This window comes from Suncus etruscus, chromosome 14 (genome assembly GCF_024139225.1).
Source record: "Suncus etruscus isolate mSunEtr1 chromosome 14, mSunEtr1.pri.cur, whole genome shotgun sequence".
Lineage (NCBI taxonomy): Eukaryota > Metazoa > Chordata > Mammalia > Eulipotyphla > Soricidae > Suncus > Suncus etruscus.
This window is the reverse complement of record NC_064861.1, coordinates 51,897,080-52,036,852: the sequence shown is the minus strand read 5'-3', so window position 1 is coordinate 52,036,852 and position 139,773 is coordinate 51,897,080. Positions and strand designations below refer to the sequence as shown.

Sequence of the window (139,773 nt, the reverse complement as noted above, 5' to 3'; positions counted from 1 at the left end):
ACGGCGGGTAAACAGCTCGCAGACAGTCAGGCTTGTGGAAATATTAGCTTTATTCGGTGGACAAGACTGAAGTCCAAAGACTCAGCCTCAGATCCAGCAAAAAGGCCCTGAGCCTTCCACAGACCCTTGTTTTTATCCCCCAGAATCATGTACCACCCAATGGTGGGATCAGATACCAACCAATGGTGGAAGCAGAATCAGGTACTACCCTAGGGTGGGGACAGAATGCCAGGTCACACCCTAGGGTAGGGCACAATCACCAATCAGGTTAGGGTCAGCAACATACTAATCCCCTAAAATATTTACATACACAACACTGGATGAAGTCTTCACAGGCTCTGAGAGGTTCAGAAGCTTCCAGAGGTCACACAACAAGCCGTTGGTTTTAACTCAAAAATCTGTTATGTTATGAAGAGTTCGTCCACACAGGTCAGGGTGAACCATTGGAGACATGGAAAGCCTTGTGTGGGCCTGTCTTTGTGAATCCTTTGAGAGTGAGGGGTCTGTATTCGTCTTTCCTATCCCCTTTCACTGCTAGCACAGTGTTGATTTTCAGTCACTGTTCTGTGTCTGACTATATATAAAGCAGGATGATTTTCGTGCAAGTCAGTGGATAGGAGTTTCCACATCCCTTTTAATGGCTTCATGGTTCTCCGCTCAGGCTTTTCTGTCAGCTCCCACCCGATCTCCAGATGGTTTGGGAATCCTGGGAGCTGAAAGAGGTCTCTGCACTCCTGCAGCTGTGGGTTGAAGCCCTTTCAGGACAGCCCAGGCTCTGTGCTTTTTGAACAAACATGCTTGTTAGCAGGGATTCCAAGTCCCTTTCCTCAAGGGCCACACTAAGGCATCAAGGCTCTGGGAAAGAGACAGTAGGAGGTGACAGAAGGTGTTAAATGACCGAAAGTGTCAGAATGCAATTGGGGCAAGGGAGGCAGATTCGGAGAAAGGAATGGATCAAGGTTATCTGGGGGGGGGGGGGGCATTGTGAGTCCCCTTCGAAGGGTTGTGCAAAGGTGGACCCACTACATAGCACACACATTTCCTTACTCACAGGGAAATCTGGACCAGAATGGCATTGACTCCTGATGTGAACATGGTGCATTTTGCTGTTTGTTGCTTTGGGGACAGTCCTAATATTTCAGGGTGTTTCTCGGATCTCCTTCTATGGCTCCGTTGCAGACAGAACCAGACATTCCATTCCTTTCATCTGTCTGGAAGGTCCTCAGGGCTGGTACACAAATGGTTAAAGAAATGGAGAGTCTGTATTACCCTGACTGCACTGGTAGTTAAAAGGGTGGTGGTCGAACCACAGCCCTGAGCTGGGCGTTGGCTCGGGTCTGGACTTGATTATGGGTGTTGTTGGCTGCAGCTGCCACAATCCTAGGGTCAGCAGATATGCTGGGGATCCCTGAGACGCTCCTGCTTGTAGCCAACTTTCTCGGTCTGGGCCCTTCTGGGATTCTGCAGAACTCCACTGTGTTTATGGGGTGCTTTGAAGAGGGTGTGGTAGAACCTGGGAATAGCGAGTGAACAGTAGCTGTAGATGCCTTCCTTCCTTCTCAGCTAAAGCCCGAGACATTCTGGAAGCACCAAAGGCAGAAACCCCCTCCCTCACCCCCCTTGCCTGTCGGCCCTTCCTGTGGCTGGGCCCACAGGCCAGAAATAGTGCAACCTTTGCTCGGATCCGGTAGTGGAAACTTCCAGCTGCCATTGTTGCTGGCACCCCTACTGGCAGGCCTGCTCTTGGACGCATGGCAGTTGGTTGAAGTGCAGGGATGAAACTTAAAGACATGCTCATATTTGCAGCTAATGTTGCCTTGTTTGTTTGTTCTTTTTTTCCTTTTTCTTTTTTTTTTGCTTTGAGGGGCTGTCATACTCGTCAGTTCTTAGGGTTAGTCCTGGATCTGCACTTAGGAATCTCTCCTGGCAGGCTTAGAGGAATATATGGGACAATGGCAATGAACCCAGGTCAGCCATATGCAAGGCAAACATCCTATCTGCTGTGCTATTGCTCTCTCAGGCCCCTGATACTGCCTTTTCTTTTTTCCAAGGTGTGTGTGTGTGTGTTTGTGTATGTTGCCAGGAATTGAACTGAATTGCATGCTAGCCTACTGCTCTACCATTGAGCTACATTCCTGGCCCTCTCTTATCTCTTTTACCATAGAAATGAAAACAGGGCATTTGCCTTGCACACAGCCAACCTGTCATCTCATATGGTCCCCTGAACTATCAGGAGTAATTCCTGAGTACAGAGCCAGGAGTAACCTCTGAGCATTGCTGGAAATGTCCCTAAAACAAACAAAAGCAAAAAGCAAAAAAAGACAAGAAAGTGAAAACATGGAAGATTCTAGAAATAATATAAGTGTTACTGGCTGTTTGTGATGGAGTTTCTGTCTGCCATGAGCCAGACACCATCTGGAACTTGGCAAGACTACCACTCTCCATAACAGCCCCTTATAGGGTAGTTCTTGACCTTCCTGCCTCAAGGATGAAGACAGTGAAGCTTTTAGAGGGCAGGGCTAGTTCCACTTTCCTGCGGCTTTGGGGGTTTTGAGGAGCCTGGCAGAGAGCTAGGTGGGTACCCCAGCCACTCTAACTGACTCGGGGAAGTTTTTCCAACTTGGCTGGAATCCTTGTGTGTTAAATATGACATGGCCACAAAGACACACAAACACTTTTATTCTCTTGTCCTGGGTCACTGAAAAATCAGAATGCTGGAAAGGTCTTGGTGGTGAAATCAACCCAGTTAGGAAGGTTCAGAGTGGAACATAGAGGCCCCCTTTCCCTTCTCCCTAATTCTTGCCAAACCTGCCTGCCCCAGCCCCTACACCATCCCCCACCCCATATGTCCAGAGCTTTGTTGCAGGTTTTCCTCAATCTGTTACATTGTGTGAGCTGAGGGTGATGGTCTCCTATGAGAATGTGGAACCCCCACTAGATGGCTGGTTTCCCCAGGCTGTTTTTCCTCCTTTTCCAGGAGCTGGGGGGTGGGGTGGTTGGGGTGGCAGGACCTGTGTACTTCCTCCTTGACAGTGGGACCGGGACATCATAGAATATGACCCTGAGAACAGTATGTGTCCAGGGTGGCTAGACAGGCTTGTGGGGGCCTCCATGCTGCCGACCCCTGCCCCACAGCACTCTCAGGCTTGGCCCCGAACCTTCCTCACAGGCACAGAGGGCTGAGTGCCATCTCTGCCTCCTGCAGACCCTGAGCTCTCCACACCCTGTCCCCAGACCTGCCAGCTCCAGGGACACCTGAACTCTACAGCCCCCCTACACCCAGGATTCTGGTTGTGTCTTGGCAGCAGGCCCTGCGGGACAAGGGGTGCCAGAGCAAGAGTCAGGGGACAAAAGAAGAGAAGGCCCCGAAGAGGCAGGCGCCGGTCCCCAGGCGGGACCGGGACACCCCGGAAGCAGGTGGAACCATGAATGTAGAGAAAACAGGTAATGGAGGGTCCCTGCCGGCCGCCGAACAGCCTGGTTCAGACCAACTTTGGTGTTGCTTTTCTCTTCTGGAGGAGGCTGGACTCAGAGACCCCACCTGGTCCCATTCCTAGGATTCCCTCCTCCCCAACCCTTTGATAAGAAGCTTTTGGGGGTTGACTTTCCCACCATTTGTCTTTACTCAGTGCCTGACTAGATGACAGTTTCAAGGACACGGGAAGCAGGACACCTGCCAGAGGCCACCCATCCCCTCCTGCCCCCTTCTGTCCCCTCCCCAGACCCTAGCCCAGGTTCCCTCCTCAGCCTCCAGGCTCAGGAGGAGCCTATGGCACCATTCATCAGGCAAGGATCACGGGTTCCAGAAATGCTTTTATTTTGTTTATGTTTTGGGGCCACACTTGGCAGTTCTCAGGGATCATTCCTGGCAGAGCACCCTACCTACTATACTATCATTCTGGGCTCTTGCTTCTGGAAGATCCTATAGGTCCATATCTGGGGTTCTTTGAGGTGGGGGAACCTGAGCCTAAGAGTCCCTGGACATGACATGGAGGAGGACTCCAGGAGTGTAGAGGAGCAGCCGTGCTCTCCTCCTCTGTGCCATGTGTTTGAACCTGGTCCTTTGGGCCACTCACTCGCCTGTGATGCTGTGTGTCTATGGGGGCTGACCTGCAGGACTCTGGGCTTGGGAAGGAGGGGCCTTGTGTAGTGCCCCAGGCTGCTCCCCTGCATTACTAGGGAAAAAAGCTTGTTCCCTTTACGATTGAAGCTTAAGAGCCCCCCAGGTGCCAAGCCAGGGACCCTATGCTACTCACTTTGTTAAACATGCCCTGAAAACTGACCCCTCTTCCTGCCTCACCCATTGACCTCTCCTAGCCACAGCAAGTTCTCTCCAACCCCTACCTGAGCCCCAGGTCCTTGCACCTTGCTGACATCAGCATAAACCCCATGTGGGGCTTTGAGGGCCTCAAGAACCTTCTGCAATATGACCTGTGTCCCTGCAGGATAGAAGGCAGTTTCTTGTCTTGTTTTCAGCCCAGGTATTTACACTTACACTCACAAATACACACACACACACACACACACACACACACACACACACACACACGCATAAGCACCCATGTAATTGCACATACGCACACATGCCTGCACCCGCCCCCATGAGTTTCTCACAGATTTCAGGTCTCTTGCCCAAGATTGCAGCTGAGTGAGGGAGGACCCTTGATCTAGTTCACACAGAATGACCCGAGGGGGACCCGCCCACATGCCTCTTGAGTGGCAGCACCAGCTCCTTGTTGAACCTAGAACAGTCTTAGGAGCTGTCTGCAGAGGGCTGAGGTTGCTGTCAAGTCTTCGCTCGACCCCACGACTCTATAGAGCAGCAGTGTGGCCAGACACAGCTAGCCAGCCAGGGAAGGTTCCCCTGGGTTTGCCTCAGTCCCCAGAATGAGGAGGGGGCAGGAGGCAGAATGGGGACAGGGCACCTGCCAGCCCTTCTGGGAACAGTGCTCATTCCCCACCCACCTGACTCCCAACTACTGCCTGGCTCCTGGGGACTGGGTGGGGTGAGGTTGCCTTCAGGGGTGTGACTTCCTTTCCAGAGTCTGGAGCCCCCCCCCCCCCAAGCCACACCCACATAGGGCCGCAGCTCCAGAGTCCTTGAGGTAGAGTGGAAGAGGCTGGTCAGGAGGAGGCCACTCCGACACCTGATTGTGCACCCTTCAGCTTTGGCCAGGACCCAGAGGAGGCCCCACTCCATCCTTCTTCAGCCTCAGAGATCTCAGTCCTTAAAAGTCCTCAGGCATTCCAGACCCCATCTGCAGGTTTTTGTCCATCTGTCTGTCCATCCCTCTGTCTCTCTCCTGCCCCTAGTCACAGAACAGTGGAATGAGGAGGGCTTGGGGTTTATTACCCCTCTTCTTGCCCCTCCTGGTCCATCTGCTGAGTTCAGGCCTCTGTCGGGCTCTATCTGTCACCCATGTCCTGTCCATGTGTCCTTCTACCACATGCTCAAGCTCCCTGGGCTCCCTCTGGAATGCAGGCACCTGTACCTGTGTGGTCCTGGGAGGAAAGAAACTGATGTTCCCTTGAGCTGATCCCACAGGGGTCAGGGCACAGCCATGTGGAGGGCTAATCTCTGTTTGATTTAGGCCTCTGGCACCATATGGTGCTCAGATTTCTACCAGGTGAAGCCCTAGAACCCCATGAGCATCCCTTGGGTGGCCCTGGAGGTCCCAGCACTGGCCTGGTCTAAGAATTTCTGGGATGGTCCCCAAGTCCTTGTGAGCACCACTTGCGAAATTCCTCCTCCAAATAAAGGGGAGAAAGGAAAGAAACCCACCCCCACCCCATGATCCCCTAAGGAGAGTTTTCTGGCCTCCCAGCCAAGGGCAGAGAGGCCTGTTTCCACTCAGGGGCCTCTCCTGTCATGGCTAGTATCCTTGTGAAGCTCCAAGTCCTAAACTTATAGCTCCCCATCCCAGACAGGCCCCTTTACCCCATTGATTTCCTTGGACACAATCCCTGTAGGCACCAGGCTAGCCCCTGCCCTGGCCCCAGCCTTCCCCCCCTACTTGTCCCTCCTTCCCTGTCCATCTGGGCAGGAGTGATGCTGCCCCCTGATTGGCCACTCCTTTGCCACAGGTGGGCGGCTCTTTGGCAGTGGGCGGTGTGCCAGCCTGTCGGGGTCTCCTCGTGCAGCCCCTGTGGTGCACAGGATGGTGGAGGCCATGTCCCAGCTGCAGGAAGAGAAATCCAGGCTGCAGGAGGAGTTGGCAGCCCTCCGGGACCCTGACCCGCAGACCACAGCCGCGCAGCTGCAGAACCAGGTACTGAGGAGGTGGGGCAAGTGGGCCTCAGCCAGGGAGACTGGTAGGGTCACCCCTCTTGACAGGGCCAGGAAGAACTAGGGTCAGAGTCCCAGGCAGCCCCACTATACCCCATCACTTAGCATAGCGTATGATCTGATCTGACGTGGGTGCTGATTCATCCCTTCCCTGGGGCCCAGGGCGATCAACACCCTCGCAGAGGCCACTGCCAGGGAGAAGAGGCCACTCACATCTCTGGGGTTGGTGGCCAAGAGGACACATGAGGGACTTCCCCTTTTAGGTCTGGGTTCTGTGGTCTGGCCTTGAGGGTTCTCCTTCCTCCACACTTGGCATATCTAGGTCTGCCCTGTCCCAAGGACCTCACATGTCCAGGATGCTGCAAGCCCAGTGTCCTGGCACTACCCAGGGCTTTCCCCAACCTACACAGCAGTGCTCTGGGCTGCCTGTTCCATGCATGGGTCAGCTGCTGTGAGGAGCACCTCCAGCTTAGATGCTGACTTAGTTTTCTGGTGCTATTCCTGGTGGTGCTTGGGAGGGCGTCAGAGGAGCCAGGCAGTGCTAAAGCTGGAACTCAGGCTTCTAGCATGCAGAGTCTGCACTGAGTCTTCTGAACTGCCCTCAGCTCATACAGTCCTCAGCCAGAGATTCAAATGTGGAAGATGAAGCAATGCTCTTAGTCCTTTTGTTGTCCTGTGGGTGCCCTTCCCCAACCCCCACCCCAAACCCTCTGCTCCTCCAGATGGTTGGTTCAACAATTCAGAATGACTTCCTGGTCTTGGCTCCTGTTTTGTGTCCTCGAGTGTTCTGTTCTAGCTCGTTTTTTTTTGTTTTGTTTTGTTTGGGGTTACACCCAGCAGTGCTCATGAGTTACTCCTGGCTCTGTGCTCAGAAGGCACAGGGGACCATATGGGATGCTGGGATTCGAACCGGGTTTATCCTGTGTTGGCCATGTGCAAGGCAAACGCCTTACCTCTGTGCTATTGCTTTGGCCAGATCTAGCGCTTTCCTGAGAGTTTCTTTTGGGCCTGACCTTGAGGGTCTCTGAGCTCCAGAGAGTTCCTAGTCCTGTGTGGGTGGACTGGGGATTTGAACCTGACTCCTGCTCTACTCCAAGCCTGTGGCATGACTGCTCCTCAGTTTTCCCATCTGTAGGATGTATGGATGTGGGGACCAACTCTGGGTGAGATCCATGTTGGCATCACTGCCTGCCCCCTGCTGTGTTTGCCATAGAAGTGTTTTGGGATTGGGGTCCTGGAACAGTGCCCCGTGCTTGGCTATTCCCCTGGTGCTGCTGCTGCTGCCGCCTCTGCTACAAGAGATCCGGGAGCCACCAGCTTGAGGCCAGCAGTGATTCCTTCTGGGGTGGTTCTGGGTTCGAGTGAGGTTCCACAGCAGAGTGGATGGGAGATGCAGTCATGAAATTTTTCCAGATGTGCTGTGGCAGTCAGTCTGGATTGTCGGCCTGTCTCAGGCCTGCCTCTGTTTGCAATGAAAGCCTCCCCTTCCCTGGGACACTTTGCTTCTTGGGGTCTTTGCCTTACCCCCACCCCAGGTTGCTGTTCCTGGGGTAGAGCATGACTGAGTAGCAAAGGGTGAAGAGCAAGGAGCTCACTCACAGTGGAGTACATGTCAGGTCTCGGGACCACCCCAAGCAAAAGGCCTACTTCAAAGGGGCCAGGGGACTCTGAGCAAGCCACTTCCCCAGGCTTTACTTTGCTGGGATCTCAGGAAGTGTCTCTTCCTGTAAAATGGGCAATGTTCATGCCCACCTTAACATGGCTGTGTCCCGGGGTTCTCAGTGTGTAGCATACCCCACCCTACTTCTCTAGTCTGCAGAGGTAGCACATAGTCAGAAATTGTTTTCTTTTATCTACTTGTTTGTTTATGTTTTGGGGTCATAACCAGCAGTGCTCCAGGGTTACTCCTGACTCTACTCTCAGGAATTACTCTTGTAAGTGCCTGGGGTACCAAATGGGATCCTGAGAATCAAATTCTTGTCGACCCTGTGCAAGGGAAGTGCCTTACCTGCTGTGCTATCTTTCCAGTGGATGTTATCTTTTTATTTATTTATTTATTTATTTTATTTAGGCGATAATCCTGGGTCTCTCCCTGCTCAGTGCTCAGGAATCATTTCTGGCAAGCTTGAGGGACCATATGGAATGCTGGGGATAAAAGCCAGGTTGGTAGCGAGCAGGGTAAACGCCTTATCTGCTTTTGCTCCAGCCCCGGATGTTATTTTCTTAGACATAAAGCAAGCATGTGTCTCGTGTCTTCATGTGACTCGTGTCACTGGAAGACTTGACCTCTCCATGACACTTTGCCTCCAGTTTTGAGGGTCTGGAAGTGAACCTTCAGTTTCTCCCAAGAGGCCTGGGCAATTCTTGGTTGACTTTGCCTGGTCAAGTTTGTGGCTAAGGACTAGAGAGGTAATGAGGGAGAAAGGCACTCGTTTTGCCTGCTGCTGCCTGGGGTTCCATCCCTGCCACAGCCGTGTGTGCCCCCGCAGTCACACATAAAAAAAATAACAAAACAAAACAAAAACCAACCAATTCCACCTTGCGCCAGAGAGATAGCACAGCAGTAGGGCATTTGTCTTGCATGCAGCAGACTAGTGGTTCGAATCCCAGTATCCCATATGGTCCCTCGAGCCTGCCAGGAGTAACCCCTGAGTGTCGCCACGTGTGACCCAAAATGCCCCCCCCCAAAAAAAAAAAACTCCACCAAAAAAACCCCAAACAAGAGTTGTGACCCTGTTCTTCCTGAGGCTGCTGCAGCTAGAATGGAGGTTTTTGTTTCCTTGGGAAACAGTTCACTGCTTGTGGGTGTCCTAGGCCCTGGGACATGTGGCCTGATGGTGCTCTGCAGCCATCTTCCTCCTTCATGAAGAACATGTGGATGGCAGGACTTGCTGAGGTGCAGACAGGTGGAGGGAGTCAGGCAGGCCTGTCTCGGGCCCAGGTAGCCTTGGGCTTCCAAAGGCCCATTCCCTGTACTGCTGCTCTAACCCTCCAAACCTTGGCCTGCTTTTCCACCTCAGGTCCTCACCAGGGGAAACTCAGAGTAGAGGGGTACTGATGCGGGGGAGGGTGCTGGTCAGCTCAGCATGGGGACCCCAGTTCCACTAGACCTCTGGCACTGCTCAGGCCCTGCCTATCCCTGCTGGGAGCCTGGGACATCTTCTAGTCATAGGGCCCCCACCAGTCTATCAGGGGTCCCTGCTCCCTCCCACACTCACAAACTCCATGGGGCTATTTCAGGGCCGACTCAGCTAAGGTTGACTCTTCATCTCAGAAGAGCCCACTGCCCTTCTCCTGTCTATTCCTCCCCTTGGCCTCATGTCTGTCTATGCCCCTCACTCCTCTCTACTCCCCCATTTCTGTCCGCTCCCCCCCCCCTGCCCATCCCCACCCCCATCTTATCCTTTCCTCTTGAGCTTCAAGCTCATCTCCCACTATGGCTGCTGGGGCTCCTGGACTCTCTGGTCACTTTTGCAGAACTTTCCCCAGGATTCCTCCTAAAGATACCCCTCCAGTTGAGGAGCAGAGCCATGCTTCTGGGCAGCACCTGTTCTTTGAGTCCCATAGAAGCCATTACCACTCACCCCACCAGCCCTTCACCTTCAACCACCAGGCCACCTTGCAGTCTTGGGGAAGTATCTGACACCTCTGGCTGAAGGTTTCTTGGATGACCCTCATGACCCCCCACCATATCCTAGCCTGCCCCTGTCTGTATCCACCTCAAAGGGGGTCAACCCCTTTAAGATTCCATGCCTATTGTGATGCAGGAAGAGAGCTGGAGGCCGCACAGCAGGCGGCTCCAGTGGGGTCCTGAGTTCAAGCACAGGAACTCCACACCCACTTCACCACCTCTGACACCCATCTGTGAGAGGTCAGCGCCTCCCTACCCTTCTAAGAGGCAGCCTTGTGGGTCATGGAGGGTTCCGACTCAGTGTACAGGCCTTCTGGGGGTGGTTGCTGGGTGAGGAAGGCAGGATGGTGCAGACCCACCCAAGTCAGCTTACCTTTCCAAGCAGCTGACCCGAGTTCCATCTCTGGTATTTGGTCCCTTGAGCCTACTAGGAGTCAGCCCTGAACACTGCTAGGTGTGTTCCCAAAACAACAACAAAGGGGCCAGAGAGATAACATAGCAGTAGGGCATTTGCCTTGCAAGCGGCTACTAAGAACCAAAGGTGGTTCGGATCCCAACATTCCAATGGTTGCCCGTGCCTGCCAGGAGCGATTTCTGAGCTGATAGCCAGGAGTAACCCCTGAGTGCAGCTGGGTGTGGCCCCAAAACAAACAAACAAACTAACTAACCAAAACAACAACAAAAATGACCAAACATGGGGGCAGGCAGAGCAATAGTACAACAGGGAGGGACTTGCCTTACTGGCAACTGACCTGAGATCCATCCCTGGCACCTTATATGGTACATCTCAGCACAGAGCCAGGAATCAGCCCTGAGCATTGCTAGGTGTGGGCCATTACACACACACACACACACACACACACACACACACACACACACACACACACACACATTACATAGACACACACACACACACACTCTCTACAGAGGGTTGGGAGTTTGCCTTGCATGCAGCCAACTCAGATTCCATCCCTGCATTGCCTATAGTCTTCTAAACACAGCAAAGGCAGGAATCAGCCTTGAGCACTGCTCAGTGTGGTCCTAAGTGACAAAACAAAGATGAGTAAATGATTGCCTCTTGAGCAGGCTGTGGGGTGCCCCTCACATCCAGGTCCTTGCATGTGAACTGCCTGCCATCTGCTGGGAAGGAAGGTGCTGGGAGAGGTAGCAGCAGATCACGCTGACAGCCCTGAGGCAGTGGCTCACCCAAGAAGTGGGGACCGTTTTACATGTGTCTGGGAACCTCTGAGACCCCTGTGCCTTTCCTTGAATGGCGGGAGATTGGAGGTGCTGGAACAGATCCTCTGTGATCAGGGAGTCCCTAGGGAATCTCTGGTGCTTTCTGCTGGGATTCTGAACATCTGAACCCATCATCCCCACAGCTCCTGCTCTGACTGGAACTGGTGGGCTTCTCTGCTGCTTCCCCTGCTCCAGTTTTCTTTTTTTTTCTCCTTTTTTTTTTTTTTTCCTTTTGTCCACACCTAGTGGTACTCAGGGGTTACTCCTGGGTCTGCACTTATAAATTTTTTCCTGGCTTTGTTCAGGATACTAACCATATGGGATGCCAGGAATCAAATCCAGTTTGGAAGCATACAAAGCAAGCACTCTACCTGCTGTGCTCTTACTCCAAACTATGCATACTCCAAGTTGTTTTTATTTTGTTGTTTTGTTTGTTTATTTGTTTGGACCACACCTGGTGACGCTCAGGGATTACTATTGGTTATGCGCTCAGAAATTGCTCCTGGCTTGAGGGACCATATGGGACGCAGGGGATCGAACCGTGGTTCGTCCTAGGCTAGCGCCGGCAAGGCATATGTCTTATTACTTCGTGCCACCACTCCAGCCCCTATACTCCAAGTTTTGTGAGCAGTGCAAAGTGCTCCCCAGAACCCTGGGTGTGCACCTGCCTCCCTCTGTACCTCTGTGAGGGTGAAGCATGGTCAGCGCAGTGTCCGCAGGAAGCTCTCCAGCTGTACTCCAGTGATAACTGCTGACAGTCTTGCATTTTGTTATTCCCCTCTTCCCTTTCTTCTGTTGTCAGGCTTACTCTTGGCTCTGCATTCAGGCACCACTCCTGACTGGGCTCAGGGGACCAATATGGGTAATAGGATTGAACCCAGGTCAGTCATATGCAAGGCAAGCTACTGCTGTTCCGATTCCTTAGTTACTTTTTAAAAGTTCTCTTCTTCTGGGGTAGGATGTTTGCCTTGCATGTGACCAACTAAGTTCGATTCCTGGCACTCCATATGGTCCCTTGAGCCTGCCAGGAGTGATTCCTCCCCCCCCCCCCCAAAAAAAAGTTATCTTCTCTCATTCTTCCTTTGGTCACTGTCTCTGCGGTAGCCAAAGTGGAACACTCACCTGGTTCTGGGGCTTTCAGGGGGTCACATGCCAGATTTCAATGCTTCTTGCACTCAGCAGGTTAGCAGCCCTTTAGTACCCACATCCTTCCGGGGTGCAGGAGGGGGTTGTTACACTCTTTGAGGCACGAGTAGGGACACTTAGAGAGGTTCCTGGTTACAGCTTGTACTTGAGTGCTCACTGAATTCTGAGGGTCCTCGGGGTGCTTGCACCCACCCTGCTGTGTGATGGCAGGAGATCAGCAGCAGAGTTGCAGGCATTGGGGACTTTGAATTCAGGCCCAGACCTTTGTGCTTTGAACCACTGTGCCCTTGATTTCTCCAGGCAAGGTGGCATTTCCTGAGAAGTGCCTAGCTGATGCGGATCACAAGGGGCTGCAGTCAGCAGCACAGGTCACTGTTCTAGGGTCTGCTTTTGGGAATAGACCCCAGCTGAGCCCTTTCCTGTGTTTCCAGTCTCGGCCAGCCACAGGGTGGCCGTGGGTGGCTATGGGTGAAGCAAGATAAATCCAGTTTGGTAGTGCACGGAGCGTCTGGAACTGGGGGACCTTTCAACAACAAAGAATATAATAAAAATGGCAGGATCTTGTGCAGGACAGGCCTGTTGGGGGCTTACCAGCACTTTTGACCCTGTCATGGACCCACGAGTGGTAGGGAGGAAGTGAGCAGACATCAAGACCAAGTAGGGCTCCTGGGGTCTGAGGCATCATTGTGACTCCTGGATGGTACTGGGGAGGCCATGCTGCAGTGCTTACGGAGCCCCTGGCTCTGTGCTGGCAGGTGGAGAGCCTGAAGGAGAAGCTCATCAGCCAGGCCCAGGAAGTGAGCCGCCTTCGATTGGAGCTGGTGAGTGGCCTTGGAACCCTGGGTATTCTGTGGGGGGCCCTTACAGGGGAGACCCACTGCCTTGCTGGAGAAATGCTTCCCAATGTTGTTCCCAGTTCCTGGCCTGAGGCCATGTGACCCCCTCCTTGGAGGGAGGTTCCTGCTCATTTGCTGATGTAAAGCAGGAGTGTGAACTCTGTGGATAAATCTGACTTTTCTTGCTACTTTCACACTCAGGAAATAGAAGGAAAGGGGCGGGAGCAGCTGGGAGCCATCCCCTTCCCTTCTTTCCAGGGCTTTGCATTCTCTCTCCTCTGTCTGTCTGTCGTCTGTCTGTCATCTGTCTGTCTGTCTCTGCCATTCTTTCTGTTCCTGTCCCTGTCGCTGCACTCCTCTCCCCTCACACTCCTACCCTTGTGCACTCTGTTTCTTCCACCTCCACCACCCCCCTGAGCACCTTGCCACATGCTAGCTCTGGGCCCCGGTTCTCTGCAGGGAGGCACTGACCTGGAGAAGCACCGGGATCTGCTGATGGTGGAGAATGAGCGCTTGAGGCAGGACATGCGGCGCTGCGAGGCTGAGCTGCAGGAGCTGCGGGCCAAGCTGGGGATGCCCTGCGCTGGCTGCGAGCATAGTCAGGTGAATGCAGTGCCTGGAAGGGGGGCGGGATCTCTTGTCCCTGCTGTGACCTCCACTCCTCACATGCACCCTGGCCAGCCAGCCTATCCAGCTGTGTGTCAGCCTGACCTCAGCCCACCCCAAATGTAGGAGAGCTCCCAGCTCCGCGACCAGCTGGGCCAGCTGCAGCTGGAGGTGGCAGAGAACAAGGGCATGCTGTCTGAACTGAACCTGGAGGTGCAGCAGAAAACTGACCGGCTCGCCGAGGTGGAGCTGCGCCTCAAGGACTGCCTGGCTGAGAAGGCGCAGGAGGAGGAGCGGCTTAGCCGGCGTTTGCGTGACAGCCATGAGACCATTGCCAGCCTACGTGCCCAGTCACCGCCCATCAAGGTGAGCCCCAGGTGGATGGTGACCTGGACTGTGCCCTGCTTGCTGCTCTGGCCTTGGTACCCAGAAGCCAGCATCCGTACTTAGGGTCCCATCAAGTGCCGAGTGGTTTCTACCCTTGCCTGGCCCTCCCTGTCTTTCATGCCTGAGCCAGAATCTAGCGTCTTTTTATAAACTCCTTCAGGCGGGACAATCCCAGGGAGAGAGTCAGAGGGGTGAGTGAGACCCCGAGTTGGATCCCTGCATCTGAATGACCCCTTCTGTACCACTGGGGACTCAGCATATTTTCACCAGGCCCTGACAGGGAACCCTCTGCACCACATCATCAGACCAGATCAGGAGTGTCTCAGAGTTCTCAAGTAGGGAGACCCCTGTGGAAAATTTATTATATTCATATATATACATATACAATATGTGAAATATATGAGAAGGTCACAGAGTCCTGGCAACATTCTGGAAAAAATAGCCTAATTTTTTTCTGCAAACTCCTGGTGGGGTGTTGCCATCAGGCCCTTGGTGAGTGGTCTAGGAGTCCCTCTCTCCATCTTTTTTTGTGTGCGTGTATGTGGTTTTTGGGTCACACCCGGCAGTGCTCAGGGGAAACTCCTGGCTCCATGCTCAGAAATTGCTCCTGGAAGGCACGGGGGACCATATGGGATGCCAGATTCGAACTGATGACCTTCTGCATGAAAGGCAAACGCCTTACCTCTATGCTATCTCTCCGCTCCCCCCCCTTCTCATCTTTATGCATCCTCTCCCCTGCCTTTCCAGTATGTCATCAAGACGGTGGAGGTGGAGTCGCCCAAGACCAAACAGGCCCTGAGCGAGTCCCAGGCTCGGAACCAGCACCTGCAGGAACAAGTGGCCATGCAGAGGCAGGTGCTGAAGGAGATGGAACAGCAGCTGCAGAGCTCACACCAACTGACCACGCAGCTCCGAGCGCAGGTGCGTGGGCAGGGCTAGGTGGCATGTTCACAGGAAGCAGAGGCAGGTGGTGTCCATGAGGCAGGGGCACAGCCCTTTGGGGGTACAGTGGACCTGGGGAGTCCAGTCCTCTCCCACGCTGGCCAGGTGACCAAGTCTCTGTCATCATGAGATGATGTCACAACTTGCATCTCCATCCCAGGGGCCTGGGACCTCACCATGGAGTGCAGACCATTATCCCAGGGGCCTGGGGATGTCATCATGGAATGCAGGGATATTAACCTAGGTCCTGGCAGGCTGTGGTAGGGAAGGCATCTTCACAGACCTCAGCACCTTCCCACTCCGTGTGTGTGTGTGTGTGTGTGTGTGTGTGTGTGTGTGTGTGTGTGTGTGTGTGTTCATGAATGCATGGGGAGATAGTTTCTTTCCCCCTCCCTCTATCCCTCCTGCTCCCCAAGTCCTAAATGTGTGGCCTTGGCCTACCCAGATCGCCATGTACGAGTCAGAGCTGGAACGGGCACATGGGCAGATGCTGGAGGAGATGCAGTCGCTGGAGGAGGACAAGAACCGTGCCATTGAGGAGGCCTTTGCCCGCGCACAGGTGGAGATGAAAGCAGTGCACGAGAACCTGGCAGGTGAGCCAGCATGCCAAGCCCTGCCAGACCCCACCCCACCCCACGCCGCCACCTTGCACCCATCACACATCTCTTGCTCCTGCAGGTGTCCGGACCAACCTGCTGACATTGCAGCCGGCCCTTCGGACTCTAACCCATGATTACAATGGGCTGAAGCGGCAGGTGCGCGGCTTCCCCATGCTGCTGCAGGAGGCTCTCCAGAGCGTCAAGGCTGAGGTGCGTGCTGGCTGCAGGCAGGGGACTAGCTGGCTCCTACAATATACATGGACCTCACATAGATAATGCCCCCTTGAACATTTGGAAGAGCCGTGTCAAGGGCTAAGTGTTGGGGGCCGCTCTTATGGCAACTCTGATAACCAAGCAGGTGATGTGTCTCACCTTCTTGATATGTCTCATGTCACCTGCTACTGTATCGGGCCCTGGGAGCTTTCCAGTGTGTTGGAGTCTATGGATCTTCTTTAGCTGGGTTTGTACTTGAGAGAACAGCCCGCCTCTCCCAGGCATCCCTCCTAGGGTCACTTCCCAGGTGCCTCCTTCATGCAGAGCCTTTTATAAAGCCTTTTATTTCCTTGAGTGGATACGTGCCTGTGCAGTGGAGGGGTATAGATATAGATGCCAGGGCCAGAGCAGTGGCGCAAGTGGTAGGGTGTCTGCCTTGCACGCGCTAACCTAGGATGGACTGCAGTTTGATCCCCCGGCATCCCATATGGTCCCCCAAGCCAGGAGCAATTTCTGAATGCATAGCCAGGAATAACTCCTGAGCATCATTGGGTGTGGCCCCAAAACAAAACAAAACAAAACACCCCACAGCTATAGATGCCTATGAAGAGAGAATGTGTCTTTTCAAATTAGGAGCCAGAGAGATAGTACAGTGGGTTAGCCTGGCCTACCTAGGTTCCATCCCCAGCACCACATATGGTCCCTGAGCACCACCTGGAGTGATTCCTAAGCACAGAACCATGAATAAGCTTTCTCCCCAAGGTATGCCAGTACCCCCATAGGGTTGGTAGCAAATACAAATGAGAGGGGCAGCAGAAGGAAAGGGAAGAGACCCTCCCTTGCCCCACACATGCTGCCCCCAGAGGCAGCTGGCCCTGCCACTTCTTCCCTGGGTGTTCTGAGCCTGCTGATGTCTCTGCATGCACAATGCATAGCCCAGCAAAGAGGAGCTTTTCTGGCTCTTTTCCCCTCATGCGAGCCATGTTGAGATGAGAATGTTGAGGTTTGAGGAACATTGGGCCAGTTGCCTTAGAGTGGAGTTGAGATGTGGGTCCAGCTCATTCTGTGGCTTGTACTGGGAAGTGAGGTCTGGTCCTGACTCCATTCTTCAGAGCCAGCAGGGGCTCACTTCTGTCCTCTGCAAAGTGCTGCTCTTCTGTGGAAGGGGAACTCTTGGAGACTGGCACACTGAGCCCCAGCCCCAGGATTGGTGGCAAGAGAGCAGGCCTGAGTAGAGGTGGGGACCTGCTCTAATAGTTCTTCTTGTCCCTGCAGATTGGTCAGGCCATCGAGGAGGTCAATAACAATAATCAGGAGCTGCTGCGAAAATACCGCCGGGAGCTCCAGCTGCGTAAGAAGTGCCACAATGAGCTGGTGCGGCTGAAGGGTGAGTGCTGGCGGCTGGGGGCTGGGGAGAAGGTTTGCCTAGTAGAGCCAGTCCAGTCCTCACCTGGTTCCCCCAAGGCTTCCAGCTCCAAGTTTGGGAGCCTGATCCCTGCCTCTGAGGGGCTGTTAATATCCACTTCTCTTGTGATGAGGAAAACGAGGCTCATAGGTCAGGGACTTGCATGAACTTGAATCTGTCCATTTCCCACTCTCCGTGCTCAGCAAGGGTCAGGGGGCAGGTAACTAGTGTGTTGCTCAGACCAGGTGAAGTTTCGGGTGACTCCGGAGTCTGCACAGTGCAGGCACCTTACCCAGGATGGCGGGAGATCAGGATATGATCCCTAACCTCTCAGAATCCCTGAAGGGCCCATACCAGGACTGGGGCTGATGCCAAGAGCCTCAAGTATCTGACCGATACTGGGGGCTTCCTGTAGGAGGGGCTCTGGTGCTGAGGGGAGGAGAATGTGAGGCGAGATGTTGAAGGACAGTGAGGAGGGGCATAGGATGCCCTGCTGTTGGAGAGAGGCTGTTTTTCTCTTCATTTGGACTATAACCTCCAGAGGTAGAAGCAAGGATGGCCTGATGGATCTGCTCAGGGGTCTGTGCCCATTCAGAGTGGCACCAACCTGTCCTCAGCCAACTTATGGCCTTGCCACCAAGGACCTTCTCAGCCCTTTTAGAACAGTAGAAACCAGGACCCCCGACTTACTGGTCTGAGTTCCTCATTTTGGGAAATGCATCTTGGAACTCTGTCTGAGCCCTCATCCCTATGCTGCCCTTTCCTCCCTATGTCAAGACAGAACTTCCTCTTATGCAGAACAAAACTTCCCAATGGTGAACTTGGGTTGGGTGTAGTTCTGGGGACCACGTTTGTTCCTGGACTCCTGCTCATCCCTGCAGGGGCCTCCCATACCAGTTGGCCCAGCTCAGGCCATCTGATCATGACCCATCCCTCTCCTCTCCCCCTGCGTCCAGGCAACATCCGGGTGATTGCTCGAGTCCGGCCAGTCACTAAAGAGGATGGAGAAGGGACCGGAGGCTACCAATGCAGTGACCTTCGACCCAGATGATGACTCCATCCTCCACCTGCTGCACCGAGGGAAGCCTGTGTCCTTCGAGCTGGACAAGGTTTTCTCCCCGCGGGCCTCACAGCAGGATGTGAGTGCAGCCCTGGGGTCAAGGGGGGTGTAGGAAGAAGGGATGCAGAACCTCACCCGGAGACTGAGAGATGGGCCCAGAATGGACAGAATAGTTGACAAGAGAAGCCTGGCTACCAGGGTCCTTCCTCTCTTTCTGGGGGCAGCTTCCTTGCATGAGCAGGCTCGATTGGATCCCCAGCACTGCTATGGTCCCCTAAGCACTGCCAGAGATCCCTCCTGAGCACAGAGCCCAGGAATAGCACAGAACACGGTGGCATATAGTCTAGAAATTCATGTAAAAGGGCTGGGAGCTGGAGCAATAATATGGAGTGTAGGGCATTTGTTTTGCATGTTTCATTTGTATGAATGAATCTCTAGGTTATCTCCTGGAACCTCCATATAGTCCCACCCTCCAAAATAAAGAATATAAAACAAAAAAAGACACAGGTCCTGGTTCAGAGAGATAGTGTTATGCCTTATACAATTCCAATCCTATTTGATCCTCCAAACACATGACAGAAGTATTTCCTGAGTGCAACGGCCCGGAGTAACTCCTAAGTAAAAAGACGATGGGCCAGAGATGGAGAGATAGTACAGTGATAAGGCACAAGTGCCTTGATGTAGCACACCTAAAAGTCAATTCCTGCCACCACATTATGGTCTCCTGATAACTCGCCAGGAAGTGATCCCCGAGCACATCCAGTTATGCCTGCATGTCCCTCACCCCATAAAAAGACAAGGCCCCTTCAAAGTCTTCTGTTCTCTTGGGAGAGATCTCTATAGCACCTATTGGGACCCTCCCCAACCAACACCCAGTTGACTTCACTTACCTGCTTGCCCCACCCACGCTGGAATCCCTCCAACTACAAACCGTCATCCATTCCAGGCCTCGCTCACTACTTCAGATGTGGCCCAGCTATGCGTCCTATTTCAGGTTGCCCCTGCCTGCATGGCCCATCTACCATGTCTCTAGCCAATAATGAGGCGCCTTTTCTGGCCTATAGCCCTTCAGTCTCTTGAGTTTTTCTCTCTGCTCTTTGCTCATCTGTGCCTGAGCCAACTGGCCAGGAGCAGGTGCTGCCACCTTCCTGTCACCAAGCCCTGGCCTCATCTCTGCCCCTACCCCAAACACTGCAGACAGGGAAGTTGAGAGAATGCTGTTGTTTGCTAATTTCTGGCAAGCAGGACAAAAGGGGGAAGGGTGTCCTGTGCAGACCACACTGGGTGCTGTAGGCAGAAGTGCTGTCCTTTCATTTGTACAGGGCCACCAGCTGGTGACCATACCTGGTGTCTGAGATTTCTTAGTCTGCCAAGAGCCTCCACACAAGCTACTTGTCCCAGTAATGTGTGTCATGTTGCAGCTGGCAGGGCGGCATTTTGAGGGGCTGGACCGGAGTTGGTGAGGTCCCCTAGCATCTACTCACCCTCCACCCCATGCTCCTAACACAGGTGTTCCAGGAGGTGCAGGCGCTGATCACCTCCTGCATCGACGGTTTCAATGTTTGCATCTTCGCCTATGGACAGACAGGTGCTGGCAAGACATACACCATGGAGGTGAGTGCATGGAGGAAGGGCCTTGCCCCTCAGGCCAGAGAGACAAAACTGGGCATTACACATTGGTGTTGCAGTATCTGACTCCATTTCTGTTCTCAGTACCATTTCTGATCTCCCAGCACCACCACAAGTGATCCCTGAATTTTGCTGAGAAGGAAACTCTACCCTGGATTGGAGAGATAGTACAGTGGGAGGGCACTTGCCTTGCATGAGGCTGACCCAGATTCGATCCCTGAAGGTTCTCTGAGCCCACCAGAATGATTCCTGAGCTCAGAGCCAGGAATAACTTCTGAGTACTGCTGGGTGTGGCCCCCAAACCCTCCCCAAATCAAACAAACAAACAAACAAACAAAAAAAAAAACGAGCTCCCCCTTGCTGCCGTAGTGGGATAGGGTCCCCACAACAAAGACCCACTGTTATCCGTGTGAGCCCCAAGGTATCAGATCTGAAGAGGGGGCACCATGCCCAGGTGCATTGCCATGGGCCTGTGGGGAGAGTCAGACTTGCTAACCCCAACCAGCAGGAGGTCTAGAATCAGGGACCTGGGCAAGCTCTCCCACCCCCCAATATACACAGCATTTACTGAGCTCCTATGGTGGGTGGAGCTTAGGCCCCCCAAAGATTTCAGGATAAGCAGGAGGATCTCTGGTCATCAGATAAACCAGCTAGTGCAGGCCTTTGGGGGCACTCAGCAGCCCAGGGCGGGCTTCACCTCTTCCCTCTGTGTGGCCACCCCTCTATATAGGGTGTAGGTCAGAACATGGGGGCGTTGAGAGAACTCTGAGTGGTGGGTAGAAATGGAAAGCTGTGGGGTGTTCTTGGTTTGTTTGCACCTTTTCTGGCTCTTGAGGAGTTGCTATGGGAGGGCTTTTACTCCCCGTGTGAGCCTGACTATGGTGCACAAGGGAAGCAAGAGGGAGGAGGGACTGAAAATGTTGGGGTGTGCACAGGTAGGTGATGTGATCCTGAGGTGCACAGAGTGGCCCATCAGGATCATCCCTCTCTCACACATCCTTGTGAGGGCAGGGTCACCGCTGTGGCCTCAGCCATGCCTGTCCCTAAGAGCCTTGGGAATCAGTCAGGGAGGGGCCCATCAGGCCAGCACCCTGGTGAAGGAAGGCCCAGCTCACAGTGCTTGCCTTTATTACAGGGGACATCGGGACAACCAGGCATCAACCAGCACGGGGCGCTGGCAGCTGCTCTTCTCCGAGGTACAAGACAAGGCGTCCGACTGGGAATACACCATCACCGTCAGTGCCGCTGAGATCTACAATGAGCTGTTACGGTGGGCGCGGGCTCCAAGAGGGCCATGGGCAGTGACAGCCTGGGCAGGGGTGTCTATTCAGTCAGTTACACTGACTCCCCACAAAGAGATCTGGTGTTCAGGTGGGAGAGGGAGGGAGGGAGACGCCCAGACCCCACTTGGGATGCCCCCAACTTAGTGTCAGGTGATAAGTGAGAGTAGGATGATATCCTGTCCGTGAGGGCTCAGAAGCAGGCATAGGAATTGAGGGAGCAGTGCCTGGTCCTCCATACCCTGGCTGCTTCTGCAGGCTGTGAACAGGGCAGGAGCCTGGAGGTTATTTAGCCAAAGGTCAGGGAAGGCTTCTGAAGAGAACAGGGTGGGGCACAGTCAGAGGTGGAGCAAATGACAGACTACATCTGTCTGGTCCTCCAGGGACCTGCTGGGACAGGAGCCCCAGGAGAAACTGAGATCCGGCTGTGCCCAGACGGCAGCGGGCAGCTGTACGTGCCCGGGCTGACCGAGTTCCAAGTGCAGAGTGTGGAGGACATCAACAAGGTGTGGTGCTGTGAGGGTTGGGGTGTGATGTAAGGGGGGCGTGGATATTTTGGGACATGATCCTCGAGGCCTGACAGGTGGGCAGGGGTGTGGTCTCCCCAGTTCCCAAACTTTTTGTTTTTGTTTTATTTTATTTTGGCCACATCTGGCTGTGCTCAGGGCTTACTCCTGGCTCTGTGCTCAGGGATCACTCTCAGCAGGTTCGGGAAGTAGGGTGCCGAGGATGAATAGTCTGGTCATCTATTTGCAAGGCCAGTATCACACACCCTGGAACTATTACGTTCCCCAGCTCTTTGAGCACTCAGTCTCCTCGTGGAGGACATTATGGGATTCTCAGGGACATTGATGACCCCCAAAGACCACACTGCATATCTTGTGCCTCTGACCACCGCCTCAACCCCCACTCCAGTAGTATTTGAGTTTCGGCCACACCAACCGCAACCACGGAATTCACCAACCTGAACGAGCACAGCTCCCGCTCGCACGCACTGCTCATCGTGACGGTTGCGTGGCGTGGACTGCAGCACTGGCCTGCGCACTACAGGTAAGTGAGGGTCACCAGGAGATCGGATGCCGGACTGACCCGTTCCCACCATGCCACTCCCCAGCTCACCCGTCCTCCCCAACAGGAAAGCTCAACCTGGTGGACTTGGCGGGCTCAGAGCGTGTGGGCAAGTCCGGGGCTGAGGGCAGCCGCCTGCGTGAAGCCCAGCACATCAACAAGTCGCTGTCGGCCCCTTGGGAGATGTCATCGCAGCGCTGCGCTCCCGCCAGGGCCACGTGCCATTCCGCAACTCCAAACTCACCTACCTGCTGCAGGACTCGCTGAGCGGGGACAGCAAGACCCTCATGGTGGTGCAGGTGAGAGCGAGGGGCCCGCTAAGGGCGGCATGCAGGTGATGGAGGGGAGCTGGGCCACGGGCGAGATGTGGGCAGTATGCGGGTGAGGGTCAGCTTCTGGCCCGCCAAGGGCAGGTGAGACTGGGGTGGACGCTAGCTTGGGGGTGGCGGTGCCCGCAGTAAGCGTTTGTGCCCACTAGGTGTCCCCTGTAGAGAAGAACACCAGCGAAACGCTGTACTCCCTCAAGTTTGCCGAAGGGTGCGCTCCGTGGAGCTGGGCCCCCGGATCTCGCAGAACAGAGCTCGCATCCTGGTCCAGCCCAGGAGCACCTGGAGGTAAGGGGACCACCACGAGTCGTGTCCCCAGCGCTGCTGGCAGAAGACTTGCAGCAGGAAGGGAGAGCTAGGGGCAAGAGTACCTGGAGTGTTGGGGGAGCAGAGGGGGGAGGTCCTGGAACGGGTGGTTACTAAACTTGGGCCCAAATATCAGCTCCTATTCATGCCTGGCTTCAGATACCTCATGTGTGTATGTGTGGCTTCAGAAACCTGTGTGTGTGGCTTCAGAAACGTATGTGGGTGTGGGTGTGGGTGTGTGCCTGTGCCTGGTGGAGGCGGTTGGATGGGCAGGCACTATCCCAAGCATACATCCTGACACTGAGGGATGCCAAGTTCATTCCCTTAACACATACGACTCATTTCTTGCGGGAGGCACCCATATGCTGAGGGGGCTATGCATTCAGGAGGGTGGGGAGGGGGAGCTCAAGAGGGGGCCCAACCCACACCTGCCTTTCCTGTCCACAGTGGGAGTCCACTTCCCAGATATCCCCGTCTACATCCCGCGCCCATTCTGCCCCTGGCTCCGTGTCCAGCAGCCGGCCAGGTTCCATGAGGAGGAAACTACAGCCATCAGGTGGGTGAGCCTTCAGGGTTGCTGGGAAGAGGGGTGAAGGCTCACCCTTTGGGCCCAGCTATCCCAACCTACATGGGCTTCTCCTTCCCTTTTGAGAGTTTAGATGACTTCAAAGTCGACTTTGCCCCCTTGCCTAGCTCTGATTAGAAATCTTCAAGGTGGGAGGCCGGAGAGATAGCATGGAGGTAAGGCGTTTGCCTTTCATGCAGGAGGTCAGTGGTTCGAATCCCTGGCATGTCCATATGATTCCCTGAGCCTGCCAGGAGTGATTTCTCAGCATAGAGCCAGGAGTAAACCCTGAGCACTGCTGGGTGTGACCCAAAGACCAAAAACCAAAAAAAAAGAAAAGAAATCTTCAAGGTACCTTTGAAAGCCTGAGGGGTGATGAATTTCTATCCTAGCTGGGCCTGCTGATTACAGTGGGACTCCAGAGATACAAGTTCAGCATGGTCCTGGGGACCCGTCCAAGCCAAGCCCATCAATCAGACCCTTGTCCCTTTGATTTCAGCCTGACAGCTGGGCTGCGAGTGTCCAGGTGAGTGTGGGCCAGTGGCCCAGGACTGCTCACTGCCCGCTCGCTCACCCGCCTGGATGCCTTGGGCTGCGGGGCTGCTTTGAAGCTCAGCTGCTCAGGGCTGGGGTTCACCTCCCTGCTGCCTGCTGTCTGTGCTTCTGCAGAGCCCCTACTACTCTCAGAGAATCTCCTGCTGATGCCCTCCTTCCCCCCACCCCCGACAGGGAAGCTGAGACCCGTGCCTGTATGATGGACAGAGAGAAGTGACCGACAGCATCACAGGGGCCAGGGCCTTGCAGGGCCAATCTGCTGTGTTGCCAGCAGCCCAGGAGGCCACTCTTCGGTCCCTACAGAAGAGACACAAGTTCAGGAGAAAGTCTTGTGCTGTGGCTCTAGATGCAAGTGGCACAGGCAGGAACTGCAGGGCCTGGTGAGCCCTGGGAAGGGAGTGTATGCGGGAGGGGCCTGGCTCGCCCTGGAGCATGTATATAGGTGGGCAGGTGGGCATTGTACATAGCACAGCCCACCCACCCACACTGGGTATTTATGACTGTAGGAGGCCAGTGGGCAGTTTTTGCTGCTCTCTCTGCCTGACTCCAGGCTTTCTTCTTGCCCAAGGGCCTCCTGACATTTTCCTTCCTCTGAAATCCTATTTAAGACCTTTTGGAAGCTTAGCCATTTTTACTTGTTAAAATAAAAGCCTTTTTACACAAGCATATTTGTAGTTTGTGAACCCCCCCAAACAAAGAAGGGGGCCCATTACAGCTGGGGCACATACTGCTGCCCCCTCAGCAGCACCCCCAACAGCTGACTGGTCATCCCAATCTGCCCTCCACATTTGGTACACTGAAAGAGGGCTGCAGTGTCTGTGGGCTGGGAAGGGTCAGTACACTCCACCCCTTCATGACTGCTGGGCCAGATAAACTACATTATCCCCATCTCCTGGGCCCCAAAACAGGCTCCTCCAAGGTCTCCAAAGGCTGTGGGGCCCCTACCTTATCAGGGTACCTACTGGATCCCAACCATGAGTACAGCTGACTCATTGCAGATTTTGTGTCCTACAGCTGACCCCAGTCTTGGAGGCCAGTATTGGGGCTCAGGAAGGGTTTATCTACGCCTGGGTGTTGAAGCCGACAGCTTACTGCGTCGGAAGGGACCACCTCTCTGGGCAGATACCAAACCCCCCCCCATTCAAGGGATGTCTAGCCAGCAGGATCCACATGACAGAAGACGGCTCCCAGGATTTGGGAAAGTGTAGGCGCCCCAGCAAGCGTACAGGGGTCCTGCTACCACTTTGCACAGTATGTTGCAAGCCCTGGGGCATGCATCAGACAGCTGGGGGTGTGGCCTGGCTGCTTCACCAGGTGCAGGGTAAGGATGGCTCTTCCACCTCCACCGCCACTGGAAGTAGGAACCCTGCTTGGCTCTGCTACCCCTCCTGCTGGCCACTCAGCCCCTACCAGCTAGGATGGAGAGGCAGGACTGCAGGGGCCTCTGTGAACTCAGCCCCAGCAAGAAAACAGGGAATAGTTAAAAAATTTAATAAATTCACCTTATAAATTACAGCAGCAACCTCGGCTTGCTGCTCCACAAGCAAGAGCAGGTTAAAGCCGGAAGCCACTGCTGGACAATGGCCTGAGCCTTGGTGATGTGGAAGGTGGCCAGTTGGGCCAGCACCACCCACCGCCTCCAGGATAGCCGAGGACAGCAGTCGGGGAGCCGAGCAGTGGCTTATGTGCCAGTGGGCAACACCGAACATAGGAGTGGAGGCTCAGGCCAGGCCCCCAGCCACTGAGCAACCTCAGTCCAAACTGGCCATGAGCAGGGTGCAGCTCGCGGAAGGCACTGCCGTGGCGGCCACTGAGGCCCAACTTGCTCTTGACCAAGCCGCTGATGCTCTTGAGTTGCTTGTAGCAGAGCCGGCACTTATGCAGCCTTTGAGGCAGAGGCAGGGTAGACGAGCCATCAGTCAGCCTGGCCAGGCCTAGGGACCAGAGCTCGCACCCTACCACCCAGGGACCATGACCCTCTCCATGAGCTGCCTCAGCAGGGTCACCCACCGGGGTCTTCTTGGGGTCCCCATGCCCTGACCCCACGTGGCACCGGGCCTCACCTCTCCTCCCTGCTGATGTCCACACCTACAGAAGGTGGGGCCTGCCAGGATGTCTGTGATGAGATGGCCAGAAAACCGCTGCAGGATGAGCTTTCAGGGAGTGCAGCCTGTCTGCACGTAGCTTCAGAGGCAGACCACAGGGCAGAGGCACAGAGAAGGCAGAGGCAAGGTCAGGCAGCTGAGGCCTTGGAACTTCTTTGAGGGCACAACCCCAGCTTCCTGCCATATCTGTCCTGGGGCCCCTGCAGGAGTGGACACTGGCTCCCCACACCTACCTCTCATACTTGCTCTGCAGAAGTTTCTCTATCTGTGGCGAGGACCGTAGTGCAAAGGTCTAGTTTCCATAAGGAGCTTGGGAGAGGGCGCAAGATACGCCCTCTCAGCACCCAAGCCCCTGCCTGCTGTGCCCAGGCCCATCACCAGCCAGTTCCACTTACGCTTTCTGATTGACAATGTTAAGGAGGTCCACCATCACGACAGGTCATTGATGGCCACTACTGAGTCCACTGATGTCTGTGTAAACAGGTTCACCTGTCAGAAGGTCTGACACAGAGGCCTCTGCCTGGCTGTGGGTGGGGGAGTGGGGTGTGTGAGAGGTGTAATAAAAGACCTAAGCTGAGCCTGGGCCATGGAAGCTTAGTCTACAGTTTCCCTGAGGATGCTGGTAGACAGGAAGCAAGATGAAGATGAGGAGGCCTGGGGACCCCCTTCAGTGGGTCAATCATCTACCATATGAGCATAAAGCAGAGTTTGATCCCTGGGGTGCCCATGTGTACTAAGAGAGGTCATTAATGGCCAGGAAGATGACACTGCCCCATCCAGCACATATGTGAGCTACAAGCCAGTTTGAGGGTGACCCCCTGCCCCACGAGTGTAACTCCCAAAAAGCATCACAGCCAAGTATGTCAGCTCCCAGGTGTCCCCAATAGCAAAGGGAAGGGGTGGGACTAAAGGCTTTGTCTGCCTCCCACTTCCCAGGGGCAGCCCCAGACCTGGTTAGAGCGACAGGGGTGACTTGCTTGATGTCGCCTGTGGTCCACACGGCCCCTCACAGTGTCCAGGTATCTTGTGGCGGCTGGTGAGCACCACGCACATGGTGTCGTGGCCTTTTGGCCGATCTGGGGACATAGCGTCCTCATCCACCAGCTCTGCCTGCTGGGGGACCGTTCACGGCCTGGGTGTGAAGAGGGGCCCACATGCTGGTGGCCACACTAGGCCCTCCCCGAGGGACCCCCTCCTCCTCTCCCCTACCTAGCCCCCAAACCTGCACCCCACTCACGGGCAGGAAGTCTGAGGCCTTCAGCCCGATGGGCTCGTTGCGGGTGGCAGGGATAACGGCAGGCCAGCTCTGGTCGTAGGGGTGGAGGTCACCACTACAGGCTGGGGCAAGGACCTCAAGCTGGAGAGGTCCAGGGCTTTGTGAGTAACCTCCTGGTGGCACCCCTTGTCCTACTTGGGACCCCCTACACCCACGTGGGGCCCAGACTCCAGCCTCTCTCCCCCGGGGCCGCACAGCACCTGCTCTTGTCCCACCTACGTTTGGCACAGGGGAATTCGGGTCCGGGGTTAGGCCGGGCTTGGCAACCTCCTTTGCTTTGGACCACATCTGGGGGCACAAGGAGAGGGGTGCAGCCTGTAAGAGGGGCCAGGTTCAAAGTAGATCCTGGACCAGGTTGGTGTGGGGCAGGCACACCTGGAGAAGCAGCTGTTCAGCTTGTGTCCTGGGAGGGCCGAAGGGGGAGGCTGGGGTTGGGCCATCTTCCACAAGTGCACACAAGGCTTAGGGCAGGAAAGGCAGCGCCGGATGGCGACTTAAAGCTCAGGCAAACCCTTTCACCTGACAGGAGCATAGAGAATGGGGGTAACTGGGGTCCCCCCAAGCCCTCATAATAGAGGTATTTCCGTGAGAAGATGATGAGGAAGGGGATTGGGGTCCCTCAGTGACTAGGCCCTGCCATTACTCACCATCCTCTGGGGGTGCTGGGAAGGCTCACTCCTTCGGGGTGGGGGTGCCGGCCTGTAGAAGGGAAAGGGTCTGAGGGGATCCAATAGGAAGCACAGCTGCAGGCCTGACACCCTGTTCCTAGCCCTATAGTCCAGGGCCTGCTCCCCAACCGTTGGAGCTTTTCCTTTGCTTTTGGGGCAGGGGAGGTGGGAACCACAGGGGGCCTCGAGGACCCAGGGGGCATTGTGGCAGCCAGGGGCGAGGCGACTCACTGACTGCTGTTCTTGGGCTGGAATATCTCGTTGTATTCCTCTGTGTTCTGGATCTCTGCCCGTGACCCTCCCCGCTCTTCCCGCTCATCCTCGCTGCTAGGGCTGCGTTCGCTCGCTTCCTCCGAGTTCTGCTTCACCCTGAGAAACAGGGCCAGGAGAGGAGACCAGGCTGAGCCCACCTTCACGCCCATCCCCCATCACTGCTACCCTGTACACGAGGCCCCTTGCCCTACCTCTGAGGTTATACTGCAGGTGGTGCTGGGCCGCTCATAGATGCGCCGCAGAGGGACGCTGGGCTGGGGCGGCTGGCCGGCACCAGGGGCCGGCTGTCCTGCACAGGTCCTGTACTAGTGTACCTGTCCTGGTGACTCGAGTCAGGTCCACCACATACGAGGACTCGTTGCTTTGGGGAGAAGGCCCACACCAATCTGCAAGAAGCAGCTGAGTTGGTGCCAGGCTACCTGCCAGGGGCTGAGAGAGGAAGGGGCAGGAAAGAGGGAGACAAGCAGCGCTCTCACCAGCTGGTCATTGCAGATGGCCAGGTCGGCCACGTGCCCCAATTGACCAGGACAACGTCGAAGCAGCGCTCGGGCTCCCAGCCATAGACCGCTAGTGAGTCTTGGCAGCCACTGTATAGGCAGCAGCCATCAGGATTGAAGAGGACACTCCTAGGCCAGGCAAGAATGATGGATGTGGGTCCCCCAGACCCTTTTAGGTAGGGAGGGTGTCTGGGAAGGGTGGGGGACCACCACCCAGTCTACCTGACAGGTCCGGGGCTCCCCTTCAATGCAGCTCACCACCTGGAATTTCTCCAGATCCCAGAAACGGATGGACCTGTGAAAGCGAGCCAGACTGCTGAGCGGGCCAGTGTCCCTTGGCCGGGGCATACAAAAGGACTGTGAGTCCTGGCCCCACACCGGTCCTGAAGGCTGGCTGCTGAGCAGTGCAGTACACTCCCAAGATGGGCAGACCACCATATAGGGGCTCCCGGGGAGAGCTGAACAGGCACTGACACGGCAAGTACAGCCCACCCAGGCCACAATGCCCGCACCCCGTCGCGCAACCGGTCATAGCTTCCAGAAGCCAGGAGGTACTCGTTGGGGTGAAACTCCACCACGTTGACGGGGCCCTGTGTGGCCGGGGGAATTCGGACATCATCTTGCCAGGCCAGATCAGATCCCAGAGCTGGTGCAAGGGTTGGGGGTGGAGGTCAGGGCTGGGTTGGGCCACCCCAAACCTGCTTCCTCACTGTCCCAACTGACCCAAACTCTGCCCAGTTCCGGAGCTACCTTCACCTGTGTGGTCGTCAGCGGCTGAGGCCAACCACTTCCCATCAGGGCTGAAGCGGAGACAGCGCACGGCCTGGGCTGTGTCCCTGGGAAGGACAAAGCACTCACTCACATCTGGGGTTCCCGAGGACTTTGCTGCCAGCAACCCACTCTCCCCCTGCCACCCACAAGTAGAGCTGGGTTGTGGGGGGCAGGTAGCTAAAGATGAGTTGCCTAGGAAGGCTTTTCCCATGGTCACAGGGCACTGAGGCAAATAGGCAACACTTGTGTATCTATTGAGACCAGCCCTCTCCGGGACAGGTGCAAACCCCTCCATGTACAATCCATGCAAGGAACAGGAGGCCCTTTTCAGCTAACAGTACGGAGCACAGGGCAGTAAACTGGCTATGAGGACTCATGGAAGGGGGCAGTGGGCCCCCCAAGCACTTTTTTTCCCCACACACCATCCCCTTCTTCTTTTCCACCCGACTTGCGTGCTCTATCATGCTGGAAAGAAACTCCCTCCGCTCCCAGCCAGGTCTGGATATCGCATCCTTCTCTGCCTCACCCTTCTCTGCCTGGGGGTGCTCAGGGAAAGTTTGATGGGGGATTCCCTTTACCCTGTAGCGGAAGACACATCCTTTCCTCCGGATGTCCCAGAGCTTAGGGAGAGGGGTAAGATGCACTCAGGGAGGAGGTCATGGCCACCGGCATTAGGGCAGCCAGAAAGGGGTGGGGGAGGGGTGGGCACCTCAGGAGGACAAACACCTCACAGCACTGGAGCCCAGGTTCATTCTCTGAAGCAGAGCTTTTCAGCAGAAATGTCTCCGAGGGCCCACATGTAGGTGGACACCCTAGCTGTCCTGGGGAGTCAGAGCTCACCTTGATATTGGGTGTCCTGGGAACGCCAGGCCACAAATCTTCACCATAGGGGTGGAAGTCGTAGGCTGCAGATATTGGCTTTGTGGCCATGAGCGTGCGAAGAACTGTCAAGAAAGCAAGTAATTCAGTGGAAAAAGGGAGGGGAGAGAAGTGGGGCAGGGGGTGCTCACATCCATGGTCCCCTTGGGCCAGCATGTGAGTGTGCGTGAGTGATGCTCACCATTACAAGACAAACTCAGATTTCCAAGCCCTGGGAACTACATCCCTTGCATGATTGGCACACACACACCCCTCCAATTTCAGTCCCCGAACTGTTTTATGATGGGTCAACAGAGAACCACTCGATTCTGACCATCACAACATTAAAAAGATATGCAGAAAAAAATAATATTAAAAGAAAAAACAATTTAAAAGTATATAGAGGGGTCTGAGCAACAGTAGTGTAGGTTAGACATTTGCCGAGGATACAGCTGACCTGGGTTCTATCTCTAGCACCTATTACAGTCCCCTGACCACAACAAGAATGATCCCTGACCATAGAGCTATGAGTAAGCCCTGAGCACCTCTGGGTGTGGTCCCAAATCCAAAAAAGAAAAAGTACACAGAACAACAATATATTCCCAGTATCATGTGGAGTTATGCCACAGTTCTGTAAAATGGAAAATAAAAAGGACAAAGAATCTGTGATGATGATGATGATGATGCAATAAAACATAGAAAACAATGTTTCCATGGGGTCCTGTCACCCTAACAGGCAACGCTCCTATTTTTCTTCTAGGAGGTGAAGTTACTTGGATCATAACTCAAGTCCCAAACACGCACCGAGCTTCCGTTTCTGGATCATGCCAGTTGCCTTCCCAAGGGCAACTGTAGAGCCAGGTTGGCCCAGCACTAGGGGAGGGCTCTGGGGACAGGCACCCTTTATTCCCAAGAAGCTGGGAGATGTGGTTGGCTTGAGGAACCCAGGAGGGCTTTTGGAATAGGTGACATGTGAGCAATGTCAGTTCGTGGATGGAAGAAGAAATAGCATTGGCAGAACAAAGTGGTTTTCACTCTGGTGCCTGCCCAAGGGATCTTAAGGATACATGGTGAAGACAAGCTGAGGTCTGAGAAGTGAGGAAACTCAGGGGAAGGCCTGAGGTCTCTAAAGGCACAGGGCAGGGGCTAGTTGTCTCCAATTACCCAAGGACTGACCAGTACTATGACCCCCAGGCAAGCCTTTCCCTCCTCGTCTCTCTGGACTCTTAAGAGTCCCATGGTATCAATGAACCTAAATACCTATGAATGCAGGACAGGGGGCTACCCTTCAGTCAGGTGGAGTGCCTTGCTGAGGCAGGGAGTTCCTCGTTGGAAAAGGCAAACTAGCTGACTGAAGGTATGATGTTGCAGGAACAGTTGAGCTGGCTCCAAACTCAACTGTTTGCTTATGAACTAAATAAACTGTCCACCTCTCTGGGACCAGGGACAGGACACCACATCTGGACAGTACTGGCCCTGGTTCATTTACTGTAATCACTCAGCTTCTCGGAGCCTCACAATGGGTGCATCCTAAATTCAGAAAAAAAAAGAAAAAAGAACAGAAATGCTCTACAAGCTCGGGAGAAAGGCCAGCTAACATCAAAGTATCTCTGGTATTTGCAGGAAGTTTCTGGTGTAGTTTTTTCCTACAGTGCCAGAATATTGCCTATACTAGGCAACTGCTCTCTCAGAGAGCTCCTTTTCCAATCCTCAAGTTTCCCTGCTCTGTGCATAAGTCTCTAACCCAGCAGTGCAAAGACTCAGGCTCAGAGGGGAGCAGACCAGGAAAGGTGATGGGCGAGGAGCGGCAATAGGGCTAGGGCTTGGTCTGACCTGCATGCAGCGCCCTTCTGGGGGCTTTTATTGGGGTCCCAGGAATCACCAGGAGAAGGACAGGGACAGGCCCACCTTGGACCTGCCTAGAAGACAAAGTCTAACCCATCTATCTGGATCCCTTGGCAGAAGTTTTACTTGATGCTGACCTGAGCTTGGGCCTCTTTACACCATCCACAGAGGTGAACAAGACAACTGGCCCTTCTGAAGGTGAGCAGGTCTCCCCAACACCGAGGAGTCATGCTGCCAAATCAGGGCCCATATGGTCAGGCCCTGCTGCTGCCTACACCATCCATGTCAACCTAGCCCATGTGCCCTGCATCCCCGGGAGTGGCCACACTGCCCTGCCCAAGAGGACGCTGGCAGCAAGTCCCACCCTGCGTGGGCCCAGCTTCAGGAAGCCATCCACCCTCTGCCTCACCAAACTGCATTCTTCAGGCGTGACTTTGCCTGTGCCCTGTGCCCAGCAAATCCTGGGAGCCTTCTGGTGATGGATGCTGTCAGGAGGGCCAAGACCCATAGTGGAGGGCATCCAGGGTTTGTCTGGCACTCAGGATAGTACTGCTGTGGTAGGTGGCAGTTTATAGATCCTCACAGAAGCGTGAGTGCCAAGCGTGAGCATTTCTTACCAACATGCTAAGGGAGCATCTCTTTCATCAGCAGAATTCCCAAGCTCAAGAGCACTGAGACAAAGTCTTGTCATCACGGCCCACCTGCCAAACAGAGCATTTCTCTCCTGGGCCTCAGTACCCCCAGCTGTCAAATAAGGCAAGTCCTGCTCAACTGTTCTGCCTCAGGACCCAGGGCACTTGCCAGAGGCCAGAACTGGGGTCACTCTACTAGTGAACCTGGCTCTTGGGGGTGAGGAGGGAGGCAGGCAGACACAGGCTGTGTGCCTGAAATGGGCTTCTGGAATTGTGGCAGAACCAGGAATTCCCTTATGACTTCACTGCTGTGCCCATGTGGTTCCTCTCTGATCCTTGCTCCTCTGAGCAGAGTGCCTAGCACCCGGCCTGCCTCCTTTGGGCTTTCATGCCTGCCCTGCCAGCATGCAGCCTGCCTGCCCAGCTCCTCCTGACCCCTTTAGGCAGGAATGGCTGATCGTAGGGACGGCCCTGCATAGAACCACGTCCATCATCACCTGGAACCTGAGTAATGGTTCCCTTATATTCCATATCCACATGGGAGCACCATAAAGCCGCATCTTCCATCTTAGAGTGGGGCAAAGTGAGGGCCAAACCTTAGTCAGCAATTTGCCACAGTTCCTGCTTTACTTGCAGGTTGTGTCGCCTAGGTTTGAGGACTTTGCCCTTCTTTATTTCGTCTGCCCTCTTGGATGTCCCAAGGGATGCCATCGGGGAACAGAACCTGATCTTGAGCGCTAGTGGGCTTTGAAGCCCATAGGCAGTGACCTTTGAAGCCCTTAGGCAGTGGCCTTGGCAAACAAAAGAGCTGGCTGTAATAAGGACCATCATCTAGGGACTATAGACTTCTTTGGTAATCCAAGAGGCCCCAGGGTGCCATCTTCTCCAAGGTCCCACACAAAAAGACTGTTTTTCTTTCTGCTTATTTCTTTGTTTCATTTTGCCTTTTTGAGATTAATACTCAGGGGTCCTGAGGACCACTTCTTTTTTTTTTCTCTCTTTTTTTTTTTTTGGTTTTTGGGTCACACCCGGCAGTGCTCACGGGTTACTCCTGGCTGTCTGCTCAGAAATAGCTCCTGGCAGGCTCGGGGGACCATATGGGACACTGGAATTCGAACCAACCACCTTTGGTCCTGGATCGGCTGCTTGCAAGGCAAACGCCACTGTGCTATCTCTCCGGGCCCCCTGAGGGCCACTTCTTAGCCAACCAGGCCACAATTGGAACCAGCCCACAGGTTCCAGGCCATCACCCATCATGCTCGGGGTCCTCCAAGGCTCCAGCTACTAATACTTGGGGACTGTGCAGTGCCAGGGATAGATCCGAAGCCTTTGGAATACCACTCTGGTGCCCAGTACCCCTTGTTTTGGAGCAGTGTAGAGCCACCAGAGCTGTATGCCCACAGCTGCCATCCTGTGGCAGGGGATGGAGAAACCAGAAGTGACCTCAAAAAGACAACATCTGCTCTCTACTGTGTAGTCTCTGTGATGTGTGGGGACCCAGACAGGACACTGCTTGGAGGCAGCCCTGGGCTCTCAGGCTGGCCTATAGCGACCCCAGAACATGCTGCATGTACAATGGACAAAGCAAGCAGCCCTTCTCTACTAGAACTTCCCATGGCACTGCAACCATCGGACACAGGAAAGGGCTGAGAAGGTCCCCAACGCAGGGAAGACGAGACCTCACTCTGGCCCCAACTCAGGCCATATGTTTATAGATGGAAAGGCTCTAGCTAAAGAAAAACAGCAGATTTAGAGAGGCTTTAGAACTTTAGACATGGGAACAAAGAGACCCCAAGGGAGGGGTCAAGGAAAAGAGCAGGGCAGGGGGCCAAGTCTAGCAAGTATTTAACAGATATGCCAGAGATGCTACATGATTAAAAGATTGAAGAGAAGGATTTCAAGCCAAAATTTTGTATTCAGGGGGCCAGAGTGGTGGCACAGGTAGGGTGTTTGCCTTGCACGCAGCTGACCTAGGACAGATAGCGGTTTGGTCCCCTTGTGTCCCATATGGCCCCCCAAGCTAGGAGCGATTTCTGAGCGCATAGCCAGGAGTAACCCCTAAGCGACACTGGGTGTGGCCCAAAACCAAAAAAAAATTTTTTTTTCTGTGTTTGGATTCAAAAAAAGAAAGGAAAGGAACAAAAGAAAAAGAGAAGAAAAAGGAAGGAAGGAGGGATGAAGGGAGGGAGGGAAGGAAGGAGGGAGGGAGGAGGGAAGGAGGGAGGGAGGGAAGAAGGAAGCAAGCAAGCAAGGAAGGAAGGAAGGAAGCAAGGAAGGAAGGTTGCAAGGAAGGAAGGAGTCAAATGAAGTTGTGCTCAGACCACTGGTGGAAAAGACAGATGCTTGGGCGCCCACACCTAAGTCTGGGAACTTTACTCCTCTGATTGCGACCTTGGGTAACATCAGTTTTAAATGAAAGAGGTGGAGGGCTGGAGAGATAGTACAGTGGGTAGGGCATTTGCCTTACATGCTTCTGACTTAGGTATGGTCCCCAACACCCCATATGGTCCCATGAGACCGCCAGGAGTGATCGTTGAAGGTAGTCAGGAGTATGCCCTGAACATCAGCAAGTGTGGTCTAAAAAGCAAAAAACAAACAAACAAAACAAAAAAGGAACTGGTGGAAAAGATGCAGATAATAAAAAAAAAGCCCAATGACAACTGTAGGGGTATCGTGGACTAGCTGTGATCCAGATAGTGCAGCACACACTGACCACTTCGGGGGGCCATGCTGGGAGTTCTGAGCACAAAGCCCTCCTCTTCCACAGGAGGAAGGTGGTGAGGAAGAAAGGCCAGGAAACAGTGGCATCGCAGTGTTCAGAGACAAAGTGATCAGGAAAGTCAGACCAGCACGTAAAGGCCTCTCAAGGGGAACCAGGGGGGTGACCCTTGGGCCTTTCATGCTAGTTTGGGGGATCAGGGGACAGTGGGAAACCTACTTTTGGCAGCTTCCAGGTCCCAGACGCGGATGGATCCTGACTGGGAGCCGGCCACCACAAGCTCCTCGGGGGTATTGAGGCGGACACTCTCCACGGGGGACGTGTGGCCCGTCAGGCTCTGTGAAGAGAGGACAGTGGCTCCAGTAAACAGGGTCCAAGAAAGGATCATCCTGACTCTCCAGCCCAGGGGACCCTCTTCAACCATCCTCGCTTGCCTCGCCACAGCTCCTCAGGAAAGAAACCAGGGACAAAGAGGCTGAGCAACACAGTTGGCCCGAGAACACCTGTTGCCACTGGAGGACCCATCAGACTTCCAAGCCAGGCTTTGAGGGAAGGGGGTATGACAGGCCTACCATCCATTCAGAGCAGGCTACACAGAGTCCTGCTGGAAAAGGGGCTGCTCCCCAACAGGGACAGCCATCATGAAACATGGGGAGGGGGGGGGTTGGGGGAATCTATCAGTGTATCAGTGTTTACTAAGATGGCATGAGCAATGGGATAGCAGGAAGTGACAGCTCCTCAGAGCTCCCAGAGATGAGAGTGACAGGATTCAGCCAGCCCTCACCAGGAGTCTGACAAGGGTCGAGGTTTTTTGTTTTTTTTGTTTGTTTGCTTGTTTGTTTGTGTCACACCCAGTAGCGCTCAGGGGTTACTCCTGGTTCTATGCTCAGAAATCACTCCTGGCAGGCTCGGGGGACCATATGGGATGCCGGGATTCGAACTACCGTCCTGCATGCAAGGCAAGCGCCTTACCTCCATGCTATCTCTCCGGCCCCATGGGGTGGAGGTTTAAGCAGGGCTTTTAAAATCTCCGCTAAGGGGAGATGCAATTCCTTGAACCCCTGCAGTTCTGCTTCCCGAGAACCCCATCTCTCACTGCATATACTGGGTATTGGACTGGGAACCCTGGGAACCCAGAGTGAACCCAGCCTTTACCAGGCAAAGGGCCAGAGGTCCTCCCCACCCACAATGGCCAGCTCTGCAATGCCGATGTCAGGTCTCCTGGATGCTTGGAGGGTGGGAAGAAGAAGGTGAAGGTCAGGTTGAAGGACCATCTGTGTGAAGAGAGTTCACTAGTGGATAGTCACCCTAGAAGGCCCAGCTGGCGATGGGGAGGGTGTGAGGACAGGAAGACGGCTATGACACTCCCCCAAATCAGGTGTGTGCACTCCAGGGGCTCGATCAGGGGTGGACCAAGTCACAGAGGGAGGCCTGGGGGTGTAGCATGGGCAATGGGATAGCAGGAACAGTATGGGGTCACTTCATGTCCCCTTTTTGTCAGTCTTTACCAGTTCTTTTCAATGGGTCCTTTGGCATTTCAGGAGCAGATATCTGAACCCCAACAACAGACTATTAAAAGGTGAAACAACTGGGGCTGGAGAGATAGCACAGTGGTAGGGCGTTTGCCTTGCACACAGCCGATACAGGACAGATGATGGTTCAAATCTCAGCATCCCATATGCTCCCTCATGCCTACCAGCAGTGATTTCTGAGTGCGGAGCCAGGAGTAACCCCTGAGCACTGCCGGGTGTGATAAAAAAAAAAAAAAAAGTGAAACAACTACGGTACCTTTTAATTTGGGAGTGGGGGAGATTTGAACCACCGGCTGCTCAGTGCCTGGGGGGTGGGAGGTGTCACTCCTTACAGTGCCAGGGGGCCTGTGCAGTGCCAGGGAAGGAATCTGAGCTTCTCATATGTGAAGTCTGAGCTCACTAAAACTTTGAATCATCTCCCCAGGTCTCTAGTCTGCTCTTGGCAAAGGCCGTGGTTCAGGTCAGAGCTCAGTTCTCACCCAAAACATTGGGGTGGCTAGGTTTAATTATCATGTAACCCAGAAAGAGACAGGCCATTTCTTCTGCTGTAAGGCTGGAAGGAGGGCAGAGGAAGGCAGGAGGCTCCAGCAGCTGGAGTGGTTATTGGCTGATTTCTGGAGGGCAGAATGGCAGTGCCTCTGGAAAGCTTTCAGTGCAAGTACACATGCTGAAGTTTTGGAATGAGCACACACAGCTCTGCTCAGGGATTCAAGACACAGAGGCTGTTTACCATGGTCCCTAAGCAGACTCCTAAAGTAGCAAGGTTCCTGGCACTGTCAACAGGGCCAGGCCACTTCTAGCTCTTGCCCACAAGGCCATGTAGGCATTAAAAGCATGGTGGACAAGGACCTTCACCAACATGGGGACATGCTCATAGGAAACCTGGGCCACAAAAGTGGGAGTGTTGTGAAATGAGATGCATGCCTCTGTGCGCATGCATGAGCTTCATGGTATGTCTGGGCGTGTCTCTATCTGAGAGGAGGATCTAAAGAGCAGCCGCTGGAACTGTATGATCTTGTTTCCTTCTTTCCGCTTTCCACTTTTGGCAAGCAGCTCTGTACACTGAATGCAGGGGTGTGATGGGGGAAGAGGGGAATCTGCCCAAGCACTAGCTCTCCAGCACTAGGCATGCTCAGGCCTTTGATGGAACAAGGTGGGAAGGGATGGAAATAAACCTCCATGTATCTATAGCTGCCTGGTGAGCTTGCTGAAACCCTCTCACACAGGCTGCCTGGGGCATTCTGCCTTATGCCTGAGGTTTGGTCCCTCTCCCTGCCATCCAGGGAGAGAAGCTGAAGTTGTATTCTGTGTGCTCCCACAGACCCGCAGCCGGGACCCCAGGGAATAGGATGTATCAAGTCACTTGCCTCCCATCTGGCACCCAGCCCAGTTCCCTGTCACTACTACAGCAGTAGCAAAGCTCACCATGATGCAGTTGGGTTTGTTGATGGACCAGAGGTTGACACGGCAGTCGTCCCCACCAGTGGCCAGCAGTCTCCCAGATGCCTTGCCCAGTACCAAGGAGGACACATTGCTGGCATGAGCGACAATCTCCTCTGTGGGGAGAGAAGGGAAAAGAGAGCAGTGGTTAGGGGGTGCTAACAGAGAGCAGACAGAGGGTCAAGCCCTGCCCAGTTCAGACCCTGCTCTGCCCAGCTGCCCTCTGCTGCCCAGACACTCCTTTCAGGAAGCAGGAGCACAGGCAGAACAGAAATGGCTCTTACAACACTGGTCACCCCTGGTGGGTTTTTTAGGGAGTGGTGCACCCTTGACTTTTTCCCTTGTCTACATAGCAGCTGACAAGGTTATTCACTAACCCAGGTTAGGCAGTAACAGTGGGAGCTGGCAGGTTTGCTAGGCACATCATAATTTTCCTACATTGCAAAGATAAGTGAAAACATTAAAATTAAAATAAAAAAATTAAACCCAGGGAGCAGCTACATGGCCCTCGGCTGCCTCCTTGTGCAGACATTCTAAGAGACATGAGTGAGTGAACTACAAACCCGTCATATGAGGGAATGGGACTTTCCTGGATTTCGGGTCACCTGGTCATCATCCTATATCCTATCGCTGTGGGTTGAGTGGCCTGCAGGTGTGCTACTCACTCTCTGTGGGCCACTGACTCAAATGGGAAAGAGGCTAAGAGCAAGACATCCTACAGGTCAGTGTGTATGTGTGTACGTGTGTACGTGTGTACGTGTGTGTGTGTGTGTGTGTGTGTGTGCTTGCATGCTTCTGGGGCTGTAGCAGGACTGGTTGCCATGGAGACGAGGCCCAGGAGATGCAGACAAGGATGAGAATGTGAGCCCAAGGGTGACAGTGAGTGGGAGGATACTGTGGGCAGCCACCAGCTTGGGCACTTGGCTGGCCAGGCAGCACAATGCCAGGATTCCAAAGAGCACAAAGCCTGGGCAAGAAGTACCCTGACCCAGTCTCTGGGGGAAAGCCTGGGAATGAGGCAGGGAAAGCCATGAGCCCCCAAAGTATCAACGCTGAGAAGGAAACAGCAGGCCTCGCAGACCCACCATCTCAACATTGCCTAATTTCCCTGGAGGCAGCCTGGCTCAGAGGGCCCACCACCAGTGACTAAAAGCCCTGAGATGTCTCAGGGGACACTGAGGACCAGCAGCACAGTGAGAGAAGCACAGATTTTGGTGGTTGGGATACATGTGGCTCTGATGGCCTCCACTCAGAGCCACGGGGACCAAAGGGGCAACAGCATGGGGTCTTGGGACAGTGGCAACCAGAAGCTGTTGTGCTCAGAGAATGGCCAGCGGATGCACAATTCAATCAGTCACTCCCTGCTGAACTCTAGATGGTGCAGCCGGAGCCTCAGGAGAGATGAGGGAGCAATGGACAAGAGCCCTGAGGCACTAATGAAGGCACCTACTACCCTCCCATTGTTGGCTAGTAGGTCTGGCATCCAGCAAGGACTTCCCATACTGAACTTATGGCTGCAGGGCCTTTGCCTAGACTGCAGGGAGCCTCCTGAACACATCCCTCCCCTACTTCCACATCCCATTCCCTGATTCAAGCACTTGCCCTTCCTGGATGTGAGAAGTGAGTGGCTTGTGATCATGTGGCTCTTTCCCCTCTCAGATCAGCCTCTGGCACACCTTGCCTGCCTTCCCCCAGCACACCTCTCCCACATTTTCTCCAAGGCAGCACCACCGTGGTTCTATACACAGGAAAGACCCACTATTGAAGGGACAAACACATTACTCCTGACCAAAATGAAAAGTCACTGTACAAAGGGTACCCTCCATGAGAGCATACAATGGGGTTCCCCCAAAACATAGCCCAAATCTCTCACCATTTTTTGTGTTTGTTTTTTGAGGCCACACGCAGCAGTGCTCAGGGGTTACTCCTGGCTCTGTGCTCAGTAATCGCTCCTGGGAGGCTTAGGGGACCATATGGAATGCCGGGAATCGAACCCAGCACCCTTGGGGTTCTAAGGACCCAGAGATCAAGACTATCTCAGGAGACTAAGGAGGCTGGGTCTTCCTTCCACTCTCTCCTCAATTCATAGCACATGAAGCTTTCTAGAAGGCACATGTAATGCTGACACTGGTGGTGTACTTGCATGGTCCCAGATATTACAAGCACCATTATTGGGCCAGAGTAATAATATAACGGGCTTTCTATGTGCCAGCCCAGGTTCTAGCCCCAGCATTCCATATGGTCCCCCAAGCACTGTTAGAAGAGATTCCTGAGCATCACCAGGCATGGCCCCAAAACAAAAAGCAAAAGAATCCCAGTCTTCATTTCTAACATGGGACATGCTGAGTGGATCAACTCCACTCAATACAATGTCTTTGTGGGCCTTCATTCTCTCTAAGAGCAATCACAGCATGACCCTATGCTCAGAATGTGGAGGAATGTGGGGTGCACTTTAACTCCATGTTCACATACCTCTGCTCACTTCTGCCCCACATCCTAGTCCTCAAGATCCTTATCTGAGGGTAGAGCCTGATGTAAGCTGTGTGAGGATGCTGGAACACAGACTGGAGAGATAGTATAGGGGCTAAGGCACTCATCTTCCACACAGCTGACCCTAGTTCAATCTGGGTCCTACTTCTAGTCTCCTAAGATCCAGCAGGAGTGTGTGTGTGTCCCCTAACCCCAAAAAGCAAACAAAGACAAGATGCTGGAACATTCTTTAGGGTTAGGGTTGCTGGCCCCAGTCCACCTGTCAGAGTGATCCTCGGCATGTAAACCCCACACTACATGCATCATCCAGCTCATCACCTTGCTGGCACCACAGAGCAATTCTAGAGCAAAACTGTGATTATCTCACTGTACAGACTGGAATCCAAGAAATAAGGATAAGTCACTTGCTCTGCTCCCATACCACCTAGCAAAGAAGTGTCCAGTCTTGCTGTGCATCTTGGTCTATCTTTCTCCTCAGCCTGGTGGCCTTCCTGGTGCTACAAAAGGAAACTGCCCAAGCGAAGATGGATCAGAGAGAAAAGCACCAGAAAACCACTTACGCAACTTCCATGCCGTCTTGGTGACCACAGGGGTGGCCATCCTTCAGCTGGCCAGTGACCCCTGCAAAGGCAACTAATTTCCTCCTGGGGTGGGGGGCAGATCCCCCCCAGATCCTCCAATCAAGTTGGGAGGGAGTTGCCACACATCCAGGCAGAGGAAATACGTCGTCTCCGGGACCGGGGGACCTCCTCCGGTTCTATATCAGCCACAGCAGCAGCTGGTGCATAGACTCTGTCTGGATCCTGGACCATGGAATGTCAGGCGTGAGCCATCTCAGCTCCACGGGGCTGGAATGCACAGAGAGGAGAGCTCGTCAGTGACACTGGAGACAATTTGGGGACCCAGGACCGGGTTGGGGGCTACAGAGTGCAGCTGCCCTGCCTGGGATACCCCAAGATACCTTGAAAAAAGCAGACCCCCACTAGATCCAGGTGGTCTGGATCACTACACATTGGGTTGAGAATCTGGATAAAGACCACCTCAGGAGGAGGGAGCAGCTCTCCCCAAAGCCAGGAATCAGGGTCTCAACACAACGACTTGTCATCTGAAGTGCAGCAGATGCAGTAGCCAGGAAAGGCCTCCTGTCTGCTGCAGATCAGATTTCTAGGAGTCACTGTTTGGTATGATGTAAGGGAACTGGGTGGAGTCCGAGGCACAGTGACCCAGGAGAGGCACCCCAGAAACAAGCAAATTTCTAGGTTTTCAGGAGCCAGCTCCCCGGGAAGTGCCAAGAAAACTCCTCCTGGTCCCCGAAATTCCCAAGGACACTGCTGAGAAGGGGCAGTGAGATTGGGGGAGCAAGGCAGAGTCGTTTCAAGGGCCACCTCCCTGCTTCCTACAAGCCTCTTTCCCAGGAGCCTTCTCCTCTCTCTTCCCAGTGTCTTCCCATCTCCCGATCGCTGGTTGTTGTCCCCCATCCCAGCGCATCTGCACTTCTGGGCTCCTGCATCTAGCCCCTGCTTCTTCAGACCCCTTTTTCCTATCTCTTCTCCTCTGTTCCCAGGACCCCCCATTCATTCACCCTCATGGTCCCTGTGTCCCTGTTCATCAGTCATCCTCCTGCAGACCTCCCAGCTCCACTTCCGGCCTCCCGATTTCCCCTCTCTAGCCCCCCAAAGCCAGGCCACTGCCCGGACCGGAGGTTGGGGTGGATCTCTCTCGGCCTCGCCAGACCCTCCCAATTCGCAGTTGGTGGGGCAGAGGCTCCAGCCTCCCCACGCCCGCAGCTCTCTCTGAGGCTGCCCGACAGGGCCCAGCCTGGCTCGGCCCCATTCGAGCCCATCATCGCCTCCCTTCCTCGCCCCTTGCCCACCCCACCTGCAGCGGTGGCTCCCGAGGCCGAGGCTCAGCTCCAGGCGCGACCCCCACTTGCCTCCATCACCTACCCTGATTGGCCGCTGCTTGACAACCGAACCCTCACAACAAAAACCTCCGGCCTCGAGGCCCGCCCACTCGTCTTTCTCGCCAATCAGCGGCCTCGGACGCTCCGCCTCTCCCCAGCTTTGACCAATCGCAGAAGGCTCTCGTGCCGCTTTTTCAAAGAACCCGCCCTCTCCTCCTGAATTGGACCAATCACGAAAAAGGAGCTCTCAAGACCCGCCCCCCGGTCTCTAATGAACCAATGCGGAGTACGTTTTCCTTTGGTTCCGCCTTCGCCGCCGCAAGCTTTCCCTTTTCCGCCTTTCTCTTCCCTTCCTGTAACTAACTTTGCGTTTGAAACCTATCACAGTAAGAACCGTGCTGGTTCGACCAATCAGCGTTCGTCTTATTGAAAACTTACTTGCCAGATAGCCAATAAGAAGGGAATATTGGGATCAGCACGAAGCCTCTTCTTCCACCTTAGAGTGGGGCAAAGCGAGGGCAATACCTTAGTCAGCAATTGACCACAGTTCCTGCTTTGCTTGCCTCTGGTGTGGTCTGGGTTTCAGGACTTTGCCCTTCTTGGGCTTGGCCGCGCTTTTGGATGTCTCAAGGAGTCCCCTGGATTGTGTCAAGGAATGCCTAAAGGGGAATAGAACCTGATCCCTGATCCCTGATCCCTGGAGGCAGTGACCAGCAGCTAGGAACGCGACTTTGGTAACCCGTGGAGAGTGGCATGGGTTTAGGGAAGGATTCTAGCCTGTGATCCCCGAAAGCCACTTCTGGGATCAAGCCTTGCTTGACCTCCTGGAACAGAACCCAGCACTCCAACACACCAACACACACACACACCACACACACACACACACCCTAACCCCTGGTATCTTCCAGAGGATAACACACACCACACACACACACACACACACACACACACACACACACACACACACACACACACCCTAACACACACACCCTAACACACACGCACACACACACACCCTAACACACACACACACACACACCCTAACCCCTGGTATCTTCCAGAGGATAATCATCTGCAGTTCCAGACCTCTTGATCTCACCCAACTTTCCAGAGGCAGCGCTAAAGGATAACTTCATTCATGTTGGTGTTGACATCAGGGAACAGCCAGTAGTGGGTGCTCTTGAAAGAGTTCCAGGCAGATTGATAGGGGAGGCTCCGGTAATGTATGTTTGAGAAATAAGGAAACTTAAAAGAGGCTGCCAGCCCTGAATTAGTCCAAAGGCCTGAAGACCAGACCAGATTCCTTTGACATGCAGGTCATTGGAGGTCTTTGGAAAGGTGAAACTGAGGCACCACCCAATGCAGGAATCCAAGGGTGGACCCCTCTGAAAACGAGAAGTTACAGGAGAATCTAAAGGTTGTGATCATAATATCAAAGGCTCTTCGAGAGTCCCAAGGGTCCATGATAATTTGGAGGAATTATATACAACCTCCCAAAGTCATTTTTCTTCTCTGGAGAAGCCTGTGTTATCTCTTAAATTCTCTGTCTGTCTGTCTGTCTGTCTGTCTGTCTGTGTGTCTGTATGTATGTGTGTTTCTCTCTCACGCACACACACAAAACATACACACACGTGTGTGCACACACTCGGTCTCACACTCCTCTCCCTCTCCTTCATTCCTCTAAATTCCTTTCAATAAAACCTTTGTAAAAACAATACTACAGCAAGTAGGTTGCTCTCTCTCTCTGTCTCTCTCTGTCTCTCTCTCTCTCTCTCTCTCTCTCACACACACACACACACATACACACACACACATTCCTTTTCTTCCTCTCTTTCATTTCTCTAAATTTCTTTCAATAAAACCTTTGCAAAACAATAGTACAGCAAGTAGTTTGCTTGCTTTGCACACATACCCAAGACCCAGGTTCAATCCCTGTCTTCATGTATTATCCCAAACCAGGAATTAACCCTGAGCAATGCCTGGTGTGGCCCCAAACAGAAAACAACAAACAACAACAACAACAAAAACAAAACTATTTGTTTCACTCTCATCCTGACATTCTTTTCTGAGATAGAAAGTAACAGACCTGGTACTCTTGTACCCAGGTGAAGACTGACTTTCTTCTACCTGCAAAGAGGATCTCTACAGCCTGATCCACTGCTCCCTGCAAACTTGGAGATTAGGGACCAATACCAAGGCTATGGAGATCAAATGGCTTCATATACAGCTTGACAGCTGTCTTGTGGAGTTGGTGGGACATGGGCATCCATGCTGTATAGATGCTCATCACAGACTTTACCAGTCCTCACCCATACCAGGTATTTCCCTGATAACTGAGGTGGGTAGAAGCAAAGAGTAGAAACAGGATTTTCTCTGGGCTATCTTTTTTGCTCCCCATTTCACCCAAGTCACCTGCATCATTTGGCAGTGGGAATCAAGTGGCCTACAACAGAATTTGTAACCAAACTTCAATCATATTTCACCTCTCCCACCTACAATAAAACAATTATTTCTACCAGTCAATCCATGTTCAGGTTTTTTGTGTCAACACAAATGTATTTTTGTTTGATTTTTGTTGTTGTTGTTGTTTTGGGCCACACCTCACGGTGCTCAGGGATCACTCCTGTCTCTTCTCAGGGATCATTCCTGATTTGAGTAGAATTACCAAAAGGTTGAGAATGTGAAAAGCAAGAGATTCAACCCAAACATACTTAATGATGAAAAATGAAACTTTTTTTTTTTTTTTTTTTTTGCTGTTCAGCCTCTTGTTTTTCTTTTTATTGTGGTCTGGTTCGCAAGGCATGTGCTTTACCACTTGAGTCACATTCCCAACCCTTTGCTAATCCCACGCAACTAGGTGTCAACCTGAAAAGTAAGACACCAGGGCCTGGAGTGATAGCACAGTGGGTGGGCATTACTTTGCACACAGCTGGTTCGAACCCAGGCATCCCATATGGTCCCCCAAGCCTGCCAGGAGTGATTTCTGAGTGCAGAGGCAGGAGTAACCCCTGAGTGCTGCCGGGTGTGGCCCAAAAGTAAATAAATTAATAAATAATAAGACACCAGTAAAAGGCTAACAGTATTTACTTGGAATCAAAGAACTATATACTAAAGTCTAGAATGTGCCCCCAAAGAGAGTAAGTGGGTAGAGAAAGAATAGTAACCAACAAACCAACTCTGCTTAGTTGGTTACTGATTCTTCTCCAGCAAAAATTCAAACAATTATGTACTGGATAGTTACTGAAAAGAGTTTGGTCTTTGGCACAATTCAAAGGTATAATGCATGTTTTCTGTAATGGCTACCTGGCTCCATTTTAAAAATGGTTATTAGCAAATGCTCTAGATTCAGCATACTTTGGCTATTATTCTAATTTCATCTTCCTATTTGGTGGAGGGAGGTTGTAAGGAGAGTTTGGGGCCACAAGGATCACTCCTTTTGAGGCTTAGTGGTTCATATGCAATGCTGGGAATCAGGCTCAGTTCCATGCAGAGAAAGTGCCTTACCAACTGTATTATTTCTCTGGCCCTCGAGTTTTTTAAAAAATAACTTTGCGGGGGGGGCGAGGGGGGGAAAATAACTTTGCTTGGGCTAGAGCAATAGCACAGTGGTAGGGCATTGCCTTGCATCTGGCCAACCCAGGACAGACCTGGGTTTGATTCTTGGCATCCTATATGGTCCCCCAAGCCTGTCAGAAGTAACCCCTGAGTGCCACTGGGTGTAGCATAAAAACAACAAAAATATTTCTATTTTGAATAGATTAAGCCATTTACCTGAACATGTTATGATTTTGTCTATGATCATTCAGTTTCATTCTCTTTTCCCCGTGTTCCTGTTTTTCTTTTTAAATATTGCTATTTTGTTCCTGTTCCTTTTCCCCTATATTTCTTGGTAAGTGGAAGTTGGAGTCTAATTAGATTCATGACCAGCTTTTCTTCATTTGTTTTTATTTTGGGCCCACATCTGGCAGTACTCAGGATACTCCTGGCTCTGCACTCAGGGATCTAGTGGACTCAGGGACCATATGGGTTGCTTGGAATAAACCCATGTCAGCAAATACCCTACCGCTGGACAATTTCTCCAGCCCTGTCATGACCAGCTTTTTAAAAACACTTTGATACTGAAGTACAGTACATCCCCAAGGTGTACCAGAATGATGAGTTTTTACAAACTGGGTATACTCAGATCAAGAAGAATGGCACGTGGGGCCGGAGCAGTGGCACAGAGCAGTAAGGTGTCTGCCTTGCTGGCACTAGCCTAGGACAGACTGCAGTTCGATCCCCTGGCATCCCATATGGTCCCCCAGGAGCAATTTCTGAGTGCATAGCCAGGAATAACCCCTGAGCATCACCGAGTGTGGTCCAAAAGAAAAAAGAAAAAAAAGAAGAAAGTCACCTGGGGCCAGAGAAATGACTCAATGGGCAGGAGCACATTCTATGTATACAGGAGGCCCAGGTCCCATGACACCCTCTAAGAAAAGAACGTTATCTGAACCAAAAAGGTCAGCCTGGTGCTCATTTCCTTCCATTAACCCTCAAATTCTTCTATCCTGACTTATAATGCCAATTAACCTTGTCTGCTTTTGTTTTTTATATAAATGACTTATACAAAATGTAATTTTTCTATCTGGATGTGATATTATGTTTGAGAAATCTATCTGGTAGGATGACAAGTGAAATGGGAGAAGAGAAATGGAAGTTCTAGAGAGGTATCTACAGCTTCTTTCTCCACCCATCTCAGCCACCTGCGGCAATGTGTGGGGAGTTAGGAATGAATAGAAGTTTGCTACAAGCTCCAACATGGCATAGATCAGGGGTCTTCAAACTACGGCCTGCGGGCCACATGCAGCCCTCAGAGGAGTCTGATCCGGCCCGCCAGCAGTGAGCACTGTTTGGTTGCCAAGATACCTGCCAACATATACACTCAGTGTATATCCAAATATCAGGAACCATGCACTCAAAATGGTAACCATCTTTGGTAGCACTTATGCCTGTGAACAGACTTTTTCAAGAATGAAAAATCTGAAATCTCCAACCAGATCAAGATTAACTGATGCCCACTTGCATCACTTGTTACGGCTGGCAGTGACAAATATGGAATCGGACATTGACCATCTCATTAGCCAAAAGCAGGCCCACAGTTCTCATTGAAATACTGGCGCGTGATCTGTTTATTTATAAATGGTTTTCATTTTATTTATATAAGATATGTGCAGTGTGAGTAGGTAGCTCATATAGTCCGGCCCTCCAGCTCTCTAAGGGAACGTAATCCAGCCCTCCAGCTCTCTAAGGGATCATAATCCGGCTCCCACTTTAAAAAGTTTGAAGACCCCTGGCATAGATGCTTGCAGCCACCAGTTCCCCACAGCAGTCATCAAACTATCTGAAGTTCACTTGATCTGCACAGCAGGGGAAATGGTCCCTATACTTGAATGTTAAGGGAACCATTAACTCAGGCTAGAGGGAGGAATTTCTTCTAGCAGAAAAAGGAAAGTTAGTCCTAACCCAGGAGTCTCAAACTCAATTTACCTGGGGTCTGCAGGAGGCAAAGTCAGGGTGAGGCAGGGCCGCATAAGGGATTTCACACACAAAAAAAATTCCTCAAACATCATTATTAACAGTTTTAATTATTTCTTCTGAACATGAATAGAACATTGAGTGAAGATCATGAACAGTTCTTCTGAACATGGCATCTTTTGCCTATTCCTTGCTGCCAGAGACTTGACAGTGCTTCTTCTCACAAATCTGAACCACATTTGGCTTTAGAGAGGAAGCAGTTGAGACTCTCAGTATGGCTTGAAGATGATCATCATTAAGTCTAGACCTGTACTTTGATTTATTGAAGTTCAATGTGGAGAATAACTTTTCACACAAATATGTGCTCCCAGAAAGGCACATGGTGCACTTGAACATTTGGGAAAGCTCAGGGAAGCTGGGGGGCAATTCTCTCCAAAATTGCCCATGCATGTCTGCTTTTCCATTAATCTCCCTGAACTTGGCTTTGAGATCAGAGTTGCATTGCAGGTCAATGAGCTCCATTTGAAGCACAGGCGGGGCATCTTGCACATCAAAGGAAAAGGGGTCCGGAAAAATTTGGAAAGTGGCTCTGTGCTTTTTGAAGTCTGCAAATCTGTGATCAAATTCCTTCTCTAGCTTAAAAATAGCATCAACATATTTCTCACCACTGAATGGTATGTCTGCATCCACAAGTTCCTTGCATGCTGGGAAATGACAAAGGTTTGTCTGAGAGAGCTGGGATTTCCATAACACAAGTTTTGTGGAGAATGCTCTCACATTGTCATAGGCAGCATTAATAAGCTGCCCTGGGCCTTGTAACATCTTGTTTAGTACATTCAGCTTATGTGTGATGTCAACAAGAAAAGCTAAGTCCATGAGCCATTTGTGATCACTCAACTCAGAAACAGCATTCCCATCCTTCTCTATGAAGGCTTTCACTTCTTCTCTCAACTCAAAAAATCTTTTCAGGACATTTCCCCTGCTGAGCCAACGTACCTCGGTGAAATAGAGCACATCTCCATATTCTGACTCCATTTCCTCTAAAAAAGCACGGAACCTCCTGTGCTTTAGGTCCCTGGATCTGATTTGGTTGATGCATTTCACAACAGACATCACATTGTCACACGGCAGGCATTTACTGCAAAGGGCCTGCTTCATCGATGGCACTCCATTGGTTATTATTCCAACAAACCTCTTCCATGGCAAACCTGCATTCTCAATGACATCACACAGATGCTAAAATATCTTATTAGCAGTGGTTTAGCCATGCATTGGAATTATTGTGAGCAGCTCCTCTGTCAATTCAAAATTGCAATCAACACCACAGACATAAATTGTGAGCTGCGCAGTGTCTGTTATATCTGTGCCCTCGTCAAGAGCAACTGAGTATGCATCAAAACATTTGGCTTTCTCACACAGTTGATAATAAATGTCATTGGACATGTCAGAAATGCGCTCTGCCACAGTGTTGGCAGAAAGGCTGATTTGGCTAAACTGATCTTTCTTTTCTGGACAGATAATACTTGCAGCCTGTAACATGCATTTTTTTTTAACAAACTCTCCTTCTGTGAATGGTTTCCCTGCCTTAGCAATCATCTCACTAACCATGTAACTAGCTTCAACTGATGCAACATTCTCTTTGGTTGCTTTCTTGAAGAAATCTTGTTGCCTCATTAGACATGCCTTAAGACTGTCAATCCACTTGACTCTCTCATTTCCTTGATATTTTGCACATTCCTCAGCATGTTTAGTTGAATAATGGCGTTTCAAGTTGTATTCCTTGTGCACTGCAACTTTCTCTGAGCAAATAAGACATGTGGGGATGCCCCTGTGCTCAACAAAGAAACACTGCGTCTCCGACTTTTCCTGAAATTGTCTGTGCTCGTCATCAACCTTTCTCTTCACTGCAGGCTTTGATGAAGTCATGATGAAGGTATGACAAAATCTTATTCTGTAATAAATAAATCTTATTCTGTAATAAACTTCTCTCCCTTAGGCCTGCAGGAGCAGCAGAAATGACATCTGTGCTAGGTGCAAAGTATTCACGATTATTTGCTTACCGAATATTCGCAATAAAAAATTGCATTAGTAAGGAAAAAATCGCATTAAACATTTGCATGCCCCGAACGGAACTGCTCGGGGTATGCAAATGTTTAATGCGATTTTTTCTTACTAATGCCATTTTTATTGCTATTATTCGGTAAGTGAATAATCGCGAATACTGCGATATTTGAAGGCCAGCCGCAGGCCACAAAATGTTGTACGGAGGGCCGCAAACGTCCCGTGGGCCACGAGTTTGAGACCCCTGTCCTAACCTCTGTCTAGATTTTCCAGGAACATCCCTGGCAGAAGATGTCAGAAAGGTGAGGCTAGAGCAATATTAGAGCAAATAGGGCGCTTGCCTTGCATGAAGCCAACCTGACTTGGAGCCCTGGTACCCCTGAGCACCACTGGGTGTGACCCGAAAACAAAATAAATTATTTTCCTGGGAAGGAGATAAGTAATAAAGATAAGTTTATCTGGGAAATGAATGGAGATCCAACTGGAGTTTTGTGCTCAAGACAAAGCCAAGCACACATTCCAACTAGTGCTACAGCCAATCCCCTGATGGAGAATCCATGCCACAGGGTTAGTGAGTCCACAGCTTGGGCAGAGATACAATCAAGTCCTGCCAAGTCAATTTATATACTCTTTTCCCAAAGTGTCTCTCTCACAAGGTTTTGCTAGGATGCTTGCCAAGCGGAATAACTTGGAACTGTCCATGTTCTTTTTTTAAATATTCTTTTATTTTGTTTTGCTTTTGGTCACACCCAGCAGTGCTCTATGGTACTCCTGGCAGGCTCCAGGAACCATAAGGATACTGGGTATCAAACCCAGATGTGCTTTGTGCAAGGCAAACACCATATCTGCTGTGCTATAGCTCTAGGCCCTTTGATGTTATTAGCATGATCTTTGCACAGCAGTAGATGACCCAGCCTCTGAGCATGGCTATTCTCTGGTCCTGGAATTCTGCAACTCAAAGGTTTTCTAGGCTCCTCAGATAGGATCTGAACTTCAAAGGCCTTCTTTCTTTGGAGCTATTTTTCCCAATATATATGACCAGCTCCTCTCCTCCCTGCCTCTTTTTCTCTCTCCCCTGTCTCTCTTCTCTGTTTCTGTCTCTGTCTCTCTGTTTGTCTCTCTGTCTCTGTCTCCCTCCCTTCCTGTCATTTCCAAGTCACTATTTTCACGTGTAGTTCATTTTCACTGGGGAATTAAGGCTACACACACTTTCTCAGTCTTGGTATCTGACATTTTAGGCTAGATTAATGTTTATTATACTACAACATTTTTTATTATCCCCCAGGGCCATTCCCCAGGCACTGTATGACAGCATAGCCCCCTTGGTACCCATATAGTCTCAAGATGACAAAAGCAACTTACTCTGTATGGCCATATGCAATTCCCTCCTGAGGGACGGTTGGGCTATTTCCAGTTTGGTGCTCTGTTAACGGTGCTGCCATGAGCACTCAAGCACACACGTTTGCTGGAACCTAGGCATAGAATTGGCTACAATAAACCTAGAGCATTAGTTGGAGCAGATGGTGTGAACCAGCTTTCTGGTTTTTTTGGGTTTTGGGTTTTGGGTCACACCCGGTAGTGCTTAGAGGTTTCTCCTGACTTTGGCTCAGAAATCGCTCCTGGCAGGCTCAGGGGATCATATGAGATGACGGGAATTGAACCGGGGTCCATTTTGGGTTGGCCACATGTGAGGCAAATGCCTTACCACTGTGCTATCTCTCCGGCCCTGGACCGGCTTCATGCTTCCACCAGAAAACTCTGCGTGAGAGTTCAGCTCACTTCTCTCACCAGCACTCTTTCATTTCAGCCATACTGCTGAATGGTTTGTGACTTTACCTCACCTCACCCCCATGTTCCCATGTGGTCCACCTTCTCCTTTGCTTCCAGCCTTTTCTTGGGAGAGGCTGGGCCTGCATTGCCTCCTGTAGCCAATTCTAAACCCATTACATAAGTTTATGGCTACAGCATTCCAGCTCATACAGAGAGAATGGCAAGTCCCAAGAATCTGCCCTGGAGAACTTCTTATGCCACATTCCAGTTCCTCTTTCTCTGCCTCTATTTGAACATCTGTAATGGGACAGTTGACTTATTCATATCTATAGAGCAGTGGTTCAATGAGCTGAACCACGTTTTGCAGGTTGGAGGTGCTAGCACTGCATGGTCCCTTGAGCACCATAGGTGAGCAGGTGAGTGACCTTTGAGCACATCAAAGGTGGCCCTTGAGTACCACTAGGTATTACTCCCTCTAAACCAAAACCAAAATAAAATTTATCTGTAAGGCAGAGAGGAATGAGTCACTGAATGTTAGCTTAAAACACTAACAATAGGAGCCAAAGTGGTGGCACAAGTGGTGTCCCATATGGTCCCTAAAGCCAGGAGTGATTCCTGAGCACATAGCCAGGAGTAACTACTGAGTGTCACTGGGTGTAGCCCCAAAAAACAAACAAACACCAAAAAATAAAAGAAGAAGGAGAAGGAGAAATATAAGCTGATGCTGGAGCTTGTGAAACCCAGGATAGAAATGACAAGCTAGAAAGTGTTTATTTGTTGGGAAATCAGGAGCAGCAGGAACAGATGGGGCTAGTGGCATGGCAGTGAGGTGGGCGTCTGAGTGGACAATTGCCATTAGAAACAGAGGGGCCCTTGGAGCTGCAAGGCTACTCATCCTGCCACTCTCGGCTGGGAATGGCCCATTGTGTGCCAAAGGCTTCACAGTAACTCCATCAGGCGGGGGTCCTTGTACAGCTTCTCCTCCAGAGCCAGGTATTTCAATGGTGCCAGCTCTTTGTGTCTGGAATCAGGGAAGGATGAGAGGAAGGAAGGGGTTGCAAAGCAAGGGGGGGTTCCAGCTTCCCAGGGGGATTCCCTCAGCCACCCCAGAGTTCCTCACCGGTTGAGCCGCTGCTCCAGGATTCGGATGCGGAACATGGCCTGAGAACAGTAACTGAGGTACAAGTCTTCATCCTCCGTGGTCAGTGTCATCTGGTTCTCCTGGTACCACTGCTGCTTCTTCTGCAGCTCCTGGGTCTCCTGTAGGCACAGGATAGAGAAAGGGGGCGTTGAGGAGGACTCATTCACACCCAGCTGCAAGCTGCAACCCCACCCTGGCTCACACTCACTAGATCCAAGCACAGAAGCAACCAGAGGAGCAGAGACAGAGTCCCCAGTGTCTTGAAGGACAGTCACTGATTTGGTCAGGACATGAATCAAGGACCCAGACAGACACTGATATTTTCAATGTCTCCCATTTCTTGTCAACATAAGGTATATAACCTTCACCCTTTGTGTAGATCGAGTGAGATGAAGCTCAGGAAATAAGTGCAATATGTATGTCTGACCAGCAAAAATGCTTCAAGCATTTTTAATTTATTTTTTTTTTGTTTTTGGATCATACCCAGCAGTGCTCAGGGGGTTACTCCTGGCTCTATGCTCAGAAATTGCTCCTGGCAGGTTCCGGGGACCATATGGGATGCCAGGATTTGAACCACCAACCTTCTGCATGAAAGGCAAACGCCTTACCTCCATGCTATCTCTCTGGCCCCAGCTTCAAGCATTTTTGAAGTATTTTAAAGCATTAGCTATCTACTCTCCCATCTCTTCACCCACCCACCCTCCTATCCCTGCTAATCCCTCCTTCCATTTTGACCCATCCACCCACCTTCCTATCCCTCCCGGTATCCATCTTTCAGCCATTCATTGCTACATCTGTCCTTCCACCCATCATCTTCTCTTTCCATTCCTTCTTCTATCACTTATCCCCCATCCTTCCATCTTTCCATCTTTCTATCCTTCCATTCTCCTATTTGTCCATCCTCCTGACCCTCCATTTTACAATCATTCATCTTTTTCCTATTCCTGTAAGTTCTCTTCTATATCTCCATCCACCAATTTATCCCACCATCCATCCATCCATCCATCTATCCATCTGTACATCCATTCCATCATCTCATCTCCCTGTTATTCAACTATCCATCATCTCTCCATTCTCATTCATCTGTTAACTCTCTGATCCTCCAGGTATCTATCCATCTATTTATCTCTCCATTCATCCATTCTGCTGCTACTCTACCTACCATCTATCCAGTCTTCTATCCCTCAACCTCTTCATTATGTTCCCATCCCCCTGTCCCTCAAAATATCCATTCCTCCTCTCATCCATCCATCCATCACCTCAGCCCTCCCTCAGTTATTCTATCCTTTTCTCCCTCATCCCTCCACCCATACATCTCTCCATCTACCTTTTCATGAATGAAAGGAATAAGAGGAATAACATTGTCATTTGGTAACTCCAAGCACAGACCTACTTATGCCCTCTTTGATACCCACAGGTCTGAGATAGTGAGAAGTGAATGTGGGCCCATGGTATGAACAAGAATGCTGATGTTTGCCTAGTCTGTGGCCACACCTTCTCGAAACGGGCTTGGATGAGGTTGGCCTTGTCAATGAGGCGTTCTTTGAAGTCACTGAGGCACTCATCCTTGATGTTCATGGCCTGCCAGCGTGTCAGCTTCTCTCCAGGGGTCAGCTGGGCCAGGAAGGGGGCCAGATAGTCCAGCTGGGTCTCAACTTGCCTCAGGTGCTCCTCGTGCATTACCCGCTCCTGAGACAGAAGAAGCAGCAAGATGGATGTGGAGCTGGTTTGGCTCTCAACTAACTCTGTGTCTCCATCCCCCCAAAGCAGAACTTTACAGAATCTTCCCCACCTGTGCAAGGTCCTGGCTTCAATGTACAGCATCTCATACATATGCTTACACATAAACACATACACACACACAATCTGCTAGCACCTCCTCTTTTGTTTAATTTTAATTTTTATTGAGACCATTGTGAATTACAAGTCCTTTATAATTGTATTTCCGGCATAGAGTGACAGTGAGTTAGGCTCATCCCCACTACCAGTGATAACCTCCCTCCAATAGAGTTCCCAGCATATATCCCTTACCTCCCTTACCTTAGCCAACTAGCGTACCAGTGTTACAGGTCCATTTTAAGTTTAGATTGTTATACTTTGGGTCTCTTGATTCTATTGTCATTGACTTTGGCTTGGCTTGTGTATGTAGTTCTGACCTATTTTTTTAACTAGTGTATCTGAGAACTGTTGGCCCCTGAGCCATATCCATTTTTCCCCTTTCTCAACTTGTAAAAAGACACAAAAATATGAGGTAAAACAAAGTGATTCATGTCTCAAGGTTCTATGAAAAAGCTGGGAGCCCCTATCTAGGAGATACAAGTAAAATGAAAAAAATAGGAAAGTGGTGGCCTTTTTTTTTTTTTTTTTTTTTTTTTGCATAGGTGCAGCAAATGTTGGGGGCAGTTAGAAAGGAAATACCCTTGGCCTTAAAAAAAAAAAGGTGTTTTTTTAAAAGGGTGCTTTATGATTCTCTACCCATGAATCATACTGTCATAAGACCAATACAGACTCCGGGAATACTAATTATCCAACCCCAAGGTCTCTCTTCATAGTCCCAGAAAAAGGTCTACTCAATCACAGTTGTCCCAGTCAGGCTTCTGTTATCCTTCCTTTTTTGTCTACCCCAGGATCTTATGTCTTTTGGGTACACACAGGCCTATGAAGCTGTGACAATGTAGGGGCTCATACTAGTGCCCAAACCCCATCGTCTAATTCCCTGATCCAGGCTGCAGTGATCAGACAGCAGGTAGGGCACTTGCCTTGCATATGGCCGAGCTGGGTTTTGATATTCTAGGCATCCAATATGGTCCCCTGAGCACCACCAGGAGTGATTCCTGAGCATCACTGAACTTGCACCTTCCCCCACCCCACTAAAAAATAATTCCTGTTTCACCTCATCCTCCTCCAGCTCTTCTCAATAATCTCCACTTGCCAGGGGAGGGGGATCAGAAGGGACAAAATGGAAGGCCAGAGTGATAGTACTGCAGGTAGGGCGTTTGCCTTCTATGTGGCCAACCAGATTCAATTCTTGGAGTCCTATATGGTCCCCTGAGCCCACCAAGAATGATTCTTGAGTGCAGAGCTAGTAATAACCCATAAGCACCACCAGGTGTGATCCAAAAATAAGAAAAAAACAGCTAAGTGGGGGCCCACATGGGAGTACCTAAGGGGATATCCTGAGTGCTCTGTGCTGCTCAACCACAGAACTGAGGTTTGGGAGCAGAGTTAGTTTACAGGGATGAAAGCCCCAGAAGAGCCTGGTGATGGTGACAATTTTAATTCTCTCTCTCTTTCTCTCTCTCTTTCTTTCTCTCTCTCTCCTCTCTCTCCTCTCTCTCTCCTCTCTCTCCTCTCTCTCTTCTTTCTCTCTCTCTCCTCTCTCTCCTCTCTCTTCTCTCTCTCTCTCCACACACACACACACACACACACACACACACACACACAGATGATACCATGCTCTGGAGGGTAGGGGGAAATGAGGAAAAATTGGCTGGTTTCCTGAGTGCCCTTTGGGGGGAACCATGATGATGAAGAATGATGAGCATGAGTAGAATGGAAGAACAACTTGGTCCATTTCCCTTGACCTCCATCCTGCTTCTGGGTGGAAATCCAAGCCTGCCTATCTCCTACTCCCAGGGCAGAGTGTATGTGTTTGGGGGTATCCAGGAAGAGCCCAGGGAGGTTACTCACCATGGCCTCCCGGTACTCCCTGCTCTTGTCATTGCGCTTGGTGTCATAAATGGAGATGGTCAGTTTATGTTCTTCCTCCTCTTCCTCACGGAGCTTCAGGATTTCCAGCACCTGCATCAGGCAGTCAGAGAAGGCACAGGGAAGGGATTTTTCTGGGGACCCGAGGACCTGCCCCGACACACACCTCTAGCTCGGACTCCCAAGCCTGATGCCTGGACAGCTTCTCCTCCTTCTTGAGCTGCATCATGGTCTCATACTGGTACAGAAGCTTCTTGGTGTGTTCCATGGGCTCCACCTGGGACGACAGACCACATTGTTCAGAGGCAGCTGGACCTGAGTGTGGGCAAACTCCAGAGCCAGACCTCTGGGATCAAATCTCAGTCCAGCTTTGATTTTTGTTGTTTTGGGGCCACGTCTATCGGTGTTCAAGACTCACTCCTCGCTCTGTACTCATGGATTATTCCTGGGGGTCCTCAGGGGACCATATGGAGTGCCGGGATACAACTTGCAGGTGCTATTTTTGAGCCGTGGGAGTTTGGAGAAATCATTTCACCTCTCTGGGCCTTTGTTTCCTCATCCATAAAAAACACTGCTAAGGTGTTGGAGAGAGTTTGCTTTTACATGCAGGACTCCTGGGTCAGCCCCAGTACTTTGTGAACTCTGGACCACTACCAGGCAAAACCATGAGTACGGAGCCAGGAGTTGCCCCTGGTATGGCCACAAAGAAAGCACTACTCATAAATGTCTGAAGAGGATCTGGAGAGTCAGAGGGACCGAGGAAGTACCAGGAGAGTGAGTGGGAGTCTAAACTGGGACAATGGGTGGCTGTACTGAAACTATCTGACCATCTCCTCCACTCATCAGGCCCGCAATGGGCAAGAGGGCTGTTGAGCCTTCTGCAGGCTGGCTTGGGACAAAGAGACATCTCAGTTCACTGGATTGACTTTCTGTGGGGGATTGCAAAGAGATGGCAATCCAAACTGGAGCTCTTGATTTCCCCCAGGGACAGAGATGAATTTTCTGGGCGCAAGCAGTTTCCATTCAGTTCTTCCAAATTGCTGGGATGAGCGAGGTGGGGATTCCTTTGCCCAGTGGGAACGGGGACACTCACCTCGTAGCACACACACATTTCGGGTGTCATAATGATCTTGTTGCCTTTACTGTCCACCTCCAGGCGCCGCAGGTACTCGCGCTTGGATGCGGTGATTCGGTCCTCGAGGCAGTGGAAGCGCAGCTGGACGCGCTCCTCCGGGATTAGGAAGCTGCGCTCCTGCACATCGTCGTCTGCCGACTTCTCGGGGTTGCGGGAGAAGCGCTCTGTGATTTTCTGGGGGAGACCAGGACACACAGAGGATGGGAGGTGGGGAAAGGAAGATTCCTGGGCGTGTGTGCCGTTCTCCTCCACTTCCCCCAGGCCCAGCTTCTGGGGTGATGGCAGGCTGCAGACAAAAGGACCCTACTAACCTTCCTAATCCATAGGGGGTCCTAGAGCCTAGGAATTCTCAGAGGCAGCTGCTCCTGCACCGGGGGGGCCTCTTCTCTCTATCCTTCCTAGTTCTCTGCTTGCTCACTTCCAGACACGGGGAGCTCCCTGCCTCTCCAGCACTCTGATCTTACCTGCAGCCCTGCTGCTGCAAAGGATGGCCTTCAAGAACAGTTTTAAATAGCTGCCAGATTATTTGTAAGGATGTGGGGGTGGGAGAACACAATTTGGAAAAGGGATCTCTCTCTCTCTCTCTCTCTCTCTCTCTCTCTCTCTCTCTCTCTCTCTCTCTCTCTCACACACACACACACACACACACACACACACACACGCACGCACGCACGCGCGCGCGCACCAACTCCCCGTTTTAAGTTTGGAAAGGTTCTTAAACACCAAACTTGAGAAATTCAAATGTGAACTAGCCAAGAAACCATTCTGAGATACTACATTAGCTTTGTTTTGTTTTTGGTTCACACGGCAATGCTCAGGAGGTTACTCGTGACTCTGCATACAAGAATTACTCCTGGCAGTGCTTGGAGATTCATATGGGATTCTGGGGATCGAACCCACTCTGTGCTACCACTCTAACTCTGACACTGCTTTTGCCCTATGATATTTTACCATGTTTTCTAAATGTTTAGTCAAAGTGGGTGTTTTATAACATAGTAAGGAAATGAGGCCTCTTCACAGCTCAGAAATAGTCTGATATCAGACAGCCTGCAGACTGGGTGCTGGGTAAAACACAGGCTCATAGTTATTGAAGAGGAGTTGGAGAATCTTGAGCACTGATGTGGGGGCACCCTGAGCCCCAGTCCTGTGAGTACATACTATGATGGTTCGGGGGTTCACTTCAGCACTGTTCATTGTTAGCTTCTTGGCCCTGGGTCCGAAGACAACATGGCGGTAGGTGAGGAAGTCGGGCCTGCCTTGGTAGTACTCAGTCATGGTCTGAGGCGTTTCCTCCCGCTTTATTAGGCCATCCACACGGGCTGATTCATAGAACTCCATGACACGGTCATTCTCTGGTTCCATTGAAGTGTACGAGTGCACTACAGGAGGGCAGGAGGGTTAAGGGTTGGGAGAGGAGCCAGTGAGTATTCCAAACCCCTGCTCTAGCCTTGCATCCCTTGCCCCAGGCCCACACAGGAGCATTGATTATGCTTATAATACATACATACACTATATAATACATATAATACATAAATATCCTCACTGCTGGGTATATAGGCATGTTCTGACTTCTTTGGATTTAGATGGCTATTTCTCAACCTTTTTTAGATTATGACCTCTTTTAACTTGTTTCCTCCCTATGCCCTATTATGCAGGTCATACCTGTGATTTCATGCCTCGTGTTCACAATTTTCACCTATACTCCCCTTGGAATATCTGTGGGGATCCCACAAGGCGCCTTCAGCTCCTGGTTGGGAACCACTAAGAAAGATTGTATCTTGATGCATATTTTCCACTCTTGCCTGGTTCTTGCTCAGAACAACTTCCCAGCAATGGAATGCTCAGTCAATAAGCATACATTTTTAAAAACTCATATTGATGTACTTTTCTCAACTGCCTTCCAGAAAAGGCTCTGCAGGCCTGCTATGGGAGAGAAGAAATTCAAGGCCTCTGCCATGTAACAGACTTGTGGTTACCAGCTTCATGATAAAGACAGAAGTTGGGCAAATCAGGGGCTGGGAAGGTGGCGCTAGAGGTAAGGTGTCTGCCTTGCAAGTGCTAGTGTAGAATGGACCACAGTTCGATCCTCCGGCGTCCCATATGGTCCCCCAAGCCAGGAGCGATTTCTGAGTGCATAGCCAGTAGTAACCCCTGAGTGTCAAACGGGTGTGGCCCCCCCCAAAAAAAAAAAGTTGGGCAAATCAAGTTCCAGTTCATTACTGAGGCATGCTTAGGACACAGAACTCTGATCCTATTTTCTTCTCACTGAGACCAAATATATCCCCATACACCTCCTAGCTGCATAATTGATGCTATTGATAAAAAGATAAAAGATGCTATTGATACCTATAATGTATGAACAAGCATGTAGTCTTTACAAATATGCACTTCCTTGGCACCATCCAATCATGTTACTCATTCTCTGTGGGTCTTATTTGGGGGGGGGACACTTAGTAGTGATCAGAGCTTACTTGTGATTCTGCATTTAGGGATCATTCTTGGTGGACTCAGGATCAAATCCAGGTCAGTTATGTACAAGCCAAATGTTCTCCTTACTGTACTATGTCTCCAGCTCTTCTTGCTCCATGCTCCATGCATGTTTAGCATAGGGCACTATGTTAAGTGGCTCCCTTAAACAAGTGGTCTCATCTTGACTGAACATTTCATCCATTAAGTGAGTTTGTTCATCTCCTACCGACTATCTTGATCTTAGATTTTTGGTGACTTCTTGGTTGGAGCTGTTGATTCTCTGGTGAGACACTTGCTGCTGCCTTCCCTCCCCAGCCTCCTGCCTCACCCTCTTCACACTGTGTCTGGGGATGAGGTTGGTAGTATTAGTTGGCTTTATTGTTCTGCACCCAAACTTATGGAAATTGTTTCTCTCTGTGTGCTTGGTCCCAGCCAAACCCAGACAGGTGGCCTGACCCTGACTCTAAAAAACTTAAGTCCCAGCTCTCTGGATTTCCAGCTCCCAGACCTCCTATACATCGGGTTTGCAGGGCAGCTGGTGGTTTCTGCTGCTGTGACCCGAGAACTGAGTAGATACTTGGAGATTGGGTCGAACCCAACCAGCAGCCTCTGCTCTGGGAGGCCCAGGGGTGCCAGGTACCCTTACCCCAGGTGGGCTCCAGGACTGCCTGGTACCACATGTACGCACCTCGCAGACCCTGAAGGTGACCAGGTTTGAAGTGTTCGGTGATGAGACCAGTGGTGCTGACTGTGTGCTTCAGCTCCAGCTTGTCCTCTCGATTCTCGAACCACTCCTTTATCTCCAAAACTTTTGTGCCTGTGAGCCCAAGGGTTACTCACTGCAGCCTGGTGGGCAGCCCCTCCTCCACCCCCCAATTGCTGGCCACACACTCTAGGAGAGTAGCAAGGTGTGCCTAGAGTCCCAAAGTCAGATCCCCATTGTTGGGTTCCCCCTTACACTCCAAGTCCTGGTAGGCAGTGAGGCGAGACACTAGGCCATTACTGTTGAGATACGGGCACCACTTTTCCAGCTTTGCTTTCCTGTAATGGATCACCTTTATCCCTTGGGGGCAGCGGGTCTCGAAGGCTGTGGACACAGGAAGGTGCTGGGACCCCTTCCTAGGGCCTCCTGGGACTGATACTGGCATGTGAGCACACACGCCCGCACTCATACATGCACACATTCATGCATGCATACACCCATGTACCCATGCACACATGTATGTGACCATATGCTCCATGGATACACATGTACCTACATACTCATGTATATCTGTATTTACATACGCACACACACAAATGCACCCACACCCCGACACACATATGCAAACTCCCAGCTCCCACATATTGTGGCTAAACCCCTCCAGATTCCACCCTACCCAGTCCCCAGTGTCCACATCTCACACTCCAGAGGAGCTGGACATACAGCTCCGAGGTTCTCACGTCCCCATTTCTTCTGCCTTCACACTCATTAGGTGGCCTTTGCCCTTCCTATCTGCAGTTGTGGGAAAGGGCACGAGCATCTCTGCTTGCCCTACAGTGCTCCTCATCTCCTCTTTGGCCAGGTGACAGGTCGGCATGGAATGGCATGGGCCAAGGCCCCCCATTTCTTTCTATGCTCCCATATCCAGTGCATGGCTGTGGAGTGCCTATGTGTCCTCCACGTGGGTACCAAGCTGTGTATAGAGTGGCAGGCCAAGGACATGAAAGAACCAGCCTTCCTATCACCTCCTGTTCCCTCCTGCCTACTCCTGTCCCCTCTGTTCCCTCTTATTCCCTCCTGTCTGTAAGAACTGAGATAGCACCTACCTTCCTGTGAGATCTGGATTGGTTCTACCCATGAAGGCGGCATGTCAAAACCCAAGTTCTCATCCTCTTTGCCCTGCAGGACAGGTGGGATGAAGCTTGAAGGCCAGCTGATTCTTAAACTCCCCCAGAGTCCTTTTGACTGGTACAGAGCAGCCCTGTGTGCCCCAACTCCCCCGAGACCAACAAAAGCACCAGGCACACCTTTGGACCCTTGATTAAGAGAGGGCACTGTGAATGCGGGCACTCTCCCCCATATCTTCCTTCTTCCCAAAAGCCTGGAAGTTGTGACCATGCCCACAAATGCAGTCAACATGTTTGAACTGGGGCCAGCTCCATAAACTCATTGTTTTTGTTTGTTTGTTTGCTTGTTTTGGGAAGAGTTGGGGGCCACACCCGGTGATGCTCAGGGGTTATTCTTGGCTATGTGTTCAGAAATCACCCCTGGCTTGGGGAACCATATGGGACTCTAGGGAATTGAACCAAGTCCTAGGTTAGCGCATACAAGGCAAACCACGCCCTACCAACTGCACCATCACTCCGGCCCTCATTCTGTTCTTGAAGAAGATGTAAGCCTAGACATAAATAATTATGGTTACACTGACCCATACAATAGAAAGCTGGCCATCTCAGGAGGAGATGGGTCAAGCTCCTGTCCTGCTGAAGCCTTGCTTGCTGCCTCTATCACTCAGAATCACCATTTCCGTGATGGCCTGCCTCATCACTGCTGGTTTACTGGTCCTACCCTAATCAATATTCATACTCCACCCTAGGATGTTATCCGGTGATGGAATTATTAGATTATTCCCTACTTGGTATCCCTCTGTCACCCTAGATTGTGACTTGGTTCTTGTCAATAAAAGCAGGGGTCTGAGGAAGGCAGGAGTTCATTCTTGGGTCTTCCTCTACTAAGCTGCATTTCTTCTTAGGAGCATAAAGCTTGTGTGGTTTGATTCCTTGCTTGAGTGTTAGATTTCCTGAACCTATTATTGTACCTTTTCACTGTGTGGATTATTTTCTGCATCAGTGTTTGCTACCAGACCTGTGTCTCACCAGACCCTCGGTTTGGAGCTCTGGGCTCCACTAGCAATTACAGACCCTCTATTATTCCCTTTGGGGACACCAATCTGACCACACTTCAGGTACGCTGGTTTGAGGGCTTATATCACTAGGGCATTTTGGAGCGAATGCAGGCACCCTCCCCCCTGTATCTTCCTTCTTCCAAGTGGTCTGGCAACTGAGTACATTCCCCTAAAAAGTCATAGTATTAGCAATAGTGCTTTGAATTTCTGGACAACTTCATTTGTTTGATGCTGTCATCCCTAAAAGAACCTTCTAACTAAACAGAATGGGCAGCTAACACCAAGAGCTTACTAACCCTTCTGCCATTGTATTAATGACTTCATTGGAGATACAATGATTTTCCACATGTGCTTGCTACTGTACTTTTTCTTTCTTTTTAACTTTTTTTAATCTCCAATTTTATTTATTTTTAATAACTTTGCTTTTCACTTATCTGAAAACAAATGTATTATGATCAACTATATCAACTATGTGATGCATTTTCTTAAATAAATAAATACATAAATAAAAATAAATAAGAGAGGGGCCCGAAGAGATAGCACAGCGGTGTTTGCCTTGCAAGCAGCCGATCCAGGACCAAAGGTGGTTGGTTCGAATCCCGGTGTCCCATATGGTTCCCCGTGCCTGCCAGGAGCTATTTCTGAGCAGACAGCCAGGAGTAACCCCTGAGCACCGCCGGGTGTGATCCAAAAAAAACCCAAAAAAATAAAAATAAATAAATAAATAGATAAGAGAAAGTTTCTAGCCCTGAGAACTGTGCTTATGCTCTGTAGGTGGCAGGCCCAGGCCCAGTTTCGGTGTTGGCACCACATGGTCCCCAGAGCATCGCCAGTAGTGACTCCTGAGCCCTACCGGATGTGGCCCCTAAAGCAAATATGTAATGTGCGCGCACGCGCGCGTGTGTGTGTGTGTGTGTGTGTGTGTGTGTGTGTGTGTGTGTGTGTGTATGTGTGTGTGTGTAGAGGGTCCTCCAGAGTCTAGTGGTCCCTACCTATATGCAATCTAGCAAAGGTTCTAAGGTCCCTGAATCTCTCCAAATCTGTTTCTTGAGAGTGAAAGGGCTCTTAGGGCAGGGGCACAGCTTGCAGTCCTTCTCACTTCTCTCCCATACTCATGCCTGACCCTGAAAGGAGGCCTGTTGGGACCAGAGTGGTGGTGCAAGCAGTAAGGTATCTGCCTTGCCCGTGTTAGCCTAGGACAGACAGCAGTTCTATCTCCCAGCATCCCATATGGTCTCCCAAACCAGGAGTGATTTCTGAGCGCATAGCCAGGAGTAACTCCTTAGCCTCACCAGATGTGGAGGCAGTGGTCCTTCAGTCTGCCATCACACCACTTTAGGTGACATTTTCTCAGTTTAGGCCTGTTGCTTGCTCTAGAGTTTTCTTATTTCTCCACCCTCAGCTTTCTCCCTTCTAAAAAAGGCTGCAGCCTCTTCTGAGAGGGGGATTCTCTTTCTCTTCACAATTTTCTCTCCACATTTTTCTCTTTTTCTCACATTTTCATAAACAAAATAAGAAAGAGAAAGATAAAGAGGAACAAAGGAAAGAAAAAAGAAAGAAAAGGAAAAAAGAGAAAGAGAAAGAAAGAAGAAAGAAAAGAAAAGAAAGAAAGAAAGAAAGAAAGAAAGAAAGAAAGAAAGAAGAAAGAAAGAAAGAAAGAAAGAAGAAGAAAGAAAGAAAGAAAGAAGAGAAAGAAAGAAAGAAAGAAGATAAAGAAAGAGAAAGAAAGAAAATGAAAAAAAAAGAAAGAAAGTAAGAAAGAAAGAAAGAAAGAAAGAAAGAAAGAAAGAAAGAAAGAAAGAAAAAAAAAGAAAGAAAGAAAGAAAGAAAGAAAGAAAGAAAGAAAGAAAGAAAGAAAGAAAGAAAGAAAGAAAGAAAGAAAAGAAAGAAAGAAAGAAAGAAAGAAAGAAGAAAGAAAGAAAGAAAAGAAAGAAAAGAAAAAGAAAGAAAGAAAGAGAAGAAGAAGAAGAAAGAAAGAAAGAAAGAAAAGAAAGAAAGAAAGAGGGGCCGGGCGGTTGGTGGCGCTAAAGGTAAGGTGCCTGCCTTGCCTGTGCTAGCTTTGGACAGACCGCGGTTCGATCCCCCGGTGTCCATATGGTCCCCCAAGGCAAGGAGCAACTTCTGAGCACATAGCCAGGAGTAAACCCCTGAGCGTTACCGGGTGTGGCCCAAAAACCAAAAAAAAAAAAAAAAAAAAAAAAAAAAGAAAGAAAGAAAGAAGGGGGGAAGGAGGGAGGGAGGGAGGAAGAAACTTACTTTTATTTAAAATATTCTCTCACTGTGCTGGTCCAGCTTTAGCCTTGAAAACAGCCAACCCAGGTTCAATACCTAACATATCTATACGGTTCCCCAAGCCTCACCAGGAGTAATTCTTGGGTGCAGAGCCAGTAGTAACCCAAGCATTGCTGGGTTGTACCCGCCAAGAACAAAACACAAAACACAAAAGAAATCCCCAAAACTTCCCTGTTCTCCAAACATTGCTCCTCCAGGACTCATCAAGCCTTGTCTTGTGCCAGCAGGGGGCACCATAGCCCTGGAGTCAGTATCATTTCCAGGTACCTGCACTGGGCTGGGCTGAGTGTTATTTTGTCCTTTAGCTGTCCCAGGAGAGAGAAGAGTCAAGGTGGAGAACCTAGGTTCAGGAGCTAGATTGTCAGATCCCAGGTTCAAGTCACAGCTTTGTCACGACCTAACTATAACTTTGGGAAAGCTTCTTACTCACTATCTATAAAATGGAACCCATGACTAACGTGGAGGGTCAGATTCAGACCAACAAGTCCCTCCCTTGGTGACTGTGAGATTGTGATGCTTTAGGCTACGTTAAGCACCTAAGGGAGCTGAGTTAAGATCACTGCGAATATGTAGAGGATGTAGGTTGGGCCAGTGATAGTGTAGGGGGTAATGGCGCTTGCCTCGCACACAGCCAATCCTAGTTCAATTCTTAGCATTCCATATGGTCCCATGAGCTCCTGCCAAGAGTGATCCTTTGGTGCAGAGCCAGGAGAAACCCCTGAGCATTGCTGGGTGTGACCCAAAAACCAAAATCAAAAATAACCAAAACAAAGAGGATGTGGGCAGAGAGGAAAAGGGGTATTGGTGGCATGGGAAGAAGCCACCAACAAGCCAAAGAGAAACCTCAAAAGAAACCCTAAGGGCCCCATGATCTGCAGAGCTCAGGTGTACCTAATTCTTCAGTTGCTATTGAATCAAACACACTTTGACACCAGTATGCAGGAGCAAAGGCACACATCCATCCCCAAAAAATGAGCCTGGAACATTTGCCCCAAGTGTCACCACCTGCCTTTTTGGTTTGGATGGGAGGGATCTGAGAGAAACAACTGAGGAAAGCTGATGATGGAAGACAGACTGAACAAATGGAAGGGCCTGGAAATATGTGTGGGACCGTGACAGGCACCAGAGGGGACTGGAAGTAAGACCTCTCCAGTCTCAGGGCTCCCAAGGACTGTGTGCACCAAACTAAGCTGAGTGGAAATGGTAAGAAGGACTATGTCGGGTGACAGGATACCATTCTACAACCTCCAACCCTTGCTTATGCCACTGGGTCCTATCTGGGTCTCAGCCCAAGCCCTTCTGCTCCAAGGGGTCTAGAATAACTGCCCCCAATACTGCATATGTGTTTGAGGGGTACCTTGCCTAGGTGTCCATCCACTTCCTGGACTCACCAGGTTATCCATGTCATCATCATCATCATTCATCACTTCCTCCTCCTCCTCTCTCTGGACCAGGAAGGGCTTGTCCGTCCCCATCAGCATGTACTCCCAGCGCACGCTGTCCCCCAGGTCAAACACCAGGTCCTAGGAACACATGGGACCTGCTGAGTGCCCCTTGCAGCCTTCATGGCCTTCCACTGCAATGGGACACTCCTGGCAAAGCCCAGAACCCACTACACTGTCCTCATGGCACTCTGCACCTTTTTCTTGTGGGCCATCCTCCCTCTGTCCCCTTAAAGAAAACCTTCCTTGCTCATTGTGTCCAGAGAGGCTGGACCATGCCATGGGCACCAGCCCTCAATACAGAGGTCCTCCTCTGCCTTCTCACCATCTCAGTCCCCCCAACCTCCTGGGACTGACCTAATTTGCCAGGTCTCAGCTGGGGAAGCCCCCTACATTTCATCCACAGAACTGGCAGAGTGGATACCTCTCCCATTCTGAAGGAGATCAAAGCCCACAAGACAGTTCATGGAACTGTCAGAAGCTGCCCTAGTCCTCACTGTGGTCAGACTCTGAAGGAATCCCCTCAGGTCTGCTCCCTTTGAGAGGTGAGGACACAGGGTAAGGCTTTCTCAGAGTGTACCCACTTCTGGCACCTCTTTAGCTGTATCATGGAACAAGCTTGCTAGATGCTCTGCTTTGTTAATTTTTATTTTTACTCCACACTCAGTGATGCTTAGTGGTTACTCCTGGCTCTGCATTCAGGGATCACTCCTGGCTGGTTCAGGGGATCATATAGGATACCAGGGATCAAACTCCAGCCAACCACATGCAGGGCAAATGCCCTACCTGCTGTATTGTGGCTCTGGCCCTAATGCTTTGATTTATTCTCTGGATGAAAATGAAGCAACAAAGCACTGACCACCCTTTTCTCATAGCCTCCTGCCCCCAGAGACTTCCTAAGCCTCTGTGGGGGTAGGGTGGGGCCTTACTCTGAATCACTTGCAAAGAGGTACCTTACCCCTTGGTCTATCTTTTGGGCCCCCAAAGTGTTTCAATCATTGATTTCCTCGGGGTATTTGTTATAGGACCCCTTCCTGGCTGAGTTCCACCAGTGGCAGTCCCAGAGTGGGGTGTAGGGCCCCTGGACAGATGCCCAATAAGTGCTCAAGAGGCCATGGGCTGGGAGCTGGCTCTCCTACCAGGCCACCTGATCCCCAGACAGGGCCTCTGCACCTTGCAGCAGTTCCAACAGTCTTGCATGTTGATCCAGTAGTTCTTGTGGTTCCAGATGCTCTCAATGCCCAGGAAGTGTCCATCCTGGGGGCTGTAGCTGTGTGCTGTGAATGGGTCAATAAAAAAGGTCTCTGGCACTTCTCGTTTCCCTGACAGCACCAGGACCCAGGAGTGTACCCGCAGGCCATGCAGGGGATCAGTGCCCTCCTTCTCCAGTTCCTGCAAAGGAAAGAAAATCGTCACAGACTAATGGGTGGAGAGGGGATGAGGGGGCAGGGGATGGGGACTGGCAGCAAGCTGGGTTCTGACCCAGACTGTACCTCTGCTAATTGCAAGGAGCCTAATATCAGTCTCCCCAACTTCCAGTAGTGCAGTGTTGTGTATGTAAATATTTTGGGGGATTACTATGTTGCTCACCCTAATCTGTGCCCTACCCTAGGGTGTGACCTGGCATTCTGCCCCCACCCTAGGGTAGGAACAGTGCAGCAGGAAGACCAGGTTAGAGTTAAGATTTACAAACTAGAGTTTTGGGAGCTCCCAAAGTCTGAGACCTGCTGATTTTCTTTTTTTTTTTTTTGTTTTGTTTTGTTTTTGGGCCACACCCATTTGACGCTCAGGGGTTACTCCTGGCTATGTGCTCAGAAATTGCCCCTGGCTTGGGGGGACCATATGGGACGCCGGGGGATCGAACCGCGGTCCGTTCCTTGGCTAGCGCTTGTAAGGCAGACACCTTACCTCTAGCGCCACCTTCCCGGCCCCGAGACCTGCTGATTTTCTGAGAGATGATTATGAGGGAGAAGCACCAAAGAGAGGGATTACATAGCTTCCTGGTGCTTCCTAGCTGCCTGTTCATTATTTTATCTCCAGGGTCTGAACTGGAAGAGAAGCTCAGTGAACATAATATGGAAGGGGAAATAAATAAAGAAGGGGGATGGATGTGTAGGGTGCTTGCTTTGCATGCAGCCAACACAGGTTGCATCTTGGTATCCCACTTGATCCTGAGGCCAGAGCCAAAAATTAGCTCTGAGCATCACCAGGTGCAGTTCCAACCTTACTCCACCACCCAAGAAAAAGAGTAGAAGGAAGAAATGAGAGTGGAAGATAAATGGAGGAAAGGAAAACTGGGATGGATGGATGGATGGATGGATGAAAAGAAGAGTGTTTTATGAGGGCTTGAAACAATAGCGCAGTGGGGAGAATGTTTGTCTTGCATGCAGCAGACCTGAGTTCCATTATCCCATATGATCTCCTGAGCCTGCCAGTAGTGATGCCTGAGTGCAGAGCCAGGAGTAACTCCTGAGTGTTGCTGGGTGTGGCCCAAAAACCAACCAACCAACCAATAAACAAACAAAAAGATTGATGACGGAGAGTTTGAAGGATGCATGGAGAATAGAGAGCTTTGTGGGTGGATGGGAAGGTAGGTGGAGAATGGAGAGCTGAGTGGGGGAGACGGTGGATGGATCAGGAGGGAGGGTAGATGGGAGGATTAATGAGGGTATAGTGAACCGGGAAGGGAGATGCAAGGTAAATGGGAGGAAGACAGAAGGAGAATGGGAGGGTGGATTGGAAGGTAGATGGGAGGATGGATTGGAGGAAGGTGATGAGAGTGTGGGTGGGAAAATGAATGGGAGGGTGGATAAAAGGATGAATGAGGGTATAGTGAGTTGGAAGGGTAGATGGGAGGGTGGATTGGAGGATGAATGCAAGGATAGAAAGGAGAACTTGTCCGATGAGGGCCAGTGAAGAGCATGATTCTAGCCATGTCTTCAAGCCCAGGTTTTGGGATGAGATGAATCCCCTATGATGGAGAGAAATTGACGCCAAGGATGAGATTGGCATTAGACATTGTAGGTCTAAAACTCTCTTATAAACAACTTTGTAAACCACAGTGTTATATATGAAAGCATTTTCATAAGATGATTATCTTTGCCTGTTGTCCCACCTTCTACCTTCCAAGTGGGGGCGCTGTTGAGAGCCTAATAGTCTGGGAGCGAGGTGTCTTTTGGTAGAGTTTACTAGCTGGCTCCAGGCGTTCTTTGGAGCTGGTAGTTGGCTGACAAAGGACTCTGCACCCGATCTTCTTACCCCTTTACCCTCTTGTCTGTGTGGATTATTTGCTGCGGGTAAATATTACCAAGATCTCCTCCCCCCCAAGGGGATAGGGGGATGGGAATCAATTTCTCATTCTGGGAGCTCTTTGAGGATTCAATGATAACCAATCAAGGTGTAAACGGGACCCAACACACAGTGTCCCATAAAAACAAGAAAGAAACCTCCTACCAGAAGCTGACTGAGTACAGGCAGGACTTCCCATATGGCCCAGAAAATTTCGGGTGTGGTGAAGAGGAGGGATTTGTGCTGGGGTCCCTTTACTGTGACCCATGCCCACCCTCCACAGCTGAACTCAGAGCTGCAGCGACCCACCAAGAGCTCTTCTTCCTCCTTCTTGCGCTGCTTCTCTTCCTCATCGTGGATTGCCTTCTTCCTCTTCTCCTCTTGGTTTTGCTCAAACTTGCTGTTCAGATCCTTGGGGGGCTTGATGGCATATTTCTTGGAGGGTACCTTTTCCTTCTCCAGGACTACCTGCACCCAAAGAAAGAGAAGATCAAGAGCCCCAGGTCACCGGGCTGCTTACCACATGATATCAGCTGCTCCTAAGCTTGCATACATCCCAGTGCAAGGGAGAGCCCAGCTGTTGCCTGGAGGCCTGGGCAGGCCTTGTCACAACAGTTCTAGCACAAGACAACACATATACCCCAGGCTCATTCCCAGAGTGAAGCCAGGAGTAGGGCTGTGGGGTAGTGCATGGGGAACAGCACAGAGATCTGGGGTTTCTCTCTCTCCTCTTCCTGACCCCACCCATGACTCAAAACATTACACTATTTCTTATCTCGATCCAACTTAGTAAGGGGAAAAGCCATGGTGGTTTTCAGTCTGGCCATTGCAAGTTTCATGTGTTGATTTTTTTTTGTGTGTGTGTGTGTGTTGATTTTTTTTAAACATTTATTTATTTTGGTTTTGGGGCCATACCCAGTGGTGCTCAGGGGTTACTCCTGGCTGCACTCAGAAATCGCACCTGGCAAGCTCGGGGGACCATGTGGGATGCTGGGGAATCTAACCTGGGTCTATCCTGAATAGTCCACGTGCAAGGCAAATGCCCTACCCACTGTGCTATTGCTCCACCCCTCTGTGTTGATTTTAAAAGATTAACTAGAAGCAAGGAAGGAGGAAGGATGAAGAGAGGGAGAGAGGAAGAGAGAGAGGAAGATAAAGGAAGGGGGAAGGTCATGCATGTGCGCACATGCAGAGGTGTGTGTGTGTGTGTGTGTGTGTGTGTGTACAAATATGTGGTAGGTGGCAAAGCAAATGAATGGGGATGAATACTCAGTGCCGCAGCCTTGGGCCTGGGACTGTTTTGGGGAAAAGCAGAGCTCCTGTATTTAAAGTTCCCAGGCCCTGGGTCCCCAGCTCTGGGCTATCTGGCCTTGTCACGTTTTCTAATCTCCTGGTGCAGACCTCAGGCTCATTGATGACTTGGAGGGCTGAGGGGCAATCAGCGCTCTGTGAAGGGCAACCAATCTAAAGGGGTGAAAGCACCAGCCCCCACTACATACTGACAGCATCTTTGTGGTGAATGTTTGGAGGAGCTAAGAGGTTTACATGGGGGCGATTTGGGTTTCCAAAGCAGTGATGATGCTTGTTTTTACCTCTTCTTAGAGACCCAATGCAAGACATGCACCTTCTCACCTCCGTCCAGCAGGGGACGCTCCCAGGGCGATCAGCCCAAGGTGGAAATGTCAGAGATGAACCGAGACCAAAGACAGACATTTATGAACTCAACTGTGTGCACCTCCAGTTGGCTCTTACCCTGAGTCCTGGGAGGAATTCAGCTTGGGAAAGGGGTATTTTCTGTGGAATAATTCTTCAACAAAGACAAAATGGTGCTTGTGACAGTTAATGTAGATTCCTTCCATTCGTATAAACTGCTTAACAACAGCTAGAAAAATACATCAGCCGGACAGTTGGGACCATTTTTTTTTTTTTGGTGTTTGAAGAGTACCTGGCAGACAGTCTAAATACCAGATGTTCACTTATCTGTTTTTCCCATTTATATTACCCATGGTGCCTTTTAATATAATTAACTACTTTGTTTATTTGTTTTTGTGACCCATCTGGCCATGCTCAGGGCTTACTCCTGACTCCACTCAGTAATCACTTCTAGTGGTACTCAGGGAACCTTATGGGATGCAGGGATTGAAACCCAGTTGGTTTGGTTCAAAGCAAACTCCCTACCCTCTGTACTATTTCTGTGGCTTCTGGCTTTTATTTGTTTATCTCCAGAGTTTAAATGTTAACTTAAAACTGAATTGCCAAACCACTCCACCATCAAACTTTTTTTTGTTTTGTTTTGTTTGGGTCACACCTGGCAGTGCTCAGAGGTTACTCCTGGCTCTATGCTCAGAAATTACTTTTGGCAGGCTCGGGGGACCATGTGGGATGCTGGAACTCGAATCACCGACCTTCGGCATGCAAAGCAAATGACCTATCTCCATGCTATCTCTCAGGTCCCCCACCATCAAACATTTTTTTTCTTTTCTTTTTTTTCCATTCCCCTCACCAACAAACTTTTAAGCCTTTGAATAACAATAAGTTTTTTTTCTAGAGCAACAAATCTGGACATGCTGTTAAGACAGCATATCAGATTCTGCCTAAGTGTAGGGAAAAATCTGGAAAAGTCCAGTTGCAGACATAAGTGTGTGATCTTTAAGGGGTTGGAGTGATAGCACAGCGGGTATGATGTTTGCCTTGCACTCTGTCGACAGGGTTTAATTCTCAGCATCCTATATTGTCTTCTGAGCCTGTGAGGAATAATTTCTGAGCATATAGCCAGGAATAATTCCTGAGCACTGCTGGATATGGCCCCAAAACTAAAACAAAATAACACAAAAGTTTAAAAAATAGTGTATGACCTTCACAAAATGGATCTCTGGAGGTCCAGAAGCTGCAGACTGAGAGAGGGCCACCGGTGAGGACTAGCTGGTACAAGGCCTGAGGTCAGACAGCACCAGTAGCTTGAGATGAGAGATCCAAGAAGCACTGGTGCCCGAGATTGTTCCCTGCACTCATGGCTCCCTAAACACGCCTAGCTGTGACCCTGCAGTACAGCCCCACTAGCCTGAACTTGGAACCATCTTGCCTGGCTGGTAGAGTACTGCAGGAAGTGGCCCCAGGGTCCCAGGTGCTGCATTAGAGTCTGCCTCCCCCCAAAGGAGAGCAGCCCAGGGCAGTGGGTTCCATGCTTGTACCTTCCTGGGCTTCACAGTGAGCGGGCACACCTCACGGGTGAGGTCCATGGAGCACATATTCTTGGAGCCATAGCCATTGACACAGTAGGCATCGTAGCCAGCGCCAATGAGCATGGAGCAGAGCAGCATGCTGAAGTCGAAGCAGTTCCCCTTCTGCTCCTTGAGCACCGTGGTTGAGGAGTACAGGAACCAGGGCTGGCAAAGGCAAGCCAGTTAGCACAAGTGGGCCCTCCTGCCCCCAGCCCCAAGGTCCCCACCAGCCAGAGATTGGGGGGTTAGTACCTTATGCCAGCCAGAGAGCCTGGTGGGGACAGTGTGACTGGAGATGGTGGGCCAAGCTGGCCTTTAACATTCAGGATTTTGTGGACTTCCTTACTGGAAAACTCATCTGGGTGGTAGAAGTGTCTAGAACTGTGCCCTCTGCCTGATCGTACTCTGGTTTTAGTCCCCACAGCCCTCACCTTCTGCCCCATCTTTTGCTTTCTTGTCTCAGCTCTACTGTGTTCCCTTCCCTCCATCCTTCCTTTATTGAGGTCAAAAGCCCAAAGGGACCCTGTAGCAGACCCACCACCTCCCTCTCCTTTCTCTCTTCTCTTGAAACCATGAGAGAAAGACTCTAGAGCCAGAAAGAGCTGGAAGCCCTGGGCCAGGCCTGCCAGATGACCTCAGACAAGTGGCAGTCTCTCTCTGGCCTGTGCCCCAGACCTTGGTCACTAGGCAGATCTCTGAGGGACATGAACAGACTCATCATTGTGATCGAGATCCAGCAACCCCCCATTCTCCTATCGCTGGACTTCCCCTCTCAGGTCCTAAGAGAGAGAGCAGGGACTCACTGGCTTGAGGGGATCGGGCAGGGGCTCCATGAAGAGAAAGTCGGAGACAAACTGTGCACAGGTGTCCCAGTTGTAAAGCTCAGGGTAGGGCATCAGGGTGGGCCGGAGGGTGGTACTCACGAACTTCTGCAAGGGAGACACCACAGCCCCCCATGAGAATAGTCCACCTGCCAGGAGCCCCCAGAGCCCCCATGAGGCTGGAAAGCCAGAGGTCACCCAGTGCCTTAATCCTGGAGGCTGGACCTCTCAGGGCTTCTAGAATAAACTTGTGCTGCCTCCATGTCCCCCTACTACATTATCACTGCTTTTTCCCTGGGGAGAGTTGGTCCAGGTATCCTATCCCCAAATCTTCAAACCCATAACAGATGTGTAGGCTTGGGAGGGAGCAGGAACCTGTTGGTGCAGAGCAGGGGGCCTCTCTCCACCGCTGGTCAGACACCAGGTAGCGCAGAGGTGGGATAGGGGCAGAAAACACCCCCCAACCCCCCACCCTGTGTAGACTAGGAACTGGCTATGTACTGAGTACTACTAAAGCGTCTGGGGCTCTGACATCCCTAGTGTCAGGCTTCAGGGCCACTCTGGAGATTCCAAGATAGTTCCAAGGCATCAACCACCACTTCAGGTTTTCACTGTGCAGGCCCCTCCCGGCAGCCCCAATAGCCATTGCAGGGGACATACTGGTTCCCAGCACAGAAGTGGCCACTGGAAACCAATCTGGGAGTCCTTGTCCTTATGATGTTTCTGTTTGAAACCACACCTGGCAGTACTCATGGCTTACCCTTGACTCTACACTCAGGGACCACTCTTGGTGGGCTCAGGGAATTCTATAGGGTACTGAATATTGAACCCAAATCAGTTACACACCAGACAAGTCAAGTGCTCTGCCCCATCTCAAATGCCAGCACTGAATCCAAATGTTAGAAGCCGGGGAGGTGGCTCAGAGGGCTGGAGCATGTGTCTGGTATGCCCGAGGTCTCGGGTTTGATTCCTGGCTCTTTAATATCCCCAGAATCTTGAGCATCCTGAGGGACAAGAAGCTGATGCTGAGACTGGTGGGGCCAGGGAGGTAGGGAGGATCTGCCGAAACTCACCATATGGGCTCAAAAGTTAAGCCCCAGCCAGAGCATCTGAAGTAAGAGACCCTGAGAGAGGCAGCCACACACTCCGGGCAACAGAAGGGGCTGGCAGGCAAGGCCCAGAGCTGTTTCCTGTGATTTCTCTGCCTTTCCTGTGATCTGAGGACTATACTGTGCCCAGATACTCTTGGGATGGGTGGATAGGGGGTTCTCAGTCCCTGAAGCCTCCCTGGAGTGTCTCAAACAGGAAAATGCATCCCTGGGCTGTCAACTCTGCCCCCCCCATTGCCCTCTGCCCCCCAAGAGCTGGCCTTACTGGTACTTGGCACTCATTGAGCGGATGCAGGAAGAGCGGCACGCGGTCAGGGCACAGGTGGCTATACTGGCGAGAATAGTTGTCAGCCACCTGCAGCAGAAGCTCTTCACTGGGCGAGTTGGTCTGGTATGAAGGGGGCAGTTTGGAGACGTCTATCGAGAGCTTGGGAAGGGTCCTGTGGGTGCAGAGGGAGTGGCATCAGGACTGTCCCTCAGGGAGCCCCTGAGCCCCTGAGCAGCAGCCATTGGTCCTGTTTGATTCCTTGCTTCCCCCCTCAGAGCAGACAGAGAGAAGAGCATCCTGGTGCCCCAGTGCTGCCACCCAGACCAAGGGATAAGAAACAGAGAGGTCGGGCCCGGAGAGATAGCACAGCGGTGTTTGCCTTGCAAGCAGCCGATCTAGGACCTAAGGTGGTTGGTTCGAATCCCGGTGTCCCATATGGTCCCCCGTGCCTGCCAGGAGCTATTTCTGAGCAGCCAGCCAGGAGTAACCCTTGAGCACCGCCGGGTGTGGCCCAAAAACCAAAAAAAAAAAAAAAAAAAAAAAAAAAAAAAGAAACAGAGAGGTCAGATGACTGGCCCAGGGTCACACACTAGAGGGGGTGGAGTGAGGAGCAGTGCCAGTCTTGGTTGCTCTCCATCCTGCAGTCCTTCTTTCCCCAGCTCTGGACGGAGACTCACTTGTCTGGAATGGGCACCTCAATGTCCTCCTTCTCCGGGTCTTGGACTATCTCCTGAGTTATGATGGTCTCCTTGCTCTGTGGCTCTGCTGGTCTCACCATCAGCTTCTCGCTCCGCTCCACCTGCTCAGCTGCTCTCTCACGCTCAGCCTCATCCTCACGCTCAGCCTCCTCCTCCTCTTCCACTCTCTCCTTTAGCACCTCCATCCTCGTGCTCAGGCGGCCAGAGCTGGAGTCTCTGCAGGAGGGACAGATATGTCCACAGTGGCCCAATGCAGGCCAGGAGGGGCCAGCAGAGCCCAGGCACCGCAAGAAGGTGTGTGGGATGGTTCAGATCAGAGGAGGAACAGCATCCCCTTGACACTGTGTCCACAGACTCCCAGAGCCCAGGCTTGAAGAGCACTGGACACTGTCTCTTAGTGCAAGTATGGGAAAGGCTTCAGGGAGGGCTTGGGGGTCATGAGGGTCTATTTGAGCACATGCATTTGGACCAGTCAGTCAATAAACTGGAATAATTAGGCAATATGGTACATGGGAGAAGAAGAGTGGCCCTGGGAGATGTTAAGCTTAAGCAGGTAGGATGCTGGCTCTGCATGTGGTCAACCTGGTTCAACCCACTATGATTTCCCCCAGCATCTTCAGGAGTGATCTCTGAGCTCAGAGCCAGGAGTAAGCCCTGAACATAACTGGTCTCCAAACCAACCCTTATTCCACTAAAAAGAAGAAGAGGAAGAGGGGAGGAGGTGGGCAAGAGAAGGAAATAAGGAGGGGGGAAGGAAGGGGGGGAAGGGAAGAGAAGAGGAGGGAGAAGTGGATGAGTGGGGAGGAAGGGAGGAGAAGAAGGAGATGGATGAAGAGATGGAGGGGGTGGAGAGAGAATGGAGATAGGAGAGAGAGGAGAGGGGACACAGAATGAGTCACCCAACTCTAGCAGGGCAGGACTGGCACTGAAGCACTTAGAAAGGTAGAGGTCAGAGCAGTCTGCCCTTAGGATTGAAGGAGTTTGGGAGCAGCACAGAGTGATGGTGGACCTTAGTGTATGGTCCTGGGTGAGCAGGAAGGCATGATGCAAGTTCAGTATAAGCCCCTGTGGGCTGACCATGCACCCAGTGACCCCTAGGCTGACCACCTGCCCCTACAATGCCCTCCCATGGTCCCCCTCTCAGCAGTCCTTGTGGTCGGCAGGTGCCCTGGAGCAGACCTGTGGCAGAAGAGAGGTGTGGGGGCACTTGCTGAGAGAGGCAGAAGACTCTCACTACCTGAAACAATGGCTCACAGCAAAGGTGGGAGATGACACAGTGCCAGATGACCACATGGAAGACCTCAGCTGATGCAGAGTTGAGCGTCCAGAGCTCACGCCCCAGGAGGTCCCAGGAGGCCCAAGAGCTGGGAGCAGTGCCTCCAGACTCCAAAAACTCAGTGCCTGACGTGCAACCTTTTCCCGGCCCACACAGCCTGCCATGCCCCTGTCATGTCACCCACCTTTGCATCTATTCTCTTATAGAAAACTGGACCAGCACAAGTAGTGCAGTGGGCGGCTGAGTGGGTGGTTGTGGGGACCTACAGAATGGACATGGGGCAGCCCCAGGTTGTCATCAGCCCCTGGGTGCAGATAGATGGAGAGAGAAGGCAAAGATTCCTGGAGGAAACAGTGGGGTCCCTCCCACTCCAAGGCAACCTGGCCTCTTGAGGAGTGACTTTCTGAGCTCCATCAGGCAGGGCCACCAGCGCTCAGATACTCTGGAAGCTCCTTACCCTTCCCTGGGCCTCAGTTTCCACACCTGCTAGAGGAATGGGTGAAGCTGCTAAATATGAGGCTCAGTGGAGGTCATGTGAAGGAGAGCTTGCCTCGAGACCCAGAGGCTTCAGCAGGCATCTGGAACCCTCACTTCTCTGTGGGTGAGTGTGATACCATGGGCCAGGAGATGCCCATGGGGGGTTGGGGGGGTCCATGCTCGACATGGAGAAGCCCTGGGCTCCTGTCTCAGCACCACATGGTCTCATCCAGCCAGGCTGGGAGAAGGACATAAGCGCCACCACCAGGTGTGCCCACAAGCTAACCACAACACCAATGATATTAAACTCCACTGGTGCTTGGATCCACTGACTGTCACTTAGGACAGACCAGATGCTCAGAGAAGCAGTACTGACCACTGCAAGGCACCTACAATTTTCATGTGCCAGGCCTAGTGCCAGCTTTCACAGGAACCACCTCAACTCCCCTCAGGGATCTACCATGATGACCATGTGATGGCAGGACAGGGGCTGAAGGCAGGCAGGAATGGCATCATCTCAGGTCCCAGAGCCAGTGCAGAGCACCTAAGAGCCGGAGCCTCAGTGCTTGGTTCCAAACCCCACAGCTGAGATGCCCAGGAGCTAGAAAATGGGGAGGACCACCAGTGGGAAGTGCCAGTCACCTCAAGAACATGCTGGGGAACTCTGGGCCAGGAGCTGTGACCATGTTTCCACAAAGTACAGCAATGAGTGGGGACCATTCTCTCACCTGAGTCCCCTGAGCCCTGTCAGAGGGCATCGTCACCCTCAGGCCTTCCCTGTGGTTATTTTCTTCTCCCCGGCACATGACAAGCATTCTGGATACACACACATTCACTCATATGTAGACAAACACACAAACTTAACACTCACATGCACAAGTATTTATCCACGCTCTGTGTACACACTTTCACAGACACTCTCATATACTCACACACATATTTTATCCACGCATTTTATTCACACACAGATATTTATCCATATCACACTCTCACACATACACAAACCACAAACCTATATGCACACACACATACACACACTAACACATGCATTCATACTCTCACATTGCATGCACACAAACGCACACTTGTGCCCATCACACACAGCACATGGGTGCACACCCCCACTCCCACATGCATTTGCATGCACATCCATTTACACACACTGTCACACATACACACCACTTACATGCAGACACATGTATGCCCTCACTCACACTCTTCCAATGCACACACTGGCACACACACATCTCGAGATACAGCCACACCACACATATACATAGCCACACCTACTCACACACACAAACTCACATAGAGACACACATGTCCTCACACACTAACAGATCCACATACACACATCTCCCCTAGAAAGAAAAGTATGCTGAAATCCCCCTTACTAACAGCACCCTACTGTCCTCCTGCTAGGTACCATTGAGCAAGCCCCAGTCCCTGCTTTTTCCTTACCAGTCTCTGGACAGTCTGGACAATCTGTTAGTCCATCTCCGTGGTAACAGGGTCAGTGTTGAGGGCAGGTCCCAGAGAGGAGAATTCTGGGAAATGTAGTCTTTTTCACAGTCCAGCTCTGGGCCCAGTAGAGTTCGGGCTGCTCAGAACTTTGGCAGTTGGAAAAAGTTGATTCTCAAAATTTTAGCAATGTTTGTAAGTCAGTTGAAAAATGCCATTATTACAACATGAGATTTATAAGACTATAGTAGATTATAATTAAAAAAATAAGGAAATCTATCTCCCTCAATCTTAATTCTTGTAGATTCACTACTGTTGCACCAATGCTTTCTCGTGTCTTGATTTCGTAAGTCTTTTTGAATTTTAGTAGAAAATTAGAAATAAAAAAAAGAAATAAAAAAAAAAGGAAAGAAATACATAAAGCATCACTCCCAACTTCTTCCATGTATTTCTGTTATTTTGTGTGTCCTTGAGGTTGTGTGTGTAAGGGGGTGTTCATGAGAGTGGAATTTTCCATTTCTCTTTCCTGCTGTATGCAGAGAGCCCTGGGATATTTCAAATGAAGTAGGGCAAGATTTACATCCTGGAAACAAACCAGCTCTGCAGAGAAAGATTTTCCTCGCTGCTCAGACATTTCTAGAACACAGGCACCTCTGGTCTTGCATGGTCAGTGTAGCTTCACCCCTCAAGGAGTCAAATCTGGTCCAGTCTAGAAACTCAAACTCAAAGGGCAAGGAATCTCTATAAGGCCCATAATGACCCACAAAGATGTTTGATTGTAAAAGCTTTTAGATTCCAGAGAAAAATGAGGAGACGAACAATGAATATCTCAGTCACCCTTTTTTTGTTTTTCTTTGAACCCTAAAACTCAAAAATAATAACTTCTGGGCCCGGAGAGATAGCACGGCAGCGTTTGCCTTGCAAGCAGCCGATCCAGGACCAAAGGTGGTTGGTTCGAATCCCGGTGTCCCATATGGTCCCCCCGTGCCTGCCAGGAGCTATTTCTGAGTAGACAGCCAGGAGTAACCCCTGAGCACCGCCGGGTGTGACCCAAAAACCAAAAAAAATAATAATAATAACTTCCACTGTGGGGAGGGGGCGAGAAGGGTACCACCTGCCCTCAAAGCCTGATAGCAGCATGGAGGGCAGGTGAGGTTATCTAGTTGCTATTTCTGGCAGAAATGGAGGAATTTACTCAATCCACAGTGTGTATGTTGAGGTTAAATTGAGATTGAGGTGTTAAGTTGAGGTGTTATGTTGAGGTTGGAGTTCTCTCAAGTTGACACTAGAAAAGAAAGACTGAGAAAGAGTTAGACTGCCAGAGACTTTCCATTGTGTATGGACAGAGTCTGGGGGGGTCCTGATAGATCCCTCCTAGGGAATATGCTGGTGAGAACAGGAAGGCCAGAAGAAGGAAAAAGGGGAGGTTGTTACAGTGTCAAAAGTGAAAAAAGAGAAACAAAGAGAGAAGTAAAATGCCTGCCCTATTGGTAGGCAGGGGTGAAGGAGGGAAAGTAGGCAAATTGGCAGAGGGAAATGTCGACTGGTGAAGGATGATATTGTTGATGTATGGCAGCTGGACTTAGATATGCCTCCTGGGTAATCCCACTGTAATGACAATTAAACCTGGACATGCATCCTTGTCATGCTGGATATAGGATAGTGAACAGACCAGTGCCTGCTGGTCTGCGGGAGGTGGGGTCAGAGATAAAGCATTGGAGAGATGCTGCCTGCTTTGTATCTATTCCTTTTCTTTCTTTCTTTTTTTTTGGGGGGGGCCACACCCAGCAGTGCTCAGGGGTTACTCCTGGCTGTCTGCTCAGAAATAGCTCCTGGCAGGCACGGGGGACCATATGGGACACCGGGATTCAAACCAACCACCTTTGGTCCTGGATCGGCTGCTTGCAAGGCAAACGCCGCTGTGCTATCTCTCCGGGCCCCATGTATCTATTCCTTTTCTTTCTTTTTTGTACCCTACCACCTCTGGCCAGTGAATTCCTCACCCTCTCTCTCTCTCTGCCTCAGTCTCCAGGAAGAATAAAAAAATTCTTGGTTTCTCTCCCCCTCTCTCTCTGTCCTGAGTGGATGATCACTACATGTTGGCGTCCCTGGCAGCTGGGTCCCATGGATCCCTGGGAGCCTTGCAGCACTGTGTCTGGCAGAAACATGTTGGGTCTCTGCAACATGCAGCCCTGCAGCCCTGGCAGCTTTGGGCCTTTGCATGATGTACTTCTACAGTTTAAACTCAATCATGAGCAATTTTGTATCCACTATACTTAAAAAAAAGCAATTACTTTTTTAAATGGGGGAGGAGAAAGCTGCTGCAGGGGCACTGGACTGATTCCCCTCATTTCCTAGGCACCATCTCCCTTCCTTTTATATGCGTTTTCTCCCTTTAACACAGCCTACACTTGGCCCTGGCTCAAGACAAACATTCTGACCTGTGTTCATTGTTTGGCGAGTTGCTTTTTTAAATTTGTGGACGCATATCTGGTCTGAGAGTTCCTCTTTACTTTCCCAGATACTGCAAAACTCTTTTACAGATAATAATATCATGAGTCATGAGTCTTCTAGGTAAGGCTCTTGCCTTGCATGCAGCCAACTCCAGTTCTATCCCTAGCACCCCACATAGGGTCCTGTGATGTAAATAGAGGCCTTTGAATTAGTCCTCATTTGTATCTTGTTTTCCGTTGGCCTTATTTCCCCATTACCTTTTCATCTGGCTTTTTTCCCCTTCCCTTGGGGGCTGGAACTCAGCAAGGAAGCATGTAGAGAGCAGAAAAGGAGAGAGAGCTCCAAAGAAAAAGAGATAAGAGAGAAAGACATAGCTTAGGAGTAGCAGAGAGAATAACAGGCAAATAGTCAGAGGAGAAACAGCAGAGAGAGGCTGCTTGAAAAGTTTAGCATAGAAGCCAGGTGAGGAAAAGCAAATGGAGGTTAGGCCTTGGAATAAAGAGAGATAAATTCAAACAAAAAAAATTTTTAAAGAGTTAAGACCGGGGGGGGGGGGGGGCAGAGTGGTAGGCTAGCGGTAAGGCATTTGCCTTGCCCGCGCTAGCCTAGGATGGACCGAGGTCCCATATGGTCCCCCAAGCCAGGAGCGATTTCTGAGCACATAGCCAGGAGTAACCCCTGAGTGTCACTGGATGTGCCCCCCCAATAAAAGAATTAAGAAGGGGGTGGTGCTTGGTGTTTTTTTATCTTAATATATGCTAGACAGGAAGCTGAGTGCTGCCATCTAGACTTGTGGTGATCTACTATTCCTATCAGCCACACACCCTCTCACATGGTCAAACTTAATCTACCACTCCACACTCTGAATACTACTATGTGATGATCCCCAGTGCCACAGGATTGCGACTTTGGACAAAGCCCAACCAAGGAAGCAACTCCAGACATTGCAACAGCAACCATGAAAGGAAGGAGAATGCAAGTGCAATTTAAAAATATTTCTTAACTGTACTGCTTGAAAGCCTTACTGAAATTACACTGTGGCCATAGTTGAACTGTAAAAATTTATAACTTTTGGTGCCAGAACGATAGCACAGTGAGTAGGGCATTTGCCTTGCATGCATCCAACCCAGCTTCAATTCCCCAGCATCTCATATGGTCCCCTGAGCTTATCAGGAGTGATTTCTGAACACAGAGCCAGGAGTAGCACCTGACTGCTGCCAGGTATGACCCTTCAAAAACCAAAGCGAAACAACAACAAAAGAGTTTGTGTCTTTTGATATTACGTTATTTACCTAAAAGTGAAGAGCAAGTCAGCTTTCTTACTTTCTGTATATTTGTTGCATTGTAATTAAAAAAAAACTGGGGCCAGAGAGATAGCATGGAGGTAAGGTGTTTGCCTTGCATGCAGAAGGTCGGTGGTTCGAATTCTGGCATCCCATATGGTCCCCTGAGCCTGCCAGGAGCGATTTCTGAGCATAGAGCCAGGAGTAACCCCGAGCAGTGCCGGGTATAACCCAAAAACCAAAAAAACAAAACAAAACAAAACTAGAAATAAAGCAATGAAGGTGGAACAGAGAACCAGGCAGGCAGTTGGGAGTGAAGGGGACACAGCAGGAGCCCGTGGTCCAAAAATATAACAGGGCAAAGCTCTGCTTTTGTCACATTACACAGGTCGGGGTGGGAAAGCAGACACCCACTTGTCAGGATTCCCTTCACCCAAACCTACCCTTTGGAGGTACCTGCAACTTAGGGTCCAAAGCCAGAGGGAGAATTTGGACCCTAAAGCCCCCCCTCAGTTGTGTTCTTAAGTGCCACCAGTTTAATTTAAAATTTGTTGTTGTTGTTGTTGTTATTATTATTATTATTTGCTTTTTGGTTTGGGGCTGCATTAAGTAGTGCTCAGGACTTACTCTTGGTTCTGTGCTAACTCAGAGAATCAAACCCAGGTGCAACCCAGGCCAGGTGCAAGGCAGACATTCTACCTACCCTGCATATGACTTCACTCCACACCTCCTAGATTCTGAGATGCTCTTTTTTTTTTTTCTTTTTTGTTTTTTGGGCCACATCTGGTGATGCTCAGGGTTTACTCCTGACTATGTGCTCAGAAATTGCTCCTGGCGTGGGGGGACTATATCAGACGCCAGGAGATCAAACCACAGTTCGTCCTAGGTTAGTGCATGCAAGGCAACAAACTTTACTGTTTACACCACCGCACCGGCCCCTCTCAGGTGCTCTTGAGTCAGACCAGCTGTGGGGATCCTGTTCACTACTCTTGGCTTGAGGGTATATCTCCCCACCCCATTCTCCTAGTCTGAGCTCAGCATGGCACTGGAACCCTCAACTCTAGGAAGCTCAGGCTGTGAGGAGGCTCCTTCTCACCATCACATGTAGCTCTTTACCTGCCTTCATGTCTGCATTCAGAGACCCACCTTCAATTGCTTGCTCTGATATTCCACTGCCAAGGTCAGAGAAAAACACAGCTCAAGCTTTCCTTTGAGATTTGAGGGTCAGGACAGATAAGGATTTTGTTTTTTTTATTCATTTTTTGTTTGAGGGCCACACTCAACAGTGTTCAGGGCTTATTCCTACTTCTGTGCTATGGGATCACTCCTGATAAACTTGGGGTATCATGTGGGGTTCTGGGGATCAAACTGCCTCTGGCCTCTCTCATCTTCCTCTGATTCAGCCTTTCTTTTTATTTTGTTTGCTTGTTTATTTGGTAGGTTGGTTTTATTTTAGGATCACATCGGCAGTGCCCAGGGCTTATTCCTAAATGTGCACTCAGAAATTACTCCTGGCAGTTCTTAGGAGTTCTATGGGAAGTCGAGGGTAGAACTCAGGTTAGTTACATGCAAGGCAAGCACTCTCCCAGATATACTATCTCTCCAGTCCCATGACCAGCTTTTTTGAAGAAGATGGTTTTTCCTCCTTCACCTTTATCTCTGTCATCTGGGCCTCTTGGTTTCCGCTTGAGAAAACCAGCACCCAGTTGTGAAATAGAGGTTAAGTGTCAGGGTGGGGGTTGTGGGGAGGCAGCAGCCCATGCTTGGTTTGGGGAAGGCTAGTCCAGACTCAGCACCTGAAAGGCTGGTTGGTGTTATATGACATCAGCCATTGAGTCTGATGGTACAGAACAGAGACAGTAAGTGGTAAGTGCAGGCAGAGCACAAAGATGCCATCCTGGGAGACAATACCTCATCTCTCACTGGACCATCTTCTCTCAGCTGTGCAGAGCTTCGATCATTGTCCCTCCAGCCCAGTGACGCTGATTAGAGGACTAGAGTGGTCTCATGCAGTTTGCTTGAGGTAGTAAGTCATGTGACAAGGGGTGTCCAAGGCAGACTAAAAATTGGGTTCAACTCAAAACAAATTCACTGAGTGTCTCAGTCCCAAATATGAGAGATCATTCTGTATCTGTCTCTTTCCTTCCAATTGACCTCACTCAGCACTCTAGTTCCAGCCATGTGGCTGCAAATTGCATAATTTTATTCTTTCTTAGAGATGAAAAAAAATGAGTTGTGGTAGCAGCAGAGGTCAAAAGGGAGAACTGACCCACACAATTGAATTGGGGCATAGTTTCTCACTATTGAGAGGGAGGGGTGCTGGGAGAAAAAGAGGGTACACAAGGGGTGGATGTAGTGTCAGAATGATGTGCAGAAGAAACCATTACAGTAAATCAGAGACTCAGTCAATAAAAATCCTACTGAAAGGCAGGAACCCATTTAAGAGAGGCCTTCCCTGAGAATTATCCCCTTTTCTTCTCTATACTAACCGAGGCTAACCTGGTTAAGAACTGATGAACTGATGGAATCTAATTCACACTGCTTCAGGTTCTTGGTCCAGCCTCCCCCTCTACCCCTTTCTCTCCCTCCTCCCACAGAACAAAGACACCAGCAGACAGTGAGTTAGTGCTTCCCAAATCCAAACCTTGAGCTCTTCAGAGAAAGCTGCTGTTTTATTTTAATTTCATTGTGCATTACCTACACAACAGTGGCATTCCCTGAAATTCAGTTCTCAGATACTTACAGTCTGGTCAACCCCTGAAGAATGGGGCTTTTCTATCAGAATAAGCACCAGGACAGACTGGATGACAGGATGAATCCCACTTCCCTACCCCAAAGCAAACCTCTAGTTTGCACTGCCCACACCCAAGGGGTCAAGAACTTTACTAAATTCCTCTAGTGGTAAGATGGAGGAGACCACTGTCAAAGCCCATTCTGGGACCGGAAAGTGGGTGATGGCAGAGAGGGCCAGAAGTGCTGAGAGGGGGGATGAGGTCATGGCTCTGACTGGCAGCATCTCCAGGTGACAGGAGTGTGTTCAGAACCTTGGGGGCATCCAGATGGAAGCTTTATACCATCGGGTCTTTGACCCTCCATCCCCAGCCACTTCATACAGACATGAAAACAGGCCCAAAGGGAAATACACTATCACTCAAGGTCACATAGCCAGCCTCAGCTGAGTCCAGAATGCCCAGGACTGGGGGGTCGGCAGCCCCCTACTCATGAGATGTGAATTGAGCCTGGTCGACTCGGGCAGTGCCAGAGGAGGAGGCAGTGGACCGCTGATGTGGGAAGTAGAGCACCAGAAACCAGCAGAAGATGAAGACACCTGCAGGGAAGAGAGAGCCTTGAAGAATGGGACATCTCTGGGAGTCTAGGGTGCCCTCAGGGGATTGGCTGGCCAAGCTGGCCATTACCCAAAGGGGAAATAATAATCCCACTGTTAAAAAGAAAAAAATTCGGAGCCTGAGCAGTGGCGCAGCGGTAGGGTGTTTGCCTTGCAAGCGGCTGACCTAGGATGAACCACAGTTCGACACCCCGGCATCCCATATGGTCCCCCAAGCCAGTAGCAATTTCTGAGTGCAGAGCTAGAAATAACTCCTGACCATCACCGGGTGTGACCCAAAAACCAAACAACAAGGAAAAAGTTCGAGAACTAACAGGAAATCCAGGCATAAATAAGACTCAGCTCTAAAAAAAAAAAAAGAACTAAGTAAATATTTTGGCTATAAAAATCAGAGTCCCCGAGATAAAGCATGCACTACTTATTCTCTTCTGAAGACCTGCATTTATACCCCCCAAGGTGTACTTCTCTCTCTCTCTTCTTTCTCTCTCTCTTCTTTCTCTCTCTCTTCTCTCTCTCTCTCTCTCTCTCTCTCTCTCTCTCTCTCTCTCTCTCTGTCTTTCTCTCTCTCACACACACACAAGAGTGGGAGTTCTGTCATAGAAATAAGAACTGGAAGTAAGCTCTGAGACTAATATGGTCCCCTCAAAAAAATAAATAAATAAATAGGTAAATAAATAAAATCAGTATCTCTACTTAGAAGAAGCCTGCATAGAATCCTTTTCTTTGTTTGGTTTTGTGTTTTCGGGGTCACACCCAGTGGTGCTTGGGGGTTAATTTCTGGCTTTGTGCTCAGAAATCACTCCTGGCAGTCTCAGGGGACCATACGGTATGCTGGGATTGAGCCCAGGTCAGCCACATGCCAGGCAAGCACCCTATCCGATGTACTGTCACTCGAGCCCCAGGAATCCTGTTTCTTTTTTGAGAGGGGGGGATGTCTGGATCAGACCTGTCAGTGCTCAAAGGACTGTTCTCAACTCTGTGCTCAGAAGTGATCCCAGTTGTGAAACAGGAATTGAAATGGGGTCCATTGCATTCAAGACTAGCACCTGGGGCTGGAGCAAAGTAGGTAGGGCACTTGCCTTGCATGCAGCTAACCTGGGACAGTCCCAGGTTCAATTCCTCAGCATCCCACATGGTCCCCCAAGCCTGCCAGGAGCGATTTCTGAGGCAGAGCCAGGAGTAACCCCTGAGCACCAGGGTTTGAGGTGTGGCCTCAAAATCTTAATAAATGTTTTTTTAAAAAAAAAAAAAAAAAGACTAGCAGCTGGAGCTGGAGAGATAGCATGGAGATAAGTGTTTGGCTTGCATGCAGAAGGTCAGTGGTTCGAATCCCAGCATCCCAAATGGTCTCCTGAGTCTGCCAAGAGCAATTTCTGAGCTTAGAGCCAGGAGTAACCCCTGAGCACTGCCAAGTGTGACTCAAACAAAAAACAAAAAACAAAAACAAAAACAAAAAAACTAGCACCTGTACTATCTCCCCAACCCTGGATCCTATTATTTTTCTTGATATGTTTTTTAGAGGGTCACACCCAGTTATGCCCTGGGCTTACTCTTGACTGCACTTGGGAATCAATCCTGGCAGTGCTCAGGGAACCATATGGGATGTCGAGGATCAAACAGGCTGGCTGCATGTAAGGCAAGTGCCCTACCCACTATACTATCCCAACCTGGAATCCTGTTTCCTGCCAGCCATCTCCTATGCACTCCCAACCCCTACTATTGGACAAGACAGTTGGTCCAGGCACAGGAGGGAAACCCCCACCTTGCAGGGAGTTGAGCAGGGCAAAGATGTAGATGATGGACAGGCCCAGCGGTGTGAGGACGGCCAACCCCCACGTCATGCCCAGCAGAGAAGAGAGGCCCAGCATGGTGAGCACTGCCTTCCAGTTCTGGCTCTTCTCCTTGCCTGCTGTGGCACTTGGCAGAGTGAAGATCTTCCAAGCTACCAGACCCAGGATTACGGCATTGCAGAGGAAGGTGATGATAAAGTAGCCGTGGACAGTGGTGTAGAGGGCAGAGAGGGCGGTTTTACAGAACCAGCACCTGAAAGGGGAATAGGCATTGGATCAGGAAGTGGCAGCCCCTGGCCAGTGAGCTGGGGGGGGGGGGGGGAGGAAGTCTCAGTTGCTGATCTTCAACAGCAAGAGGGAGATAGTGTCCTGGGGGCTTCAGTCTGTTAACTCTTTAGACTGGGTGGAGGTGGGCAAAGGCTTCATTTAGCCCCAGAGTTCTGTTTTTTGCCCTCATGTGTTTTTCTTTATTTGGTTTGGTTTTTGGTCACCCCGTCCGTGCTTAGGGGTTACTGGGTCTTATGCTCAGGAATTACTGGACTAGAGATGGACACCTGACCTAAGACAGTCCTGCTCACTCTAGATCACAGTCTCTAGATGCAGGCCACAAAGGACTAAGGAAACCTGGTAGGCTCAGAGGACTATATGGTTTGATGGAGATTGAACTTGGATCAGTTGTGTGCAAGGCAATTCCTGTTTTTTTTGTTTTTGTTTTGTTTTGTTTTTGGTTGGGAGATCACGCCCAGCAGCGCTCAGGGGTTACTCCTGGCTCTGCGCTCAGAAATTGCACCTGGGGCCCGGAGAGATAGCACAGTGGCGTTTGCCTTGCAAGCAGCCGATCCAGGAGCAAAGGTGGTTGGTTCGAATCCCAGTGTCCCATATGGTCCCCCGTGCCTGCCAGGAGCTATTTCTGAGCAGACAGCCAGGAGTAACCCCTGAGGACCGCTGGGTGTGGCCCAAAAACCAAAAAAAATAAATAAATAAAATAAAAAAATAAAAGGAAAGAAATTGCCCCTGGCAGGCACGGGGGACCATATGGGATGCAGGGATTCGAACACCATGCTTCTGCATGCAAGGCAAACGCCCTACCTCTATGCTGTCTCTCTGGCCCCGGCAAATCCTGTTTTTGTTTGTTTGTTTTAAAAGAAATTAGGCTGCGGGGCTGGCGCATTGGTGCTAGAGGGTAGGGTGTCTGCCTTGCCAGCGCTAGCCTAGGACGGACCGAGGTTGGATCCCCCGGCGTCCCATAATGTCCCCCAAGCCAGGAGCGGCTTCTGAATGCATAGCCAGGAGTAACCCCTGAGCGTTACCGGGTGTGGCCCAAAAACCAAAACATATATATATATATATATATGTATGTATGTATATATATATATATATATATATATATATATATATATATAGCCAAAAAACACCATCCCCAAAAGAACATTGCAATGACATACCCTGCCCCTTGTTCTTGATTTTAGGAGGAACTTGGTAAGGCTTCATTATCTACGAGAATGGCTGTGTGCACATTTAACAGATAAAAAGAAGTTTTCTTTGAGGTTTCCTTTGAGGTTTCCATTGTGAGTGGATTTTGAATTGAAATGAAATTCTTGTTTTCATGTATATTTCATTAGAAATGGTATCTAACTAAAATGGTGTTCTGTGTCTATTGAAATTCAATAAATAGTGGAAAATTAGGCACAATTTCTGTTTCTCTTGTACAAACATGCACAGGGACCTCTCCTGTGTGCCTGAGCCCTCCTGATGGAAACCATTTGCTCTCATTATGGGCTGTCAACTGAAGTCCCCCACACCAGGCCTACCCACAAGTCCCTGTGACCTTCACATCTAAGGCCTTCCCCAGGCCCTCCTAGCACAAGCCTTGGGTGGACACTTTACAATACAGGGAGGGTAAAAGTTCTCCCATCAGGCATCTGCTCTACTTCAGGCACCTCTCTCTAGGCTTCAGTTTACCCCTTGACCAGGAGTAACTGCCTCTGAAGAAGCTTCACCTGGCCACTCTTCTCAGCTGTCCCCCACCTCACCCCTTCCTCCTGACCCCCACTCACAGCTCCAGCGTAACTCGAAGGTCCTGATCACAGATGACATAGCGACCATAACTGTTAGCACTCGCAGTGCCAATGACCACGAGGGCAGGCAGGCCTGGCACAGGGGAGAAGTCCTGGAATCATTGGGGCCCCATCCTTGTCCTCCCACCACTCATCCCACAAGCAGTGCCTCTCCCCCACTTTCCCACAGCTATGCCTACCCCAGCCCACAAGGCTGATCTTCAGGAAGTAGTGGCTGATGTAGGTGTTGAAGACCTTGATGACCAACAGGTAGAGGTGAAAGGCCTCCAGGCTCATCCAAGTGAAGGTGCAAAGTAGATAGTAGTGAAAGATGGCACCACGGGCCTTGCAAGCTGGGCTTGAGTCAGAGGCGCCATGTCCCATGTTGATGAAGAAGGTTAGATTCAGGAGAAACAAGCTCACACTCAAGGACACATGGATTTTGGGGGCATCTTCCGTCTTTAACCTCTGCCCAGAGAACCTAAGGATAGAAGGGTGGCAGCTCCAGAGGACACTCAAGCCTCCCCTCCCCAGAGTCTGCTCTGCCCAGAGCCTAGGCCCTGACATCACAGCCCCCAGCTCTGGTGCTGGGGCTCCTCCCTAGATTGCAGCTTCTGGCTCAGTGTCACATCCTCCTCCAGGAACTGAAATCCCTGTGTGTGCTGTGCTTTTCCCACATTCCAGCCTCCCTCCTCTGTCTGCTGCACATCCCTCCACCTTTCTTTTAGGGGCTCTGGAAGTTCCAGATCTGCCACCCTTGCTCCAGGCTAATGGGATGTTTCCCAAGGTGCAGTATAGCTTTTGCCCCTAGTCTCTCCTCAGCAGCTTCAGCTTGGCACCCTAAACAGGGGGAGGCCCTGAGTTTCTTGGTCAAGGGTGTGACTGGACCAGACAGCGCATGGGTACGTGGAAGGGTAGCCCCGGACTCCAAGCACTGGGCCCGAGGCCTCTGGAATCTGCTTTGCTAAGGAACCAGAGCACAGGCACCCCCTGAGCCTAGCTAGACACCCACACACACTCTACTCTGTGACACTGTGAGCCCCAGTTCCTCTAGAAACCTCACTGCATTTACATGGGTATATACATACCTACATGCACACATGCATGGTCTAAGTCCAGTGTAGTAATATGGGCTACATTCGCCTAGAGCTGTGCATGCATCCACATGCACTTCTATGCAAAGCACCCACTGGCACATACTTGTGTGTAAAATTGGTGAGAGCTCGATGGGATGTGTATTCCAGTAGCACTGTCTCAATGTCAGTTTGTGGTTTGGACAAGATTCAAAGGAAACCCACACTTCACTCAGGGAAAATGGGGGAGAAGCCCTGGGTTCCTGCAACTTCCTTTGAGTCTAAGACTATTATTTCCCAGAAGAACTTTAGATCTTACTTCTGAGCCTGCATGTGGAATGTTTACTCTGCAGGCAGCTCAGACTGTAGAGCAATCTGGAAGAACGAACCCTGGGTCAGAGCCACTGCCTGACCTGCCTGATAAAAAAGAAATCCAGACCCTGAGAAGCTGTCCTTCTTCAAGCCCCTAGATCCAGCCAGAACTGAAAGGAGCTTACGTGGGCAAGGATTCTCTGATTGCACAAATCTCACATTCTCGTTGAGTTTCTGCACTTGAGTCTTTTGCATTTCCACCACTGGCACTGAAATCGCAAGAACACTTTGGCCCTATTTTATAGGCGAAGAAACTGAGGTTTGGAGAAGCCATCAGGCTCAGAATGCCTGGCCAGAGTGAATTCAACGCTGAGGACAGGAAGGAGCCAGGACTGGGGGCAGAGTTACCTACCTCAGGGCAGCATAGAAGACAATGGTGAAGGCCAGGAAGACCATGGAGGTGCCGCAGCCAGCCTGGGAGATGCGCGTGAGGGCCTGCACAGTGGCCTTGTCTAAGATCGGCCTCTGTGGGCGACCCCCAACCTCATGAGCTGCAGGCCAGGTCCACCCCCCACTCTCTCTTCCCTGGGGCTGAAACCACCCAGAACTGACCCCCAGAACTGCCAGGAGGTCTCACCACGAGCAGGGTGAAGAAGGTGAGGTGGTCGCACTGACACACAGTCTTAGTGGTCTCCCGCACTGTGGAGCAGCCCCGGGAAGACCAGTCTCCTGCTGGCCCTGGAGAAAGGAATCAGGGAGGAGCTGCAGGGCCAGTTCACACCCTCCCACCAGCACCCGGAGAAGAACTCAAGCCCTACCTTCATCCACATCCCAGAAGACGCAGATGGAGGTCATGTTCTGAAACCAGAGAGGGAGTCCGGGACAGGCAGGGTGGGGTGTCAGGGTGCCCAGGAAACAGTGTCCAGTAAGGTGGGCTACTGAGCAAGGCTGTGAGTGCGGCTCCCCTGGGTATACCGGGGAGGATGCAGGGCTGGGTTCAGAGTCCCGGGTGTTCTCAGGTGGGCACTCACCTTAGGCTGCGGTGGATGGGAAAAGGTAATCTCCAGAGGCTCCGGTAGCCTGTGGACAGGCTTGAGGCTCAAACTCAGCCCCACCAGGCGTTTGTTGAGCACAAAACTGCCATCCTCCTGACTCAGTTGGGGGCCCTGTGGAGGAGTCCAGACTACAGATGGACTGAGGTGTCTAGGGAATCCCAGACCGTGACCTTTGCTTGGAGGGCCAAGACTGGACCTAGAGGCCCATGGATCATGGCCCACCTTCCTCCTTTGCCCCCAGGGATTCAGCTGAGACAGGGTTGGCCCTCTACTCCAGGCCATGGGGCGCCTCTATTCTCCGTAACTAGAGGAGTGCAGAGACAGAAGCTAGAACAGCTGGGATGTCAGGTGAGCAAGAACCGAACCCCCAGCACTTGGATACACATATCTGCCTGTCAGGGGCTTCAGGGCCACACACTTGGCACACATGCTCTGAGGATGTGGACAGACACAGACACAGACACAGACACACACACACACACAGACACACACACACACACACACACACACACACACACACACATGACCAGGGGCATTGGCAAGAGTGGGGCAAGTACAGCGAGTATGGGGTGTTTTGGAGATGGGCTCTGTCACCCTGTGGCAGTCCCTGAAAGCCCCTTGAGCATCCCCCCCTTGAGCATCAGCTCCTCCCCTTCAGCCAGGACTCCAGACATACCCAGGTCAGGCTTGACCCTCCAAGCCTCTGTCCCACCTCTGCTCACCTTGAAGATCTCCCCTGAGCCAATATTCAGGGTGGTGATGGCCAAGCGAACCTTTCGCCCGTGACCCTGCAGGGATTTGAAAAGGCTTCGGGGCAGCCGGACCCTGTCTGAGGGCTGCTGGGCCCCCATAATCTGCTTTGGAACCTACAACCACAAAACCAACCACAAGTGATTTCCCTCCAGGATTTTTTCCCCACCTTCACCCCAGGGAGGGAAACTGAGGCCTAAGCAGATCAACTGGAGATCATCACGAGGTGGCACCTATGGAGTCCCATTTTCTCAGAATGCAGAGTGGAATTAGTGGGGAGCCATGAGCATGTCAGGGGGCTTCAAGGATGGGAACACGGAACACCCAGCTCACATGTGCGAGGGGGTCATTTTGGGGGTGCCTTTGGCCAGGTCCTGATAGCTACAGTACTGACTCAGTTTTTCCATGCAAACAGTGCAGCATTCACAGGAGCTTGCCATCAGTACTCACCCTACACACATTTGCTAAGTGCTGAGAAATCAGGGCCGGAGACATAGCACAGAGTTAAGGCACTTCCCTTGCAAGTGACAGACCTTGACTAGATCCTTGGCCAGCAGTAACCATGAGCATACCTGGATGTGCCCTCGAGCCTCCCCAAATATCAAATTAGGACACTAATTTCTCTGCTAACTGTAAAGTCCATTTTCCTTCCTTCCTCCCTTCCTTCTTCCATCCCTCCTTCCCTTATTTCCTCCCTCCCTCCCTTCCTCCCTCCCTCTCTTCTTTTCTTCCTCCTTCCCTCTCTTCCTCCCTCCCTTCCTGTCTTTCTTCCTCCCTCTCTTCCTCCCTCCCTCTCTTCTTTTCTTCATCCTTCCCTCTCTTCCTCCCTCCCTTCCTGTCTTTCTTCCTCCCTCTCTTCCTCTTTCCTCCTTCCTTTTTCCCTCCCTTCCTTCCTCTTTCTTCCTCCCTCTCTTCCTCCTTCCTTTTTTCCTCTCTTCCTTCTTCCCTCCCTTTTTTCCTTCTTACCTCCCTCCCTCTCTCCCTCCCATTCTCCCTTCCTCCCTCTCTCCTCCTTCCCTCCCTCCCCCCCTCCCTCCCTCCCTCCCTCCCTTCCTTCCTCGATCCATCCCTCCTTCCCTTCCTTTTTAATTTTTGTTTGGGGGCCACACCAGCAGTGTTCAGGGTTTACTTCTGGTCCTGTGCTCAGGACAGTGTTGAGAGGCACTAGCAGTGTTGAGAGGACCTTAAGAGGTGCTTCTGGGACTCTAGCCCAAGTCAGATGTTTGTAAGGCACATGCTTAACCTCTTTTTTTTTTGTCATTCTGGTCCTGGCAAAGTCCTGCTTTAATTTATTTTGTGTTCACAGTGCTCAGAGGTTACACCTGGTTCTATGCTTGGAGGTCACTCCTGGTGATGCTCTAGGGACATTTGCTGCCAGGGATTAAAACCAGGCCTCCCTCATTAAAGTGTGAATCAGCCCCATGAGCCATACCCCCAGCCCTCTGAAGCATATTTTGCTCCTTCTCTGACCTTCCTATTCCTAGGGAGAGCAGCCCGATCACATCTGTCTTGCCTCTAAAACATCACTGAACATCGGGACAGCAGGGTCTGGGGAGCCAAACATCCCCTTCTTAGCTGAAGCCTGCACAGAGGACGTGAGGGTGGTTTGTGGATACTGTAATGCCCACTCAGAAAGCTTGGAGGATATGATCAGGAGTTGAGAGAGACCCCCCATCTCCAGCCTGATCTCAGTTTCTGGTCCAGAGCCCACTTACCTGAATCCCTGCCTCAGCTTTACTCTGACGGGGGATAGAACCTGTGGCCCAGAACTTTCTTTGGGCATGGCCTCATTTGCTTTTCATCCACCCCTGACTTTGGAAATGGGTCCACCATCACCACCTTGGCCTGAAATCACCCCCACAGGTCAAGGAGAGCAGGGTCCAGGTCCATACCGATGGAAGCCCTGTGCCTGGTGGCACCATTCCACAAGTCTATCCCCAATGCCTGGACTGAAGGAGTGTGCAAGGGCTTGAGACATAGCAGAACCTTCAAGCTCATTGTATAGAGGATTGGGGTTCAGAAGATAGATAGGGGGTTCCTGGAGGATCTGTGTGATGTGTCCCAAATCTAACTCTAGCACCCAGGTCTCCTGACCCCCAGCATTTAGCTTTGTCCTCAGAATGGACCCCACTCAGACCCTGGGTACCTTTGCTCCCCAAGCAAGGAGAGAGAATTGAGGAGAAGAAGATGCTAGGATTTGCCAAGAACAGATCCCAGAGAGCTGGAGAGAGAGTATAGTGGGTAGAGTGCTTGCCTTGCATGTGGCTGACACGAGTTCAATACCTAACATCCTGTATGGTCCCCCAAGCACTGCCAGTAGTGTTTTGTTCCTGAGTGCAGAGCTAAGAGTAACACCTGCATATTTCTGGATGTGGCTGCCACAATAAGAACAGACTCTAGGAAGATGGGGATACCCTAGACAACAGGCATGTGGAAGTTCTTCACCTCAGAGGGGGTTAGAGAGAAGTGCAGGTCTTCTGGGACACTGGTGCTAACATTCTGGACGAGAGCCTTCACAACATCAGATTGGACAACAGATGTGTTCCATAACTTCGTGACGTTCTCCACCAGAAAACGCTCCAGGTCTAGCCAGTACCTGCCCAATCAAGGTCAGAAGAAAGTAGAGTCTTGCAGGCTGAGTTCCTCCATGACTCACCCCTAGCTGCCCCAGCCCGAATTCATTCATGTCGTGTCCCGTGTAAGGATTTGATTTCTTTCCATATATGACTAACATTCTTTTACATGGATATCACATACTTTTTCCATCCATTTATTAGTGGATAGACACTTGAACAGTTTCCACTTTATGGCTGTTGAGAATAGAGCTCCTTTGAACATTCATGCACATGATTTTGTTTAGAGAATTGTTTTCAATTCATTGGAGAATTACTGGGCCATATAGTAATTCTAATTTATTGAGAGTTGGGGGGACTTTACCTGGCTGTGTGCAGGGGGTTTTCCTGGCTCAGTGCTCAGGAAGTGACCTTAGGAAGTATTTGGGTCATATGTGGGATTTGAACCAGTGCTGGTAGGATGCAAGAAAAGCACATAACCCCCTGTACTATGTCTCTGGCCCTAAAATTCTAGCTTTTGACTTCACCTGGAATTAAGACTGATTTTGGCTGCAAATATTTCATTTCCACCAGCACTGGATGAGATCCCAATTTCTCTGCATCCTTACTAATCATTTGTTACTTTGCATATTTTTTGGGGTGCTGGTGATTGGTGGTGGCATAAGTAGTGATGAATTGGAGACCAATTCATCAGTACTCAGGGGTACCCCCTCACATGTTGCCTGGAAATTACTTCTTGTGGTGTGAGAGGGACCATATGGTGCTGGAAATTACACCTTGGCTGTGCACATGCCATAGTCCTTTGAGTTATATCTCTGGCCCCTTTCATTTTACTTTTAATCAGCCAATCTAGTGAGTATAAGTGAGTCTAGTTTCACTAAGGTTTTAATTTGCATTGCTCTAAAGAGTGTGACATGTTGCAGGTTTTCATATGTTTATTGGACACCGTGTATGTTCTTTGAAGAGAGTTCTGTTTCCAATGGTGAGCTGTTTATGTGACATAAATAAGAACCTTTATTAGGTACCAATTGAATATTAGGGATTTTGCCTTTGGAACCTGACCTGTATAGAATTGGCTTTTGAGACTGAACTGGAGTTGGAAAAATATAGAACAGTAAGGTTAGTTAACTCTGATTTAACTAAAGCCTCTTTGTCATCTACTTAGAAGTTAGGATGACACAACCACCACCATGTCTGCTCTTCAGCCAGCTCCATAGACTCACTTATTCTTGAAAGAGATGTAAATTATGCCATGGAAAAGTCATGGGGACCAGTCTCAGAGCTGAAAACTGAGGCACTCTAGGGAGAAGAGGTAAGTCAAGTCTCTGCCTTGCTGAAGCCTGGGCAGCTATACCCACACTCTCAATAACTGCCAAGGCAATGACCCAATTTTACTGATTTATCATTGATCTCTGCAGAGACACTTAAGTGTCTGGAGTTCTGGCAAGAACTCCAGAAATGCTGGTATTTGGGCTGAGATACTTAGGGTCTTCTCAGAATGAATGCTGGCAGCCTTCCCCTGGCCTTCCATATGTCTGGGAGCCCTGGCAGTGACAGATATGTCTCACAGTCATCAGCATGTCAATCAGAGAACCTAAAATTTTAGGAGTGCATAGCTGCATATCAGCCATACACCAAATTTTCCAAAAGTGACACCCCAAATTAGCTGTCAAGGTGTGATAGAAGCCACCCAGGGGTAACATACGAAACCAATAATACAGAATGACCAACTAGCAGCACCCAACATAATAAGCCTTCCTACAATGACTTAATTACCTCATTGTGAGAGATAACAAGTGTTACAAACTTTCTTTTGCTGAATTTTCTTTTTTATAAATCCATTACGACTTAGTTGTAAAGAAGCAATATAAAGTAAATTATTCCATGTCTGCCAACAGTGCAGGCTTAGGGGCATGTGGGAATCTGGGGACAATGGTGAGGGAATGTTACACTGGTGGTGGTATTGGGATGACAGAAACAAATGTGTTATGAGCAACTACGTAAAAAACAGTGTTTAAGTAAAGTACTAACAATGTAAAAGAAACCAAGTTTAGGGTGAGGCAAGCCCATGGTGCTCTCCATGACCTGGAAACTTCAAGAGCTCTGGGGTTCCTCTCCTTAGCTTCAAGGTCCTCAGAACTGCTCTTTAGGTCTGAAGCCAAAAGGAAATTCCTATTTTGATGTTATTTTTTAATAACAGTCAGTTACTAAGGGAAAATATCCAGACATGATCATAAACATTGCACAATAGGAAAAGCTATCCATACAAATGTGTGAAAATGTGGGTGGGGCAGGCAACAAGAAAGCTAGCCAGGAGAAAACTACCAATTCTTCTACTAAGCTCCAAAAGACAACAATGGCTGTCCACTCTTCCAAGATAGTCTGGTCTGGATGATCCCTTTGGGGCTTTCTCAGAAAGTGGTGGGTTATGGTGTGTGTGTGTGTGTGTGTGTGTGTGTGTGTGTGTGTGTGTGTGTGTGTGTGTGTGTGTGTGTGTGTGTGTGTGAACCACAGCAGCCCAGCACCACACCCTCCACCCTTTAACAGAAACCACTCAGCTTGGCGACTAACCCTTTTCAAACTGCCAAGCCACCATTGTTTTAGATCAATAGATTATCAACACTTCAAAATTTCATAGTAATGTCAGGTCAGTAGTATCACAGGAAATTTGATAAATAGATTACAGAGTAATCTACCAAGCTCAGGGAGCCTAAACTGTCACCAAGAAGACGCAACTAGCACCAACCACATCTCAGTAAATCCTTAAACTCTGACGTTAGTAACACTATGGAACTATATAGTAATTATGTCAAGTTGAACCTTGTTGATCTAAGTTTTGGTTATTACATTTGATTTTTTGTGTTGTAACAAATAACATGAAGTACATTTGTTTGTACCTGCAAGACTGCAAGCTAGGGTAATGGTTGGGAAATTGGGGACATTGGTGAAGGAAAGATCACTGCAGTGGTGGGATTGGTGTTTGAACATTTAATGCCTGAAATGATTGTATTATGTACAACTAGGTAAATCATGGTGTTATAATAATAACAATAATAAAAGAATGCTAGCCAGAGCCTGGGAGAAGCTCAATGGGTTGAATGCATGCATTTCATCTGGAATCCCCTGATTTTATTCTCAGCAACACATGGTTATCTACACATCACTGAAACTGGCCCTGAGCACTGCTGGATGGACATTCCCCCCCCCACACACACACACACACAAAGAAAAGAATGCTATTAGCAGAAACTGTGGGACAAAGTCATCCAAATTCATGAATATATATACACATATATATTTCAATTGAACCTACCATATAGGTAAGTTCTTTGAAAATTTTGATTGATATTTTAAATTTTCAATGAAGCAGTTTTGTGATTTTACTGTTACTCAACAAAACAGTACATTTCATTTAGTAAAAAATTTCTTGCTTCATACAATTTTATTTGACTTCAGAAAAATAGCCCAATTCTATTTCTCAAAGGAAAGCTTTGTGATCTGGTTCTCAATTAAATTCTTAAAAGTTATTTTATGTTTGGTAGTATATAAAATTATTCAAGCATAGAATAAAAATAAAATAAAATTAATTAAATTAAAATTAAAAGCATAGAGGTATCACTGAATTTTTGTTTTTGTTTATTGGGTCATACCCCAACCTTGCACAGATCTGTGGCTCTGCACTCAGGTATCACTCCTGGCAAGCTTCGAGGACCATATAGGATGCCAGAGATTGAACCCAGGTTGGCCACATACAAGGCAAACTCCCTGCCCAATGTTACTATCTCTCCAACTTACCATTGAACTTTTAATTACAACATTTACATCCATCAAAGCATCATTTTTGACTGTTATAAATATAACTACTCAAATCTATTTTGTTTCTTTTTGTGTATGTGTGTGTTTATAAGATATAGTATCTTTCTATACTCTGCCTGTTTTACTTGTTATATTAAAAAAGAAAGTACAAGGTTTTACAACCAACCTTTGCAGGAATATCTTAACACTCTTCAGACCACTGAATTTACTGAATAGATGGGCCCCTAAATTACTTGGGGCCTCTCAATTCCCGGACTACTTCTGCTCATCAGATAAAACCAGCCAGCTGTTGTCAAGATAATGGTTAGAGAGACCAGAGTCATAGTACAGTGGGGAGGCTGCTTGCCTTGTACCTGGCTGGCCTGTATTCTATGTCCAGCATCTTCTGAGCAGGCCATAAGTGATTCCTGAGTGCAGAGCCAGGAGTAACCCCTGAACATTGCCAAGTGTGGCCCCAAACAAACAAAAAGTTCCTAAATTACTAAGGAAAATTGAAATAAATCTACTAAGTGAGCATACTACTTAAAAGTGATCCTCACAGGGGCCGGAGAGCTAGCACAGCAGTAGGGCGTTTCTTGCACACAGCAAGGATACGCTTCCAGGACAGACAGTGGTTCGATTCCCAGCATCCCATATGGTCCCCCGAGCCTGCCAGAAGCCATTTCTGAGCACAGAGCTAGGAGTAACCCCTGAGCACCGCTGGGTGTGATGAAAAAAAAAAAGTCGACTCACAAAAAGGACAGAAAAATGCCCAATAAATGACAAGTACCACACTTCAATGGTTTTCTGGAAACAGAAAATAATAAGTATAAATAATAATGATGATAATAATAATAAACCCCTGGTACAGGCTCAGGGAGCTGAGAAGTGGCAGGGGCCGATAAAGGAGGTGTGGGGGCATGTCTGGCAGCTGAGAGGAAGTTGGTCAGTCAGTCATCAGATTGCGGCCAAACAGCAAGAGTACAGGAACTTCTCTGCCATTTGTGCAACAAATAAGCATGAAATGTCACCATGCTGAGAAGCCAGGAGAGTTTGGTTGGTTGATTATTTTGTATTTGGGTCATATTCAATGGTGCTCTGGGCTGACTCATGGCTCTGCGCTCAGAGATCACTCCTGGCAGACTCAGAGGACCATCTGAGATGTCGGGACACCAGGTTGGTTGTGTGCAAGGCAAGCATCCTACCTGCTATCCTAGTAGTACTCTGGGCCCAGAGTTGTGGTAACTTTGATTGGATAGGAGGAGGGATGAGAGGCCAAGATGGCTCTGGAAGTGACTGTAGATGTTTTCCTAGACCTTCCCTCTTTCTCTCTCTTTCTTGGCCCCTCAGTCTTGTTAGCCCTTGGGTCTGTTGATCATCCATCCCCTAGTCTTTCCATTCCCCTTTCTGCCCTTTTCAGGCTTTCCTCTTGCTTGGGTCACTATAGCCACTTCCAGCAGCCTGGATGTATGCTCCATTTTCATCGGTGATGCTCCAAATTTTATGGTACCTTCCTGAAGTCTGACTGTGATACCCTCTTCTCCCATGTTCAGCCCTGCTGCATTCTACACTAATGTGATTTATATGGCCCTTCACACTCTAGTCCTTGCTTTTCTTTCAATTCTTAGCTAGTCTTATCAAAACCCCTGTCCCACTTCCCCACAACCCATCTCTCAGTATTGCCTTCATTCCTAGCACTTGACTCTTCTGTAATTCAAAATATTCCCTGTAGTTCTCCACTCCTCTCTGACGTTATGTTGCTATACCCCCTAACATGGCTTGCATCTAATTAGAAAACTACAATGCAACCTTCAAAATCCCTTCCCAGGTAGCCTCTTCTGGGAAGCTTCAGCTGACTTCTCTCCTCGGTGCTAAATTGCACCTTAGGTCAGCTTTAAGCAGTGTCAGGTGCTAGAGGCATTGGCTGTGCTGGCACCATGGCAGGGACAGAGTTGGTTCATCTCTGCCTCCTCAGGTTAAGAGGGGTCTTGTGGTTAAGCAGGAGTGTGGATAGGAGGGTGAGATGGGCCCCATTTGTTCTGGGGTTTCGGGACCACCGTCTTCCCTTCCTAACCTCCCCAGCCCTCATAGAGGCCAAGAATCTCCTCACCTCTGCAGGTTTCCTGGGTTGCAGGACTCAAGACTTCCCGCCCTACACTTGGAGAAGCACTCAGCAGTGTCATTGATACTGAATAAGTCATAGTGGTCCTTGTTGATGAGCCCCTTGCAGGGTTTTCTCGGCTCCTCTTCCGATGCATCTGCAAAACTTTTCATCCCTAGGGGAGGAAGCCAGAGTGACTACCTGAGAACCCTTGAGCTGGAATCCTAATCTCCCTGCTTTCAGTTTCTCCCTCTTCTCAGAGGACCAGTTGAAAGATTTAGGGGAAGGATGTGAAAAGGATTTGCACATGCTCTCTTAAATAAAAGGGTTTATATGCCAGAGCTATTTCCTTTATTCCCTCCTCCAGGGAGTCTGCCTATGGTTTTTCTGTAGTTGCTCACTCTCAGGCTTTCCAAAGTTCTTGTATCTCTGGCCCTCTGACATAAGTCTTGAGTGCAATTCCCTTTGGGATGGATTCTGTCTTGGCTGTCTCTTTATCCCACATTCCCATTAAGGTGCTCACAGCTGCCTGCTGTAATGTGGACATTCTTTATCAAACAGGCTTCCTAGACCATTTGGTCTCTACAAGGCCATCTGCCAGTTGGAGGAGGTGCCAGAACTGAAAACCACCTGTCCTGATGGAGTGGGGAAACTTTCACCCCTCACCAGATGGAAGCTCTGGGTCACTTTCCTGGCTGTGTGGCTTCAGGCACCAAGGGCTCTGCTCATTGTATGTCAGTGCTATTATGCAGGAGGTGAAAATTTCTTCCTCAGACTGTTTTTGCATATGTACATATTTCCACTGCATGAATGTATGTGTCCACATATTTTTCTCTCCAAAAGTAATGCCTGTGTAGTTTTTACAACTAAGTATACAACAACAATAGTTTAGTTTACAAACAACTAAACTATATGAGAACATAAGCAATAGCTATAACAGGCTCCTTCGAAAAGGTCCCAAAAATATACCAGAATTTCCTTTTGTGGGCCGGAGAGATAGCACAGTGGCATTAAGCAGCCGATCTAGGACCTAAGGTGGTTGGTTCGAATCTGGGCGTCCCATATGGTCCCCCATGCCTGCCAGGAGCTATATCTGAGCAGATAACCAGAAATAACCCCTGAGCACAGCAGGGTGTGGCCCAAAAACCAAAAACAAAACAAAACAAAACAAAACAAAAAAAACACCAGAATTTCCGTGTGTGTGTGTGTGTGTGTGTGTGTGTGTGTGTGTGTGTGTGTGTGTGTAGCCACAGCAGGTGGTGTTCAGGGCTTACTCTTGGCTCTGTGCTCAGGGATCACTGCTGGTGATGCTCACATCAGCAGGGATCACGGCTGGGTGGGAAACCATATTTGGTGCTAGGGATCAAACCTTGGTAGCTGCATACAAAACAAGTCCCTAACCACTAGAACTCTATCAGATCTTTAAACATTATCTTAAAATTCCCAGGATCATTTAGCAACATATCTTTTTTTTTTATTATCCACTTATGCCCTGTGATTTACAGTAATGCTAATATTACTTTATTTTTCAGTAGTACAATATCTACACTACATTCACCACCATGGTGTCCACATCCATCCACCCTGTCTCTGTATCCCCTCTCAATCCCTGCCCCATTAGCAAACTCAGTTCACAAGACTCTCCAGTCTGTGGGGAATCTTTGGTGGAGGGATGTGGCCTGCACCCATATGTGCTCAGTTATTACTCCTGGCTCTGCACCAGGAATCACTTCTGGCAGGCTCTGGAAACTATAGGGGATTCTAGGAATTAAATCTGGATCAGCCATGTCCAAGGGAAGCACCCTGCCTATTGCACAATGGCCCCAATCCAATCCTGCAACTTGCTTTTAAGAGTTGTATTTTTGGGGCCGGGCGGTGGCGCTGGAGGTAAGGTGCCTGCCTTGCCTGCTCTAGCCTAGGACGGACCGCGGTTCGATCCCCCGGCGTCCCATATGGTCCCCCAAGAAGCCAGGAGCAACTTCTGAGCGCATAGCCAGGAGTAACCCCTGAGCGTCACAGGGTGTGGCCCAAAAACCAAAAAAAAAAAAAAAAAAAAAAAAAGAGTTGTATTTTTTTTTATTTTATTTTATTTTATTTTTTTTTGGTTTTCGGGTCACACCCGGCAGCGCTCAGGGGTTACTCCTGGCTCTATGCTCAGAAATCGCTCCTGGCAGGCTCAGGGAACCATATGGGATGCCGGGATTAGAACCACTGACCTTCTGCATGCAAGGCAAACACCTTACCTCCATGCTATCTCTCCGGCCCCATTTTTTTCCTTTCAATCTCTGGGCCACACACAATAATATTCAAGAGCTACTCTGGCTCTGGGCTTAGTGCTTAGGGATGGCTGCCACCAATCCTGAAGGACCTTGTGGTATCAGAGACCAAACCCAGGCCTTTTGCTTGCAAAGCCGTGGTCCAGCCTGTTAAGCCATCTCCCTGGTAGCAACCAATCTGGCCACACTTTCCACACAGCCTGTCTCCTTCTGACCATTACGGATTGTTCCCTTCTCTGGGTTTGGCAACACTTCCTCTGGTCCTAGTTGGCAGTCCTTTAGATAGGCAAGAAGCAAGTGCTAAGTGCCTGGCACAGAACATGAACCACTGTTATTCTTCAGGATCAGCCACATCCTCAGGGCTGGTCCCAGATGCAGGTGTGTATGTGGGTGGGGGGTCTCCCCTCATAGTGTAGCCCTCACAGTGCAGGGTCGGGGATGTGGTGCCAGGCATCCGACTCAAGGCCTCCCACCAATTGGGCTATGTCTGTAACTCTTGTTGGCAATTTTAAAAAAGAAGGAAGAGAAAATAAGAGGAAGAAGGAGAGACATGAGGATAGGAACGGAAGGCAATGAGATCTATGGGGAGAAGCCAAACTCCTTGAGAGCCCAGGGGAGATAAGGTGCTGGGTGCAGGGCAGCCTTAGGTGGATGTCAGCAAAACCTGCCTCCTGAATCCCTTGAAATCACAGAGCGGTCCTATGTGGAGCCCTGGGCAGGCACTAGTCCTAAGAAAAAGGAAAGTATCTTATTTGTGATTATTTTGGGGGATATTAGAGGCACTTAGCCCAGACCCCTAAACCTGGCTGGATACAAGAATACATCCACCCTCACTTCTTCACCCAGCTCTGCCTCAAAGCTGGCCCTGGGCTGTCATTTCTGTGTTGGGAGCTCCTTGAGGGAGAAGACCACATGGTGATACAGTTCAGGACAGAGAAGCAACCATTAGCACTACTCCTTTTATTGTTTTTTGTTTTGTTTATGACCACACCTGGTGGTGCTCAGGGGTTACTCCTGGCTCTGCACTCAGAAATCACTCCTGGCAGGCTCTGGGGACCTTATGGAATGCTGGAGATAGAACCTAGGTCGAATGCATGCAAGACAAATGTGCTATCTCTCTGGCTCTCTGGTACTTCTTGAATGAGTGAGTGAGTGAGTGAGTGAGTGAGTGAGTGAGTGAGTGAGTGAGTGAGTGGCCACTAGCTCAAAAGCATTCCATAAAGAAGGAATCTTATGTGGAGCTGGAAATCACCATTTGCTGTCAGTAGAAAGGTAGTGAACTGGCTGAGTCTTTATAAAAGACACTTCTCAAAACACAAAGGAATGAGCCACAAAGGACAGGGGACAGGCATGGCACAGCCTTTCTGTTTCCCTGGGGCCTGTTTATCTATTACAGGAGGTCAAAGGAGAAAGAATCCCACAAGGCCACTACCTACATGGACACTGACCGAGATGCCACTGGACCCTGCGTGCCCAGGCCCTGAAGCTCCATGTCTCAGAGGCTCTGCAGGGGTCCAGGCTGGTATAAGGCCCCTGGCCTGTGCTCCCAACCCACTGGGCAGCAGGTGGAAAGTGCAGCCATTTGCACCCTCTTCTGAGGTCGTGTCCAGTCAGAAACGTTCCCAGGAGGTCTGAGGAGCCTACACAAGAGGCACATGGGGCTAAGGCCTCACAGAGCCACACAGGACACGGGATGCTCCAGAATCAGCTTAAAATAGGAGGAACAGAGCACCTCGAGAGGAGAAGGTTCGAGAAGCAGACTGCCAGATAGGCAGTGGTGACTGAAGGTAGGGACATAGGAGCCAGGACTGAGTTGATGGTGCGGTCCAGCACTTACCCCCCGACAGAAAGGCAGGACCAACCTGTGGCCATGGAACTGAAGCCAACAGGGTGGGCTCCTCGGCAGAGCCACGGCACCCTGGTCCTTGGGTGTTCCAGACTGGCCTCAGGGTTTGGGGCTCAGCACTCACCTGAGATCCCGAGCAGGAGGAGCAGGAGGAGATGGGGTTCCCGGGGCCTCAAGGTCGCCATCCTCAGCCAGTCTGTCCTGAGCGGCTTTGTTCAGAGCAGTGTGTCCCTCTGGTCTCGGCCCCCACACCCACAGCACGTCACCACTTCCTGTGCCGCTTACCTTCCTGCTCTGGGCAGCAGTGGCTTGTGAAACATATGTGGGGAACTGGGCAGGACTCCCCATCTCCCACCACTCCCATCCGCATCCCTCACCACCTTAGAGCTGCTAAAGTGGCGACCCCTGAAGCTGGGTGGGTGTTGAGGACTTGGGATCCCCTGGTGAAGGGGATGTGGGGCTCTGAGCCCACGACATTCAGCCCAGCGCCACTTCTCACACCAGGATGAGGTTCAGTATCTGGAACTCTGCTGGACAGAGCAACAGGCAAGAAAAGCTCCAGGCTCCCCCAGATGGACAACAGCAGGCAAGGCAGGATGGGGATGGTACTACTGAAGCAGCCACAGGCTGATGTCTGTCTGTCTGGTCGCCCACCCTGTGGACTGGGGCATGGTACTGTGTACCTGTCTCCTCAGGCCTGTGAGGAATGTAGAAACCCCTAGTCCCTCTGCCCCCAGTGCTCCAGACAACCAGTCCTTGCATCTTTGGTGACCCACAATGCTATGAAGTGAAGTCAGGGTCTCCAGCAGCTCACACTGACCCTGCAGAAAGCCCCCATCAATAGAAAGGATGGGGCAGTTACTCCAATCCCAGCTTTGTGGGGTCGGGGGCACAGAGCTGTCGGCACCCCGAAGTCCAGGGCTCCAGGCCTGGGTGGGTGTTGAGGACTTGGGATCCCCTGGTGAAGGGGATGTGGGGCTCAGAAGGTGGGACCTGCAGCTTCCTCTTTCTGTGTCATTGGGAAGGATGTCTGGGGTGGCGTGGGAGGCAGGTGAACTCTGTCCTAAAGCCCAGGGCTTCCTCTGGGGGTGGAGATGCAGGATGCAGCCTGGAACCTGGAACTCCTAGCTGCAGGCCAGGATGAGGGAGATGGACAGACCAGAACTGAAATGGGTGACCTCCAGGCCTGGTTCAGCCCTTCCTGATCATAGATGCTGGGAGCTGTCCAGGGATGATTTCTGAAGAACCTGGAATCTGCAGACCAGGTTCCCAGAATGTCAGCTTATCTGGGATGACAGGAATGGGGTGCTGGAAGGCTCCTCTCCTAGTCCCTGAACCCTGGGCAGTACAATGGCAGTGTGTCTTGTGACCATCATCCCAGCAGTGCTAGGAGCACCCATGTGTTCTTGGAGCCCCCAAATAAGGGCAGGAAGTTCTGAAGTGCCCCCACCCCACTCCATTATACTCCACACCCTTTAGACTTTGGACTTTAGAGGGGGTACAAGAAACACTTATCAGAAGATCTTCTCTGCTGGTTTATGCACATAGCAGGGGAGAGGGAAATGCTTGCTAGAGCCCTTTGACCTGGGTCCTGGCTGGAACAAGGTGGAACAGGACTGCAAGCCCCGCATCACACAGCTGCCCACTGCACACAGATAAACAACTGGGACTGCATCAACTTGGAAAGCAAAAAAAAAAAAAAAAAAAAAAAAAAGGATGAAGACAAACAGCTCAGTGAACTGGAGAAGGAAATAGTTTTGTTTTGTTTTGTTTTGTTTTGTTTTGGTTTAGAGGGCCATACCCAATGACGCTCAGGGCTGACTCCTGGCTCTGAGCTCAGAGATCACTCCTAGTGAGCCTGGGAAACCATATATGATGCCAGGAGTCAAACTGTGTCAGCTGTGTGCTAAGCAAGAGTCCAGTCCACTGTACCATGGTTCAGCCCCTAGAGAAGGAATTTTTACTTCATTCATCTGATAAGGGGTCAATTAATATCCAATATATGTAAGAATTCAGACTAGAACACTAATAAAACCAAATAAATAAAATAAAAAAATAAATCAAAAAATGGGTAAGGAGATTTGAGTAGACACTTCTCCAATCGAACTTCATATTGTACATTTAATGGCCAATAAAAGCATATTAAAATGCTCATTATCGGGCCGGCGAGGTGGTGCTAGAGGTAAGGTGTCTGCCTTGCAAGCGCTAGCCAAGGAAAGATTGCGACCTCGGTTTGATCCCCTGGTGGCCCATATGGTCCCCCCAAGCCAGGGGCAGTTTCTGAGCACTTAGCCAGGAGTAACCCCTGAGCATCAAATGGGTGTGGCCCGAAAAACCAAAAAAAAAAAAAAAGCTCATTATCTGGAGCTAGAGCTAGTACAAGGCAAGTAGGGCACTTACTTGCCTTACACATGATCAGTCTGGGTTTGATCTGACACCCTGTCTGGTCCTGAGTCCACCAGGAGTGATTTCTTAGTGCAAAACCAGAATTAAGTCCTGAGCACCCCTGGGTGTGGCCCCTAAACTAAATAAACAAAATGCTCATTATCACTGAACACCAGGGAAATGCAAGGTCCCACCCATCACCTCCCACCAAGGAGAATGATTTACAAAAGCAACTCAAGCCTGTGTTGGAAAAAGAGAGCCATATGCACTGTAGCCTGGAAAGCAAGTGGGTATAATTTGGAAAGTAATATAAAGCTTCTTTATTTCTTTTAAATTTGGGGGCTACACCTGCTGATGTTCAGGGCTTATTCTGGCTCTGGCTCTTAGGAATCACTTCTGGTGGGGCTCAGGGGGCCATTCAGTATGTCAAAGGTCAAACCAGGGTTGGCAGTGTATAAGGCAAACGTCTTAACTGCTGTGCTCTGACCTGTATGGAGCTTCTTACAGAAATGAGCTACCTGATGGTGTGATCTCTGTCCAAGGACCATGAAACATCTACACTGAGTTACAGCCATGCCATACTTATTGCAGCACTATTTGCAATACCTATGATCTGGAAGTGGTGAAAATGCCCAAGGAGAGATTGCTGAATAAAGAAGATATGGTGCAATATGATTCAGCTATAAAAGATATGAAACTTAGCCATTTACAACCACATGGAAGGAGCTCAAAAAAGGTTCGAGAGGATGTATGCAGTGAAATAAGTCAGAAGGGAAAAGACAAGCGTGGGACAAGATGTGAAATATAAGGATATAAAACTAATGAGTGGACAAAGTCAAAGTTAGAGACAAACAAGTGGGCATTGCAAATAGAATTAAGGATGCCTGTGGAGGAAGGTAAGGTGTGTGTGTGGGGGAGGGGGAAGAAGGCACTCAATGGGTTAGTGAGCCCCTGTCATTAGAAGGATGTGTCCGGTTACCTGGACCCTCTTATCCTCAAGATAACAAGCAGCTGGCACTGAGCAGCCCTGCCTGTTACAGACCCCACTGTGTCCCCTCAGAGTCCCCTCTGCCTCCCACTGATCCTAACTGCTCCCAATTGACCCCTACTGTCTCCCAGTATCCCCAACTGTTCCCCACTGCTCCCTACTGCCTCCCAGAATCCTCACCAAGTTGCTTTCCCCCTCCTTACCTTATCATTGAAGTTTCCCCAGATTGAGTTTTTCTCCCCAAGCCTCTTCTCTTGTTTATGTTTCCTGACTGTCCCCGAGGTGTTTAATTCATGACTCCTCACAGAAGCTCAGGAAACATCTCAGAAGCCAAGCCTCCAGAACATTTATGTTGGTTTGTTAGCAGAAAACAACCACTGATTTTTATTCTCATCTTTATTCACTTCTACAGTTTACAAATTCTCTACTGTGGACAGTTTTTAATATCAAAAGATGAACAAACTGGTAATTTAACAAGAAACTTAAAAAAATTTTTTAAAAACAATGAAAGAAAATCTCACCCATCTTGTTGTTGTTGTTGTTGTTTTGTTTTGGGGCACACCAAATGACACTCCAGTGCTACTTCTGGCTCTACACTCAGGAATCACTCCTGGCAGGCTCAGAGGACCAGATGGGATACCCAAGATCAACACAGATTGGTCTCATGCAAGGCAAACTGATGCCTTACCCACTGTGCTATTGCTCCAGACCCTCATCCGGATCACATGCTACCTCCTACAAAAAGTCTTCCTGGATCCCCAGCAAGGAACGAGGAGCTCCCCAGCCCTGTGCCGGGAGTGTCTGAGGTTCTTGTCTCCTGCACACCATGTGTGTTAAACTGAAGATCACAAGGAGGAGTGACTGATTCTGTTGGTCCCAATTTGTGTTCAACAGATGAAACTATAGTGAGTTTAACGGTGCAAGAGGTGGGTGCCCTCCTAGAATGAGCACTGCTGGAGTGAGAATTCTCTGCTGCATAGTTCCTACTGCGGGATAGTGTCCAAAAGGGCAAGCCCCTGGGGCTCGAAGCAGTGAGATGGGATGCAGCTAAGGGAGCATGGATGTTGCCCGCCTAAACCAGGGCAGGCAGTAGATGGAGGGTTCAGCAGACACCAGGCCCTCTGGGAATTTCTGCCCTGAAGACAGTGCTGGAATCAAGGTAGAGCTATGAGTTCAGGGCTGGGGAGGCCCTGGGAGAGGGAGAGCAGTCAGAAAGGCCTTTGCACCTCCTGAGCTGAGCGTCTTCAGACTCTAAGAAAAGACCCACAGGAGTCAGCAGCTGGGGCCCAGCCCTGCTGCTCGGAGGTCCAGGCAGCACCTAGATGCGACCCGATGAGGTGCTGCCTGAGCTGATGGGGAGCCTGGCGCTGTCTGAGCTGCTCTTGAGAGACGAAGAGCTGGTCCGGGCCTGCAGCCGCATAGACCAGTACCAGAGGAAGATGAGGAAGCCTGCAGACATAAAGGCAGGGCTCAGTGGACACACACGCACACGCACATGCATACAAAGTAGTGACCCCTGCACCCTCTGCCCCAGGCTCTCCTCTCACTCTACTCTCCCAGGGCTCAGGCCTAGTCATTAAATGCTGTTTCACTGGGGCCGGAGAGATAGCATGCAGGTAGGGTGTTTGCCTTCCATGCAGAAGGACGATGGTTTGAATCCCAGCATCCCATATGGTCCCCCGAGCCTGCCAGGAGCGATTTCTGAGAATAAAGCCAGGAGTAACCCCTGCCGGGTGTGACCCAAAAACCCAAATAAATAAATAAATAAATAATAAATGCTGTTTCACAGAGGTGAAACTGAGGCCCAGGGAGGGAAGGAACCAGGGTTGAGCCAGGAGTTACACAGGAAAGCTTAGTCCTCCAAAATGTTAATATTCACTGTTCCTTTCCTTGTTCTGTTGAGCGGAATTGTTTTGGGTAGAAACATCCAAGTGTTGGCGGGGGCAGCTACTTCTACTTGCTTGGAGGTTGTTCCATGTGGTACCAGTTATGGAACCCAGCACCCCCTCGTGTGAGACACAGGCTTTTGCTTACTGAGCTGTCTCTCCGTCCCATCTCTCTGCCCTGTCTCTTCACCCTATCTCTCTGCCCTACTCTTGGTTATTTTGTTTGTTTGATTGGGGGCCACATCCAGCTCCTCTTAGGGATCATGCTGGCTACATACTCAGGTATCACTCCTAGATTAACTCATGCAAGGCAAGCTCCTTAACCCCTGAACTATCTCTCTAGCCCCTACTCTTGGTTCCAAATAGCTCATAAAATGTTATAGGCACCATGAGGATCCCTCACTTGGCCCCTTCCTTTCTCAGACAGGTAAACAGACACCTCACAGCTCTGCAGCCCTGCTCTGTTCCCTGAGATCCAGGATGGAGAGCAGGTGGAGATAGGACCAGAATGGCCAGACGGTCCTGCCCTGGCCTTCTCCTGAGCTGCATGGCCAAGAATAGTGTCTGTCTAGGGCAGTGGTGCAGAAGAAAGGAAGGAACTCTGCTGGCCTCGACCCAGACCCTCACAAACCAGCCCCACCCAGGCTCCTCACCAGGTCAGAAGTACAGCCCCAGAGCTGAATTTACAGCCTGCAGCAGTGGGCACTCAGGAAGGAGCCCCCCCCCCACCTTATGATCCAGGAGATGGATCCCTGAGAAGGGATCCAACGGGCTGTCATAATCTCCCAGCCTAGCCCACACCTACCTTGGAAGGAGGTGATGATGCTGAAGAGGTAGAGGACCACCAGCTGGAAGGTTCCAGAAGCAAAGGAGAAGAAGATCAAGGCCCAGGGCAGGCCCAGGACCAGGCTGAGGCCCAGCAGCGTCAGCACATGCGGCCACTTTTGGGCATGCGGGCGCATCCGCACAATCTGCACCACCATGGTTCCCAGCATGGCAGTGTTGAACAGGAACACCAGGCTGAAGAGGCCCAGGTTGGTGATATGGCTGACCAGTGAGTCACGGATCCAGCACCTGCGGGCAAAGGCGCGCTACTCAGTGTAACCAGGTCCCCCACAGTCAGGCGGTGGGATGTACTGTGGAGTCTGGATTCCATGGCAGTTGCCTGAACACTGCTGGCTCAGAAACACCATTGGCTCTGAAACACCACCGGTTCAGAAGCACCACTGACTCAGAAACACCATAAACTCAGAGACCACTAGCTCAGTAATACCACCGGCTCAGAAACACCTCAGACTCAGAAACTGTTATATCTAGAGGCCTTTATATTTCTCTATACTATCCTTATCTCTGCCTGTTGTCCCACCTACGACCTTCCAGGTGGGGGCGCTGTTGAAAACCTAATAAATAGTTGTCAAGCAAGCTGCTCAGGGTATTTGGGCAACTAGCTGACAGGCTCTGGGCTTTTGGAGTGACTAGCAGGCTGACAAAGGATTCTGCACCCAACCTGTCTCTTATTTTTCCATGCTGCTTCTTTCTGCTGAGGCTTCTCCTGCTCAATCTCTGGCTGAATCTCTCTCTGAATCTTTCTTACCTCTCCCCTAAGCCTTAATTATCAACCACAGACCCCTCCCAGCAGTGGAAGGTGAGCTAGGCAGGAATTTGGGGGGAGAGGTAACAAGAAACCATTAACACAGTAACACAGTAACAATACTGCCTCAGCTCTCCAGTGGTGGCAACCATTCTTTTCAACTGAGCCAAATCTCGCCAAAACCACGATTGAAATTTATTTTGAGAGCCACACAGGGCCCACACTGACAGAGTCTAGGAGCAGAGTCCTGACTCCTGGAGCGGCTGCCCGGCACACAGAAGAGCCAAATTAAAAGTGTAAAGAACCACATGTGGCTGGAGAGCCACAGATTGCCGACCACTGCTCTCGTCCATTCTCTCATTCTCTCCCTGCAATGAAAGCAGAGCTTCGGTGGACTCACTAGAATTCTCCTGAATAATTCCTAGACTCCAGGCAGTGCTGGGGAAACCTTGTGTGGTGCTGGGAACTGAACCCAGGTCAGCTGTGTGCAAGACAAGTGCCCTGCCCACTGTGTTTTCTTTCTTGCTGCTCTACTTTCTCTCTGCCAGCCCTATACCTTGAGCAGCCTTCGAGAGGGGTTGGGCCCTGAACATCCCCCGCCCCACAGCCACTCACATGGATGGGTAGGTGACACTCTCCGGGGTGCGGTGCACAGCCAAGATGATGGAACCGTAGTTGTTTATGTCCACAAGAGCCACCAAGGTCACCAGCAAGAGAGGGAAGCCTGTGGAAATGGGGCAGTGGTGTGTCCTGACCTCACCCTGACCCCTGTCATCCTGGGGACTCCTGGGAAAAGGGCCAGAGTTCCAGTCTAGGGGGGGATATCCTGAGTCCTGACCTCAGGACACCTGCACTGGGCCTTGGCTTCTCTCCAAGTAGAGAGTGAGCTCCCCGGAGAATGGAAAAGGGAATCTTCCACTGTGGAAGCCTGGGACTAGCCAGGAATCAACTCAACAGGAATTCTGAACAATTTCCATTCTGAAATGGATTAGGAGGACAGTGAGGGCTGGCGGCATATGAAGTTTGGCCGACTTAGGTCTGTCCAGAAGGTCATGTACTGTGGAGCCTGGGTAGTCCACAGGTACCATACGAAAGTCTTGGGTCCAGAAGTGTAAGCTGGCCCAAGAACAAAGGCTGCCTGAGGTGGCAGGTGCCCTTAAGCAGACATGGTGACTACCAACACTCAAGCACCTTTGAAAGGAGCCACATGGAGACAGTGGGTCCCTCTGAGGACAGGGGACCACCCATCTCTCTAAAGGAGACACAGACCCCATAAAAAGCCCTGGAAGGTGGTTGGGTGAGTGCACAGCGGGGGCACAGTTAGTGAGGTCCAACTGGCCCCAGCCCAGCTTACCCCAGCCCACAATGCTCAACTTGAGCAGATAGCCTGGGACGTAGGTGCCAAAGACTTCCACCACCAGCCGGTAGAGGTTGTAGCCCTCGAGGCCCATCCAGGTGAGGCAGGCGAGCAGGGAGAAGTGCAGGAAGAGGGCGCTGGCACAGCAGCCGGCCTCAGAGCCCACCAGGGCCATTGGCTCGCTGAGCAGGAAGCTCACATCCAGCAGAAAGACGGCCAGCAGCAGGTTCATGTGCACCTTGATGGTGTAGTCCCGAGCCTTCCTCCTGTCAGGGCAAGCAGGTGAGGCACAGGGTCAACCCCACATACCCACCCTTCCTGGCAGCCTTCCCCAATCACACACACAGACACATGCACACACAGATATCACCTATCATATTCTTGGGGCTACATACAGGTTGTTCCCTACTTCCCTGTGTACTCAAGGGATGGGGCACTGTGTGTGTACCAGTAGCTGCCTTCTCCCAACAGTGAAGAAGACAAATTCACCACCCACCCAAGTCAGAGGAAATGCTGCTCTCGTGGCTGTACTGGGAAGCCTGTTCTGTGCAGAACATGATTGTGCATGTTCTGCTCAAAGGCATTTATCTGCCTTCCCGGGATGCCCTGTTCCTGTCCTGCTCTGTTGCATGGTGAATATGTGTGTCCTGCCCTGTAAATGTGAATGTCAATGTGAATGTTCTGCCTGGCGTGCATATCTGTCTCCCTGGGGCTCTGTCCATCTGTGTGTGCCCAGTCAAGCCCTCCATAGGCTTCTGTGTGTATGAAATAGCCAGGATTGGCCCCAACTACCCATACCCTGACATCGCTGTGCCTGGTACCCTCTGTGGCCAGTCCAGGGACTGCAACAGGACATGAGTGGGAGGTCTCTCATGTTCCTCTAATTCCAGACAACACCCCTCCTCATGTAGGCCTTTGCATTATCCTCGGTTCACCTAGTGCTGAGCAGGAGCAAGTAGCCCTCAGAGTGAGGTGAGCTTTGACTCCACAATGCCCGGGATCCAGGACACTTTGGGGGTGCCCACCACAGCCTTCCCCAAGCCTGCCAGCTGTCCACCCATCACCTACCTTTGCTCAGATGGAGGGGTCTCCTCCTCTCTTAAAACCCCAATCCCCTTACAACCCACCGAAAGAGATGCTCAGTCAGGGGGTGACAGGTTTCAAGAGGGAAGAGGGGATGCAAGAAACTCATATGCCTGCAGGGGACTCACAGACAGGGGCAGCTGGCCAGGTTTCAAGATAGCTCTACCATTTCCTCACTGTTTGACCGTGGGCCAGTCAATTGTCTTCTCTGAACCTGCTGTCTCAAGATCTTGGTGAGGATGAAGCACATTCCTAACTGTGAAAGGGCTTTATGGGACACGTCCTATGAGCCCTACCTGTGACACCCAATGCTAGGTCCCCTGGGTAACCACTAACCACTAGAATGGACAAACCTGCTTAGCTCTCAGGATGGAAGTGAAGGCTCTACCTATGTGAGTTATGGAACCCCATGTACAAGATGGATGGAACCCCAACCCACACATGGCCAGGGCCTCAGGGCCAGTCCAGTCGTGGGGTCCTGGCTGCCCTGAAGGCAGAAGTAGGCGGAACAAAAGTACCTGGTGCAGAAGTAGGCGGCAATGGTGAAGACGCAGGCCAGGGCAGAGATGGTGCAGCCTATGTAGGACAGCAGAGACAGGTAGTGCCTGTGCACGGTGTCCACATCTGTGGAAGAGGCCTGGCGGCAGAAGGAAGGTCAGCACTCAGGCTCAGAAGAACCCCAGACCCCCACCCTGTACCCCCGCAAATGAAGAGAGTGTCTATGGCCCTCAGCCAGGGGCAGCAGGAACCTTGGGCCTCAGATCGTCCCTGATCTGTTTCTATCCTGGCAATAACTGTTTCTCTTCATCTTGTTCGCTTTGGCCACTCCTGGTGATGCATAGGGATTATTCCTGGCTCTGTGCTCACTCCTGCCAGTGTGCAGGAAGCCTTATGGGAGACCAAAATTGAACTCGAGTTGGTCGGGGGTGCAACAAATACCCTCCTTGTTATAGTAACTATCACTCTAGACCATCGTTTCTGTTCTGTGTGGGCAGTAAGCACACCACAGCTGGGGGGTCCAGTCCTGGATGGACACCCCCACGAAGAGCTAGAAGGCCACCTGGGTTCTCAGAGGTGGAGAGCATGAGCCATGAGCACAAAACCTCCCAAAAAGTGCCTGTAAACTGGGCCTCGGGCTCCCACCCAGGGTTGGCCACACTCACCCCCGCCCCACCCCAGCCCTGTGGCTTGGGATCCCTTGAACAGACCCCAGGAAGCGGCCCTTATGATTGCCACCATGGAACAGGAAGGATCAGCACCTTTATGTACCAGCTATGTGATCCTGCGCAGACCCCTAAACCTCGCTGAACCCCGGTGTCCCTAGACTAGATGGGATAGAGTGGCGCCCTGAGAAGAACGGCCGCTAGAGGGCGCTCACCATCAGCACAGCAAAGTAGGTCAAGTGCGAGCAGAGGCAGGACGTCTCTGTCTCTTTGCTGATGGTCTTGCATCCCGCATCACTCCAGCTCCCGGGGCTGCTTGCTGAGGAGGCAGTGGGCAGCACAGATTAATCCTGACTAATCCCAGGACAAGGGCCTCATCTCCTTGGAGCCTTTATTCCACCACACAGATCTCCCAGTTGTCATTGCTCCCTCCTCCAGGAAGCCCTTCCAGGACCACCTCCTCCTGTCCTCTCACCCCACTTTCCAGAATGCCCTTTCTCTTCCATATCCGAACCCAACCTAGAGACCCCTCACACTCACGTGTCGGGCCCTCGACCCAGAAGACACACTGAAGCGTCACATTCTTCTGCAAGAACGAGAAACGAGGATGAGAATGAAATTCCTTTTTCATCCCCTCTCACCCCATGACGATCCAGACTGAGGAAGTCCTGGTGTCAGCCACCACAGGTGTGGTCCTACCTAGCTAGGCAGGCAGGCAGTCACTTGGACAGTGCCCCAGGAGGGGGACAGACAGGGAGCATGAAGGGCTGGACTGGGGATCCTCACTCACCGGCTGAGGCAGGTGCTGGAAGGTGAGCACCACTGGTTCCGGGAGATTGGACACCTTGGTGTCTTGCAGGACGATGCCCAGAACCTTCTCCCCCAGGACCTGGCTGGAGTTTTGGTCCTAGAAACATGGGATGGGTGCTTAGAGTTAGGAGCTTCTCAGCTGCCCCCTCTGGACCTCCCTCTGAGATCCCTCTGCAGATAATCCTCCCCAGAGAGCACTCCTTCAAAGTCAACTGCATTGCCCAGCCCTCTACACAGCCCTGCTAGTGTGCCGTGCAATTCCAGCTTTCCTCTGACCCCTGGAGTGCAGGGGCTTGGCTCAGGTTTCCTCCACCTTCCCATCAGGCACACATTTGTTTCCCTCCCTTGGGAAGTTTCTCTAGGGGAGGGCTAGGAGCACAGGAAAGGGGAGCCCCCACCTGGAACAGGGCCTGGCTGCTGAAGTCCACCAAGAGAAGTCTCTTGGCTGGCTCCCCTCGCCGGCCTTTGCTCCTCTGGAAGAGCTCTCGGGGAAGCAGCACCGAGTACTCTAGGATCTCGCTCTCTTCTTTCTGTAAATGGGAAATGGTTCAGGACTCAGCCCCCTGTGTGCCCCAGAGCACCCCAGAGAGATATGCACCCCCAGAGCATCTCAGGGGACCCCTTACCTTCTGCCCATTGCATGACCCGGACCACCCCCCCTTCAAGAAGCCATGCCTGAGGCCAGAAGCCCTGCCCCACCCCTATCCCTGCCCCAGATGGGGCGGATGTCAACAGATATCAACCTGACAATTGTCAACTCTGTCCACAGCACTCCCCTGGGGGCCTGCTTGGAGCTCAAGGGGTGAGGTCCAGGTGACCATATCCACTCAGCAAGGGGGTGTCCCAAGGCTGGGGTCACAGGGAGACTTTTGGTCACAGGGAGTGGGTCTGATGTTCAGACAGGGGGTCTTGTGACCCAGAGGCCCCCTGTACATGGCACTGGGATCTCTGACAGGCCAGGGCAGTCCCTCCTGACTCCCCAGAGAGCTGTGCTGGGCTCTATCGCTGCGTCCTGCCCTGACCTTCTGCTGAGCATGGTGGATGTGCATGTCCTGCTGGCCTGCCGAGTGCCTCAGCTTCCACACCGTGGCGTTCACCCGATCTTCCTCGAAGGACACTGAGTCCCCCGTGAACTTGACGGTGCTCAGCTTGGACTCCAGGTTCTGCAGCTGCCTGGTAGGGACAGACAGGGGTGGGTAAGTGCCAAAGAGGGCACCAGGCTGGGGTGTCGGTGGGCACAGGGTGGGGGTGGGAAGAGGCAGCATTGGAGCCAGCAGGAAGGGAAGGACAGGACACCCTGTGTCTCTCCCCCCCCCCCCCCATCTCAGGTCTTTCCTGGAGAGCAGAGGCCGAGATGTAGCTTACAGGGCCTTGCCTACAGGCGCACTCACTGGCCAATGGGCGCGTGTGGGCGCTTCCTGGCGCCTGTGCCCTTCCTTGGCTCCTGCAGGAGCTGGCTCAGCAGCTGCAGGTCCCGTTTCAGCTCACACATGTCCACCGAGGCATTGCGGGAGGCGTTCTGGGGCGGATCTGGGAAGACAGACACAGACAGGCAGTCTACAGTTGTCGCCAGAGGTGCCTGAGGGGGGGTCCCAGGCTCCTAAGGACCCTCACTCCTATTGCCTCTGCCCCAATACCAAAGAGAACCACCAGACGCCTGCTGGCCTGAACCCCAAACAAAGCACAGCTCCCTGGCTGGACCCCAGGACACTCCCCACTGTCCTGGAACCCTGTACCCCAGGGAAGCAGGTGGCCTGGTCTGAATTTCTGAAACAGGAATCTGCCTTCCAGTGACTGAGTTCTGGGCTTGTGTTTCTGTGGAAATCTCTCGGCCACACACGACAAGGCTAGTTGTGCACTCCTAGATTTAGGTGTGTGTGTGTGTGTGTGTGTGTGTGTGTGTGTGTGTGTGTGTGTGTGTGTGTGTATGACTCTCCCAGTGGGGGTAGAATCCTAGCCTGAGGGGAGCCCCATTCTGCACTTGGCCCCTATCTGCCTCCCCAATACATACAGTAGCATTGACTTTTTTTCTTTTACATTTTCTTTTTTTCTTTTCTCTTTTTTGGACTCCTGGTAATGCTTAGGGGCTACTCTGGCTCTGTGCTCAGGGAGCCATATGGGATGCCAGGGATCAAACTCAGATTAGCTGTTTGCAAGGTAAATGCCTCACCTGATGTTTAATCTCTCATCCACACACCCTGGTATTTTCACTAAACTGATAACAGGTATAAAGTCCTATTCCTCTCAACTCTCCTCATCCCTGTTCAGCTGCTTGGAAGGAATCAAAATCAGGTTAAAAACTCCAGCTTTTTTTTTTTCTTTTTTTTTTCTTTTTCTTTTTTGGATCTCACCAAGCAGTGCTCGGGGGTTGCTCCTAACTGCACACAAAACTCACTCCTAAGGATGCTCAGGGAACCATTCAGGAAGCCAGGGATTGAACCTAGGTCGGCCACACTCAAGGAAAATGCCCTATCCTCTGTGCTATCTCTCTGACCCCTCCAGCTCCTTCTATTCCCCCCCCCCATTTCCACACTGCCCCCACTCAGCACTGAGGCAATGACCTCACCTCCTATCACACCCGAGGCAGGTCACAGTGTCTGCACCTCAGAGTCAGTCTTGCTGCTCTCCTGACTTGTTCTCCCATCCCAGTCCCGGTGCCCCTGTTTGTTGTCTGTGTACTCTCTCTAGGCTAGGCCTTAGTCTGCTCCTCTGTGAAGAGGGGAGGAGCACTGCAAGACAGTTCTAGCCAACAGAATAATGTTCAGGGGCCAGAAAGATAGTATAACAGATAGGGTGCTTGCCTTGCATGTGGCCAACCCGGGTTCTATCCCCAATATCCCATATGGTCCCCTGAGCACTACCAGGAGTAATCCCTGAGTAAGCCCTGATCATAGCCAGGGCCATATAGGGTCCTTGCCCTACCCATAGTACTATCCCTTCTGCCCACGTCCTTTTCCTTTGGGGCATCAACTTTCTCCGCCTGCATTTTCCCTGTCACCATTTCTGAACAGTCCTTTCACCACAGCTTTCCTGCACATAGATAGTTGCAATGTCTCCTCTAGCTGCACTGAGCATGTGTAATGGATCTTCAGGCCCATTCCAGGTCCCTCCCAGCCTTGCCTGATATGCCCCCCTCCCATCCCAACCCTTCCTACAGTCGCCTTACTATGGAAGGAGAAGGTGAAGGCAGCCGCGCTGGGCAGGCTGATGTTCTGGTGCTTCCACCAGGACCTGACAGAGGTGGCAAGCAATGGGGGACCGGGGGTCTGGTCCTCCTCCTGGTGCCTGAAGCAGAGGAGGTTCGATGCCTGGTCACTCAGCAAGAAGTCGTGCATCCCATAGCGCAGGTGTAGCCTCCCCACATGGCGGTTCCAGTAGAGGCAGAAGTGGTAGAGGCCCAGGGCATTTGGGAAGTTCTGGACAATCGGCAGTTTTGAGCCGAAGGGGGCATGGATGATGAGGGCATCCTCTGAGTTCCTGATGGAGATGTGCAGTTCCTCTGACTGCTGATAGTAGAGGTTGCTCGTCCTCGTCTGGTTGCGCTTGCCACAGAAGCGGAAGTCTTCCCCAGGACTCCCAACATGGGTACCTGAGGGACAGAGGCTGCAGATGGGGCTCTGGTGTGGCAGGGCAGAGCCCATCCCCACAACATAAAAGCCCTGCACCTTGGTCACATAAACTGCCTAAAGATCTATAGAAAGGGGCCAGAACAGTGGCACAAGGGGTAAGGCGACTGTCTGCCTTGCCCATGCTAACCTAGGATGGGCCGCAATCCCCCGGTGTTCTATATGGTCCCCCAAGCCAGGAGCAATTTCTGCATGCATAGCCAGGAGTAACCCCTTAGCATCAATGGGTGTGGCCCCAAAACAAAACAAAAAATAGCTCCTGGCAGGCTCAGGGGACCATATGGGATGCTGAGAATCAAACCAGAGTCCATCTGGGGTTAGTGCATGCAAGGCAAATATCCTAGCACTGTGTTATCACTCCAGTCCCACCAGGAGTAATTTCTGGGCACAGAGCCAGGAGTAATCAGGTATAATTCAAAAACAAACCAAATGAACAAAAATAACAACTTCAAAGATGGAGAAATGAATGTTTCTAGTAGCAGAGTGTCCAAAGACCTGCCCTAGATGGTTGTGCAGACTGTGTACTGCACAAGTCTGCCCTCCCTATCGTGGTGAATGGGGTCGAAAACCCCCTCTGCTGTGTTCTCCACCCCCAAATTGGGCACTTATGGCATTCTAGCAGAAGACATGAAGTGTCCCAAGAAAACTTACCTTCTCCCAGGACGATTGGGCCCAATAGGAACAGTGCAGCCTGCAGCAGAGCGCCCACCGCCATCCTCCTGGGAGTCACACTAGAGGTCTGCTGCCTGAAGGAGATCAGGACTGTTAACCTGCTGTCCATGACAGCCCCAGTGCAGTGAGATGCCGGGTGGAGGAAAGGCTCCTGGGGCTTCCAGAACCCTGCTGGAGCCAAATGGCACCACCACGGGTGGAAGTTGCCCAGATCCAGCAATGTGCCGGGTCCAGCAGCACCCAGGGCTAGCCACACGCCTCTGGGTAAATCATGAAACATAGGGAAGGTTCCAGAGCATGACCTGAAAACACCACCACCAGGCTACCCTTGCCCCTCACCCCCATCAGGTCTGGAGGAGATGTGGGGAGGAGGCACTGTCTCAGCTTTCCCCCAGGAACCTCCTTTTCATCACTCCTGAGAGACAGCTCCGCGGAGCTCAAGGAGGCCTTCATTTCGTCAGTGAGCTCTAGAGTCAGTCCCAGCTTCCTGGGCTGATCATTGCTGGTCAGGATCCACCTGTGGGCCTCTCCCGAGTGGCTGGGAATGGCACATTCCCCTGTCAGCCAGCCCTGGGGTTTCTGACCTATCTCTGAATTGCTCAGGATTGCTGAATGATGGAGCTGGGAAGGATTGTGCTCGTAGCACCATCTACTGGGACTGGAGAAGAAAAGCGCTTCCCACTATGACCACCAGGGGCCGCCAGACCCCAGGGCTGGGCAGTTCTGGACCGCTAAAGAGCCTTGGGTCTGCAGGGTGGTACTCAGCTGACACACTAGCCCACTCACTAGCCCATTCATGGAGCACCTGCCCTCTGCAGCTATGCTGGTCCAGCCCCACCTGCACTAATGTTCATTTTCACACCGGCCCTGAAGCCAGAGCTATCATTGACTCCCCAGAGAGGGAACTTGAAGCTCAAGGATGAAAGTGGTTTTCCCACAGTTACCCCAGGTCCAGGAGCTCTCCCGACGTTGTCAGAACTGTGTTCCTAGCAGCAAGCACTCAAAGTCTGGTGCTTTAACTAGCTCTGTTCCTGATTGGGATGCTGAAACCAGGCAGGCATCCTCATCCTATGGTGAGCTACATTTAGCCAAGGTGACAGATGCAATGATCAGTCACAAGCCAGAGGAACCTGATGGAAGGCATAGCAAGAAGTTGAGTATGGGAAGAATCAAGGAGCACTTCCAGGAAGGGGTGGCCTTTGAAACTAATATTGGAGGGCAGAATTAAAGGGAGGAGTGTTCAAGGCAGGAACTCATTTACTTCCTGCCCCCCCCCTCAAGCTCCAGCTACTCTCCTGTGTCCGGTCGTGTGTAAAGGAATCCTAGTCACTGGAATCTCATCCATCCGCCCATGGGTATTAACTCAGGAGGACTCACTATCCGGGCCTGGAGGTGTCCAGGACCCGTGAGGTGGAGGATGTGAAAGTGTTTGCTGGACTCACTGCTGTTTCCGAGGATGGAATTCTTAGGCTTTTACTCTGCATCCTCTGGGCACTGTTTCCTTTGGAAAACCTCCTGCCACCCCAGCACAGAGAAGGAAGCCCCACGTCCGGTGACAGATAGGCTCTTGCCTCTCCCTTCTCTTTTCGGCCACACCCATGGTCTTTTATAAAGGACCCCCCCCTCACCTTCCCACCCTCATTCCACACTCCCAGGACCCTCACAGTGACCATTGGTCTATACTGCGCAGCAGTAGCAAACACGGAGCTGGTGAATGCTGGGCCAACTTCCTCATTATTTTTGTTTGTTTTTTTTGAGGTGGGGGGTTGCATTTGAATTTAAGGTCCAGAGAGAGGGCAGTGACTTCTTAGCATCATACAACCAGCAAGGATGATATCAGTGAGGAGGGAACCATGAGAATGGAGCAGGAAGGAGGGAGCCATGAAGGAATCTCAAGGACACACACATCTTCCCACTATCCACTATCAGCTGATGAGCCACCCCCACTTTGCTGCCCCAAAAGTCCTTGCTTCAATCCCACAGGATTGACTGCACACCAGGAGGCAGAGCAGGAGGGGCTGTCCTGGAGGGGCCACAGCAAGCAAGCTCAGTGGAAAGGCCTGAACCCAACACAACACAGGCTGCCCTGTTCCACCACACTACCTGGCTGCTTAAAAGTCACTCCATGGTGACAGCTGTCCCCATTCCTGAGGTTGGGGGTGAGGGAGGTTATAACTCACTTCCTTCAATTCCACTTTCATTAGGGACTATACTGCATCTAGAGCGCTGGGTTCAAATCCCAGCTCTGTGATTTATTGACTGTGCACCCCTGGGTTGGTTTGTCTCCCTCTCTGGGCCTCATTCCCTCACTGGAATCAAAACAGAATCTATGTTGTAGATGCGGCTCAAGAATAAGTGAACTGGGCCTGGAGAGATAGCACATCGGTGTTTGCCTTGCAAGCAGCCGATCCAGGACCAAAGGTGGTTGGTTCAAATCCCGGTGTCCCATATGGTCCCCCATGCCTGCCAGGAGCTATTTCTGAGACAGCCAGGAGTAACCCCTGAGCACTGCCGGGTGTGGCCCAAAAACCAAAAAAAAGAATAAGTGAACTGGTGCCCATAGGGGTGATAGGAACTAACTCAAGAACTCTGCACACTTTTTGTTGGCTTGTGTTATCACGGTTTGCAGGCTACAACCCAAACTATTCTCAGCACTGGTACCCAGGAATCACTCCCAGTAGAACTTGAGGAGCACTGAGAAGTGCCGGGTATCGAACCCTGGACTCTGAGCAAAGCATGTGCGTCTCCAGCTGTCTCCCCAGCCCCTCTGTAGATTTTTGGATCAGCTCATTCCAGCCCTTGGCCACGGGACTGCTCCCTCCTCCCACTCACCACCTCGCTGCCCTCCACCTCCAGATACACTGAGGGGAAATTCTTGGAGCATGAAACTTCCTTTCCAGGAGAACATGGGAAGCCCAACACCCCACCCAGAAAAGTCCCTCTCAGACTCACTGTGGACCCTGCCATGGCTGGGAAAGCTAGAAGGGGTCAAGGAAATTGCACCCCTGGGGTCCAAGAGATAACACAGTATGTTGGACACTTGCCTTGAAGACAGCAAGCCTAGATTCAATCTCAGGCATCCTCTGGAGCCCCACCAGGAGTGATTGCTGAGCACAAAGCCAGGTGTGTCCCCCCCCCAAGAAGACAAAACAAACAAAAGGTGTTGCACCCTAGTACAGTCAGTGAAAGGAGAGCTAGTCCACATCTTCCCCTACCCAGAGCTGTGTTATCCCATGTATCCCTGCAGGATGCCAAGGACACAGGAAGTATCCATGATGGAGCCACGTACACCCAGACTCTGCCAGCCCACCCAGTCAAGAGGGAGGCACCAGCCCCGTATGGTTGAACTGCAGAGTCCAGACTATAGAGATGGAGCCTCAAGCCTATCTCCGGAGCTACAGACCCCCAGATCTGGGGTGTGGAGACCATCAGCCCCTGGGAACAAACCACAAGTCTGCAAGACCCCCTACAGCCTCTAGTGCAAGGGACAGTGTGAGGGAGGGTTCCACCATCCAGCATGGAAATCACTGCTGGCCATCATCCTTCCCAGTCGGAGTGACTGAGACTGGCAGGAGGGCACTGGCCACAGGCTCGCCCCAGAGTACCACCCACCCTTGGGACTGGAAAAGATCAGGACACATGCTCAGTTTGGGGACCCTATGAGGAGATGGAGTGGGCAAGACCACAGGCCAGGCCATGTAGGCCCAGGAGAGAGGGTTTGCCCCCCCCCCATACACACCCCTGAACAGACGTTCTTGACCTCCGTCCTTCCGTAAACACAGAGAACGGAACGGTCCAGCCCAGCTGACACAATGGGATGTGAGCAGGAAGGTCCCTAAGGACCCAGGCAGAGCAAGGGGGGCAGCCAGGCCACATAGGCTGAAACCCCATGACACCCCCCTCAGAGCCGCTGAGCCCGGGGAAGGGGCATGTGCGGGCCCTTGTGCTCACGTTCTCCTGGGGGACCCGAGTCACTTCTCGCCAGCAACAGGCAGTGGCAGAGCTGGGCCCTGGGCCCCAGCCAGACTACTGGAAATGCCATTTCCTCAGAGCTGGGACGGATAAGTCAGCTCCTGGGGCAGGCGCTGCCCCTTATTCCCCTCACCCTCATGTGGCTGGTTCCCCTTTTGCCAGGCCAGACCCCATCCTGGTCCCTAAGCATACCGAGTTCCTTCAGGGTCACACTGGCCCCACATGCCACCATTTGTGCACCACATGGTCACATGTGAAGCCCCAACCAACCTCTCCTGCAAGTCCAAACCTGATAGAATGCTGGCCAGAATGTGAGTTCCCAGGCCCTGTGGGGCAGTGGGTTCCGGTTCTATGGAGCTTCCAACTCCAGGTCCTGCCCTCTATGAGCCAGTGATCCTGTGTCTCAAGATAGACATGAGTGGGCACTGACTCACTCACCCCAGGGACCCCTGTGACCCCTGATCCCTACCCCAAAAGGATGTACCCTGAGAGCCTGGAAGTATCCCACAGAGGCACAGGGAGGAGGCGAGGTCCAGGGAAGACCCCAGAGGGGTCTTGAGATGCATCTGGGCCTGCTATCCTGGGGGGCAGGAGGGAAACAGCTCATAGGCCTACTCTGGCCTGCTTCCAGTGGACACTTATATCCAGCAGCTCGAGTGATGCTGAGCCCCTAACAGACCTGTGGAGAGTGCAGGCATGTGTGTGCACCCTGGTGGGAAGGGACCCCGTATTAGCAGTCAATATTCAGAGGTCCTGAGGGAATCTTCGGGGAGGGGGGGGCTAGGGCATGTGGGAATGGAGTCCTGAACAGAGCATAGTTCTCACAGCACTTTGGGGGATGGCTAGGAGGACCTCCACACTCCTGCAAGCTATTAGCTCAAAACCAGTGCCCTTAGAAACTCCAGGTGCCCAGAATTGAAGAGAATCCCCAGAAAGATGGACCATCTCCAGCCAGCTCCCAGTATGCCCCTCAGCAAGCAGTACTCTCGGCTCCCAGGAGCAGTTTACAGGGGTCACTAAGGCACCATCTGGGCCACGAGGAAGGGACCACCCAAGGGGGCAGGGGAAGCAGCATGATTTCAGGGTTCGGGAATGTTCCTGCTGGCACGGCTGACCTGGACGTGCCTGCCCCAGGCTGGTGAACTCCAGGCTCCAGCCTAGAATGGGGCTCCTCATTCCTGTACCTGCCAGCACTGCCCCTGCCAGCACCACCCCTGCCACCATGGCTTTGGGGCCAGCTGAGTCCTGGGCACAATGTCCTCTGCATGTCCCGACAGCCCCCTCTGCAGAGATGAGAGAGGAAGAGGGCATTGGAGGATCCTGTGAGTGCAGGAAGAAGGCGCAACCAGGAGAAAACTCAGTCCTACATGCTGCTGAGTCTGCTAGGTCCAGTGTCTGTAGTGGGAGAAGCTGAGAGGGTCCAGATGCCAGTCAGAGTCTGACAAACAGAGGGGCTGGGCATGTCTGAGCATCGTCCCAAAGCCCTGAGCTCACTTCCCCTCCTAGGGGCCAAGTCTCAGGTTCTGACCTGGCAGGATCCAATGGTCTCTAGGAGGTATGGAAGGACTCCAATCCCAGGGTGACCAGAGTCCTCTGACCACACCCTAAACTGCTGCTCTGAGTGAAAGCTATAGGGGACCCTTTAAAGAGAAGGAAAACAAGGGAGGTCCAGAGGGTGAGGCCATTCCATTATAAGCCACAGAGGCAGACCTCAAGGCTACAACCTCAGAGCAATGTCCTCAGACTCCCCTTCATCCCTGGAACTGTCTCTCCATCTCTATCAGCAGGTAATACGGCAATACATTTAACCGAAGAGAATGGGTGGACACTAGAGGAATACCACCGGTCTGGGTCCAGTGTAGATGTAGACCAACGGCTCTGATAAGTCCTGCAGGGAGCAAGCCTTTTCCTTTCCATTCCCTCCTATCCCCTTACCTCTTACTCTCTGCTCTCCTCTCCTCTCTCACATAGACTCTTGATAGCAATTTGAGAAGCAAATACTCAGAAATCCTCACACTACAGAGAAGCAGCCTGGGATTATGGGACTCCACATGCCATAATCCAACACTGAGAAAATGGGTCTAACACAGGGATCACCGCAGGAAATACACTAGGCCAAGCTACAGAGGGTGAAATACGTGCTTTCAGGGGAGCTTTCAACCTAGTAGAGCAAAGTTTTCAATCTCTTGGAGAAAAAAACTGCCCACTGAAACCAGCTGTCTTTATTTCATTCAATTCGACCCAGCCAATAACAAAGTACCTATATTGAGCTAATGTAATCCAGGTGTGTGTTTACATTTCAAAAGCTTTGGATGAAGGGAAAAGAGCAGAAGTCTTTTGTACAGGAATAAAATAAACTGTGAGCTAACTTGGGATGAGCATCCCCACGCAACCCCCGGGGACCACCATCTAGCAGGGGACAGGCTGTGCTGCACCCCAAAGCACTCTCAAATCACCCTGACAGACCAACATTAGGGAACATTCCATTAAGCCTAAGCAGCCTGCAGAACCTAGGGCTTGCCACTTAGAATGTGGACGTGGAGGAGAGAAGTGGCAGTGGCTGTGGCTGTGGCTGTGGCTGGAGAGAGAAAAGAAAAAAAAGGAGAACCTGAAGGTGCAGAGCTAAGGTCTGAGGTGGCGGGACAAGGAGACACAGGGCTCAGGGAAGCCTGTCCACATCCACCAGTCTTGGGCAGCTTGGGGCTGGGTTTCCATAGGAGAACCAGGACCTGTGCCAGCTCTGAGTTAGTCCTCAGCCCATGACCAAAAGCAGCTGAGACTGGAGTCCAGACTCAGACACACATAGGCACAGGCACACCCACTCACTCACATGCATGCCCGCACATGCATACAGATGCGTGCACACACATTCACACACAAACAATCACACATGCATATACCCCCATGTGTGCATATATGCCTTACCTACACGCACACACATGTGTACCCTGTCTCACAGGCACAGGTGGTAGCCTGCTATCACATACACTCACATAGACATATTCACACACATAAGCTCACACACTCACATGCTCAGATTCACACATCAACTCACACTCGCACACTCAGATACACACACTCAGACACTCACATGATCACATTCACACACACACACACACACACACACACACACACACACACACACACACACGCAGGCACATCTATATATATCTGCCCCTAATACAGAGATAGGAGCATCAAAAAATGTACAGACCTGCACAGTTCTGGAGCTCACTGGCCCGGATCTCTGGTCAGCACATCCCGTCTGTGCCTCAGTTCCCTCCTCCAGCCTTGGGGGACTGTCCACGCCCTACCTTCTCTGCAGTCTGCAGGGCTGTGCCCGCTATAAAGAGCACAGAGGATGCCAGACGCTTCCTCTGGCCAGTCTCCCCATCCCGACCACAGATGCACCTCACTGTCTGGCTCAAGTTCCCCTTCCCCATCTTCGCTCCCACACTGCCCAAGGCCAGTCCCAAGGTCAGCCAAGGGACCCCCCCCCACTGGCTCCCCGGGACTATAGTTTGCCCCAGGGTCTGGCCCAGTGCCCAGCGCCTAGCATGATAGAACCTGCAACTTTCCCAAGGCCAATCACCCAGCCTCGCTCTTCATCCCAGTCCCTGGCAGAGAGGAGCCACTGGGCAGTCTGGGTTTCCCCACAAAGGCTGGGGATCTGGGCAAGACAGAGGTGCCAGCGCCCCTGTAGATGGGCAAGATCCTAGTTCACTTGTCACCATTGAGCAGAAAGAAAACTGAGGCAATTTGCAATCTCTCAAAGACAGATTGTGGACCAGGGCTGGCTTCAGGACTCAGGCCTCTTCTCTATTGACTTGTCTGACCATTAGAAATGTTTCTTTTTAGGGGTCGGGGTGATAGCACAGCAATAAGGTGTCTATCTTGCATGCTACCAACACTGGACAGACCCCGGTTCAAATCCTGGAATCCCATATGGTCCCCGAGCCTGCCAGAAGCAACTTCTGAGAGTAGAGCCAGGAGTAACCCCTGAGAGCCACCAGGTGTGACCCAAAAACCAGAAATAAATAAATAAATAAAAATAAAATATATGTTTCTCTTTAACCCTACAGAGGAAGGTACAACTAGACTGAAGCGTGTGCTTTGCATACAAAAAGCCTAGTTTCAAGCCTCAGCCCTGCCATCTCACCCTAGGTACCTCAAGTACCCCAAGGCAGGAGCATGCCCTCCCCTGCTACTGCAGGTTGGGTTTTGGGTTTTATCTGCCAGGAGCCAAGAACTCCTCCCGCTATTTATCAAAAGCTCATCTTCATTGAGGTTGAGCAGGAGTGTGGTGAGTGGAAATGAGGCCCTTTTGCCCCGGCCACCTCATCATTCTTGAGACTGCTGTCATTTAATCCACTTGGACTATGATTATTACCTCCCTGGGGGTCCCTGGTACCACCCGAGCCCCGTCCCACCCCTCCCATCGACTGCAGTATGGGGTGGGAGCGGGAAGAGGGAAAGGCAGGGGGAGGGGTGGAGGGGAGAAGAATGAATGGAGGGAAGAGATGGTGGGAGCGAGAGAAAGAGCAAGGGAAGAGGAAAGCAAGCGATAGAGAGTTGGGGGTGAGAAGGAGAGAGCAGTGGGCGTAAAAGGGGGGTGTTGGGTATGGACAGAGGGGAAGCACCTACCTGGCCCCCTTGACGATATCCAGGAAAGCAGAAAGACAAAAAAGTGTCCACAATGAGAGAAGGAGCCAGCAAGGAGCTAGCACTGGCCTGGGAAGCTCTGTGTTAGCTGGGCTGCTGCGCTGAGTGGGGGTCTGTCACTCCCCAGTTTGAGGGGCCAGAGGCGCCCAGCCCCCAAGCCTACACCCTCACCCGAGCCAGAGCTTCAAACAAAGGGGGCTGCAAGCCCCAGTCCCGAGCCAGGGAAAAGGGGCGCAGGTGACAGCATCCCCTGGCAACCGTTTCCCTGGCAACCGCTGGCAGCTGCCCGACTCAAACGTCACAAGAATGCTCAACCAGTACAGGGCAGGCCCCAAACTTGTTCAGACTCCCCAAGACTTGGGAGTGCTGCTCCTGGAGCCAGGAGAGCATAGGCAGCCAGCTCGAAAAAGCACTGAGGAGCTCCCCCTTAACCAGAGTTCCAGCTTCCAACTTCCCCAAAAAAGGGAAGCCCAGATTCATTCACATAGGAAACCTGAAAGTCTGTCCACAAGCACTTCAAAAACAAACAAAGCCTCACCCTGAGAGAAAGCACAAAGTGGAGGGTGTTTGCCTTGCATGTTGCAGATCCTCCTCGGCATGAGGTCCCCAGAGCACAGCCAGGGGGTAATTCCAGAGAGCAGAGCTGGAGTAACCCCTGAAGCCCCAACACCAAAACAAACAAACAAAGCCATTTAGAGCCTGCTGGGAATTGCTCCTGTGACCCAAAATGTCTATTGTCAGCCGTTGCTGCCTCTGATGCCCGCCAGGTTGAAGGTGCCCCTCACTGCCATCCCCTCACTTCCTCCAGCTTCAAGCAGAGGATGCACCAGCCTTTCTGTATGAGTGTGTCTAAGTGGGCCACTACCTCCCGGCAGCCTTCCAGGTGACCAAGATCCACCAGTTCCCTTCCTTCTCCCTAGGTGAAGTGGTCCTTGGGGCTTTCTCCAAAGCTCCCGAAAATAACTCAGCTCTTTTCCTCTGTGGCGGGAACCGCTAGAACATGGCTGAAGAAGAGCTTCCGAAGTGCTTACTAATGACACCAGACCTTACCCTATTCCTGGAAGACAGCCCTGTGGAGCCCATCTTACAGATGGGGAAACAAAGCTGCAGTGAGCCAACACAAGCTTCACTACTAAGGAACCTTGGGGTGGGGCATGAGCTCCAAACCAGATCATCTGAGACATAAAGGCACGAAGACCAGGATCTGCCCAAGACCCGGACAATCCCACCCTTAAATGATACACACCCCAACTTGACATAGTCACACCAGGGACCCGCCTCCTATAGACCACTTGCCCTTGACCTCCAAACCCTCTCAGAGGGCTGAATGGGGCAGAGTGGGGGAAGGAAGCCCGCCAAGGGGAGGAGTTCTATGGCTGCCCCTTGCATGATCTCAACTCCAGACCAACGCAGAGGCAGCACAGATTGTGGGAAGCAATGGGCCTGGGGTTTCTGCCAAGCATCTAGGAGCCCATTCCTAGAGCAAGTGGGGAACTCCCCGTCGAGCCACAGCCCCCAGAACTGGGGGAGCATGGGGTGATCCTGCAGAGTCCATGGGAAAGGCAGCAGGGGCTCAGGGCCATGAGTTCATGTGCCACTACTCCCCCCCCAAAAAAAAAGAACACACACACACACACACACACACACACACACACACACACACAGCCTCATGAATGCCCAGCGCCAGGAGGCTGCTGGGGTCAGGAGCCACTATTGTCTCCCTGCCGGCCAGAGCTGAGTCCCATTCAGGCACTATTTTTGGCCCCAGAGGAAGAGGAAAAGAAAGCAAAGAAAGAAGTTGCTGTTCTGTGTGAAACCTTGGCCAGAACTGCGCGGTGCGGGCCTGCAGGGCAAGAGAATTCAGCCTCTGTGGGATCAAAGAATCTGTTGCAGAAAAGGAGGGAAAGGGGGACTTGCTGCCCATATAGGGGGCGGTTTGCTGATCCGGGAATCCAGCACCTGGCATGCACTGAAAGGCACCCTCATCCTTTCCACATACTTGGGTCTCCCTCTCTGCAGAGATGCCAGAGAAACAAAAGTGCTTGCTCCTGGTCATCCCTGAGAGTGTCCAAGCACTTGTAGTCCTATAAGCTCCCAGCTCAGAGCTGTTGCCACCAGGAGTAGGCTAAGCTGGAGCTCAGAGCAGGAACAGAGGCAGAACAAATGGGACAAAATAAATGAACCTCATACCATGTCCCCACGCCACCCCTGCCTGGCTGTACTTCCCAGTCTCATATGTCCAACCAGGCTTCCCTCTCAACCCTGCAGGAATCTTGCAGGACCCCAAGATTCTGGCTCCCCCACTTGGACTCCCTTCTTTATCTTCCTCATCAGCTCTGTCCCCTTCGTCCTGGCTCAAACGGATGCCTATTCGCTCACAGGCCATGCACTGCTCTGAGAACAAGGCAGCTTCACTGTCTGTCTCACCAACCCAGTTTTTGCTCTGCTTGCTGTTCTGGGACTGCTGGGGAAGGGAGAGGGAGTTGCACTGAGCAGATGCTGGGGATGCAGGGAAGAGGGGAAGCTTTATCTAGCCTGAGTGCCTGTGGAGGCTCCCAGGCTCCCACTTCATCCCCAAACTAAGGTCTGCCAAGTTCCCATACTGAGGTTTTCTCACCAAATGCCACTGGAAAGAGGGGCTCCATACTGAGCCTTACCCACCTGGCACCATGGCACCAAAGGCTCAGGGGTTCACAGACTTCCATGCCATGTACTTGACCAGTGTTGGGTCTACAAGAGGATGCAAGAGGTGGCCGGAAAGAAGGTACAGAGGGGAGGATGTTCACCCTGCACACAGCTGACCCAGGTTTAATCTCCAGTGTCCCATCTGGTCCCCTCTACACTGAGGTTACACCCAGCGGTGCTCAGGAGTTATTTCTGGCTCTGCACTCAGAAATCACTCCTGGTAGTGCTTGGGGGACTATATGAGATAGCGGGGAGCAAACCCTGGTTTGCAGCATACAGGGCAAGCACCATACCTGCTATGCTAATCTCTGGGATCTAGGAATCATTCTTGAGTATAGAGCCAGGAGCATCCCTCTGAACATTGCAAGGTATAGCCCAAAACATCCCTCCCCATCAAAAGAGGGCACAGGGCCCGAGAGCAGGGGCAGAGCTGAAACATAAGCATGACTACTCCTACTACAGCTTGTGAGCAGCTAGTTCAGCTCCAGCTTTTCAGGAGCCAAAGGCTAGAGACCTGCTTTCAGAGTCATTGAAGGAAAGGTCACCTGATCTGGGTCAGCAAACGGGACCTCTAGACTGAAGGCACAGCTCCCTGCTCATGTGCATCGCTCTGGTGATTCAGGGCTGGGGCTGATGTGCCAGTGAAGATGGGACAGATTCTCCCAATGACCAGACCCATGGTACCCCGAGATTCTCCTGGGCATTGAAGTGGAGCAGAGGGGAAGTGAATCTGCCTCTGACCAACGGGGCTTCTGGGGTGCAGGGGAGCCCAGGTGGGTAAGGGAGACATGTGCAAGCACAGACTGGGCTGTGAGTACCTGCATACACTTGTGAAGAGGGCCCCCCCTTTTACAGCTGGGGAAACCGAGGCTCAGAGAGGCTCTGACATTCATTCCCATAGCCAGAAAAATGGAGGCTGACCACCCATATCTTGCATACCCATACCCTGTTTCTCATGGGTGTCTCATTCCTAGCCCTGGGACTCACAGAGGCCAGTGCTTGGGCCCCTTGGGCCCTCACCTCTGCCCTCGGAAACAGAAGGTGCTATGGTTTCCCCCACTAGCTGCGTGAGCCCAGCTCAGGGAGCAGGGGAAACCCTGAGTGCTGACAGAATCCCTGCTGTGGATCCACTGGCTGTCCTTCCACCCCCTGCTGAGGCCATGCCAGTTCCCCAACCCACCCTGTGAACAGCAACCTGAGAGGCTACAGACTACACCCCAGTCTGAGAGTCAGCTCCAAGGCGAGGTCAGAGTCTTCCTGGCAGGAACCTGTCACATGCAGGTATCAATGGAGAAGTACCACAGGACTGGGACACATCCAGGTGTGTTAGATATGGGGTAGGGGGGACACTAGCTACCTGCTGGCCTGATAGAGGATGGCCTGCTTCTTGACTCTTCCATCAGACCCTGCACATCCTCCATTAGACTCCCCCATCTCCTCCACCAAATTATCTGAACACTGTGCTGCTTAAAGGCTCCTGGAGTCCTTAAAGATGTAAAGGGATAGCACTAAGGGAGGAGTCCAGGGCAAACGGGGCCTCTAGACTGAAGGCACAGCTCCCTGCCCATGGGCATCGCTCATGAGGAGCAGGAGCAGGGCATGGCCTGGCTTCTCCCTGGGGGTGTGCTGTCAGGATTTCAGCTGAACAGGGGGTGCAGACAGGCTGCAGGACCAGGCGGGGTGCAACTATGAGGAAGGATGTTAGGGGGTCTAACCAGTGTGACAATTTAAGGATCAATGGGAACGAAGTGCTGGGCCTCAAGAAACTTCTGTGGTTTTTTTGTTTTGGGGCCATACCCAATGATACTCAGGGGTTATTCCTGACTCTGCACTCAGGGATCAATCCTGGCAGTGCTCAGAGCACCATAAGGAATGCCAGGGATAGAACCAAATCAGTCATATGCAAGGCAAGAGCCCTGCCCATTGTACTATATCTTAGCCCCTCAGGACTCCCTTTTGTCATGATGGAGACAGAGGTCTGGATGGCGAACCCTTCCCCTGCCATCACTGTCCTGGATCCAGGGATGCCTGGCAATCCCCCAGACCTAAGAACTGGACTTGGCAGGACCCAGAAGCAAGGGGACAGTCGAAAGGCTGGGGTGTCAGGGGACAGGTGGGGTCAGACCCGCCTCCTATAGACCACTTGCCCTTGACCCCCAAACCCTCTCAGAGGGCTTCATGGGGTGGGGGGAAGGAAGCTCGCCAAGGTTAGGGGCTCTATGGCTGCCCGTTGCACGGTCTCAACTCCAGACCAGGCATCAGGCAGGTGACATCAAGGGCGACAGGGCCAGCTGTGGCACAGACCCCAGGGCTGCACCTTCAGGGAGGACTTGAGTGGGCTGACATAGTAGTGCTCTCAGCTTCAGGTGCTAGCCTGGATTATCCTAGGGATCCCCAGGGTGCAGATGTGAGAACACCTGCCTGGGTCTCATACTGAAGCAGCTGAAACAGAGCCAGGCAGGGCCGGAGAGATAGCATGGAGGTAAAGCGTTTGCCTTTCATGCAGGAGGTCATCGGTTCGAATCCCGGCGTCCCATATGGTCCCCCGTGCCTGCCAGGAGCAATTTCTGAGCCTGGAGCCAGGAATAACCCCTGAGCACTGCCGGGTGTGACCCAAAAACCAAAAAAAAAAAAAAAAAAAAAAAAAAAGAAACAGAGCCAGGCAGCACTAGAGCCCTGGATGCCCCCTCAAAGGCAGAAGCAAAGGTCCCAAATCAGGGGGGTGGGTGTAGAGGTTTTGGGTCTTCACCTGCCTTTTATAGCCCCAGAGACCCAAAGCCTAGGGCTCAAGGTCAAGGACTTAACCTTGTTCTCCCTCAGCTGCTGCTGGAACCTGCTGGAGCAGGAGTTCTGGGCTGGGGCTCAAGGAGACTAAGCTCTGCAGTGGGAAAATGCATCTGGCAGCATTAGTGACCCAAAGCCCAGCCCCAAGCTGCCAGGGAATTGATGAGAAAACTGAGGCAACAGTTCATAACCTTGTTGCTTTCCAAACTGACCTCCAGAGTCCAAAGGCGACCAGACCTAGGCTAAGAGGAAGCACCTAGGAGGCTGCAGAGAATGTTCTAGTTTTTCCCAACTGGTCCTGCTGCCATCAGGTTAAGTGGCCCTGAGCCGGGGGACTGTGTGGAGCCATTAGCCGTGGAACCGCGGGCTTTCAGGGAACCCGGCTGGCAGGCGCCTCCCGGCTGTGCCTCTAATGCACGGGCTGCCCTGGGTCCAGGTTGCCAGCTGGTCCAGGCTTTTATCTCCAGCCGCCTGGAACTGCCAGGCACACCACAGTCTGCTGAGCCTGCGCTAGCCCCGTAGAGCATGAGGCCCAGACCCAGGATGAGGGAGCAGGGGGCATGTGGAAGTCAAAGGCAGGGGCAAGAAGAGGTGCCCAAAGTCACTCCAAGTTAATGTCAGTTCTCAGGAGCCCTGCCATTGAGGAGACCATGATAAAGGACTGTGAAACCTGGGCAGGGCTCTCACCCGTCACCCATCACATTCCACAGGGGAAGCTGAGGGCGTGTCCAGCTCACACAACCAGTCAGGAATGAAGCCAGGAGAGTCCCAGATCAGCGGCCCTGTCATCTCTGTGGCTGCTGTCACTCAAGAGAGGATGGACATGAACTGGGAAGAGCTTCCAGACAAGAGCACACACACATCTTCTCCTGCCCCAACCCCACTCCCTCTCCCCTCCATACATTTTTAAACCAGCCTAGAAGTATCTGGATGCCTAAAAGTATCTGGAAGGTACCCAGGCAAGAGTGTTCCCCATTCCTAAAGGGGCTACCTCAGCTTCCTTCCGATTTCTCCATGCAAGGGGTGTCCCATGGGGCCGGCCCTCCCTACACCCTGACTAAGCATGAAAGCAACAGCTGAAAACTGAGGTGCTGCCTAACACTGTCTCCTCTCACAGACCCCCACCGGCAGCCAAGTCCTTCACCCTATAACAGCCCCCTTCCAGCTCTTAGAGCCAAGCCCCAGCACCCAGCAGGGAGCACTTAGCCCCACAAACCTCTCACAATGGGGGAAGGGGTACAGTAGGAACTTCGGGATAGCACCAGGGTAAACAGATTCCTGAGTACTCACTGCAAAGGGGGGTGAATCCTAGCCCTGCTTAGTGGCCCAGCTGGGTTCTGGAAAGCTCCGAGCACGGTGGTGGCTCCGCTGACAGGAGATGGGCATTTCCAGTCCCCGGAGCCAACCGTTGTCCTCAGGGGACCCACAGGCTTAGTTGTGGGTCTGGGCCATGCAGAGACTCCTTAAAGGTCTCATTCATGCCTATTACACACACACACACACACACACACACACACACGCATAGCACATACACATGCACATGTACCGGTGCTCTGTTGGAGTTTCTGTGGAAACCTCCCTGGTGCCCTGAGTCCCAGAAGCTCCCTACCTCATCAGCTGCCTCAGACCCCAGTGGCTCCCAGACTGGAGGAGAGGGGCCGTGACTGCCACTCAGCCCTGCAGGAAGCAGGCTGTGGAGTGGGCAGAACTGGCAGTTGGTGGGGGTCCTTATCACTCGGCAGATGGAGCCCTGAGGTCTGGGCTGTGGTTGGCCACAGGAACTTTCCAGCCCTCAAGCACCTGCTGCCTCAAGCCCCCTCCCCAGCCTGGGGACCTCCAGGGACTGACAAAACTGCACTCAGGAACCCCAAACACTGGCCTTCCCCCCAGCTGGTTCCCAGACCCCAGGGAATTGCTGTGGGGGATGAGTGAGCCCCTTCTGCAGGGTGGGGTCAGCACATCCCAGCCTAGGCTTCAGTTTCACCCTGACAATCCCCTGGGGGCTCTGCTCCTCTCATTCTTTCTGGTCCCCTTCCCAATCTCTGTCCAGTCTCCCCAAGTCTGGAGACCTCTTTCCCATCATAGCGATCAGGACGCTCACAACTCTTCATTCCTGTAAACTCGGCCACTCACCCTTCCCTCCTCCCACCTCCTTTGGCCCTGCCCCCCACCACTGCCCCCAGGGCGGTACCTGGTTCGGTGGATGGCACCCCAAAGGGGGCCAGGCAGCCCTCAACCCGCCTGTCCGATCCTGTCGATCTGTCGGGATCCACCTTGGTGACTTGGTGCCTTCACCTGCTGCCCTGGGGTCCTGCAGCGGGTGTTGCCACCGGGTTCCAGCCCCTCCTCCGGGGCCGGGGGCGGTGCCCGGTGTTTGGGGACGCCCCCCTACGCCCCAGCTGGGATGACGAGATCTCTCCCGGTGACTCACCGCGGGGGCAGGGTGCCTAGAGCCGAGGTGGCCATGTGGGGATGCCCATGACTCAGCGCTGTGCCAGGGGGCATCTCAGCTGTGCCCCTCAGAGTCGGGATCAACACCTCCCACCCCTATCTCCACCCCACCCCACCCTGTTCGCCTGCCGCCTGCTTGCACAGCCTCCGCCCCACCACCCTGCACTTGTCCCCAGAGTTCCCGCAGAGATGCTTGGTAAGATGCCCGGGTCTCCGCAACAGGCTGCCCAGCCCCCAAGCCAGCCCAGCAGCAACTGCCCCTTCTGGAGGAGAGCATGGCTCCCTCTTGGCAGGACAGCCACAGCCCTGCCCGGCAGAGCCAGAGCGGAAGGCATGGAGGGGAGGGGGGGAACCTACAGGGGTCTGGCCTGTGGCCAGCCAGGCCTGAGAGTCTCTGACCTTGAGTCTCCCCGAGAAGCAGCTCACCATCCAAAGCACAGTTCCCACTTCCCAGGGCTCAGCTCAGGAGCATCTGGGAACAAGTCCTCTTTATTGTTTTGTGGGACCAAAATGGAAACTGAGGCAGGGGAAAAGGCATTTCTGAGAGGGCTCAGAGACTCCAGATATGGACGGGGCAAGGATAGTCCTGCTAGGCCTATGGGCAGCTCAGACCCAAAGCTCTGGGAGGGTGTGTCAAGGATGCTACCCCGTGTTTCCCCCCCTACCCCTGGAGTTCTGACTGGGCCTTTCCCACTTAGTGAGGGTATGTGGAGACAGTCACCACTGACAGCAGTCCATTCCGGACTCAGGGTGGTAGGATGAGGCAGGGGCTAAAATGCTCTATGAAGGATGCAGAAGGGGCAATATGAGGAAGGTGATG

At 51.4% G+C, this 139,773-nt stretch overlaps 5 protein-coding genes across 6 annotated transcripts in view; 1 reads left to right on the top strand and 4 right to left on the bottom strand.

Moving 5' to 3' along the window:
- Positions 1-24,742, top strand: part of KIFC3 (kinesin family member C3) — a 34,560-nt gene extending 9,818 nt beyond the window's left edge. Inside the window, 24 exon segments of the mRNA XM_049786121.1 lie at positions 3,306-3,444; positions 6,085-6,269; positions 13,058-13,123; positions 13,598-13,741; positions 13,871-14,110; positions 14,879-15,052; positions 15,519-15,666; positions 15,752-15,882; positions 17,161-17,272; positions 18,247-18,299; positions 18,301-18,429; positions 19,860-19,964; positions 21,115-21,156; positions 21,158-21,249; positions 21,643-21,671; positions 21,674-21,765; positions 22,178-22,204; positions 22,206-22,271; positions 22,273-22,309; positions 22,395-22,501; positions 22,504-22,626; positions 22,806-22,915; positions 23,382-23,515; positions 24,254-24,742. Coding sequence (XP_049642078.1) covers positions 3,306-3,444; positions 6,085-6,269; positions 13,058-13,123; positions 13,598-13,741; positions 13,871-14,110; positions 14,879-15,052; positions 15,519-15,666; positions 15,752-15,882; positions 17,161-17,272; positions 18,247-18,299; positions 18,301-18,429; positions 19,860-19,964; positions 21,115-21,156; positions 21,158-21,249; positions 21,643-21,671; positions 21,674-21,765; positions 22,178-22,204; positions 22,206-22,271; positions 22,273-22,309; positions 22,395-22,501; positions 22,504-22,626; positions 22,806-22,915; positions 23,382-23,515; positions 24,254-24,279 — 2,511 coding nt within the window. The 3' untranslated portion in view covers positions 24,280-24,742.
- Positions 24,743-25,749: 1,007 nt separating this feature from the next.
- Positions 25,750-43,132, bottom strand: KATNB1 (katanin regulatory subunit B1). Its single transcript, XM_049786166.1, is given in 33 exon segments — positions 25,750-25,854; positions 25,856-25,964; positions 26,143-26,183; positions 26,185-26,263; positions 26,418-26,455; positions 26,457-26,493; positions 26,580-26,619; positions 26,622-26,655; positions 27,158-27,187; positions 27,189-27,206; positions 27,208-27,314; positions 27,421-27,541; positions 27,680-27,735; positions 27,836-27,847; positions 28,108-28,159; positions 28,356-28,474; positions 28,574-28,661; positions 28,663-28,800; positions 28,878-28,912; positions 28,915-29,027; positions 29,121-29,134; positions 29,136-29,193; positions 29,424-29,500; positions 29,503-29,544; positions 29,597-29,607; positions 29,655-29,726; positions 29,799-29,805; positions 30,248-30,289; positions 30,510-30,613; positions 35,943-36,060; positions 38,681-38,811; positions 41,746-42,033; positions 43,064-43,132. Coding segments are annotated over 32 exon segments (2,007 nt in total). The 5' UTR covers positions 41,786-42,033; positions 43,064-43,132; the 3' UTR covers positions 25,750-25,830.
- Positions 43,133-53,372: 10,240 nt separating this feature from the next.
- On the bottom strand, positions 53,373-77,124 carry DRC7 (dynein regulatory complex subunit 7). The gene is made up of 17 exons (XM_049787407.1): positions 76,893-77,124; positions 76,213-76,387; positions 74,821-74,946; positions 73,988-74,182; positions 71,106-71,264; positions 68,682-68,900; positions 67,458-67,589; positions 62,696-62,768; positions 61,845-61,973; positions 61,575-61,703; positions 59,576-59,796; positions 58,376-58,591; positions 57,449-57,559; positions 57,265-57,375; positions 55,069-55,263; positions 53,554-53,693; positions 53,373-53,454 (listed from the first exon to the last, which is right to left on the bottom strand). The coding sequence occupies exons 1-17, from the start codon at positions 77,096-77,098 to the stop codon at positions 53,373-53,375; spliced, it is 2,619 nt and encodes an 872-aa protein (XP_049643364.1). The 5' UTR covers positions 77,099-77,124.
- A 9,955-nt stretch (positions 77,125-87,079) lies between these two features.
- On the bottom strand, positions 87,080-107,023 carry ADGRG3 (adhesion G protein-coupled receptor G3). The gene is made up of 13 exons (XM_049787406.1): positions 106,963-107,023; positions 106,441-106,632; positions 102,726-102,891; positions 96,693-96,843; positions 94,220-94,363; positions 93,474-93,608; positions 93,261-93,300; positions 93,080-93,180; positions 92,855-92,967; positions 91,258-91,538; positions 91,058-91,151; positions 88,973-89,253; positions 87,080-87,192 (listed from the first exon to the last, which is right to left on the bottom strand). The coding sequence occupies exons 1-13, from the start codon at positions 107,021-107,023 to the stop codon at positions 87,080-87,082; spliced, it is 1,872 nt and encodes a 623-aa protein (XP_049643363.1).
- A 3,963-nt stretch (positions 107,024-110,986) lies between these two features.
- Positions 110,987-138,875, bottom strand: ADGRG1 (adhesion G protein-coupled receptor G1). Of its 2 annotated transcripts, none has more exons than XM_049786125.1 (14): positions 138,694-138,875; positions 122,379-122,473; positions 121,268-121,690; positions 119,493-119,631; positions 119,124-119,274; positions 118,500-118,631; positions 118,082-118,198; positions 117,832-117,877; positions 117,507-117,610; positions 116,647-116,765; positions 115,043-115,311; positions 114,304-114,412; positions 112,903-113,171; positions 110,987-111,660 (listed from the first exon to the last, which is right to left on the bottom strand). In XM_049786125.1, the coding sequence occupies exons 2-14, from the start codon at positions 122,440-122,442 to the stop codon at positions 111,530-111,532; spliced, it is 2,073 nt and encodes a 690-aa protein (XP_049642082.1). In that variant the 5' UTR covers positions 122,443-122,473; positions 138,694-138,875; the 3' UTR covers positions 110,987-111,529. The 2 variants fall into 2 exon arrangements, with proteins under 2 accessions (XP_049642082.1, XP_049642083.1); XM_049786126.1 differs by lacking the exon at positions 138,694-138,875 and adding an exon at positions 131,016-131,170.
- Positions 138,876-139,773: the final 898 nt, after the last annotated feature.

What these genes read in the sequence shown, in the direction of transcription:
- DRC7 (XM_049787407.1), bottom strand. Translation starts at nt 77,098, where the DNA reads ATGGAGGTGCTAAAGGAGAGAGTGGAAGAGGAGGAGGAGGCTGAGCGT. An exon ending in GAGGTGCCCATTCCAGACAA is followed by an intron (nt 76,388 to 76,892) that starts GTGAGTCTCCGT and finishes CTGCACCCACAG; the next exon opens with GACCCTTCCCAAGCTCTCGA. An exon ending in GGGAGTACCGGGAGGCCATG is followed by an intron (nt 55,264 to 57,264) that starts GTGAGTAACCTC and finishes CTTCTGTCTCAG; the next exon opens with GAGCGGGTAATGCACGAGGA.
- ADGRG3 (XM_049787406.1), bottom strand. Translation starts at nt 107,023, where the DNA reads ATGGCGACCTTGAGGCCCCGGGAACCCCATCTCCTCCTGCTCCTCCTG. An exon ending in CCTCCTGCTCGGGATCTCAG is followed by an intron (nt 106,633 to 106,962) that starts GTGAGTGCTGAG and finishes CCTCTTGTGTAG; the next exon opens with GCTCCTCAGACCTCCTGGGA. An exon ending in CTTCTGGGATGTGGATGAAG is followed by an intron (nt 93,181 to 93,260) that starts GTAGGGCTTGAG and finishes TCCTTTCTCCAG; the next exon opens with GGCCAGCAGGAGACTGGTCT.
- ADGRG1 (XM_049786125.1), bottom strand. Translation starts at nt 122,442, where the DNA reads ATGGCGGTGGGCGCTCTGCTGCAGGCTGCACTGTTCCTATTGGGCCCA. An exon ending in CCCAATCGTCCTGGGAGAAG is followed by an intron (nt 121,691 to 122,378) that starts GTAAGTTTTCTT and finishes TCTGTCCCTCAG; the next exon opens with GTACCCATGTTGGGAGTCCT. An exon ending in GCCGCCTACTTCTGCACCAG is followed by an intron (nt 115,312 to 116,646) that starts GTACTTTTGTTC and finishes TTGCCCTGACAG; the next exon opens with GAGGAAGGCTCGGGACTACA.